This window comes from Salvelinus alpinus, chromosome 17, assembly GCF_045679555.1.
Source record: "Salvelinus alpinus chromosome 17, SLU_Salpinus.1, whole genome shotgun sequence".
Lineage (NCBI taxonomy): Eukaryota > Metazoa > Chordata > Actinopteri > Salmoniformes > Salmonidae > Salvelinus > Salvelinus alpinus.
Genome location: NC_092102.1, coordinates 17,459,314 through 17,571,684, shown reverse-complemented (window position 1 = coordinate 17,571,684; position 112,371 = coordinate 17,459,314). Strand labels below are relative to the sequence as shown.

Genomic DNA, 112,371 nt, shown 5'->3' with positions numbered 1-112,371 from the left:
AAAATCTGAATACTTATGTAAATAAGGTATTTCTGTTCTTTACCTATAATACATTTGCAAACATTTCTGAAAACTTGTTTTTCGCTTTGTCGTTATGGGGTATTGTGTGTAGATTGATGAGGGAAAAAATACATGTAATCAATTTTAGAATAAGGCTGTAACGTAACAAAATGGGGAAGAAGTCAAGGAGTCTGAATACTTCTGAATGCACTGTATGTCAAATATGTAAGTTGAAAACACTATGTTAAGAGCTGTGTATGGGTGTCCCTAACCGTGCCAACATGACAAAGAGCAGTGAATGGATCAGTGGTTCACCATTCAGGGCCTTGATGGGCTCAGTAACAAGGGGTCCTTGCCCACTGGTTGAATCAACGTAATTTCAATGAAATTACATTGAACCAATGTGGAATAGACAATGAATTGACGCCTGTGCCCAGTACATGGGGAATGTCTCTGGAACAAACTGGGAACTAGACAAAACCATAACTATAGGTGACGAACGGTCCTTGTCCTTGTGACTCATTGCCAGTCATTGGTCTTTTATGGCTTTCTGTATTTGTCTTGCATCCCATAATGTGTTAGATAGTACCTATATTGGGCCGATTTCCTATTATATTTTGGTGTAAATGACTTACAGAATCACTGAGCAGCTACAGGAAAGAGGGCAAAAGTGAGTGAAAGTTATATGAGCTGGTTGATATGTTGCCACTACACTCCTCCAGAAAGTTCACTGTCAACAATCCAACTAGAGTTCTCCTTCTCCGGATGGTGATGGAATGTGGACTGGGCTTGGCGTGGATTTGTACAGCCTTCCTGCCATCTCCCTCAACCCGCCATCACTCACTCCTCTCCTTGTTACCGTGTTAATAAACTGCAAACGTTAAACCTGGCAACACTCTGCCTCGTTAAAATTTGTGAGCACCATTCATTCCTTCTCAGGTTTGATTTTGGGCCGGGGGGAAAGGCTAACCTATGCTATGTGATGGCGATGCTTCTGCCTCTAATGGGATGGGAGAAGGAATGGAGAGATGGAGATGGGGGAATCTGAAACTAGTCCATAGGGAGCTCCCATCATCCTGGGCCTAGAGTCGGACAAGAACAGGGTTGTGTTCACTAGGCACGAAACAGAAGAAAATGGGCTGAAACATGGAGGTACTATCTGAACTTGTCCAATAAGAAACACTTGTTTTCCGTTGCACAAAATGTTGATACGTTTGCCCAAATGAATACCACCATTTTCACTCTAGTCCAGAGGGGGTAATGAATCAGCAATAGTATTTCAGTCCTAAAAATCAAAGCTGTCGTGATTGTATATACTGTATGTCCAACCTGAGTCTGATCTAGCCCCATAAATGCCCTAGCTGCTCTACCATCCATTTTTACATGTCTTATCCCATACATCAGAAGTCACTTGCGGAGACGCTGTAATCTTTCAGAAGCTTTTAGTTGAAATCCTGTTGACAGTGTTTTTTAAATACCCTTGTGATTATTCTGTTCGTAGCGGTTTACATACAGTATCTCAGCGAGGCTGGCTAAGACATGAACTCTAGTGCGATAGGGTGTGGGATGAGTCCTTTTGGATATAAATCGATGTATTTATATGAAAAAGACTGTCTAGATCTCTTGGCAGGATGATAAAACTTTAGAAAATAATATCATATTTGTGGACATAACTCTCCTGGCTTCAGACAGGTTTACAGTCTCATGCTGGCAGAATGAATTCCTGAAATAAACTTTCCAGACCCTGGGAGTGAAAACAACTCCCTTTCTTTTGTGTGCGAGGAGCAAGAGACTGGCTTCAGACCGATATTCATCAGTAGGGATAACCTTTGACCCGGGAATCATATGACGCTGAGTGCTGGAGATCCTTGTGCAGCCAGACAGTCTGACTGGCTGTGGCGGGCGGGCGGCATCTCTCCCTAACACTTTCTCTCTCTCTCTTTCTCCCCGACTCTCTCTCTCTTTCCCAGTCTCTCTCTCTCTCTCTCTTTTTTGCTCACTTAGTTTGCAGCACTCTGATCTACGTAGCTCCCATATGCTAAAGCAGTCTGAACCCTAGCAGGAGAAACCAAGCTTCTGTCTGTCTTTCCACAATCACACCCATCGTTGAGATGATGTGTCCCCTATAAATATGTGTCCCCTTTAAGGATGATGTGTCCCCTATAGAGATGATGTGTCCCCTATAAATATGTGTCCCCTTTAAGGATGATGTGTCCCCTATAGAGATGATGTGTCCCCTATAAATATGTGTCCCCTTTAAGGATGATGTGTCCCCTATAGAGATGATGTGTCCCCAATAAATATGTGTCCCCTTTAAGGATGATGTGTCCCCTATAGAGATGATGTGTCCCCTATAAATATGTGTCCCCTTTAAGGATGATGTGTCCCCTATAGAGATGATGTGTCCCCTATAAATATGTGTCCCCTTTAAGGATGATGTGTCCCCTATAGAGATGATGTGTCCCCTATAAATATGTGTCCCCTTTAAGGATGATGTGTCCCCTATAGAGATGATCTGTCCCCTATAAACAGACAAGACAGACAAGACACTGGGCTCTTAGCGCTCCTGGCAATTACCATTAGGTAGGCTATGACAGAGGTATTCCACACCGTCCAACAGGCTAAAGCAGCTGCTGACAAGTCTCTCTCTCCCCGCGTCTTCTACTCCAGACCAGTCTACAGGGATGCTGTTGTTGTGACACTGGTGTTCAGATAAGAGATTCCTACCTAGGCCCAGCCGTAGCTCAGGAGAAAGACATTGAGAACATGCAGTCTGGCAAGCAAGACTAACCTCTCTCAGGATTTGGACCTCTCAAGACCTTTCTGCACGTCTCATTCTGCTTACAGGAAGAGGCAGCCTTGCCCATAAATATACAACCCTGTTAATTTCACAACCTACCTGGCACCCATAAAGCCGTCATTAATCAGAGTTTGAGGCATTTCACTCAGGTGAATCATAGTAAGGAACAGAGAGCCGTGCCAAGGAGGTCCTGAGGATGAGCGCTGTGGGGACGAGCTGCGGTGAGATGCTTGGAACAGGCGGAGGGGAACGTGAGGTGACATGTTCTGCTGGTATAGGAGGAGATGGGAGTTCTCCTGTAATGAGTGCTTTGTGTGATATAATGGTATGGACAGCTAGGTCCGCCCCCTGCTCATGTTTCCCCACTCGCTCAGCTCCCAGGGGAGAAACAGCAACAAGAACAATGCTGAAACATGTCAAGCAGACTTGTAAGAGGGTGAGAGGGAGACCTGGGAACACTCTCATTTAAAGCTGCATTGTGTTGCACATAGATGCATCACATAGATGCATCACAAAACCGTATTGATGTGATAACTTCATTAAGGTCAATGTCTATGTGGCCAAGGTCTCCTGCGCATCACAAGACTGTGTTAGCCTGCTGAGTTAAAGCCTAGGCATTATCTTGGAGCACTAACACACTTCAGGTGTCAGGTAAGGTTACTAGTCATATGAGTTTGATTTACAGAATCACCTCTGTTACATCTATTCATCTCGCCCATGCACTTGTAGTAAACCTATCATGTAGCAATTCAGTGTAGTTTACAGCTGTTTAGACTGACTGTAAATGCTTCTTGTACAGTAATTCACACCACTCTGCTTCCCCCTAATATGAATTACCCTAGAAAACATCTGTGAGGTTCAACAGACACAGTTGGCTTTGATACTGACGTTGTTTTTGATTCCCAGCCATGCCAAAGGCTGTAACATGCAGTACAGTAGAGCATAGAGTTAGAGAGTGAGAGAGAGAGAGAGAGAGAGAGAGAGAGAGAGAGAGAGAGAGAGAGAGAGAGAGAGAGAACGAGAGACAGGGAGAGAGAGAGAGAAAGTGGGAGCGAGAGAGAGCGAGAGCGAGAGAGAGGGTATGGCTAACAGCTGTGTGCTCCTGTCTCGGGACAACTGGCTCTGACGGCATTTCCTTGGATATTCTCACATACTGTGTCTTTATTTCCAGTGGTCAAGCTGCTGTTGCTGGATCCGTGCGCAGCGCTCGGCGCGCGTCGTGGATAAATGCTGCTTTGTCAGTGTTTTTCCCCTCTGCTCTGAGCAGCTGTCCTGTCCACAGCCTCTTAGTCTTATAGGCTTCAACGGCTCAGCAAGCTAAGCACATGCAATGGCTCACAGTAGTAGTAACACCAAAACGAAGGTGAATGTTTAGACTGGTTTTCTTTTACCATTTGGAAAAATATACACAAAATAGACATACCAGCATTTCTAATATGGGCATAGGCCACCCAGCAAAATATGCATCGTAACAACAAAGGAGAATTACGTTGGTGATAAGGTGAACTAAAGACAAAGGTTAGGATCATTTACATAGCCTGTTAGGGGAATTGGGTTAGCTAAAATTCTACAGTTGTCCCCGACGTGACCCAAAACCCACAAAATACGTAAAGTATGTTTAGTATGGCTCTGAGGCCAGACTGGAGATACAGAGTGAGGGAAAGAAAGAGAGACTCAGAGAGAGAGAGAGCGAGAGAGCGAGAGACAGGGGCACCAGGGGTCAGAGAAGCAGCCGCCTTGCCTCTCTCCTTGCCTCTCAGTGACTGATTAAATGCACGAGTGCCCCTGAGGTTGGAGCCAGGGAAAATAAGCCCAGAGAGAGCATGTTACTAATAAGGCCTTGACTATTACCTGGACTGACAGCCAGAGAATGGGAGGAGAGGGGCTGGCTCCAGAGCACTCAGTCAGCCAGAAAGCTCCCAAACTGCGGGGCTAACGCAGGTCAAGTGATTTGGCGCCTTGGGTGTATTAAAGCTATTTACAAGAGTCCAAAGGATTTACGGCTGCTCCTCGTAACGGCCTGCTATATTATACGACCTGGCACTAGGTGGTCGTGTTTTCTGATCCACTCAATCAATATGTAAGGCCAATAAAGAATGTTTCCTTAATGTTTGTCAGTGTGTTGTGTTTGGTTTTGGTTGTGTTGTGGGAGAGAGGGTTGTCTTTTTATTAGTGGCTCTTAGGGCCTTGTGCGAGGGTAAGTGCATCGATCAACATACATACACATGACCAATTGTATATAACTCTCTCTCATACCTGGCTCCTGAGTGGCGCAGCGGTCTAAGGCACTGCATCTCAGTGCTAGAGGTGTCGCTACAGACGCCCTGGTTTGAATCCAGGCTGTATCACAACCGGCTGTGATTGGGAGTCCCATAGAGCGGTGCACAATTGGCCCAGCGTTGGCCGGTGTAGGCCGTCATTGTAAATAAGAATTTGTTCTTAATTGACTAGTTAAATAAAGGTAAAAAATAAATAATGCACACACATTCTCTTGTTATTCTCCAATAGTATGCCTACTCTTAACAGTAGCTTATTCAATATGGTGCGCAAGTGATCGTAGTGGGGGTAGTAGAAGGAAATGGTGTATATAACAAAACATTTTATGACTTTTGGTATGGTTACAGTCAAGGCTGCAAACGCGGTCTGAAGACATAGGTCTACCCAATCACAGAGCATTTCTTAAACTCCATCTTTAATCTTTCTATTTCATCTGATTAGAACAATTATTGTTCAACAGCCAAAACACCAGATTATTTTTACACTGAATGTAACGGTTGTCGTTGGTGGAAGGAGAAGAGGACCAAAGTGCAGCGTGGTACGTATTCATAATAATTTAATAAAGAATGAATACTGAACAAAAACAACAAACCGACAAACGAACAGTTCTGTAAGGTGCCAACAAAAACACTAAACAGAAAATAACTACCCACAACCCATAGTGGGAAAACAGGCTACCTAAGTATGATTCTCAATCAGAGACAACGAACGACACCTGCCTCTGATTGAGAACCATACTAGGCCAAACACATAGAAATATAACGACTAGAACAAAACATAGAAAAACAACATAGAATGCCCACCCCAACTCACGCCCTGACCAAACTAAAATAAAGACATACAAAAGGAACTAAGGTCAGAACGTGACACTGAAGTCCTGTCTTCTTGCCTTGTTGTCACACATCAGGTCAACCAATACTCAGTCAAACCTTTACTGTCATCTAGTGGAGAGCAGTGTAAGGTGCATGGAGATAAATCTAATCTACCACATTCATGCACAGGGAGATGGCTAGGGTTAGGGCCTGTCATGTCCCCTTAGTAGAACCCATTCATGCACAGAAGGGGCAAACAATCCAGATCAGAATATACTGAAGCACTTGGGTATACAAACCACTTCTCAGCTGGTAATAAATCTCTCGTATTCAGCACTCATCTGCACCCAGCCAGGGGGTAATAGGTTCTTGTAATATGCCTCTACTAAACAGACTCTAATGAATTATTAATGGTTGCCCTATGATCACATCAAACCAATCAATGACTCAACTATGCAGATTATGAAAAAAATATCAAAATAGACCCCAGACACACACACAGACACACAGATACACACACACACACACGCACACACACACACAAAAAAACGATATTACAATCGAATGATTCACATCAATCATATGCTATAATTAAACAGAGCCACATACAACCCAGGGGGATAAACACAGTGGATGCATCCAAAATAGGACCCTGTTCCCTATTTGGTACGCAAGTTTATAATAATAATTTGGTGGATGCTTATATTTGTCCTGTTTCATGTGTTTCAATAGGTTTTTTGCACATCCCAATTCCCACTGAGACACCCTCAGAGAGAGTGGGGGTGTCTCAATCTAACCGCTAGGCTACCTGCCACCCTCAAGTAAAGTAATACTACTGTGTATACAGTATATAGTGAATAGGGTGCCATTTCAGACACAGTGAGTAAACTAGCCAGACAATCAGCCAGATGTGTGTCCTCAAATAACAGTGGGCTACCCTAGAAGTAACATAGTAAACGTAATTCTGGGACACTCAAATGAGTATGATAAGTTACGTTTGGTATGGTACATAAGACAGATGGTTACTTAAGGCAACAATGAAAGTAAGGTAGTTGGTCAGGGTGGATGGGTGGGCATATAACGCGTTCAAATCTCATCATGGACAACTTTAGCATTTGAGCTAATTAGCAACTTTTCAACTACTTACTACTTTCTAGCTACTTTGCAACTACTCGGCATGTTAGCTAACCCTAACCCTAAACTTAACCCTTTAACTAACACTTCCCCTAACCCTAAACTTAACCCTTTAGCTAACACTTCCCCTAACCCTAACCTTAACCCTTTAACTAACACTTCCCCTAACCCTAACCTTAACCTTTTAACCTAAATCCTAAATTTAACCCTAATCTTAACCCTAACCCCTAGCCTAGCTAGAATTCATGACATATCATGCGTATTGCAAATCTGTAACATACAGAGGGGTTGGACACATTACAGTTGAATGCATTCAGTTGTACAACTGACTAGGTATCCCCCTTTCCTAATACGGATTGTAATTCGTAACATATCATACAAAATGAGTGATTTACGTCCACAAATTAATACATACCAGTGGAGGCTGCTCAGAGGAGGAAGGGACGGACCATCCTCCTCAGTGAATTTCATTAAAATAAAAATTGTGAAACATGAAAAAAGTTTTCCTTTTTAGATACAACTATACTAAATATATTCACATGCACCAAGTAATAGATTAAAACACTATGTTTTGCAATGGTCTACAGTAGTCTTAGCAGCACTCTGTAGGTTAGCACCATGGTGTAGCCGGAGGACAGAAATGATTACACCCTAGATTAGCTAGATGCAGGCAACCGTGTGCAAGGCAGTATTGAATGTGTAACTGTCTGTCACCTTGATTACTCAAAATTCTCTCAACAGGTGCACTTGCGTTGTAAACTTTCATTCATAGGCTAGGTTCTAGCAACCTCATGATGGGTACAGGGAAACTTGTCGTATCACGTAGTAGCCTAAACCTATCAATGTTACATTGAGGTGAATGGAATATGAGTGACAGTCATCCAATATGCTATAATAGAAATAAGGCCATGCTCACACATCTTTTTATCATCCTCCCTCATATTAAACGGCACCAACGGCCACTGATACATACAGTACCATACGAGATGTAACATATCAAACAAAATGTCTTGGATTTACTTACATAATAATATGAAATGCTCTGAGACCAGGTTGGGCTGGTATAGAGGGTCTGTTAGATGTAGTTGTTAGCAGTGTTAAAGGTAGCTTGGGGGAGAGCTGCATGTGATATGCAACTGGGATTGAAGACATAAATACAACATTCTATGCAGGTACATTCAGGTGTGCCTCATAGCTATATCCAGATGTTTCCAGAAGGGGTCACTCCTGCTTGAGCAAATTACCATATCACAAAGTTGGCTCATGTTACACATGCATCTCTTTATCCCTCCATCTCTCCACCCTTCCATCTGTCCATCCCTTCACACTCCATCCCTGCTCCATTGAGGCCTGATATGTACTTATCCCTCCATACTTATCTGTGCGATGAAATACAGCATGTGACCAGTGACTCAAAGTGTATTGTACCTGCTCGTCTCTCTAAAATCAGAGCAATGTAATCGCCTTTAAGTGGGAGAGAGGTGTTGGGTAATCTCATTAACGGTGTGGAAGGGAACAATATGCTGTCAACATTCCGTGCATCTGCAACATAGAACAACTGCCTCCAGTAAGACAAGGGGTGGCGGTCTGTGTATATTTGTAAATAAAAGCTGGTGCACGAAATCTAATATTAAGTCTCTACGTTTTGCTCATTTGAGAGAGTATCTCATGATAAGCTTTAGACCACACTATTTACCAAGAGAGTTTTCATCTATTTACCACCACAAACCGATGCTGGCACTAAGACCGCCCTCAACCAGCTGTATAAGGCCATAAGCAAACAAGAAAATGCTCATCCAGAGGCGGTGCTCATAGTGGCCGGGGACTTTAATACAGGGAAACTTAAATCCGTTTTTTACCTCATTTCAGCATGTTACATGTGCAACCAGAGGGAAAAAAACTCTAGACCACATTTACTCCACACAGAGAGACGCGTACAAAGCTCTCCCTCGTCCTCCATTTGGCAAATCTGACCATAACTCTATCCTCCTGCTTCCTGCTTACAAGCAAAAACTAATGCAGGAAGTACCAGTGACTCACAAAATATGGAAGTGGTCAGATGATACAGATGCTAAACTACAGAACTGTTTTGCTAGCACAGACTGGAATATTTTCCTAATTCTTCCGATGGCATTGAGGAGTACACCACACCAGTCACTGGCTTCATCAATAAGTGCATCGATGACGTCGTTCCCACAGTGACTGTACGTACATAACCCAACCAGAAGCCATGGATTACATGCAACATCCGCACTGAGCTAAAGGGTAGAGCTGTAACCTGGACTCTTTTAAGAAATCCCGCTATGCCCTCAGACGAACCATCAAACAGGCAAAGTGTCAATACAGGACTAAGATTAAATCCTACTACACCGGTTCCGACGCTCGTCGGATGTGGCAGCGCTTGCAAACTATTACGGGCCACAAAGTGAAGCACAGCCGTGAGCTGCCCAGTGACACAAGCCTACCAGATGAGCTAAATGACTCATATACGCGCTTTGAGGCAAGCAACACTGAAGCAAGCATGAGAGCACCAGCTGTTCCGTACGACTGTGTGATCACGCTCTCCGTAGCTGATGTGAGTAAGACCTTTAAACAGGTTAACATTCACAAGGCTGCAGGGCCAGATGGATTACCAGGACGTGTATTCCGAGCATGCGCTGACCAACTGGCAAGTGTCTTCACTGACATTTTCAACCTGTCCCTGACCCTGTCTGTAATACCAACATGTTTCAAGCAGACCACCATAGTCCTTGTGCCCAAGAATACCAAGGTAACCTGCCTAAATGACTACCGACCCGTAGCACTCACGTATGTAGACATGAAGTGCTTTGAAAGTTTGGTCATGGCTCACATCAACACCATTATCCCAGAAACCCTAGACCGCCCCAACAGATCCACAGATGATGCGATATCTATTGCACTCCACACTGCCCTTTCCCACCTGGACAAAAGGAACACCTACGTGAGAATGCTATTCATTGACTACAGCTCAGCGTTCAACACCATAGTGCCCTCAAAGCTCATCACTAAGCTAAGGACCCTGGGACTAAACACCTCCCTCTGCAACTGGATCCTGGACTTTCTGACGGGCCACCACCAGGTGGTAAGGGTAGGTAACAACACATATGCCACGCTGATCCTCAACAACGAGGGCCCCGCAGGGGTGTGTGCTCAGTCCCCTTCTGTACTCCCTGTTCACCCATGACTGCATGGCCAAGCACAACTCCAACACCATCAGTAAGTTTGCCAACGACACAACAGTGGTAGGCCTGATCACCGACAACAATGAGACAGCCTATAGGGAGGAGGTCAGAGACATGGCCTTGTGGTGCCAGGATAACAACCTCTCCCTCAATGTGATCAAGACAAATGAGATGATTGTGGACTACAGGAAAAGGAGGGCCGAGCACGCCCCCATTCTCATCGACAGGGCTGTAGTGGAGCAGGTTGAGAGCTTCAAGTTCCTTGGTGTTCACATCACCAACCAGCTGTCTTGGTCCAAACACACCAAGACAGTCATGAACAGGGCACGACAACGCCCCCTCAGGAGGCTGAAAAGATTTGGCATGGGTCCTCAGATCCTCAAAAAGTTCTATAACTGCACCATCGAGAGCATCCTGACTGGTTGCATTACTGCCTGGTATGGCAACTGCTCGGCCTCTAACCTCCAGGCACTACAGAGGGTAGTGTGTACGGTCCAGTACATCACTGGGGATAAGCTTCCTGCCGTCCAGGACCTCTATACCAGGCGGTGTCAGAGGAATGCCCTAAAAATTGTCAAAGACTCCAGCCACCCTAGTCATAGACTGTTCTCTCTGCTACCGCATGGCAAGCGGTACCGGAGCATCAAGTCTAGGTCCAAAAGTCTTCTTAAGAGCTTCTACCCCCAAGCCATTAGACTCCTGAACAGCTAACCAAATGGCTACCCGGACTATTTGCATTGACCACCCCCTGCCCCATTTTTACACTGCTGCTACTCTCTGTTTATTATCTATGCATAGTCACTTTACCTCTACCTACATGTACATATTACCTCAGTTACCTCGACTAACCGGTGCCCCCGCACATTGACTCTGTACCGGTACCCCCTGTATATAGCCTTGTTACTATTTTTATTTATTTATTGTTTACTTCAGTATATTTAGTAAATACTTTCTTAACACTTATTTTGTCTTAAAACTGCATTGTTGGTTAAATTAAGGGCTTGTAAGTAAGCATTTCACTGTAAGGTTGTAACCTGTTGTATTCGGTTCATGTGACAAATAACATTTGATTTGATTTCATAAGCCAGCATGTGTGGGCCCACCAGAGTTGAGGCTTCGTATGATGGCGATATACTGTAAGTGAATTACATTTTGTTTAAGCTTTGAAATAATGTGTAATAATAATAGTGTTTTATTTAATTTTCCTGTGTCCTGGTTTGCAGTGGGCTTATCTTTAGACTCCCTGCTGTTATTTAAGGATCTATAGAGATAAGCACATTATTAACACAGGTTTGGAATATTGCTTTTGAATATGATGAGGATGATGAAATACCTTGGATTTATAAAGATTTGCATGTGAAGCATTTACTGTATCTGTGTTTGAAATAAATTAGATTGGATGATGTACACCACAGTCAAGTATTGCTTCATGACCTTTGACCATAGAGTTTGGCTGTCACTCCCTGACCTTAGAGATCCTTTTTATGTCTCTATTTTTGGTTTGGTCAGGGCGTGAGTTGGGGTGGGCATTCTATGTTGTGTGTTCTATGTTTTCTTTTTCTGTGTGTTTGGCCGGGTGTGGTTCTCAATCAGAGGCAGCTGTCTATCGTTGTCTCTGATTGAGAACCATACTTAGGTAGCCTTTTCCCACCTGTGGTTTGTGGGTAGTTGTTTTATGTTTTGTATGAGTACCTGACAGAACTGTTGCGTATTGGTCCGATCCTGACTACTCTTCATCAGACGAAGAAGATCGTTACAGAACTACCCACCACCAACGGACCAAGCAGTGTGGTATGGAGGAGCAGAGGATTCAGGACTCCTGGACATGGGAGGAAATCCTGGACGGCAAGGGACCCTGGGCACAGACGGGAGAGTATCGCCGTCCTAAAGAGGAGCTGGAGGCAGCTAAGGTGGAGCGGCGACACTACGAGCAGTTGGCTCAAGGAAACGTGCACGAGAGGCAGCACCCAGAATTTTTTTGGGGGGCGGCACACGGGTAGATTGGCGGAGTCAGGTCATAGACCTGAGCCAACTCCTCGTGTTTGCCGTGGGGAGAGAGTGACCGGGCAGGCACCGTGTTATGCGGTGACGCGCAAGGTGTCCCCAGTGCGGACTCATAGCCTGGTGCGCTACATTGAAGCTCCTCGCATCGGCCGGGCTAGAGTGGGCATCGAGCCAGGAGGGATGGTGCCGGCTCAGCGCATCTGGCCTCCAGTGCGTCTCCTCGGCCCAGGTTATCCTGCACCAGCCCTACGCACGGTGTCCCCAGTTCGCCAGCACAGCCCAGTGCGGCCTGTTCCAGCTCCCCGCACTTGCCGGGCTACAAGGGGTATCCAGCCAGGACGAGTTGTGCTAGCTCTGCGCTCGAGACCGCCAGTGCGCCTCCGCGGCCCAGTGTATCCGGTGCCTCGGCCAAGGAAGAGGCCTGCATGTCTCCCCAGCCTGGTGAGTCCTGTGCCTGTGCTAAGCCCTAACCCTCCTGCATGTCTCCCCAGCCTGGTGAGTCCTGTGCCTTCTCCCAGAGCCAGGCCTCCTGTGTGTCTCTCCACTCAAGTCGTGATCCATGGCAAGAAGCCTCCAGTGGTGATCCATGGCACGAAGCCTCCAATGATGATCCATGGCAAGAAGCCTCCAGTGATGATCCATGGCACGAAGCCTCCAGTGATGATCCATGGCAAGAAGCCTCCAGTGATGATCCATGGCACGAAGCCTCCAGTGATGATCCATGGTAAGAAGCCTCCAGTGATGATCCATGGCACGAAGCCTCCAGTGATGATCCATGGCATGAAGCCTCCAGTGATGATCCATGGCAATACACCTCCAGTGATGATCCATGGCAAGAAGCCTCCAGTGATGATCCATGGCAAGAAGCCTCCAGTGATGATCATGGCACGAAGCCTCCAGTGATGATCCATGGCAAGAAGCCTCCAGTGATTATCCATGGCACGAAGCCTCCTGTGTGTCTCTCCACTCCAGTGACGCCCTTCAGTCCGGAGCCTCCAGCGACGATCCCCAGTCCGGAGTCTCCAGCGACGATCCCCAGTCCGGAGCCTTCAGCGTCGATCCCCAGTCCGGAGCCTCCAGCGACGATCCCCAGTCCGGTGCCTCCAGAGTCTCCCTCCTGTCCGGAGCCTCCAGAGTCTCCCTCCTGTCCGGAGCCGCCGGAGTCGCCCTCCAGCCCGGAGCCGTCGGAGTCGCCCTCCAGCCCGGAGCTGCCGGAGTCGCCCTCCTGTCCGGAGCTGCCAGAGTCGCCCTCCTGTCCGGAGCTGCCAGAGTCACCCTCCTGTCCGGAGCTGCCAGAGGCGCCACCTAAGTGGGCCAAGCCTAAGGTGGAGCGGGGTCCACGTCCCGCGCCAGAGCCGCCACCGCGGATAGATGCCCACCCAGACCCTCCCCTATAGCTTTAGGTTTTGCGGCCGGAGTCCGCACCTTTGGGGGGGGTGGGGGGGGGGGGGGGGTACTGTCACGCCCTGACCTTAGAGATCCTTTTTATGTCTCTATTTTTGGTTTGGTCAGGGCGTGAGTTGGGGTGGGCATTCTATGTTGTGTATTCTATGTTTTCTTTTTCTGTGTGTTTGGCCGGGTGTGGTTCTCAATCAGAGGCAGCTGTCTATCGTTGTCTCTGATTGAGAACCATACTTAGGTAGCCTTTTCCCACCTGTGGTTTGTGGGTAGTTGTTTTCTGTTTTGTATGAGTACCTGACAGAACTGTTGCGTTTTGTTCCACTTTTGTTTTTGTTTCAGTGTTCAGGTGATAATAAACATCATGAACACGTACCACGCTGCGCTTTGGTCTACTCCTTCCTCAGACGAACATCGTTACATTGGCAGGATTTTCTTTTGCAAAGGAATGTTTAAAGAGAAGTTGTGGAAGTGATTGAGATTGTGAGCTAAAACATAGACAAAGACAGAATATATACTATATACTCTGAGACTACGTGAAAGGGATTTGATTGTACTCCAGCCGCAAATCCATAAACAACTGTCTATCTCTCGGTCAACAGTCATGCACGGGCGCACCCACCCACATACGTACACACTCACGCACGTACACACTCGCGTACACACGCACATGTACACACACATACACAGTGTTGCTCAGTGTCCAGTACAACAGTGCATTCACTTTTTGAGGACAGAAAGGGGCTAGAGGACAAGGCTCCTCCCTGGGAGTTCGTGAAAACATTCCAGCTACGTGAGCGAGCCAAAGAGTTTGAAACCCAAGAACCTGGCCCTTCTCTCTCTCTCTCTCTCTCTCTCTCTCTCTCTCTCTCTCTCTCTCTCTCTCTCTCTCTCTCTCTCTCTCTCTCTCTCTCTCTCTCTCTCTCTCTCTCTCTCTCTCTCTCTCTCTCTCTCTCTCTCTCTCTCTCTCTCTCTCTCTCTCTCTCTCTCTCTCTCTCTCTACCTCCACACACACACACACACACACACACACACACACACACACACACACACACACACACACACACACACACACACACACACACACACACACACACACACTTCAACACACAGTTATTCACTCACACTCACACTCTGTAGGAAACCAACCATAAGTAGACCACAAGGAGACCGGACCAGACAGGAGGAAGTATTTCTGCTACCTGGACTTACGTACAGGACGCCCAGACTGTCCCTTGGATCTATCAACCATGACAACGGCTGTCCCCTTCCTCCTCTCCTTAGTCCTAGTCCTCACCAACGGTCAGTATTACTACCAGGGTCTCATGGATTATCTGGAGAACAGATTCCTTGCCATTGAGGTAAGAGACAAACTCCTAAACAACCGTTTTACATCGCACAACTCCACCTAAAGTGGTGTAGGAAAAGTTATAGGCAAGGAACAAGAATCAAATCAATGATGCAACTATGGTGAATCAAGTTTTCTTTTTGAATGCTAGTGAGACAACATCCTTCTGAAAGAACAGCAAACAGCAGTTACTGTGAAATCAAGGACAGAAAATCAAGGCCATGTGTCAGGCTTTATCTCTGACATTCTGCAAAACTTTAGTTCGCGCTCAGTGTCTGCCTGCAAGGTTTCTTTTTATTTCTATATTTTTATGTGTTGACTAAAGCAATCAAATTAATACAATCTCTGTTCGACTCATCAACTTCTCTGGCTAAGGCCCTTAGAGAATATCAGTGGCCGTGAGCTGTCGTATCTATGCCTGAGTACTTCTCCTATTCTCTTTCCCCTTCTCAGAATACACACCAAGCAGTGTGAAACTCTTCATGAGGCGCAAAGATAACAACACATTGATAATGAAAACAATAGGAACATTTACAGCACTTACTGACAAAAAAACGATAATGGCAAAATCATATTCTTTAGAATAAGCAAGAACAAGTGTGCCTTGCAATTTCTCTTGGCCAAATGAAAATGCTGTCTGAGGCACTGTACAATATTCATTTAGTCAAATATAATATGCCAGGTTTTGGGAGTGTATTCTACACCTCCTATATTGCAGCTATTCTATACTGATTATGCCAAGTTTGCTTACAGTATATGTTGAGTGTGATGAGGTGTCCAAGTAGTGGAATGCAGCTCCGTTCTGTCTGTTTTAGATCCTACAGTATTATTAGCTACAGTAATCAAGAGTCCAGAATGCAGTCATTTATATGCACCAATCTATCCATTCATTATGACCATGTCATCAGTTTCCTCTTTCGAGGCATTTTCGAATATAGCACCCCAAAAATTTTGGAAATAGTTTGAGAATACAAATAACATTTACTTGACTGAAATGAATAATTGGTTTATCATTCAAATCTTCCTGCTCCCTCCTGTTCTTTTGATCTTTTTTAAAATATCCCTCCCATGGTGCCGCTGGCTCGACTCTTACTAATTAGAATAAGTCAATTCAGAAAGTTATTTTCGTTTAGTATTTTTATTCCAATTCAACCAAGGACTCACTCAAGTAAAAGAGAGAAAATTAAACTGTGGGTCTTAGACAGAGGAGAAATAATCAGTTGTTATTCCTTTTCATTCTCAACCTCTCTCGATGACATGATCCATTGGCGTAACCACAGTTTGCGAGGGTGTCTCCTTTCCACACACTTGTCCAGGTTACACACTTATATATATATATTTATATATAAATACACAGTATAAGCTACGTATATATAAGCACCCGCTATTTGACCTTTTGTCAATCTTAGTATGAGTCAACCTCTGTGGTTCACTGTCACTGAACCAGATCACTGAACAACATTGTGAGGATAAACAACACACTTGTTTCTTCTTGTGAGGTTTTGATGGTGGAATTGATGTTGATGGGTGCTGATGGGTGATGGGTGATGGGTGCTGCCACGATAAATGATCACGATGACCCTGGTTTGACACACGTTCAAACACCAACACCTGATACAGTTTTCTCAGAACTCTGTCCATAGTGTTGTCCTTGTGCCTAAGACCTGTGCGTTTGGAGCGAACTAGAGTCTGATACTAGGACAATTACATTCACCCAACATTTAATCCTCAATCATCGGCCACACACCAAATCAACGTCCTCGATAACACATTATGCTCCCCCAGGATCGTATGCTCATATGGCACGAGCAGTCGAACCGCTACAACACAGAGCTGCGGCACTTCAAGAAGCAGACTGCTGAGTTTATAAAGGGACTAAACCAGGACCACGGTACCCTGCGACAAGACCTGGAGGGGACAGGGGTACGAGTGGACCGCGTCGAGAGAGAGATGGACTACATCGAAACCCAAAACCCCGCTAGGCCCTGTGTGAACCAGGCAGACAGAATGGTGGATGTGGACCTGGAGGTGAAGGAGCGGGTGAAGGAGAGGAAGAAAGGGGGAGAGGAAGATGGGTACTCCAGAGTCTTGGGTGAGTAGAGAGAGGAGCAGTGTATGGGGAGTTGGGGGGAGCGTGAGGCGTAGAACTCTGACGTCCTGTACAGGATGACTGCCTTTGATCTAGTGCCTTAATTTCCCTGCCTGAAAGAGACTTGGCTAAGGGAGACCTGTTGGCTTATGGAGCATGGTTACAGTATTTTTAGGCTTACAGTAAGCTCTTTACCACTCTTGGCAGTTGGTGTCCTCCCCTGAAAACCCATTCCACAGGAAAAGAGGCAGGAAACAATGATTTGTTTCAAGTTATTTTTTTTTGCAATTTAGTGCTACATTTTTAATCAGTGGGTAGGCTAGTCATTAATTTTATTTTCCTATAGATTTATCGCTAGTTGGCTTTGAGTCATTTATTTCAGGGGGGGAACCAGTCTCCTATTTGTACTTCATGGACACGGGTAGTCTGGCTTTACTACCTACAACGTGACTCACAGCGGGTTGGTACAAATAATGTTGCGATTCAAAGTTCTATTTCACAGACAGTAGGTTCATTTAGTCAACTGTATAACCTCATGTAAAACACAGAGCAAACAGACGTCTCACTAAGAATTTCAGCATCTGCATAACCCTCCTCAGTGATCAGGAGTTTCGGTAATACATTAACATAAAAAAAGTTTTATAAAAGGTTTAGAAGTAGTTTATAAACTGTTAATTATTTGTGTATAAATCTCAAATAAACAGTTATAACATTAATGTAAAGTGTTTACCAGGAGCTCTTACTCTACCTGAAAGGGGGAACCAGATGCTGACCTCAGGTCAGTGGCAATATTTTGAAAGTCCATATTCAAGGAGTGTTCCATGCATACGGAACAGCACCCCCCCATTGTCAATGATTTAGACACACTCTATCCTGATTGAGAGGAAGTCTCTCTGTTGTCTTCAGAGCTAAAATTTACTTTTTATCAGCAAAAGGCTCTTGGAAGAAAAGACCACTTTGCTATACTTCAGCATATCTGTGTGTCACTCATCTTTCCCATTTTCCAAAGCACAATGTAGCTGTTTCTTCCACTTCCCTTTGATTGTGTTGAGTTCATTTTAATTTGGACTGCATTGAAATAGCCTGCTGCAGCCTGCGGGGTACATTATGTGCCCTGCATGTTGAAGTAGACATCAAAACATGTTTCAGGTGGGCAAGGACAATGCAGAGGCATGCTAACGCAACACAAGAAGGAAATGTGAACTGGATACCTGGATGCCAACCAACCTGGTCTCAGAGCATTTAGTAGTATTCTGTAAGTAAATCCGAGACACTCCATTTAGTATGATAATGTTTCGTATGGTATGTATTCATCTGTGGATGTCCATCACATCTGACAATGATACGTTACGAATTACAATTTGTATTATATGTTACGAATTTGTAAAACGTACAATACCGCATGTTACGAATTTGCAAAATGCATGATATTTGACGAATTCTAGCTAGGTGGCTAATGTTAGCAGGATGGCTAATGTTAGCTAGGCTAGGGGTTAGGGTTATGGGTTCGAGTTAAGATTAGGGTTAAGTTTAGGAATTAGGTTAAAGGGTTAAAGTTAGGGTTAGGGGAAGGGTTGGCTAATATTCTAAGTACTTGCGAAGTAGCTAAAAAGTAGTAAGCAGTTGAAAAGTTGCTAAAATTTCCATGATGAGATTCAAACTTGCAACCTTTGGGCTGATAGACATTTGCATTATAAGTAAACATCTTTCCTATGTAACCATACTAAACGTAACATATCATACTAATTTGAGTGTCCCGGATTTACAATTACTATTTTACGTCTAGAACTCACCAGCCGGAACTCATCTTTGATTTTAAAAACTACAAATAGACCATTAACATTTATAATAGTAATATTTTATATGTTATAATAATTATCTGTTGTCATTTTATACAGTATACTGTCCACAAACGTCTTCATAATTACCAGATTTTTCATTACATCTGACAATGTTATTAAGACCACTCATGAAAACGGCTTTTCACGATACCATCTCCATTTCTCTATCAACAGATTGTATAGACATCATCTCCAGCATCAGAGCCATGAAGATCCTGAAGAGGATGGGCAGCCCCAAGGGCATGTGGACTAAAGACGCCAGGACCTCTAAGGTCTACGTCTTCAACGGCACGGCAGAGGACACCGTGTACCAGTTCAGCTCTGTTCTCGACTTCTCATCCTCCCCAGGAGTGGCCCACAGCAGACCTATAAGACTGCCCTCTCTGTGGACTGGCACCGGAGGTGCCGTCTATAACGGCTATGCCTACTACGTGACGGAGGGGGCCGGCGAGCTCCAGGTGATTAAGTATGACCTGGCGAATGGCACAGTGACAGACAGTGCTGTGTTCCCAGTGGAGGTGGCAGACCATAGACCCGTCTACAGCCTCAACCCAGAGACTGCTGTGGACCTGGCTGCCGATGAGGAAGGCCTCTGGGCCCTTTACACCACCAGGGAGAGTGAGTCCATCAACCTGGCTAAGATGGACCCAGACAGCCTGGATATCGAGCAGATGTGGGATACACAGTGTCCCCAGGAGAACGCGGAGGCAGCCTTCGTGGTCTGTGGGACGGTCTATGTGGTCTACAACACTAGGGAGCCTAGTCGCTCTCGTGTTCAGTGTGTGTTTGACGTAAACGATATGGTGACCAATGAGGAGGCTCCGCTACTGTATTTCCCCAGGAGGTATGGAGTCCACGCCAGCCTTAAGTACAACCCTCAGGAGAAACAGATCTATGCCTGGGACGACGGCTACCTGATCCTTTACAAACTGTCCATGAAGAGGAAGCTAATGGTTTAAGTGGATGGACTAGTGGGCATTTTAGTCAAATAACATTTTAGTCAGAGAAATGGCCGGAAAACATTCTAATATGAAGACTATCACTGGAGACATATATTTGTTTTTTGATACCACTCACCCCACTGTCCATACTGTATACATTGTCTCTACAGGAAAATGTACCTCTGTATTTTTTACTTGAAATAATGCATTGAATTACTGTACTGTAGGTGCCCGTCATCAAACATATTATTGCTACCCCAGTTTGATATAAAGTTTATGTTGAATGGAGCTCTGAATTAGATTGGAATCGTAATATGTCTGCAACAACTGGATTTATTCAGGGCAGAGATCAGAAACGGTGTATAATTGAATGCCTTGATGGAATGTATGCTCCAGCTCTCCTCAAGATTTAATTTGGCTATTTGCATTCCACTTGTTTTAGTTAACCCAATTTACTCTTCCCTGCTGCTTGCTCCCTTTGTTGTTCACTTTGACATAAGTAGTCGTGAAATTGACAGTCTCCGGCTAAATTCTAAGTTCATCTGCACAATCAGAGAAAAATATAATGTCACAAAAACTTTACAGAGGAGAAATCTTACATAAATACAAAACAAATATTACGTGTGCCACCATAATTCATCATACACTACCGTTCAAAAGTTTGGGGTCACTTAGAAATGTCCTTCTTTTGGAAAGAAAAGCAAATTTTTTGTACATTACAATAACATCAAATTGATCAGAAATACAGTGTAGACATTGTTAATGTTGTAAATGACTATTGTAGCTGGAAACGGCAGATTTTTTATGGAATATCTACATAGGCATACAGAGGCCCATTATCCACAACCATCACTCCTGTGTTCCAATGTCACGTTGTGTTAGCTAATCCAAGTTAGAAAACCCTTTTGCAATTATGTTAGCACAGCTGTAAACTGGCAGCTTCATTAAATAGTACCCGCAAAACACCAGTCTCAACGTCAACAGTGAAGAGGCGACTCCGGGATGCTGGCCTTCTAGGCAGAGTTGCAAAGAAAAAGTAATATCTCAGACTGGCCAATAAAAAGTAAAGATTAAGATGGGCAAAAGAACACAGACACTAGACAGGGAAACTCTGCCTAGAAGGCCAGCATCCCAGAGTCGCCTCTTCACTGCTGACGTTGACACTGGTGTTTTGCGGATGCTATTTAATGAAGCTGCCATTTGTGGACTTGTGAGGCATCTGTTTCTCAAACTAGACACTCAAATGTACTTGTCCTCTTGCTCAGTTGTGCACAGGGGCCTCACACTCCTCTTTCTATTCTGGTTAGAGCCAGTTTGCGCTGTTCTGTGAAGGGAGTAGTAACAGCGTTGTACAAGATCTTCAGTATCTTGGCAATTTCACGCATGGAATAGCCTTCATTTATCATTACAAGAATAGACTGACGAGTTTCAGAAGAAAGGTCTTTGTTTCTGGCCATTTTGAGCCTGTAATCGAACCCAGAAATGCTGATGCTCCAGATACTCAACTAGTCTAAAGGCCAGTTTTATTGCTTCTTTAATTAGGACAACAGTTTTCAGTTGTGCTAACATAATTGCAAAAGGGTTTTCTAATGATCAATTAGCCTTTTAAAATGATAAACTTGGATTAGCTAACAACGTGTCATTGGAACACAGGAGTGATGGTTGGTGATAATGGGCCTCTGTACGTCTATGTAGATATTCCATAAAAAATATGCCGTTTCCAGCTACAATAGTCATTTACAACATTAACAATGTCTACACTGTATTTCTGATCAATTTGATGTTATTTTAATGGACAAAAAATGTGCTTCTCTTTCAAAAACAAGGATATTTCCAAGTGACCCCAAACTTTTGAACGGTAGTGTATATCTTTAAATGTAACTTTGCACCACCATAATTCATAACTTCTGTCTTTCGTTCTTGCAAAATAAATTGAAATGAAATAAAATGTAAATACGCAACAGATAATTCGTTTTTGTTCAATTTATTACACACTCATATTATGAGTCATTAACAATTCAGGATTTAAAAGGAAACAAAAATAAATAAACCCTAGCAGGCTTCAATTACAAGAACAGTTGTCAAAACAGTTATATTACAAGTACAAATCTTCAATAAAAAATTGGAAAGTCAGTGCTCTCCATGACAAATGGAAAGGATACAAGATCATATTGAGAAACACGACAATAATAATAACAGACAAAGGTCTTTAAAACAGTACATCAACTGAGGCAAAATTTATATAACATGATATTATTACATACTATGGAAACAAACACACTAGTCCATATTGTCAGAACAGAAGATCATCATCATTATTAAACACACCACTGAAACAGAGGAAGAATAAAACTACAGTCAGTTATTTCATACATTTTTGTCAAATAGAAACAAACTTGGAGTCAAATATGTAATCAGAAATGTAATCAACAAGTGTATACCTACTGTATATATGTGAAAAAACATAAAACCATACTTTTTTTAACAAACTGGAGTGAGTCAGATATGAGGAGTCTACCAGTAATGGAAGGAAGGATCTTATCAGGATTGTAACCAGTAAATATAGTATGTGAGGAAACCTGAACAATCCTATTGTGAAGAAAGACACAATAATGGTGTTTAGGGAATCCATCAAGTGACTCATTGTATTGTGTCTCATAGACCTACCAACTGCTAATTAGAGAAAGGTCACTGACTCACTGCAAGACATTGGCCTGCGACTATCGCTAGGCTAGTTTCCCCCACACTATCTGTCTGTATCTCTGTCTGTCTGTTTTGTCTGTCTCCCAGACGAAATGAGGTAAACTCCTGCTCTCTCTAGAGGAAGGAAATGGCTAAAACAGTGATCTAATGTGTGTATGTTAAGTACATTTGTTCACTTTCACCATGCTTCTTCTGCATCCTCTCTGTTTGATTTATACCATCTTCAAACATGCTTTTGCTGCATAGCTGTAGTCAGGCGGAAGCCACATTGTCATCTGGATGGCCATTCCAGTACTATCATTAAGTCACTATAACCTCCTGGGTTAAAAAACAACTACTACTACCAAATCTCAGTGCCAAAATTGTGTAGATAGAATGCATGGAGAAAGAGTTCAAACACCTACTTCTACAAAATCTCAATTCCAAAGTTATGTCGATAGAATGCATGGAGAAAGAATTCAAACAACTACTTCTACATAACCACAGTGCCAAAGTTGTGTTGACAGGATACATTAATGTAGAGGCTTTGGTTTAGGGCACTCAAGAGCTTAAATTAGAGAAGGTGCCTCTTAAAACCGCTCCTTACATTCTGTAAACAACACCCACTTCCTGATACCCACTATACCAACCTGTTTCTCTATGTGCTTTCAAACATGTGCTTGTCAATTAGTAAAATAATCAAAACACTGTCATGGTCAACATAAAATAACATTAAGGAAGATTCCTGATTTCTATTACATCTTACATAACCCAACTGGGTCAAACAAGAACCCTTCTAATCAAATTGGTATCTTTAATTTACAATCTGTAGAAACTATGAAAAATATATGGCAAATAGAAATCAAAACTGGATGGTGTTCAGAGATAGATGGGAGGGGTTGAGTGGAGCTGAAGGGTGGGACTAAAAATAACAAGATAACTCATGTCCAATATACTGTGTCCGTAAAATGTATTTAGGTTCAGAACTTTATTGAAACTGCACAGTTAAAAATATATGGCAAAACTGGATGGTCTTCAGAGCTAGATGGGAGGGGATGAGGGTATCTGTAGAATGGGACTAAAAACAAAAGAAAGCTATTGTAAAATATACTGTGTTCAAAAAATGTATATCGTATGTACAGTATCAGCTGGAAGTAGAAGCCTAAGTGTTGTTGTCCATTACTTTACACCAATTAGGGGAGGGGTGGTAGGGTTAGGGAAAATAATAAAGGAAAATATATATTTTTTAAATATATATTTATATATATCTACAAAAAAATATATATGGTGGATTGGAAATGATGCAGACAATTACATTGATGGAAAATAAATAAATAAATTGGTAGCCCATGTTTGGTTGCACAAGTTATTATCAAAAACTATTTGTAATCCCTGCTGTATTTTCTCTAATAATTGAAACAATACATTTACTACATAGCGCAGAATATAATGAGTCTCACTGGAAAGAAAACATGAGTTAATAATGTATAACAAATGCCATTTAGCAGACGCTTTTATCCAGACATTTTCCGAATGGGTGGGTTGGGAATTTCAATGACTGACATTACTTTAATCATTTTTGTGACAGAACAAATTATAGTCTCCCTTTGCTACAAACACGTTTGGCACCAAAAAACTATACACCAATCGGGTTGTTTTCTTTTGTCTGTTTGATACACATTAAGTTATTGAGATGACATCAATTATTAGATTGTACTCATAGTACCACAATGTAGAAATATACTAAATAACCATTATAATCAAACCAATATTATTTTTTACCTTTTTATACCGTCAAAAGTTTGGATACACCTACTCATTCTAGGGTTTTTCTTTATTTTTACTATTTTCTACATTGCAGAATAATAGTAAAGACATCAAAACTATGAAATAACACATATGGAATCATGTAATAACCAAAAAAGTGTTCAACAAATCCACCCTTTGCCTTGATGATAGCTTTGCACACTATTGGTATTCTCTCAACCAGCTTCATGTGGTAGTCACCTGGAATGCATTTCAATTAACAGGTGTGCCTTGTTAAAAGTTAATTTGTGGAATTTCTTTCCTTCTTAATGTGTTTGAGTCAATCAGTTGTGCTGTGACAAGGTAGGGGTGGTATACAGAAGATAACCCTATCTGGTAAAAGACTAAGTCCATATTATGGCAAGAACATCTCAAATAAGCAAAGAGAAACAACAGTCCATCATTACTTTAAGACATGGAGGTCTGTCGCAAAAACCATCAAGCGCTATGATGAAACTGGCTCTCGTGAGGACCGCCATAGACCTGAAGTTACCTTTGCTGCAGAGGATAAATTCATCAGAGTTAACTGCACCTCAGTTTTCAGCCCAAATAAATGCTTCACAGAGTTCAAGTAACAGACACATCTCAACATCAACTGTTCAGAGGAGACTGTGTGAATCAGGCCTTCATGGTCGAATTGCTGCAAAAAAAACACTACTAAAGGACACCAATAAGAAGAAGAGACTTGCTTGGGCCAAGAAACACCAGCAATGGATATTAGACTGGTAGAAATCTGTCCTTCGGTCTGATGAGTCTAAATTTGAGAGATTTTTGGTTCCATCCGCCGTGTCTTTGTGAGACGCAGAGTAGGTGAACAGATGATATCCGCATATATTTGTTTTTCAACAGGACAATGAACCAAAACACACCTCCAGGTTGTGTAAGGGCTATTTGACCATGAAGGAGAGTGATGGAGTGCTGCATCAGATGACCTGGCCTCCACAATCAACCAACCTCAACCCAATTGAGATTTCTTGGACTGAGTTGGACTGCAGAGTGAAGAAAAAGCACCTAACAAGTGCTCAGCATATGTGGGAACTCCCTCAATACTTTTGGAAAAGCATTCCTCATGAAGCTGGTTGAGAGAATGCCAAGACTGTGCAATAACTGTCATCAAGGCAAACAGTGAATTGTTAACACCTTTTTGGTTACTACATGATTCCATATGTGTTATTTCATAGTTTTGATGTCTTCACTATTATTCTACAATGTCGAAAATAGTCAAATATAAAGAAAAACCCTTGAATGAGTATGTGTGTCCAAACTTTTGACTGGTACTGTATATCTGTCCAATATCCAGCAGTACAACCGTTAGAAAAACATTAGAAGAAGTAGCTACATGACTGCCTACCCTTACCGTAAACGCTGACTTTTTGGATTTCGTTGAATAATGTTCAATAATGCAAATCATATGTTTGGATTTAGATCAAACTCCTCAACAATATTCAATAAACTAATCCGTGTATAAAGAGCAGATTGAAAGTCACCCCATTACAAATTGCTCCAGTGTACCTCTGGCTTATGATAGACAAGAAAATATGAAATGAATAGTTGATTATTGGTCCACCGAGGGTCAAATTCTTCTATTCTGGAGAAGAGGTCTGGACGCTGCAGGATAAGGAAAACTCCCAAAACACAACAATACTAGTTCTATAGCTAATTTGTATTCTGGTGGGAAATACAAACTTTACATTAGCAGATAGAGGACTGTGCTGTACAGTTCAAACAAACCCCAGAGAACAGAACACGATAAGAAGGTGCTGAAGAAGTGCAGTACGTTCAGCTGAGAGAGGAAAACTATGGGAACAGGAGTAATGAGAATACACTTCGATGGAAGAGGTAAGAGAACCAAGACTAACTAGGAGAAAACAAAGAGAGAGGTAAGGGTGGTTCGGAGTCTGTGTGCTATTTAACTCTTTGTTGTTCCATAGAAAGACACTCAGGAGGTGCTATGCTCCAACATTGTTGCAAGGTGCTCATATTATGTGCTGATCATATTTGTTGATTCAATGAACCGCTATAAACTCGATGAACACTATTTGACTGGTTAAAACCACCCCTTTAAGTTCTGTTCATTACTCCTGAAAATGTAATGGTTTATGTCGAGAAGATATACAACATAGCTACTATTTTCAAATGAGTTTGTTGCCTTGTTTGGATTGGTTACTATGACAGTTAATGTTTGGTGAAAGAACTACACATTTGATTGTGTCACAATGTTGTTTTGTTACTGCCGCACAAAAGGAGAAAGTAAGGGCAGACGGCTTTAGATATTCCTTAGTTCCGTCCACTGTCCTTCAGTTCCTATCTTACCCCATATCCTTCAGTTCTCTTTCTCTGTCTCGCTGGGAAACTTCAACTGCATTCAAAGTGTGATTTCCATGTGGAGCCTCTCATCAAAGAGCTCTGCAGTGCTGAGCAGAAACTTCAGTGTGTTTAGACCAAGTCCCTGTGAGAGCGCAGTGATCACATTCCATTAGCCTCAACCCAAAGATAGATAAACTGGAAAACGGCAGTCTGCTGTTCCACTCAGACAACAATCTTCCCCTTTGGGGACTCACTTGAGAAGATCAGCTCAGGATAAAAACCAAAGCCTCCCAAGTACTAGGTCTGACTCCAGATCAGTAATTCTAATGTTGATTTTTTTTAAACAACGTTACTTTCACAAATAACTGACGATGCTGATCCAGGATCTGGTCTTAGGACTGGGAGCACTCTATGGCTACACTTGAGGGAAAGTGAAGACTGAGAGAGAGTCTCAGTGGGGTTATGTTTCTCCTTAGGCTCAGGCAGACAGAACAGACAGGAAGTAGGATCAGTAGGAGAGATAGAAGAGACCCAAACCAAACCTGGGCCATTCCGCTAGGGTCACATGTGGTTCTGCTCAGGGGCTAGCAGGACGCCTGGGGGAGGGGCAGGAGCCCTGGCTGTCAAAACTGGCCGTCCGCGTTTTCCACTGCAGTACACAGACAGACACACACAGACAGACACAGACAGACACAGAAACACACACACACACACACACACACACACACACACACACACACACACACACACACACACACACACACACACACACACACACACACACACACACACACACACACACACACACACACACACACACACACACACACACACACACACACACTTCATTTAGAACATAGATATTACACTGTTACAATAGCGGACATTGATTTTATCCTACATGTGATCGTTGAGTACGTATAGTAAATATAGTCTACACATTGTTCTTCACACGCTGCAACGTGCTGTATGAACTAACCTCTTTCTCTGATTTCTTGGCCTCCAGTAGGGGGTGCCAGTGTGCAATGGGCTTGCGTGGGTACGCCAACATCTCGTTCCAGTGGCCCTTGCCAAGCCCCTCAGCACTGCACCCCACACGGTTCACACCAATGATCTCATTGTGACCAACCCTGCAGGGGCCAGACAACACACACAAAATCACACAACGTCAACACAACATTACAGCTAATCCTGCTCTTCAGACACACTACATTACAAAATGCAGGGTTGATTCTATAGCTGAATTTGTATTACATGCAGCGGTGTAAATGGAGAAAAAATTATATTCTGTAAACCCACCAATGTAAAATCGTGGAATTCACCCTAAATAAACTAATTTGGCATCTCCAACTCGTATTACATACATGTTGTTATCAGAGGAAACAGTTGCAAGAAGTGAAAGGGAGAGGTGAGGTGATCATGTCGCGTTTGTAATTCATGTGAATAGAGCTGAGTCATCTGGGTGGTTAAAAGGAGACATTTCCATATCTCTTTGAGAGATTATGTCTGAAATGTAAATGCGATGAAGAAAGGGTTTGTGCTCAACAACTACAAACGATAATGGCACCAACAAACTCCTCTCTGGATTGGCTCAGACCAATGGGGATGTTTATTCTCCCTCATCATAATCCCTACACCCACAATATAATCCGAGATCGAAGGGACTGACTAGTAAACAAAACAAGGACAATTTGATAACCACAGTAGACTCGGTTTGCCAGTTAGCAACACACACGTGTGTTAATAAACTAGCACACCTGGACCCATTTAACCAGCCATGTTTGTTGATAAAGACTACCCTCAGAGCATCCCTTCAGCCAGCAAAGTGAATGTCCTGACTCCTGACCTTTTCTTTCTCTTTGTTGTCCAGTTTGTTTAAAAAAAATAGACAACACGCAGAGTGCTCTATTCGAGGAGGCGTATCGTGCAAACTGCAAAGATACAGAATACTCCTCTGAGAGAAGCATCTGAGTTAAATGTTTTGACAATGTTTCAGCAGATGTAAAACTGAGTTCAATCAAACATAGTCTCTCTTGACAGACTCCCACCAAGTGGCTGGAAAGTGTGCACGGCAGATTTGTATTTACAGTTGAAGTCGGAAGTTTACATACACTTAGGTTGGAGTCATTAAAACTAGTTTTTCAGCCACTCCACAAATTTCTTGTTAACAAACTATAGTTTTGGCAAGTCGGTTAGGACATCTACTTTGTGCATGACACAAGTAATTTTTCCAACAATTGTTTACAGACAGATTATTTCACTTATAATTCACTGTATCACAATTCCAGTGGGTCAGAAGTTTACATACACTAAGTTGACTGTGCCTTTAAACAGCTTGGAAAATTCCAGAAAATTATGTCATGGCTTTAGAAGCTTCTGATAGGCTAAATGACACCATTTGAGTCAATTGGAGGTGTACCTGTGGATGTATTTCAAGGCCTACCTTCAAACTCAGTGCCTCTTTGCTTGACATTATGGGAAAATAAATAGAAATCAGCTAAGACCTCAGAAAATAATTGTAGACCTCCACAAGTCTGGTTCATCCTTGGGAGCAATTTCCAAATGCCTGAAGGTACCACGTTCATCTGTACAAACAATAGTACGCATGTAAAAACATCATGGGACCACGCAGCAGTCATACCGCTCAGGAAGGAGACATGTATTGTCTCCTAGAGATGAACGTACTTTGGTGCGAAAGTGCAAATCAATCCCAGAGCCACAGCAAAGGCCCTTGTGAAGATGCTGGAGGAAATATGTACAAAAGTATCTATATCCACAGTAAAACTAGTCCTATATTGAAATAACCTGAAAGGCCGCTCAGCAAGGAAGAAGCCACTACTCCAAAACCACCATAAAAAAGCCAGACTACGGTTTACAACTGCACATGGGGACAAAGATCGTACTTTTTGGAGAAATGTCCTCTGGTCTGACAAAACAAAAAATAGAACTGTTTGGCCATAATGACCATCGTTATGTTTGGAGGAAAAAGGGGGAGGCTTGCAAGTCAAAGAACACCATCCCAAACGTGAAGCATGGGGGTGGCAGCATCATGTTGTGGGGGTGCTTTGCTGCAGGAGGGACTGGTGTCTTGAGTTAAAGCTTTGGTCGCAAATGGGTCTTTCAAATGGACAATGACCCCAAGCATACTTCCAAGTTGTGGCGAAATGGCTTAAGGACAACAAAGTCAAGGTATTGGAGTGGCCATCACAAAGCCCTGACCTCAGTCCTATAGAACATTTGTGGGCAGAACTGAAAAAGCGTGTGTGAGCAAGGAGGCCTTCAAACTTAACTCACTTACACCAGCTCTGTCAGGAGGAATGGGCCAAAATTCACCCAACTTATTGTGGGAAGCTTGTGGAAGGCTACCCGAAACGTTTGACCCAACTTAAACAATTTAAAGGCAATGCTACCAAATACTAATTGAGTGTATTTAAACTTCTGACCCACTGGGAATGTGATGAAAGAAATAAAAGCTGAAATAAATCATTCTCTCTACTATTATTCTGACATTTCACATTCTTAAAATAAAGTGGTGATCCTAACTGACAGGGAATTCTTACAAGGACTAAATGTCAGGAATTGTGAAAAACTGAGTTTAAATGTATTTGGCTAAGGTGTATATAAACTTCCGACTTCAACTGTAGGTGCCAATATATATATTTGAAACTGTACATACAAGTCATAGTCCATGACTGAGATGTGCAGGCTGACGTGGTCCATGCTGTCTGGGGGGATGTCGAAGATGATGGCCTCGTTGTACGTGGGGTTCAGAGTGTTCTTCTTGATTGTTGTCTTCTTCTTTTTCAAACGCCTCCCGTCACAGACGAGAGACACTTTGACGTAGGGATCTGCCAGTGAGAGAAAGGAAAGGTATGAGGTGCTTATAACGAATCTAAATTCTATATTCTATAGCTACATTATCTTGAGATTAATCCTCGAACCTCGAATCAAATTTCCTGCAAACAGTCTGTCACGAGAGACATCCTGAGAGAATGAGATGACAAGTTTGTCTTTCAATGCTTGGATGTTAGTCTCTGTTAGTGTGATTTTTCGATAGAGATAGTGTAGATCTACAGTGACCTCACCTTAACTCAAACACATCAGTTTTGATACAGCAGCTGCGGCGATCAATTTCATTTCCCATATGTATTGCCCATGTGTATTGTGTATTCCACTCCTGCTCTACTTAAACCTAAATATAGCAATAACATCCTTGAAAATGTCTGGAATAATTCGCTCTACATTAAATATTGATGAGTCAACACCTCAAGTGTTGAAAGCGGAGGAAGTGAAGGCATTTGACAGAGTGCTTTAACGGGATAAAGTGAAACAGTGTTGTGGTGAATACTGATTTCAATCTTCATCTGTCAGCTCCTATGATACATTATACCAGTATAATAGTCAGATGTAAGCTGCCCTCAATTCATAAACAAAATATAAGGAGGGCTGGCTTTGCAACCAAATATGCTTCAGGGTACCGTTGATTTAGCCATGGTTTACTGCACACAGATCCAGTTCAATTCAGCAACAACTAGGAGACATGTAAATCCTCTGAGGAGGGATGTATAACTTGTAAAATGTAAATAAAGATGAGAGGTAAATAATAACATGTCTTATTTTGGGTTGAATGAATACCACCCGATTCGTGACATTTAACTCACAGTGAATGTCACTTTAATTCCAAAGCAAACATATTCCCTGTAATGGTATCTGGTTATTGATAATATAAATGGAATACGGAACAGCAGACTTTTAGTCTGTGTCCCAAATGGCACCCCATTCCCTACATCGTGCACTACTTTTGCCCAGAGCCCTATACAGTATATAGAGAATAGGCTGCCATTTGGGATGCAGTCGTACAATGAACACCGCCTGAAACCTCATAGAAATAAGCTGCTGGAGATGACATCTTCATATTGCCACTGATGAATATGAATAGATTCCCACAGAACTAGAAGCAGTAGAGAGGACTTCCCTTAGTTTGCTGTTTTAATTTGACATTTTATGTGACTGTATCTATAATTTCATATGTAACAGTCAGGGTAGGGTGTATTTCTACTTTGAGTCATTAGGACAAACAATGAGTCACACATATGCACGTAGACATGGACACACACACACGCACGCACACGCACGCACACACACACACACACACATGCGCGCACGCATACCTACCTGAGTATCCCGTGATATCCATGGCCTTGAGGTTCCTGCACTTGATGACGGTGAGAGTGAGTCGTCCAGCAGTGGGAAGGTAGCATAGTGAGAACATGATCTCTCCCAGGTCCACGCTCTCCTGTGGGAACAAACAGAAAAAAAATGAAAGTTACACACACACAGCACTGGAAGGATTCCTTCAGGCCCTACTGACGCACGGGCAAAAACACTAGGATGGAAATGGATTGTAAAGCCAACGTCATTCCAATATCCCTCAAGAGCTGTATTTGTGTGAAACCTGCCATCGCACACAGAACTGACTATCAGGCTCACGCTCAAGAAGTTATAATGAAAAATCAGCAGGACAGTGACAAATGGGCACTCTATGGCCCTTCTGTGGAATTACGCATCTAAAGACATACAACATAGAAAGTTACAGTGGGTTACAGGAAACGAAGCTAAGGAACAATGTGGAGACTGCAGTAATGTTTTCAAATCAGTTAGTTTAGGCATTGCCCCTTTGCCCTCTCCGTCTGAAGGCAATATGACCTGTTATTAATGCCTCCTCTCAGTAAAAAAGTATTACTTTTCAGGGTATTAGTGCAGCGTTGTAGCCAAAGGGCAAGGATTAAAGCGGTGGTTGGGTGTGGCTGAAGGCATGGGCTGCAAGTGTCAATGTTATTTGGGAAAATGCAAAAATCGGGGTTTGAGCCAGGATTAGTGTTCAAATTTAAGATATGTCTCAGGTGAGATCGTTTTTTGAGTTCTGAAGCAATACAACCACACCCCTTCAATTCCTCTGAGTTTCTAGTCAGCCACTATCATTTAGCACTATATCACCACAGGATGAAGCAGTGGAAACAGTGGGCCTACCTACACATTTCTATTATGTATTACAGATATTGATTAATCGCCCTCTAACCGGCCAATGATTAGTAAGCAAACCCTCCCAAAACAGTTTGTATGGATCAAACATGCTCTAAGACACTGCCTGATGTCAATAATTCTTTCTCTCCGTCCTTCTCCCAGCCCGCCCCCTCTAGACTCTTTATCTTCCTAATGCCTGTGGGTTGGTATTATTGATGCATTCCCTTGATCTATTAACTATTAACAGAGTAAAGCTGCCGGCTGGTACTCTTCTCCACACAAACCCCCCTCTGACCAGCTTTGGGGTTCTCAGCTCTATTCTCAGCTCTAAACATTTACATTTGTAAACAGTACTTTCATCCAGCCCAAGGCTCAGGCTCATGTTACAGGTACATGCTCCTAAACCCCATATTGTTTAATCTACTGCATCCTTAATGAAACAATTCATGAGACATTTAGAACCCCCCTTGTCTGCATACTGCGTACTTAACTTTGCAATTGCCTACAAGATGGTGAGCTAGGGAGTTTTGGCAGTGAGTCATTTCCTTGTTCAATAAAATGTGTGTGCTGAGCAACGAGGCAACTGCTTTCTGCCACTTTAGCAATAACTACTAGATTATTGAGCGGTGCCTCCAAAGGCAGCTGAAGTTCAACAATACGGGCCACAGATAATACTCTGACTGAAGTGCCTTCCAGTGAAGAGAAGCATCAAATAGATTCCAAACGGACGCCAACAACATAGTGCAACTACTGCACTTAGCACAACAAGACATCCTCAGGACACCATCAAAAAAAGATTAGTATAAAAATTAATGACCACTTCAGTATGTCGTTGGAAGGATCACATTTTTTTTGCCCAGACAGTTTCATGACCTTTGTAATGATTACAAGTACTTGTTATGCCTTTAGCTTATAACTACTGTCATTTCATATGATGAGAATAACGTCTTACTTTAGAAAAGTATTTATGACACACTGAAAAAAAATGCATATTTTTTTCTGGGGGGCATAATGATTTGAATGAGGTTATTATTCTAACTGGTTACACATGTAAACAATGTTAACTCTAGGCTGGTCCCAGATCTGTTTGTGCTCTCTTGCCAACTCCTATGGGCTTTGTCATGCCAAACAATGGCCATAGGAGTTGGCAAGACAGCACAAACAGATCTGGGACCAGACTATGTCAACTCTGCTTTAAGTGAGAGATTAACAGACATATGTTCTTACAGTTGTGGTGTACTGAATGTCCCTCCAAATGTCCGTCTCTCTGGAGAGGTCTGAAGTCTCAACGAGGTTATCCACCACCACCTCCCCGATCATATCATGTCTGGAGAACCTGTCAAAGTCAAACACACTCATGTGGAGCTTCCTAACAGCCAGCTCATCATAAGGCACGGGGAACTGGAAGGACTCGTCAAACGTGGGGTTGAGCGTCTTCCGGTGGACGCGCGTCTGGAACTTCTTGCGATCAGGGAGAAGATAGATTTTGACGTAGGGGTCTGAGCTGCCGCACAGGTCCTTGGCGGGCAGGTCGAAGGCTTTGAGGATGTGGACCAGGAGGGCCTCATTTTCATAATCGTACTTCAAGGAGAAGTTGATCTTCCCACAGTTCTTGGCGTTGCTGTTCTTGGCGGACTCGTCAGTGTCCAGGGTCTTCTGTCTGTAGAGCTCGGGTTTGATGCGTCCGATGCTGGTGGGCTGCTCGTCCTCGTCCAAGTAGTCATTGCCAAGGTCCAGGCTGATCGACTGCATCTGTCTGGGCAGGTGCCTTTTGAATGAGCTGTGTCTGCAGAGATGGAGAGAGAGGGGGGAAAAATACGAGAACCTTATAAAACCATGCAATCGGTAGTAGCAAAGGGCAGTGTATACAAAGGCAGAGACAGAGGAGAGAGAGGGGGAAATATAAACAGCTTCATTATGATGCCTGGAGAAGTCAGTGTTTGAAGAATTGTGCTTGATTGCCCAGCAGGTGAATTCAATTCCAAGTGGTTTTTGAATCTTAATAGTGTTTCTGCAACCTAGAACCGTATGGTCCTCGATTCAATTTATTTTACTCAGTAGTACAAATAGTCCTCATCTTAGGGTCTGTTATTCAATACGGGTATGGGGTCTTTCAAGACAACAGAACATAAAGATTATGTAATTGAAAAATAATTTGAGATACATCCAATAATCAGTTGGAGTTGTGGCTATGTGGAATAATAGCTGTGGGATTGTTTTACTGGTGTTTCCCCCCACGCTTTTAAGTGTATTCCATTACTTCTCATGAAGTGATCTGGAGATATTAATTACCATATTTTAAATTAACAGCACCAAATGGCTCACAGGCAGAAAGTATATGGGCTTGGGAGGACCAAAACAAAATGAAACTTAATTGCCTTTTTGCACTGTGATAATCATGCAGAAACTGTATTTTTAAATGGCTGCGGAATAACAAATTGGATTCAGATAAAAAATGAATGACTAACTTTCTTCGTGCAGTTCTTATGAGATTTGTGAGGTCCCTATGAGGATTCTTTATAACTGACGATTGATATTTCTGCTGACTACCAGACCCATTCAGTTTTCTGTATGTATTTGTGTGTCTATGTTAGTGTGTGCATGTGTGTGTGTGTGTGTGTGTGTGTGTGTGTGTGTGTGTGTGTGTGTGTGTGTGTGTGTGTGTGTGTGTGTGTGTGTGTGTGTGTGTGTGTGTGTGTGTGTGTGTGTGTGTGTGTGTGTGTGTGTGTGTGTGTGTGTGTGTGCGTGCGTGCGTGCGCGTGTGTATGTGTGTGTGGCTGTGGAATACTCAAGTGGATTCAGGTAGATTAAAAGTACATTTTCTATCTTTGTTGCCATTATGTGGATATTTGGCCTGTACTGTCAGGTTCCTATGAGGGTTGCCAATTCCTGTGATTCTTTAGAACTGACTATCGATATTTCTGCTAACTAACTGAGCCTTTTAGTTTTCTGACCACGCCTCTGTGTGTGCGTGTGTTTGTGTGTTTATGTATTCATGTCGATGGCGCGAGTGTGTGCTAACCTGGAGGAGGAAGCAGGCTCAGTGGCCTGCCGCTGCATGCGTTGAGTACGCCTCATAAAGTGTTCCCTCATTGAGAGCTGCACCTCCGCTGGGATATCAGGTGACGTGTGGCTTATCTTCACAGCAGCCTCCAGGAAACCCACGGAACCCATCGGGTCCTTCACTTTCTCCGTTGCCATGGTGACCGGTGACTTCTGCTGGTTGGGGCTTGGGAGGAACTGGTGCTGGGGCTGAGGAGGGTGGATGTGGAGGTGGAAGGGGGGGCAGTCGTCTGGGGGACCGCAGGCCGGGGTCAGGGCTGCAGAGCTGGAGGAAAGGGCTGCTGCTGCCTTGTTCTGCCAGTAAGGCACCCAGCACAGCTTCCAGGAGGCGAAGGCACAAAGAGTCAACAGGACAAGTCCGCACACCACAAACACGCTGAGGAGGAGGCCAAAAGTGACATCTGGAGCAGATCCGCAGGGACCAAACGCAGGATCACACAATATGGACAAACAGATGGAGGAGACAGTGAGAAGAAAATCAGAATCAATTAGATTGAAACACAAAATATGGAACAGTAGATTAGTATGGCACAGTGGGTGCAGCATCACGTTAACACCATAGATTGGTATTGCTGTATCAGTGGCAATTAAATACTGGCGGTAAGTCAGCCAAATGTTTACTATCCAACCTGTTTTCGGAAGATTGATGATCATATTATACATTTGTCTTCATTGCTGTATGGATGTGTGTGATAAATACATAAACGCTCATCCTTAGAAATGGACTCTGCACGAGGGAGTAAAGCGCCACTGTTCACCCCAGCACCTTTCTTATTGTTTTTGTTTCATGAACGAAACAGAGGTGAGGTGCGTCGAGCAGTGTGGTCCAAAACATTGCAGTACATATTTTGTTGTTCTATCACGTGTGCAATGATGTCCGAGGGAAAAAACAGTGTTGGTTGTTTGCAGTAACTTCTTTGTTGTTGTAATATCCCAAACGGATGTGGCAGTTCCCCCATTAAGGATTACAGCTTTAAAGCAGTAAAAAGATAAGTAACACACACACACACACACACACACAGTTGTTATCGCAGTAGCACACACTTTGTTGCAACTGAGTTAAAAAGTAATTACAGTTAACTCTGATAAATTATAAATAGGCATATCATCTATTTCAATAGCAACAAAGACTCTTGGGATAACTGCCGCAGAGATAGTTGCATCAATGAATGGGGTGTGTTTCTAGCCTATCTGTACGTGTGTGGGTGTTAAGACGAGACGGGGGTGGGGTGTGCTTGGAACAACCCAAGTCATTTACATTTCAATATTATGAATATGCTTTCTGGAAGAACAAATGGGATCCAAAGACCTGGAGAGCCAACGAAAATGCTGACAGGCAGCACCAAGCAAACATTAATATGAATTGAGAAGGCATAGAAAAAACACCACATTGTTGGCTTGGCTTCACCCAGTGTTATTCAGTAAATATATTCTTGATGCAATGTAATTATTTTTCTCCACCTGATACTTGCCAACGTTTCCATACTTCCACAGTGGAAAATTGACTTTTATTTCTTCGGTTTTGCTGCAGCATTCGTTCTTTGCTGCTGCAGTCTTGATTACTCTGAATTGTCTGCAATAATTCACACTGAACAGTCCCTGAGCATCTTGGGGCTTTCTAAGTGTATTCTGACTCCAATCTCAACATAATTCCCAACTGTTAGATAGATAAGACGACCTGCTCCGAGGCAGATTCAATTAGTTCCTTTTAGAAATTCAGCTGGCTCAACTGTTTCTCAGTTTAATGGACAAATATGAGCATATGTTAAACATTTTCACTGCAGGATATTTGTTCGTTCAACAGTTACATTATAGCCTATGACATAATATTTAGACAGGAAGATTTGCAAGTGGTTCAAATGAAACATGGATGGAATATCAGCATGGATTCTTCTTTTTCTACATTTGATCCTTTCAGAATCCTTTCACACTTTACCTGATCTTGTATTATAATTATTAGATATCTTCATGCATGCCTTATGGTTTCGAGTGCAGTTATAACTTTCAAATGTCCACAGATAAAAAAACGGTACATTTTTACTCAGATGAAAACTCTCATGTTCAGAACTATCCATCAAATCATTTTATAAATTGTGTGTCCAGTACGGAGCGCTTTAGGCTTATCCAAGATGGAGACTAGATTTCCAAGACTGGGGGATTTGTGCCTCTGCTCCTAGGGGATTTCAACATTATCCCCGGCCATGACTTCTCCTTGTCAACTACCATTCCTCACAGTTCTGCACAAAGGACAGTGTTGACCAACCTATCACTGGCACATTTTTCATTTGCTGTGATGAAAAATGAGAAGATACAGTAGATTGATGGTTTATGTAGACTATCTGAAGGGAGCATAGAATGGATATTTTATGTCGCTGAAATGGTCTACGATGGCTGAGAAGAATTTTCCCAAGATATGTAACCACCGATAACATTAAACACATTACCAATTGTTTGTTAAAGGGATACTTCAGTCTTCCAGTCATTGCGCTAACACTTGTTAGTATCCGTTTAATTATCCTACGCACATATTTATTTCCCAATATGACAGCATAACCGGACATTGAATCATCGGAACACGGAACCAAATATTACGTGCACTGACAGTCTGTCACAAGACACTTCCGCACATGAGATCGTTGACATACAGTTATCAGAGCTCTATTTGCTCTACATATAGTGGTGTCCACACTAGAGACACTGATGTACGCCCACAGGTCTAGACAGTGGGCAGTGAAGTTCTATTTTCTCTCTGTGTGATGTAATGTACACACTAGACAGTGCTGCAGCTGTAGATACTGGGCAGCGAGGCCAAAGCCCACTGGGGGCTGATCACGGTGCAGTCTTTTGTGTTCCTTCCCAGACAGACAGACAGACAGACTGGTGGTGACAAACAGATATACAGGCAGGGGCTGCATCCCAAATGGCATCCTATTCCCAATACAGTGCCATACTTTTAACCAGACCTATGGACTCTGGTCAAAAGTAGTACACTATATAGGGATTAGGGTGCCATTTTGGGAGGTACACAGAGTATTGGTCATGGTGCAAGGGTGTGTGTTCCTTCCCAAACCGACAGACAAATAGTATAGGGTAATGAAGCAGAACAGTGTGAGGCCGTTACTCCAAGTGGGGTGCTGGGCCCAACCACACTGAGACAGACAGACAGATAGATAGACAGACAGCGTGGGAATGGACTGACCTCAGGATTTAAAACACTATTGATGATCACATCCCCCCAAGACAGATCAGCTTTACAATCAATCAAAAGGAATTGTTCAGGACGCCTTCTCATGACAGAACCAGTCAGCTTAGGCTACTCAATCGATACTCCTTCAGGTGTGGATTTAGAAAGGTGAGGAAGAAAATATTGAGGTATGATGCAGTGATAGATGATTGACTACTGCTATTTTAATAGCACAGACATAGCATCTGTGCTTTATCTCTAAGCCAGCTGGAGTATTCCCAATGGTTTAAACATCAATATGGTGTCTTGCATTATTGGCTCTCCCTGGGCCAATATTTTTTGATTCATTACATTACACCATGATGTAAATGAGAAAGGTTCAACCACAGTAAATGCTAATGACAGCTAGTGCAGTAAACACTTGCAAATGAACACTTGCAAAAGTGTTCATCCCCTTGGCGTTTTTCCTATTTTGTTGCATTACAACCTGTAATTTAAATTGATTTTTATTTGGATTTCATGTAATGGACATACACAAAATAGTCCAAATTAGTAAAGTGAAATGAAAAAAATAAGTTGTTTTAAAAAAAACTGAAAAGTGGTGTGTGCATACAGTGGGGAGAACAAGTATTTGATACACTGCCGATTTTGCAGGTTTTCCTACTTACAAAGCATGTAGAGGTCTGTAATTTTTTATCATAGGTACACTTCAACTGTGAGAGACGGAATCTAAAACAAAAATCCAGAAAATCACATTGTATGATTTTTAAGTAATTAATTAGCATTTTATTGCAAGACATAAGTATTTGATACATCAGAAAAGCAGAACTTAATATTTGGTACTGAATCCTTTGTTTGCAATTACAGAGATCATACGTTTCCTGTAGTTCTTGACCAGGTTTGCACACACTGCAGCAGGGATTTTGGCCCACTCCTCCATACAGACCTTCTCCAGATCCTTCAGGTTTCGGGGCTGTCGCTGGGCAATACGGACTTTCAGCTCCCTCCAAAGATTTTCTATTGGGTTCAGGTCTGGAGACTGGCTAGGCCACTCCAGGACCTTGAGATACTTCTTACGGAGCCACTCCTTAGTTGCCCTGGCTGTGTGTTTCGGGTCGTTGTCATGCTGGAAGACCCAGCCACGACCCATCATCAATGCTCTTACTGAGGGAAGGAGGTTGTTGGCTAAGATCTCGCAATACATGGCCCCATCCATCCTCCCCTCAATACGGTGCAGTCGTCCTGTCCCCTTTGCAGAAAAGCATCCCCAAAGAATGATGTTTCCACATCCATGCTTCACGGTTGGGATGGTGTTCTTGGGGTTGTACTCATCCTTCTTCTTCCTCCAAACACGGTGAGTGGAGTTTAGACCAAAAAGCTCTATTTTTGAATCATCAGACCACATGACCTTCTCCCATTCCTCCTCTGGATCATCCAGATGGTCATTGGCAAACTTCAGACGGGCCTGGACATGCGCCTGCTTGAGCAGGGGGACCTTGTGTGCGCTGCAGGATTTTAATCCATGACGGCGTAGTGTGTTACTAATGGTTTTCTTTGAGACTGTGGTCCCAGCTCTCTTCAGGTCATTGACCAGGTCCTGCCGTGTAGTTCTGGGCTGATCCCTCACCTTCCTCATGATCATTGATGCCCCACGAGGTGAGATCTTGCATGGAGCCCCAGACCGAGGGTGATTGACCATCATCTTGAACTTCTTCTATTTTCTTCTATTTTCTAATAATTGCGCCAACAGTTGTTGCCTTCTCACCAAGCTGCTTGCCTATTGTCCTGTAGCCCATCCCAGCCTTGTGCAGGTCTACAATTTTATCCTTGATGTCCTTACACAGCTCTCTGGTCTTGGCCATTGTGGAGAGGTTGGAGTCTGTTTGATTGAGTGTGTGGACAGGTGTCTTTTATACAGGTAACGAGTTCAAACAGGTGCAGTTAATACAGGTAATGAGTGGAGAACAGGAGGGCTTCTTAAAGAAAAACTAACAGGTCTGTGAGAGCCGGAATTCTTACTGGTTGGTAGGTGATCAAATACTTATGTCATGCAATAAAATGCAAATGAATTACTTAAAAATCATACAATGTGATTTTCTGGATTTTTGTTTTAGATTCCGTCTCTCACAGTTGAAGTGTACCTATGATAAAAATTACAGACCTCTACATGCTTTGTAAGTAGGAAAACCTGCAAAATCGGCAGTGTATCAAATACTTGTTCTCCCCACTGTATGTATTCACCCCCTTTGCTATGAAGCCCCTAAATAAGATCTTTTGCAACCAATTACCTTCAGAAGTCACATAACTAGTTAAATAAAGTCCATCTGTGTTCAATCTAAGTGTCACATGATCTGTCCCATGATCTCAGTATATATACACCTGTTCTGAAAGGCCCCAGAGTCTGCAACACCACTAAGCAAGGAGCACCACCAAGCAAGCGACACCATGAAGACCAAGGAGCTCTCCAAACAGGTCAGGAACAAAGTTGTGGAGAAGTACAGATCAGGGTTGGGTTCTAAAAAAATATCTGAAACTTTGAACATCCCATGGAGCACCATTAAATCCATTATTACAAAATTGAAAAAATATGTCACCACAACAAACCTGCCAAGAGAGGGCCACCCACCAACACTCACAGACCAGGCAAGGATGGCATTAATCAGAGAGGCAACAAAGAGACCAAAGATAACCCTGAAGGAGCTGCAAAGCTCCACAGCGGAGATTGGAGTATCTGTCCATAGGACCACTTCAAGCCATACACTCCACAGAGCTGGGCTTTACGGAAGAGTGGTCAGAAAAAAGCCATTGCTTAAAGAAAAAAATAAGCAAACACGTTTGGTGTTTGCCAAAAGGCATGTCGGAGACTCCCCAAACATATGGAAGGAGATACTCTGGTCAGATGAGACTAAAATTGAGCTTTTTGGCCATCAAGGAAAATGCTATGTCTGGCGCAAACCCAACACCTCTCATCACCCCGAGAACACCATCCCCACAGCATGATGCTGCCACCACCATGCTTTACTGTGGGGATGGTATTCTCGGGGTGATGAGAGGTGTTGGGTTTGCGCCAGACATAGCGTTTTCCTGTTTGTTTTTCATCGGCAGGGACTGGGAAACTGATCAGAATTAAAGGAATGATGGATGGCGCTAAATTCAGGGAAATTCTTGAGGGAAACCTGTTTCAGTCTTCCAGAGATTTGAGACTTGTCACGTTCCTGACCAGTTTTCCTTTGTCTTGTATTTATTTTAGTTGGTCAGGGCGTGAGTTGGGTGGGTTGGTCTATGGTTGATTTTCTATGTTGGGATTTGGTGTTCGGCCTGGTATGATTCTCAATCAGAGACAGCTGTCAATTGTTGTCCCTGATTGAGAATCATACTTAGGCAGCCTGGGTTTCACTTGTGTTTTGTGGGTGTTTGTTCCTGCGTCTGACTTCACAACCCCCCCCCCCCCCCCCGACACCCAGAGCGTTACAAGACTGGGACAGAGGTTCACCTTCCAGCGGGACAATGACCCTAAGCATACTGCTAAAGCAACACTCGAGTGATTTAAGGGGAAACATTTAAATGTCTTGGAATGGCCTAGTCAAAGTCCAGACCTCAATCCAATTGAGAATCTGTGGTATGACTTAAAGATTGCTGTACACCAGCGGAACCCATCCAACTTGAAGGAGCTGGAGCAGTTTTTCCGTGAAGAATGGGAAAAATCCTAGTGGCTAGATGTGCCAAGCTTGTAGAGACATACACCAAGAGACTTGCAACTGTAATTGCTGCAAAAGGTGGCTCTACAAAGTATTGACTTTGGGGGGGTGAATAGTTATGCATGCTCAAGTTTTCAGATTTTTTGTCTTATTTCTTGTTTGTTTCACAATAAAATATATTTTGCATCAACAAAGTGGTAGGCATGTTGTGTAAATCAAATGATACAAACCCCCCAAAAATCAATTTTAATTCCAGGTTGTAAGGCAACAAAATAGGAAAAATGCCAAGGGGAGTGAATAATTTCGCACGCCACTGTAGCTGTGATTCAACCCTTATATTTCCACAACATCAATCCATGTGTTTGAGCCTACAAAGGCCATGTATCAAAAGACCACGTGAAAGAATATGTTATGTTTCTGGACTTATAATTGAAAAAAAGGATTCATAATTTAAATGTATTTGTATTGTTTTGTCTTGAAAGCTCAGAAGCTCCAACATACATTTATATCAACATCAAGCTCAACGCTGGCGCCAGTAGGCCCAGTAAAAAGCTCTACTGTAAAGTAGCCTATTTCAATATAAGGATAATGGACAATAAAAAGGGTTGGCTGAGACCTCAGCCAATATAAAGTGCTACCAAGCTAGGCCTTGGCTGGAGCATATGCAGCCTTTCAGAATGGCCCACTAATTTAATTAAGCATTGTTTTGAAGCAGAGTCAAAGAGAAAACGGAAGCCCTGGGGTTTTTCACCTCAAGTGCCTTCAAAATATAACCTGGTTTCCATAGAAACCTAGTCATTAGACAGATGTATGCACTCTCTCTCCTGGCTGTTATGAATCGACTCAGCTCTCCAGCAAAAACAACACTGTCCAGTCCATCTTTGCAAAGACCTAACGACACGATGCAAGAGATACCAAATACACTGCTTGCAGTGCACAACATGAGTTGTATTGCATTAGTAATGATGCATTAGAACTTGTATTACACATGTTGCAGACCACAATGCAACAAGGAGAGTGTTTAATGATAAGCCAAGGTCAACCTTTTGGATTTAAATCTTTCAAGATCCTTAAGTATCCGTGGTGATCAAATGAATTAAAATCTTTGGCGTGTATTGCTTCGCTCATTTTCTGGAAAGGGACATCTCTGAGGAAGGTGGGAGCAGCGGTGCTATCCCTGCCCTGTGCCCCTCAATTACAACTCAAGGCTCTCCCTCCAACAACACATCGCCAAGACAGCTGATATTTCCCTGTGAAGGAGAGGGCAGCCACAGCAATGGAGAGTGGCTCAGAGTCACGCTGCTATCAAAGACAGGGGCATTCAGTTGTGCTATAATATCACATCTCCTAGACATCCCACTAGGCACAGACTAGTGATACACGGGATGACTCATAACCCGTCATGAAATATTGCGTGGATGAAGGATGGGTGGGTGGCGGGCGGGTTGAATAAAGAGAAAAACAATACCTTAACAAATCCATAAATATATAATTCTTGGGCAATTTATATCTATAGGCTACACTGAGGATTTTATTTAATTGTTTTAGGCAATCTGGCATTGGTGCATAAGCCTACATCTTAGGGCCTAACTAAGTGCACCAAGCGCGCCAAATAGCCTACACGCCAATCCCCAAATGCTTTCAGGGCAGAAAAGGTTCATGTTGATCCAAAGAGGCAAAAAGGACTATGGAGTTTAATTCAGTAAGAGAAAAAATTTAGTTGAAAATAAAGAGTGGAGAGGGACAGAAAAGTAGCCTAATGTTTGGGAAAGATTTGGTGAAGTGGTGAAAGAGGATGATAGCAGTGCCGGCTATGTCATGTGTGATGATCATGAGGCGCTATACAAATTCGACAGTCACAAGATGGGTACTTCAAATAGGCTTATGACGCGCCAGGCGAACTGTAGCCTACTGTTCAGGTGGGCTAAATGGAAACTGAAATCTAGACACTGATTGTAAGTCTATAACCTCTCACAGTATTAATATTAACTCCTGCAGAATTAAGAATTTCTTGCAGTGAAATGATAGGCCTACACCAAATGTAGGCAAACTTTTGACTCTGGAACAGGAGTGGAGAAATATGAATTATTTCTTTCAGCATCTTGAGAGAATGCCAATGCCCAGTTAGATACCATCTGTGGAGGTGCTGTCTTTACCAGCATATTAAAAGCTGATAGTATTTCAAACACATAAAATATACATCCAAGCCGAACAGAAATCTTATCAGAAACATGTTGGGTAGTTTGCACAGCTTTGAATTTCCTTACAACCAGTCAAACTGATGTCATTTTGAAATTTTGCAGAGAAAATATTTCCCTTTTTTCCTTTATGGCATTTTATCCCCGGTACCTTGACATATTTTCTCTGCGAAAGAAGCAGAGATGACAGAGAAAACTTTACCAATGTCAGTTTACACTGAACAAAAATATGAATGCAACATGCAACCATTTCAAAGATTTTACTGAGTTACAGTTCATATAAGGAAATCTGTAAATTTAAATAAATGAATTAGGCCCTAATCTATGGATTTTCCATGACTGGGAATACAGATATGCATCTGTTGGTCACAGATACCATTAAAAAAAGAAAACCAGCCAGTAACCTGGTGTGACCACAATTTGTCTCATGCAGCGCAACACATCTCCTTTACATAGAGTTGATTGGACTGTTGGTTGTGGCCTGTGGAATCTTGTCCCACTCCTCTTAAATGGCTGTGCAAAGTTGCTGGATATTGTCGGGAACTGGAACACGCTGTCGTACACATTGATCCAGAGAAACCCAAACTTGCTCAAACTTGCTCAATGGGTGACATGTCTGGTGAGTATGCAGGCCTATAAAATTACATTGGAGGCGGCTTATGGTGGAGAAATTAACATAAAATTCTCTGGCAACAGTTCTGGTGGAAATTCCTGCAGTCAGCATGCCAATTGCATGCTCCCTCAAAACTTGAGACATCTGTTGCATTGTGCTGTGTGACAAAACTGCACATTTTAGAGTGGCCTTTTATTGTCTCCAGCACAAGGTGCACCTGTGTAATGATCATGCTGTTTAATCAGCTTCTTGGTATGCCACACTTATCAGGTGGATGGATTATCTTGGCAAAGGAGAAATGCTTACTGACAGGGATATAAACAAATTTGTGCCCAAAATTCAAGAGAAATGTACTTTTTTGCATCTGAAGATTTCTGGGATCTTTTATTTCAGCTCATGGGACCAACACTTTACATGTTGCATGTTTTGTTTTTTGCACTAACACTACACAGCTGATTCAAATAACCAACTCATCATCAAGCTTTGATTATTTAAATCAGCTGTGTAGTGCTAGGGCTAAAACCAAAACAGAAACTCTGTTCTTGGGCATTGTACAGTATAACAACAGAAGAGAAGCTGTATGTAGTCCTATCTAATTATAGACAAGTGTACTGACAAATACCCTACAAATTACAAGCAGAAGCAATCTACATCAGCCAAAAATAATATCCTGCACCCCGTTAAAACATTGTTCAGCAGTCTCTAGTTGTAGCCTACAGCACATTGTCTATACTAGCAGTCCGGAATATCCCAGCGATGCCGAGCACCACCCGAAGTTTGTAACATTGCAGAGGAATCTGCATAGCTCCACATTGACATGATTGGTTGACGGTAGGGGGGCAGTACATCCTGTTTAAACACAAACTCACTTCCTTAACAACTTCCTTGACAACAAACATGGATAACTTTAACAAAAGGCTATCAGAACAAGAACAAAAAACACCTTTATGAAACCTCGTGTCTGGATTTCAAAGACACGAAAATGAGTTTGAACTCCTGGAAAGACATCGGGAAGGTAATGGGGATGTGGTAAAGAGGTCAATGGAATGCAGACCGTGGGGGACAGAAGGATGCTTGATTGTTGCACATTCAACAAATCTGATGTAACAAAGTGGATATTTGTCAAATCCATCATTATTGACATACAGGCCCACAATGTGGTTACTAAGATCCGATTTGGATATTTGCCTTTTTTCGCTGAATAACATTTAGAAGTTGTCCCTTTTCAGGTTTAGAAAAAGTATCTGCTAAAGATTTTCACTTTATCACATACCGTTGCGGATGGATTATTAGTAATTGCAGTTGGGTGCGGATGAACAAACAGCTGACCAGTGCACCACTAGCACAGACGTCAATTTAACGTCTATTCCATGTTGGTTCAATGTAATCTCATTGTGAAGAATGCACGACAAAATCTATTCCCCCTCAGAAGACTGAAAAGATTTGGCATGGGTTCTCAGATCCTCAAAAGGTTCTACAGCTGCACCATCGAGAGCTTCCTGACTGGTTGCATCACTGCCTGGTATGGTAACTGCTCGGCCTCCGACCGCAAGGCACAACAGAGCGTAGTGTGAACGGCCCAGTACATCACTGGGGCCAAGCTTCCAGCTTCCTGCCAAGCTTCCAAGCTTCCTGGTTTTCACACAATTTCAATGTTCACAAGAAATGCAAATATCTTAAGACACAGTACAACATGATAAAAATATCACAGCATTTGTATAGTATACTAGTATAATTGAAGAGTAGTATACCCAGGAAACTACAAGAAGATTAAAGGCAGGGTTCCCATGTCCCTGTTATCTCCTTTACTTCTAAGTATTCTAAAGCACGCCCTCCCAGGCATGCAACAATGGGCTCTTAATGGTGGCTTCTCTTTCTTCTCTCCCTCAGGGGGTGAAATAATGGGTTCTGATCTAGATGCTGCAGCCCCTGAGCCGTTTTTAGATAGCTGCATTTCATGGCTTTCTCTTTTTTTTGTTCTCTCTTCCCCGCCGCAATCTGAAATCCTCTAATCCTCTGCATCCCTAAATCCTTAAGCTCCACAGCATGCAAGGAAGACGAGGGTTAGGCTCCAACATATCTGCTTGCCTGCCTGCCTGCCAGAGGTGTGCGTGTATGTCCAGTAAATCTGCCTGCCTGCTAGAGGTGTGAGGAGTAAATGGGAATGGATTATGGGAAAGAATATATTACACCCTCACAGTAACATTCTCACACTGAGCTGCGGTGAGGTCTACTATTAGATAATGCTGTTATTTAGGGTTGGAGCTAGATGGAATCCATAGTAGCAGTATCCCTGATTTTGTGTGGAGAAAATGGGATGGGATTATGGAAAGGAAATGTAAGACAAAGTCCCTCACAATAAATGTTAATAAAAAAAAACATTCTGCCCACACCACGTTGTCTCCGTGCTGCTCTGCTATCTGTTTACTTTTAATAACCGTTTCATCAAAACTCTGCATTTAAACACATTTACCAACATCATAGGTTTTTCCTCGCTCTACTATTTTCATTCAACGTTTTCACCTCGGACACTTTATCTGGCTGAACATGATTTTACAGGACCTCAACAACAAAAAGTAGTAACATTAACGCTATGCCATCTAATTGCAGTCGCTGTACTCATAATACACAGGAGAACTATCGCCTTATGGTGAGGATAGCCGAGTTGGAAGCCCAGCTTCAGATGCAATCATTAGTCAAGGGTAATTTCAGTGTAGGAAAGGATGAAACAGCGTCTGTGCCACCAGTAAGTACAGATAGTAGTATAAATCCCCCCCCGCACAGTCCCCGCAGCCGGACAATTTTCTCAAGGTTTCTGGAAAGAAACGCTGTAGGCATACTCAACCGGTGTCGCTCATTCAGCCGACAGAAACTTTCAACCGGTTCTCCCCATTAAGGTAAGAGTTGGAGTCAGAGGCCGAGCCTTTTCAAGTCTCTCCTACACCCATTACGAGGTCTGAGCCACCGAAGCCTCGACTAGCTCTGACAAATTGAAAACCCTAGTCATTGGCGAATCCATTACCTGCAATATTAGACTTAAAAAGAATCATCCAGCGATCATACACTCCTTACTAGGGGGCAGGGCTGCCGACGTAAAGGCTAATCTGAAGAGGGTGCTAGCTAAGGCTAAAACTGGAGAGTGTAGGGATATTGTTATCCACGTCGGCACCTAGGATGAAACAGTCAGAGGTCACCAAGCGCAACATAGCTTCAGCATGTAAATTAGCTAGAAAGATGTGTTGGCATCGAGTAATTGTCTCTGGCCCCCTCCCAGTTAGGGGAGGGATGAGCTCTATAGCAGTTTCACAACTCAATTGCTGGTTGAAAACTGTTTCCTGCCCCTCCCAAAATATAGAATTTATAGATAATTGACCCTCTGTCTGGGACTCACCCACAAGCAGGACCAAGCCTGAACTGCTGAGGAGTGACAGACTCCATCCTACCTGGAGGGTTGCTCTGATATTATCTATCAACATAGATAGGGCTCTAACTCCTCTAGCTCCACATTGAGCTAGGGTGCAGGCCAGGTAGCAGGCTTTTAGCCAGCCTGCTCAGCTATCCCCATTGAGACCTTGTCTGTGCCTCGATCTATGTTGGGCAAAACTAAACATGGTGGTGTTCGCCTTAGCCACCTCACTGGAATAAAGACCTCTTCCATTCCTGGCATTACTGAAAGAGATAAAGGCTAAAAACCTCTTAAGGATTGGACACTTTTTTTCAATTTTCGGCCCTAAAATGACATACCCAAATCAAGGCCTACCTTCAAAATCAGTGCCTCTTTGCTTGACATTATGGGAAAATCAAAAGAAATCAGCCAAGACCTCAGAAAGAAAAGTGTAAACCTCCAAAAGTCTGGTTCATCCTTGGGAGCAATTTCCAAATGCCTGAAGGTACCACGTTCATCTGTACAAACAATAGTACGCATGTAAAAACATCATGGGACCACGCAGCCGTCATACCGCTCAGGAAGGAGACATGTATTGTCTCCTAGAGATGAACGTACTTTGGTGCGAAAGTGCAAATCAATCCCAGAGCCACAGCAAAGGCCCTTGTGAAGATGCTGGAGGAAATATGTACAAAAGTATCTATATCCACAGTAAAACTAGTTCTATATTGAAATAACCTGAAAGGCCGCTCAGCAAGGAAGAAGCCACTACTCCAAAACCACCATAAAAAAGCCAGACTACGGTTTGCAACTGCACATGGGGACAAAGATCATACTTTTTGGAGAAATGTCCTCTGGTCTGACGAAACAAAAATAGAACTGTTTGGCCATAATGACCATTGTTATGTTTGGAGGAAAAAGGGGAGGCTTGCAAGTCAAAGAACACCATCCCAAACGTGAAGCATGGGGGTGGCAGCATCATGTTGTGGGTGTGCTTTGCTGCAGGAGGGACTGGTGCTCTTCACAAAATAGATGGCATCATGAAGGAGGAAAATGATTTGGATATATTGAAGCAACATTTCAAGACATCAGTCAGGAAGTTAAAGCTTTGGTCGCAAATGGGTCTTTCAAATGGACAATGACCCCAAGCATACTTCCAAGTTGTGGCAAAATGGCTTAAGGACAACAAAGTCAAGGTATTGGAGTGACCATCACAAAGCCCTGGCCTCAGTCCTATAGAACATTTGTGGGCAGAACTGAAAAGGCGTGTGTGAGCAAGGAGGCCTTCAAACTTAACTCACTTACACCAGCTCTGTCAGGAGGAATGGGCCAAAATTCACCCAACTTATTGTGGGAAGCTTGTGGAAGGCTACCCGAAACGTTTGACCCAAGTTAAACAATTTAAAGGCAATACTACCAACTACTTATTGAGTGTATGTAAACTTCTGACCCACTGGGAATGTGGTGAAAGAAATAAAAGCTGAAATAAATCATTCTCTTTACTATTATTTTGAAATTTCAAATTCTTAAAATGAAGTGGTGATCCTAACTGATCTAAAACAGGGACTTTTTACTAGGATTAAATGTCAGGAATTGTGAAACTGAGTTTAAATGTATTTGGCTAAGGTGTATGTAAACTTCCGACTTCAACTGTAGGTATTGTAAATTGGACAGTGCAGTTACTGTAGATTAACAAGAATTTAAGCTTTCTGCCAAAATCAGATATGTCTATGTCCTGGGAAATGTTCTTGTTACTTACAACCTCATGCTAATCGCATTAGCCTACGTTAGCTCAACCGTCCCGAGGGGGACCCACCAATCCTGTAGAGGTTTGTTAGATCCCTCACTTCCAAGGCAGTCATAGTCAATGAACTAATCACTGATCATAACCTTGATGTGATTGGCCTGACTAAAACATGGCCCAAGCCTGATGAATTTATTGTGTTAAATGAGGCCTCTCCTCCTGGTTACACTAGTGAGCACATCCCCCACACATCCCGCAAAGGCGGAGGTGCTGCTAACATTTAGGACAAAACATTTCTATAATTATTTTTTTTTACTGTATTTTCGTCTTTTGTGCTTCTAGTCATGAAATCTATGCAGCCTACTCAATCACTTTTTATAGCTACTGTTTATAGGCCTCCTGGGCCGTATACAGCGTTCCTCTCTGAGTTCCCTGAATTCCTATTGGACCTTGTAGTCATGGCAGATAATATTCACATTTTGGTGACTTCAGTATTCACATAGAAAAGTCCACAGACCCACTCCGTAAGGCTTTTGGAGCCATCATCGACTCAGTGGGTTTTGTCCAACATTTCTCCAGACCTACGCATTGCCACAGTCATACACTAGATCTAGTTTTGTCCCTTGGAATAAAAATGTGGATTTTTTCGCATAATCCTGGACTATCAGACCACCATCTTACTATGTTTGCAATTGCAACAAATAATCTGCTTAGACTCCAAACCAAGGATTATCAAAAGCCATGCTATAAATTCTCGGACAACCCAAAGATTCCTAGATTCCCTTTCCCAGACTCCCTCCACCTACCCAAGGACGTCGGAGTACAAAAATCTGTTAACCACCTATCTGAGGATCTAAATGTAACCTTGCATAATACCCTAGATGCAGTCGCACCCCCAAAAACAAAAAACATTTGTCACAAGAAATTAACTCCCTGGTATGCAGAAAATACCCGAGCCCTGAAGCAAGCTTCCAGAAAATTGGAACGGAAATGGCGCTTCACCAAACTGGAAGTCTTCTGACTAGATTGGAAAGAAAGTACCGTGCAGTATCGAAGAGACATCACTGCTGCTCGATCAGCCTATTTTTCCAACCTAATTGTGGAGAAAAGGAACAATCCCAACAAAAAAAAATTATACTGTCGCAAAACCAGCTAAACGAGCTTTATCATGTATCTCTTGACACATTCACGAAAATAATCATGGCCTTTAAACCTTCCAGCTGCATACTGGACCCTATTCCAACTAAACTACTGAAAAAGCTACTTCCTGTGCTTGGCCCTCCTATGTTGAACATAATAAACGGCTCCCTATCCACCGGATGTGTACCAAACTCACTACAAGTGGCAGTAATAAAGCCTCTCTTGAAAAAGCCAAACCTTGACCAAGTTCCTCTCAAAAATGTACAGTTGTACAGAAACTCACTGCAACTCACTGCCTTCCTGAAGACAAATAATGTATACGAAATGCTTCAGTCTGGTTTTAGACCCCATCATAGTACTGAGACTGTGCTCATGAAGGTGGTGAATTACCTTTTAATGGCGCCAGACCAAGGCTCTGCATCTGTCCTCGTGCTCCTAGACCTTAGTGCCACTTTTGACACCACCGATCACCACATTGTTTTGGAGAGATTGGAAACCCTAATTGCTCTACACGGACAACTTCTTGCCTGGTTTACATCTTATCTGTCGGAAAGATATCAGTTCGTCTCTGTGGATGGTTTGTCCTCTGTCAAATCAATTGTACGTTTCGGTGTTCTTCTAGGTTCCTTGGTGATGTCGTTCGGAAACACAAAGTCAACTTTCACTGCTATGCGGACGACACACAGCTGTACATTTCGATGAAACATGGTGAAGCCCAAAAATTGCCTACCCTGGAAGCCTGTGTTTTAGACATAAGGAAGTTGATGGCAGCAAATTCTCTACAGTGGCTTCCGGTTAAGGCTAGGGATGATTTAAAGGTCTTACTTCTAACCTACAAAGCATTACATGGGCTTGCTCCTAACTATCTCTCCGATTTGGTCCTGCGGTACATACAGTGCATTTGGAAAGTATTCAGAACCCTTGACTTTTTCCACATTTGTTACGTTACAGCCTTATTCTGAAATAGATTAAATTATTTTTTCCCCTCATCAATCTACACAATACCCCATAATGACAAAGCAAAAACAGGTTTTTAGAATTTTTTGCAAATGTGTACACATTTACATAAGTATTCAGACCCTTTACTCAGTACTTTGGTGAAACACCTTTGGCAGTGATTACAGAGTCTTCTTGGGTATGATGCTACAAGCCTGGCACACCTGTATTTGGGGAGTTTCTCCCATTATTCTCTGCAGATTCTATCAAGCTCTGTTAGGTTGGATGGGGAAATTTGCTGCACAGATATTTTCAGGTCCCTCCAGAGATGTTCGATCGGGTTCAACTCCGGGCTCTGGCTGTGCCACTCAAGGACATTCAGAGACTTGTCCCGAAGCCAATCCTGTGCTGTCTTGGTTGTGTGCTTACGGTCGTTGTCTTGTTGGAAGGTGAACCTTTGCATCATTCTGAGGTCCTGAGCACTCTGGAGCAGGTTTTCATCAAGTATCTCTCTGTACTTTGCTCCGTTCATCTTTCCCTCGATCCTGACTAGTCTCCCAGTCCCTGCCTCTGAAAAACAACAACAGCTCTACAGACAATTCCTTGAACCTCATTGCTTGGTTTTTGCTCTGACATGCACTGTCAACTGTGGGACCTTATGTAGACAGGTGTGTGCCTTTCCAAATCATGTCAAATTAATAGAGTTTATCACAGGTGGACTCCAACCAATTAAGTTGTAGAAACATCTCAAGGATGATCAATGGGAACAGAACGCACCTGAGCTCAATTTCGAGTGTCATAGCAAAGGGTCTGAATACTTATGTAAATAAGGTATTTCTGTTTTTTATTTGTAATACATTTGTCTAAAATATGTCTAGAATCTGTTTTCACTTTGTGCTTACGGGTCAAATCTTGTAGATTGAGGAGGAAAAAAACGAATTTAATACATTTTAGAAGAAGGCTGTAACATAACAAAATGTCCCCAGTCCACCTGGCTGTGCTGCTGCTCCAGTTTCAACTGTTCTGCTTGTGGCTATGGAACCCTGACCTGTTCATCGGATGTGCTACCTTGTCCCGGACCTGCTGTTTTCGACTCTCTCTCGCTCTCTCTCTCTACCGCACCTGCTGTCTCGACCTCTGAATGCTCAGCTATAAAATGCCAACTGACACTTACTCCTGAGGTACTGACCTGTTGCACCCTCTACAACCACTGTGATTATTATTTGACCCTGCTGGTCATCTATGAAAGTTTGAAAATATTGAAGAATAGTCTGGCCTTAATGGCCATGTACTCTTATAATCTCCACCCAGCACAGCCAGAAGCGGACTGGCCACCCCTCAGAGCCTGGTTCCTCTCTAGATTTCTTCCTATGTTCCTGCCTTTCTAGGGAGTTTTTCCTAGCCACCGTGCTTCTACATCTGTATTGCTTGCTGTTTTGGATTTTAGGATGTGTTTCTGTATAGCACTTTGTGACATCTGCTGATGTAGAAAGGGCTTTATCAATACATTTGATTTGATCAAATTTTATTTTAGAAATGTTCAAGGCCCACTACCAACATCTCCAAATCATTCAGCAAATGAGGGCGTTTTGGTTGTTACCATAAAAGGTGAATGGAGGGTGTTTTGCAGGCAGAGTTGTAACGCTCGTTCATGAGCACACAAATATATATAGTATATAGTATAGTATAGTATAGTTGCCCACGCAAATCCTAGATTCTCCACGTACACAATATATGCCATTTAGCAGACACTTTTATCCAAAGCGACGTATAGTAATACGTGCATACATTTTATGTATGGGGGATCCTGGGAATCAAACCCTCTACCGTGGCATTACAAGCACCTTGCTCTACCAACTACGTTACAAAGGACCCCAACAATTTTGTGAGATTTACGCACGATTGATAAATGAGGCCCCTGGTCCTATCAGGCAATTAGTCTGCCTGCTGACCAGGAGCCTCTATCTCTGACAAACAGCTTTTGGTGTGCCAGCCAGGCCCTCTTAACCGGCTGCCAGGATTCTCCAGCTCCTCTCCAGGGGCCTCATTAATCAACTATGTGTACATTTCTCACTAAATTCTGGCATATGTGGAGCTTATAGAATTTGCGTGAGCAACAAATGATTGCAATTTATTAAACTGTCGCGCGCAACATATACACATGTTTTCATTGATAAATCAGAGCCTTACTATTTTTATGTGGTCATGAACGAGCGTTACAACCTCGCTTGGAAAATGCCCACCTTCTATGGTAGCAAAAACGCCCTCATTTGCTGTATGATTTGGAGAAGTTGGAACTGGGCCGTGACAAAAAAATGCATGCCTCCTATAGCGAGTGCCAAACACTGGCAGCGTATTCTGCAATATTGATTGACTATTCAAACCACTTAAAAGTAAATTCTACAGCCCACACGTCTATGTAAAACATGAATTGCTGTTAAATATTTTGTTTATCAGTAGATGATTGTGTTTCTCCTGCCTTGGTATGTGCTCTGAGACTAAATACGTTACGCTCCAATCACACAGAAATATAATAGCTTCACCCATCTTTGAAAAAAGTTTACAAAAATGTCATGATCTCCATTAATTTAATAAGGGTGGCTAAAATGACTGCCAAACACACACGATCAGGGACACTGATTTAAAGAACTCCAGTACATCAATACTGTCACAACTTCTGCCAAAGTCGGTCCCTCTCCTTGTTCGGGCGGTGTTCGGCGACCTTCTAGCCATCGCCGATCCACTTTTCATTTTCCATTGGTTTTGTCATGTCTTCCATCACACCTGGTTCCAATTCCATCAATTCCATGTTGTGTATTTAACCCTCTGTTCCCCCTCATGTCCTTGTCCGGTATTGTTTATTGTAAGTGCTTGTGCACGTTATGTCTGGTATGCGTAGGGTTATGTACCCATTTATTTCATTGTTCTGTATCGGGTGGGTTTTGATGATTAAACTGAGCCGTTGGAAACACAGTTTTGCTCTCCTGCGTCTGACTTCTCTGCCGCCAGTATGCACCCCTGACAAATACATCACAGTACACCTCACCACAACCCAGTGAGTTACTGTGAGGCAGGATGTCTCATAATCCTTTCCTTTTTTTGTACGATTTTTTAAAACAATCAACTACATCACACCTGCCCAGACCGACATGCTCACACCCCCCATCTCCAGGCCATCATCACATTTCCTTTTCATTATCCCATTCCGTTTCCTCCACACAGACTATTTTGTTCATCAATACATTATTTGGCTTCTATAACCAGGTCTCCATCCAACCTTTCTAAGCGAGTGAAGTACATGTTGGATAAAACATTTAAATGACAGGCCAGATATTGATGTAATAACCATCATATCGAATTAAATGACATGTTGTGTGTTCCTCACACCACCACTCGGGAAACCATGCAGTTTATTAGGCTACAGATGAAATTAGTGATGAATTTCACATGGTGGTGAAAGTGCAAGGTGATAAGCTTGATGCTCCTTTCCAATAAATATCAAGGGTCTTATTCTGGTGACGTGATCATCGATGCTTGTCTGCATCATGTAGGCTATACCCACACTGTATTTGCGAGCTGTTGGCTAGAGCGCATGTGCCTATACCAGAGCGGGCACACTCGCTATATAACACAAAATATTTCATGTGAGAAAACCATCAGTGAAGTTCAAAACTTGACGGATGCCCATTTAACTTGTATTTATCAAGTGTTTTGTTTGTGCACTACGTCGTCACACGCAGCCTTTATCCGCAACAAGTCAATTTGATGGAAACATTTCTCTGGTGGGAAAATGTCCTGCCTTGGTATAGGCTCTGAGATTAAATTAATGAATTGCTTAATAAACTCAGCACCCACACGCGTGTGTGGAAGTACCTACTTTCAATATACTTTGTATCGTTAATTTACTCAAGTGTTTCCATTATTGTGGCAGTTACTTTTATTAGGCTACATGCTGCTGTGCGATCTTCTTACCAATGGCAAATGCAACTGTTTTATCATTAGGCCTATGTTTTAATGTTTGTATTATCCTAGCATTATTAGAATTCCTGTGGATCAAACACCTCCATTTCCCCCCAAAATAATCATATTTGCAATACAATTGATCAACCACTAAAAGTTGTGTGTACGTGTGGTTTTAAAAGTGCGTAGAAATACGCACACTTTCCCGTCAAGTTAAAAAAGTATAAATACCAACCTTTGCGTGAAAACTGGTGCACCTTTGATGAAAGAGGCCCCAGCTCTCTCTCACAGGTTCACACAGAGAGGAAGGCACTGAAGTCATTCCATGGATGAATGTTTTGTATTTAAAAGATACAAGCTTGTTTACAGTGCAATGTTTCCCTTACACCTTACTCTACTCAGTCTCCAGCTACCAGATAAGCCTGACCTTGGACAATCCTTCCTGCCAGCACTAGGCTACTTTTTTATTCCATATTCCTACTTCTTTTCTCTCCACTGCTGAAAGCAACCCCCTCTACTCTTCCCATCTCCAGCTAGCAGAGAACACTCCATACCTGCCCAGCTCAGACCTTGGACCATCCACTCAGCCTCTCTGGAAGCACTAGGCCAAGCCCTTACAAGCCTTAACGCCTGACCAGCCCTTGCAGTCTGTTGACTTTCCCCCTGCCGTCTCCCCTGCCTGCCTCCTGGCTCTCTGCTTCCTGTCTTGCCTACAGCCTTCAGCCCTGCCCTGTGCTCAACCCTGTCACCGAGTGGACTGCCCTAAATACACTCCCCTATGTATTTATTTGGACAGTGAAGCTGAAACTTTTAATTAGGCTCTATACACCAGCATTTTGGATTTGAGATCAAACGTTTCAAATAAGGCGACAGTACAGAATGTCACTTTTTATTTTAGGGTATTTTCATGCATATCTGTTTTAATGTTTAGAAATGACAGCTCTTCATATATCTAGTCCTAAGTATATCTCTTATATTTCTCTTATATGTGGATTAACAACGTTGTCTCAGGGCAATTCATATTATTCTGTACTTAAATCTGTGACACTCCATTTAGTATGATATGTTACGTTACGTTAGCTTACATAATGAATGGAATAGCGGTTGTATAATATCACATGAATGTCTACTAGTATCATTTTAAATTGAGAACATACACTGAGTGTACAAAACATTAAGAACACGTTCCATGATATAGACTGACCAGGTGAATCCAGGTGAAAGCTATGATCCCTTATTGATGTCAACTGTTAAATCCACTTCAATCAGTGTAGATGAAGGGTAGGAGAAAGGATAAAGGCCTTTGAACGAGGAATGGTAGTAGGTGCCAGGAAAACCGGTTTGAGTGTATCAAGAAATGCAACGCGGTTGGGTTTTTCATGCTCAACAGTTTCCCATGTGTATCAAGAATGGTCCACCTCCCAAAGGACTTCCAGTCAACTTGACCCGACTGTGGGAAGCATTGGATTCAACATGGGCCAGCATCCCTGCGGAACGCTTTCGACACCTTGTAGAGTCCATGCCCCAACGAATTGAGGCTGTTCTGAGGACAAAAGGGGGTGCAGGTCAATATTAGGAAGGTGACCCTAATATTTTGTACACTCAGTATGTCTTTCTCTGAGACCAGGTTGCTTGTTGCGTGGTAACAACAAAGGACAATTACGGTGAGAATTTACGTTGATGGTAAAGTGAACTAACAACAAAGGTTAGGATAATTTACGTTAAAGGTTAGGGGAACTTAAATGACAAAGGTTCTGTGAACTTACAGTACGTAGAAGCTTAGATTAATTGGGTTAAGTTTAAAATAAGGGTTAAGGGAGGGGTTAGCTAAAATGATACAGTTGTTCCCCATTCGACTTGAACATGCATCCTTTGGATTGCTAGACGGTCGCGGATTATGCCCACCCATCCTCCCCGACAATCCTCCCTTCTTTAATTTCTATTAGTAGATATTATACGTCTTGGAGGTGCTCAGAAATACGTGGAATATGTTTCGTATGGCTCTGAGGCCAGTCTGGTATTAAAGTAGTCAAAAGTGTAGTATTTGGTCCCATATTCCTAGCACACAATGACTACATCAAGCTTGTGACTCCACAAACTTGCTGGATGCATTTGCAGTTTGTTTTAGCTGTGTTTCAGATTATGTTGCGCCCAATAGAAATGAATGGTGTATTATATGTATTATAATACATGTATAGGGCGGCAGGTATGTTATAGCAGTTAGAACGTTGGGACAGCTGGTTCGATTCCCCGAGCCGACAAGGGGAAAAAATGTGTCGATGTGTCCTTGAGCAAGGCACTTAACTCTAATTGCTACTGTAAATAAGTCTGGATAAGAGTGTCTGCTAAATGACATAAAATGTGTACATGTAAATTCCACGTCCTGCTTTCAGGAGGACAATAAACTGACAATGATAACCCTCTGGTCATGTCTACTTCATATTAAATTCATAATGCCTATTATTCAGATGCGCAAATATGTTGTTTTTGAAATAATGATGTGTATTATAAATAATAGGCTATCTTGTGCATTTTCAGTGTACAAATGGAAAGAAAATGAGGGGGCCTGTGCCAATCGGCATGCCAACCCTGCTTTTATTCCTTACTTTTATCTCCAAGGCCCAGTTTCTTAAAAGTTATCTGATCGGATTTCGGCAATCGGATAGGATTAAAAGCATAGAAATAGAATGAATAAAATGGGCGTCCCCATTCAAGTCAATGATGCCATGTTCTAGTCATTCTATTTCTATGCATTTTATACAATTGCTTAAATGCTCTGTGAGGAAATGTTAACTCCTGACATACTCTGCATAACTTCAACATATGAGAAGATCATAACTGATTATACAGTATTGGAGTATCATGACTTAGCCTCGTTGAAACCCAGCCCCTCATGTTAACTTCTTATGGCTGCAGGGGTAGTATTGAGTAGCTTGGATGAAAGGTGCCCAGAGTAAACAGCCTGCTCCTCAGTCCCAGTTACTAATATATGCATATTATTATTAGTATTGGATAGAAAACACTCTGAAGTTTCTAAAACTGTTTGAATTATGTCTGTGAGTATAACAGAACTCATATGGCAGGCAAAAACCTGAGAAAAAATCCAAACAGGAAGTGGAAATTCTGAGGCTGGTCGATGTTAAACTCATCGCCTATTCAATTCCCTGTAATATATGGATCTGTTTGCACTTCCTACGCCTTCCACTAGATGTCAATAGTCGGTAGAACGTTGAATGAAGTTTATACTGTGTTGTGGGGCCGGATGAGAGGGGAATGAGTCACTGGTCTGGCAGATTGCCAGTTCCTGGTCATGCGCATTCCTCATGATATTGCCTTGCGTTCCATAACTTCTACAGACAGAAGGAATGCTCCGGTTGGAACGTTATTGGATATACAGTGGGGAGAACAAGTATTTGATACACTGCCGATTTTGCAGGTTTTCCAACTTACAAAGCATGTAGAGGTCTGTAATTTTTATCATAGGTACACTTCAACTGTGAGAGACGGAATCTAAAACAAAAATCCAGAAAATCACATTGTATGATTTTTAAGTAATTAATTTGCATTTTATTGCATGACATAAGTATTTGATACATCAGAAAAGCAGAACTTAATATTTGGTACAGAAACCTTTGTTTGCAATTACAAAGATCATACGTTTCCTGTAGTTATTGACCAGGTTTGCACACACTGCAGCAGGGATTTTGGCCCACTCCTCCATACAGACCTTCTCCAGATCCTTCAGGTTTCGGGGCTGTCGCTGGGCAATACGGACTTTCAGCTCCCTCCAAAGATTTTCTATTGGGTTCAGGTCTGGAGACTGGCTAGGCCACTCCAGGACCTTGAGATGCTTCTTACGGAGCCACTCCTTAGTTGCCCTGGCTGTGTGTTTCGGGTCGTTGTCATGCTGGAAGATCCAGCCACGACCCATCTTCAATGCTCTTACTGAGGGAAGGAGGTTTTTGGCCAAGATCTCGCGATACATGGCCCCATCCATCCTCCCCTCAATATGGTGCAGTCGTCCTGTCCCCTTTGCAGAAAAGCATCCCCAAAGAATGATGTTTCCACCTCCATGCTTCACGGTTGGGAGGGTGTTCTTGGGGTTGTACTCAACCTTCTTCTTCCTCCAAACACGGCGAGTGGAGTTTAGACCAAAAAGCTCTATTTTTGTCTCATCAGACCACATGACCTTTTCCCATTCCTCCTCTGGATCATCCAGATGGTCATTGGCAAACTTCAGACGGGCCTGGAAATGCGCTGGCTTGAGCAGGGGGACCTTGCATGCGCTGCAGGATTTCAATCCATGACGGTGTAGTGTGTTACTAATGGTTTTCTTTGAGACTGTGGTCCCAGCTCTCTTCAGGTCATTGACCAGGTCCTGCCGTGTAGTTATGGGCTGATCCCTCACCTTTCTCATGATCATTGATGCCCCACGAGGTGAGATCTTGCATGGAGCCCCAGACCGAGGGTGGTTGACCGTCATCTTCAACTTCTTCCATTTTCTAATAATTGCGCCAACAGTTGTTGCCTTCTCACCAAGCTGCTTGCCTATTGTCCTGTAGCCCATCCCAGCCTTGTGCAGGTCTACAATTTTATCCCTGATGTCCTTACACAGCTCTCTGGTCTTGGCCATTGTGGAGAGATTGGAGTCTGTTTGATTGAGTGTGTGTACAGGTGTCTTTTATACAGGTAACAAGTTCAAACAGGTGCAGTTAATACAGGTAATGAGTGGAGAACAGGAGGGCTTCTTAAAGAAAAACTAACAGGTCTGTGAGAGCCGGAATTCTTACTGGTTGGTAGGTGATCAAATACTTATGTCATGCAATAAAATGCAAATTAATTACTTAAAAATCATACAATGTGATTTTTTGGATTTTTGTTTTAGATTCCGTCTCTCACAGTTGAAGTGTACCTATGATAAAAATTACAGACCTCTACATGCTTTGTAAGTAGGAAAACCTTCAAAATCGGCAGTGTATCAAATACTTGTTCTCCCCACTGTATATGATAACAACATCCTGAAGATTGATTATCTACTTAGTTTGACCAGTTTATTCGACTTGTAATATCACTTTTCGAAGTTTTCGTCCGACGTTTGCCTGCATCTGCACGAGCGTTTGGACACGTGTACTATACATGCAAGCAAAAGTAGCTACTTGGACATAAGTAATGGACATTATCAACAAACAAAAAAACGATTTATTGTGGAACTAGGATTCCTGGGAGTGCATTCTGATAAAGATCATCAAAGGTAAGGGAATATTTATCATGTAATTTCTGGTTTCTGTTGACTCCAACATGGCGGCTAATTTGGCTATTGTTCTGAGCTCCGTCTCAGATTATTGCATGCTTTGCTTTTTCCGTAAAGTTTTTTTGAAATCTGACACAGCGGTTTCATTAAGGAGAGGTATATCTATAATTCCATGTGTATAACTTGTATTATCATCTACATTTATGATGAGTATTTCTGTTGAAACGATGTGGCTATGCAAAATCACTTGATGTTTTTGGAACTAGTGAATGTAACGCGCCAATGTAAACTCAGATTTTTTTATATAAATATGAACTTTATCAAACAAAACATACATGCATTGTGTAACATGAAGTTCTATGAGTGTCATCTGATGAAGATCATCAAAGGTTAGTGATTAATTTTATCTCTATTTCTGCTTTTTGTGACTGCTATCTTTCGCTGGAAAAATGGCTGTGCTTATTGTGGTTTGGTGTGACCTAACATAATCGTTTGTAGTGCTTTTGCTGAAAAGCATATTTGAAATCGGACACTTTGGTGGGATTAACAACAAGATTACCTTTAAAATGGTATAAGACACATGTATGTCTGAGGAATTTTAATTATGAGATATCTGGTTTTTGAATTTGTCGCCCTGCACTTTCACTGGCTGTTGTCATATCATCCCGTTACCGGGATTGCAGCCATAAGAAGTTTTAACCACTCACTTATGCCACTCCATTTAGCATGATATGTTACTTTACGTTAGGCTACTATACATTGACTAGACGTAACTTAATAAATGTAAATCCGGGACACTCAAATTAGTATGATACTGTATGTTACGTTTGGTATGGACAATAGGTTACTTAAGGCAAAAACGAAAGGAGGGTGATTGGTCAGGTTGGATGGATGGGTGGGCAAACGTCTAGCAACCCAAAGGTTTCATGTTCAAATCTCATCACAGAAAACTTTAGCTAATTCGTAACTACTTACTACTTTTTAGCTACTTTGCAACTACTTAGTATGTTAACTAACCCTTCCGCTAACCTTAACCTTAAAACCCTTTAACCTTTTAACCTAACTCCTAACCCTAACCTTAATCCTAACCTTAAACCCTAACCTAATGTAGCATATCATACTAAAGCAGTTGAACGTAATATATCATCCTAAACGTGTCAAATGTGACCACTATAACATTGGTAGGACAATGTAATGTAATCTAAAGTAAAGTAGCATATCATACTAAATGGAGTGGCACACATTTTAGCAAAACATAAAAGCCTTTGTTCTGAGACCAGGTTGCAGCAGCCCAGCCCAGCCCAACGCTCTGCCATGACACTTCATAGGTTTTAATTTCCAAAGGTATCACAATAAAACTGTCAGGTCTCATTCGAGCTGCTATAAAAATAGATTAAGCCCATTTTCCATCTAAATAGATATCAGAAAAAAAGTCTTAATTCCCACAAAATGCTTTATTGCCCAAAAAACAAGCCATTTCTCAGCAATGAATAATCACTAACTACCAGTTGTCACATATAAAGATATGAGTGCTGGTACATAGAGTGGAAAGGCAGATGGGTTCTTATTGCCTTTGATTGGGTATGAAAAGATATGTGGATGAATATAATAAAAATGGAGATAAGTCTTGCTTCCTATTAGTAGGTTATTAAAACCTCTTGAAGCCAGGGGCAGAATTTTTATGTTTGGAAAAATAACGTTCCCAATGTAAGCTGCCTATTTCTCAGGTCCAGATACTAGAATATGCATATAATTGACAAGAGTAGGATAGAAAACACTCTAAAGTTTCCAAAACTGTCAAAATATTGTCTGTGAGTATAACAGAACGGATTTTGCAGGCGAAAACCTGAGGAAATCCAACCCAGGAGTGACTCTTATTTTGAAAAATCACTGTTCCATTGCCTGCCTTTCGGCCATTTAAAGGGATATCAACCAGATTCCCTTTCCAATGGCTTCCTCAGTGTGTGAACAGTCTTTAGACATAGTTTCAAGCTTTTATTATGAAAAATGAGCGAGATTTATCAAAACGCTTCAGTGGATAGACGGATGTCCTTACATTAGTTCATGCGCTCGACACTGGTTGCTCGACATTTTCTTTCTCTCCAGTATTGAATAGTTTACAGTCCGGTTGAAATATTATCGATTATTGATGTTAAAAACAACCTGAGGATTGATTATTAAAAACGTTTGACATGTTTCTACAAACTTTACGGATACTTTTTGGAATTTTCGTCAAGCCTTGATGACCTGCCTAAGGCTGTGGAATACTGAACATAACGCGCCAAACAAATTGAGTTTTTTTTATATAAAAATAATCTTTATCGAACAAAAGGAACATTTATTGTGTAACTGTGAGTCTCGTGAGTGCAAACATCCGAAGATCATCAAAGGTAAGCGATTCATTTTATTGCTTTTCTGGCTTTCGTGACCAATATACATTGCTGCTAGGTGTTCTTAATGTTTTGTCTAGTGATCGATAAACTCACACAAACGCTTGGATTGCTTTCGCTGTAAAGCATATTTTCAAAATCTGACACGACAGGTGGATTAACAACAAGCTAAGCTGTGTTTTGCTGTATTGCACTTGTGATTTCATGAATATAAATATTTTTTGCAATTTCTTTTGAATTTGGCGCTCTGCAATTCAGCGGTTGTTTATGAAAATGATCCCGCTAAAGGGATCCGTGCGTCAAGAAATTAATGAACACATCTTGATTGTTTATTAAAGCGCTAAGCTAAATTAACATTTAATGGAGTTTAAGACGACTGTCACGGATCCCTCCGGAACTTTCATTACGCACACCTGGTCCCTATTCCCAGTGATTAGTAATTGTATAAGTGTGCCCTTGGTTTACCGGTGTTCTGTTGATTATTGTTACAATGTCCGTTGGTGCGTGTGAATACCTGTGCTGCGTGTTTTGGCTTTCGTGCCATTGTGGATTGAGCAGATGATTACGGGTCTCATCCCGTGAGTTAATCACTGTGCACGTGTGTTATTTATTTGAAGTACTCCTCGCTCTTTTATTTTGGTATTCTACCCTGTGTTTTGTTACGTGTTTGTTTGGTCTTCGTTCCCGTGCCTTTACACGGCACGCCGTAATTTGGGACTAATAAAAAAAACTATTACGCATTCTTGCACCTGTCTCCCGAATCTCTTCATACGTGACAGAATAATGGACCATTAAGGGAGACAGCGGGAATAGCCGTCCGACGACGCTGCGACTGGTCCGTCCGGCGCAGCTGCAACTGGGTCATCCGACATCGCCACAAGGAGTCCTTCCGAAGATGCAACTTCAGCAGCTACAACTGGCCCGTCCGATACCGCCACAACCGGTCTGTCCTACTCCACTGCTACTGGCCCTTCCGGGCCGGTGTCATTGCACTGCTGGTGCAGCGTGTTGGGGTACAGCCACGAATCCCTCCGGAACTTTCATTACGCACACCTGTCCCCTATTCCCAGTGATTAGTACTAGTATAAGTGTGCCCTTTCAACCCTGTGTTTTGTATAGTGTCTGTTTGGTCTTTGTCCCCATGCTTTTACACGGCATGCGGTAATTTTGGTATAATAAAAAAAACATTACGCATTCCTGCACCTGTCCCCCGACCCTTTATGCCAGCGTGACAACGACCCCGAAGTCGCACAGGCACAACACTGATAAAGGGACATCCTCACAGGGGGATGTTGCAAATGACAGCATGAGGATGCATTAAGACGAGAGCATGTGGTGCACTAGACCTGTTCAAATGCTCTCAGTATAGTGTTGCGATGATTGACACCACTTCAATCAACGGCTGTGGGCGAGGCTACTCAAAGTTCAGGTCATGGGCTTTCTGCTTCCTCTCACTATCTCTTTAGGTTTCAACCTCCCACACCACATATAGGTCCACTGCAGAGTTTAAAATGAGACGAGTAGTCTACTTATTCATTTTGATCAAGAGTGTTTCATGTTCATTCTAAATGTATTCAACAGGACCAGTCATGGTCAGTTTGGGATTCTGACGCTTGACAACCTTCATGTTCCTCCTTCACAGCTTACATCCATTTTTCAGTCCATTGAAACCCTGTGTTGAAAAACACACAACGTCTTTGAATAAGCCATTCCCTAGTCAGTTGTCACTACTCCAACCTGCTGTTAAATATTGTTTTATACGACGGTGTGAAAGGGTTGGTTATGTTTCCCCTTCCCACTGCAGAAATATGTTTTCAGTGTTTATGTATTCCAAATGGTTGGTTCAATAACTGTACTGTCATTGGCTACGCTTGCAGATAGAGGGAGATTGCGAATGCTAATTCTTCCCAGTCTGAAATACTATATTCTGTTTACAACGTGTACACTATGTACATTTCCTGATGTATATGTGTATGGTACCCGTTAGATATTGGGGGCTTCCTGTGATGTGCTTTTGTGTTATTATTATTATTATTATTATTATTATATGTTATTGCTGTATGAACAAGTTAGCTAGCATGCTCTAAATGTAATGGCCTCTAAATTTATTTAGCTCCCTGCTAATACAGAGTTACAGATTCATGCAATCGAGCCATCAACAAAATCGAGCTTTGCACATCTAATGTGCTGTCACTATCTATTATGAGGTACTTACACATGTTGTATTTTGTCATATTTTTTTTAATTTTGTCATTGATTATTGCAAATCCCAGTCTGAAAATTCTATGCAAGCGGTTAATGTTATCTACAGCCATCAACAACATCAAGCATTGCACATCTAATGTGCTGGGACCAACTGGGGCCACTGGCAGGCATTCCTTTCTTTATTACACAACGCAAGAGAGTAAACGATGACATCTGTTACAATGGCCTTGATGTAATCTGACCTTGGTCTTCTGCCATGAAACACAACTTCCAGCCAGCATACGGAGATGATGTTGATGCATCATCATTATGAGTCTCTGAACCAATGACAGGCCACAGTGGTCGGAGTCAGAGGGCAACGTCATCATGATGCATTAAAGGTGAAAATGAACTAGAGGAATGGCTACCATCACCATCTAGCCTTTCATCATGTATCATCCAGAAGGGCATGTTTGACAGCGTCAGCGCTGCATCCACAGATTGTATCTCCAAAAGGCCATTGGAAACTGTGGAAAACCGTACCACAAGCATCTCACACATTACTCAGTGACGTTTATTGCTCCATTGTGCATCACTAGTCACACATTGAGCTGCCTCACTGGGGCTTTTTACAGGCAACCCTTGGCAAGTGAAATTTTAACAAGAAGTTGTAAAATGTGCAGCATGAAGAAAAAAGACCATCCACCCCTCTGTTTTCTTCCTCTGAAAAAGGAGAGAAAGACCCCTGCGGTCATTCTAATCAACCACAATCATGTCACGGCTGCTGCCTGCCTGCACACACGACGCCAGCCTCTTGACCGCCTCGTACGCCACCAGGGTCCTGTCTTTGGCAGGACTCAAAGGAAAACTGATAAGGCAGGAAAGGATTTATTTAGTTTAGGCTCCCTCCTACTGCTGTACTCCGCTGAGAACAGAGTGACGGGCAGCCTGGAACAGCACCGTAGGAACAGGTGAAGGTACGTGGGGGACCCAGAGATAAAACAGTCTTATCTCTATGGGGGACCAATGCCTACCACAGAGATGCAATCATCATTCTTCACTGAATGCCCAGCCATCCACAAACAATCTAAAGCAATTTGAGGTTGGCAGAAAAATACTTTATAGACACAATCCACTGCCAACAAGAGATCCTATCCCTATAAATACCAATGCAATTCATATCAGTTTTTATTTTGAACCAACATTTTTATTTAAAATAACTATTTCAATTATGATTTTACTGAGTTACAGTTCATGTAAGGAATCAATATATTGAAATAGATAAATTAGGCCCTGGTCTGGATTTCACATGACTGGGAGGGCATAGGCCCACCCACTTGGGAGCAAGGCCCACCCACTGGGGAGCCAGGCCCAGCCAATCAGAATGAGCTTTTCCCCACAAAAGGGCTTTATTACAGACAGAAATCATTTTCAGTTTCATCAGCTGTCTAGGTGGCTGGTCTCAGACGATCCCGCTGGTGAAGAAGCCGGATGTGGAGGTCCTGAGTGGGCATGGTTGCACGTGGTCTGCGGTTGTGAGGACGGTTGGATGTATTGCCATATTCTATAAAATTACGTTGGAGGCAGCTTATGGTAGAGAAATGTAAATTAAATTATCTGGCAACAGCTCTGGTGGACATTCCTGCAGTCAGCATACCAATAGCACGCACCCTCAAAACATGAGACATCTGCGGCATTGTGTTGTTGGACAAAACTGCATATTTTAGAGTGGCATTTTATTGTCCCCAGCACAAGGTGTACCTGTGCAATGATCATGCTGTTTAATCAGCTTCTTGATATGCCACACCTCTAAGGTGGATGGAATATATTGGCAATGGAGAAATGCTCACTAATAGGGATGTAAACAAATGTGTGCACAAAATTTGAAAAAAATAAGCTTTTTGTGCATATCGAACATTTCTGGGATCTTTTACAGTTGAAGTTGGAAGTTTACATACACCTTAGCCAAATAAATTAAAACTCAGTTTTTCACAATTCCTGACATTTAATCCTAGTAAAAATTCCCTGTTTTAGGTTAGTTAGGATCACCACTTTATTTTAAGAATGTGAAATGTCAGAATAATGGTAGAAGGAATGATTTATTTCAGCTTTTATTTATTTCATTACAGTCCCAGTGGGTCAGAAGTGTACATACACTCAATACATTTTTGGTAGCATTGCCTTTAAATTGTTTAACTTGGGTCAAACGGTTTGGGTAGCCCTCCACAAGCTTCCCACAATAAGTTGGGTGAATTTTGGCCCATTCCTCCGGACAGAGCTGGTGTAACTGAGTCAGATTTGTAGGCCTCCTCGCTCGCACATGCTTTTTAAGTTCTGCCCACAAATTTTCTATAAGATTGAGGTCAGGGCTTTGTGATGGCCACTCCAATACCTTGACTTTGTTGTCCTTAAGCCATTTTGCCACCACTTTGTAAGTATGCTTGGGGTCATTGTCCATTTGGAAGACCCATTTGTGACAAAGCTTTAACTTCCTGACTGATATCTTGAGATGTTGCTTCAATATATCCACATAATTTTCCTCCCTCATGATGCCATCTATTTTGTGAAGAGCACCAGTCCCTCCTGCAGTAAAGCACCCCCACAACATGATGCTGCCACCCCCGTGCTTCACGTTTGGGATGGTGTTCTTTGGCTTGCAAGCCTCCCCCTTTTTCCTCCAAACATAACGACGGTCATTATGGCCAAACAGTTCTATTTTTTGTTTCATCAGACCAGAGGACATTTCTCCAAAAAGTACGATCTTTGTCCCCATGTGCAGTTGCAACCCGTAGTCTGGCTTTTTTTATGGCGGTTTTGGAGCAGTGGCTTCTTCCTTGCTGAGCAGCCTTTCAGGTTATGTCGATATAGGGCGCGTTTTACTGTGGATATAGATACTTTTGTACCTGTTTCTTCCAGCATCCTTTGCTGTTGTTCTGGGTTTGATTTGCACTTTTCGTACTAAACTATGTTCATCTCTAGGAGACAGAAGGCGTCTCCTTCCTGAGCGGTATGACGGCTGCGTGGTCCAATGGTGTTTATACTTGCGTACTATTGTTTGTACAGATGAACGTGGTACCTTCAGGCGTTTGGAAATTTCTTCCAAGAATGAACCAGACTTGTGGAGGTCTACAATTTTCTTTCTGAGGTCTTGGCTGATTCCTTTTGATTTTCCCATAATGTCAAGCAAAGAGGCACTGATTTTGAAGGTAGGCTTTGAAATACATCCACAGGTACACCTCCAATTGACTCAAATTATGTCAATTAGCCTATCAGAAGCTTCTAAAGCCAAGACATAATTTTCTGGAATTTTCCAAGCTGTTGAAAGGCACAGTCAACTTACTGTATGTAAACTTCTGACCCACCGGAATTGTGATACAGTGAATTTTAAGTGAAATAGCCTGTCTGTAAACAATTGTTGGAAAAAGTACTTGTGTCATGCACAAAGTAGATGTTCTAACCGACTTGCCAAAACTATAGTTTGTTAACAAGAAATTTGTGAAGTGGTTGAAAAACGAGTTTTAATGACTCCAACCTAACCTATTTTTGTTCAGTATAGTTATAAGTACTCTACCCCACTAACTTCTATATCCTAATACACAGTGAACTACATAATGATGTTCTGTCCGATCCGTGTTGTACATGTGCTAGCTACAGATGAAAGCAAGACGGACACCCTGGTCCGTCTCTCACATTAGCTTGGCAGCAGACCGGGAGCGTTAATCAATGTGACAGAGCCCTGATCCGTCTGCTGAGGCTTGATAATGAAACCCATGCACGGCTCATGTGTCCACAGAGAACATGGGTTAACTACCAGATGGGAGGAAACAATAGCAGACACCTGTGACTAACCTGACTCTCTGCTGTACATTTCCTGCTATGCAGCTAAACATGTGCCCCTACTACAGTACAATTGTACAGGACCATTGACTACGTAGTTATGGATGCACAAGAGATACATTAGAAAACACAAGAGATATTGACTCTGCAGTTACTGTATATAGATCAAAATAGAGTAAATACAAGAGATATACAAAAGTTACATAGATACAAGAGACAGAAAATAAGTCCGATTTTGGCAAATTTACCCTAGGTTGAAGCTAAGGTGTGAAAAAAGATGCGGCCAAAAACTGTGGCAGTAGAAAATCATTCTTATCAAATATTTACACAGTGCTTCATAAATGATACAGAAGAGAAATAGACACTATTAGAAAGAGAAAGTCAGACTTGTTTCACAGCCGAGAAGACACTGATTTGACACTGGTTAGATTGAAATAGTGGCAAAACATAATCAACAAATAAGAAGAGAGCAGTCTGTCCCCGCTTAAAAGGATCAGAGGATAGCCCCCTCTTTGAAGAGGCAAACACACATACATGCACACACACACACACACACACACACACACACACACACACACACACACACACACACACACACACACACACACACACACACACACACACACACACACACACACACACACACACACACACACACACACACACACACACACACACACACACACACACACACACACACAATTTAATTATGCAACAATAATGAACTTGAGCCAATCAGCAAACAAAAGCCAGAGGTGTACCGTCCATCCGCTTACCTCGAAGACCAAAGCATCACACAGACAAGACAGGGCTAGGCTCTCTCTCTCTCCTCTCATCCCCCAAAAACTGACAACCTGTTTCTCACACAGCCATACCATCAGAGAAAACCACCTGGAGAAATCAAAGATCAAAAGAAAGAAAGAGCTCAAAGCAAAGGATTTTCACCAACTCATCCAATATAAAGTGACAGCTTGCATGGTACTCACCGGTGACTGGCTCTCTCACTATGTTTCCCTGTTCCCTCTCTCTTTCACTCTCTCTTCTTTACTCACTCAGTCCCTCTCTCTCTCTCACTCTCTCTCTCTCTCTCTCCTCTCGATCCCCTCCCTCGCTAGCTCCTAGACAGAATGAGCTTCCACTGCACTCAGGAACCCTGTTTCTATGGCACTGCGAGGCGAGAGCAAGCCAGTCAGCAGGATATTGTACCGTAGAAAATGTCTAGGGGCAGATCCCTCCTCACTCAGTCCAGAGCAGTTATAGTCACTCGCTTCACAAATAGCCTAATTCCTGTTGTGATCAACCCCCCCCCCCCCCCCCCCCCCCAAGGCACTTCAGTTTGCTTTCACATAGTGGTGTGTACAGGTGTACAATCTTAATTTGACCAGTTACCCACAGCAGGAAAATAACCCTACAGCAACAGGATTTATTTAGTGGTTTATAATTAACCCTCTGGAGTCCAAGCCCTGTCTAAACCGGGGATTGCCAGTCTCTCTTAGCCGAGAGAGACTGGCATGCAGAGTATTATATCAGACCTCTGATTAGAATTAAGAGCAAAACGTGCCACTCTGTTCTGGGCCAGATGCAGCTTAACTAGGTCTTTCCTTGCAGCACTGGACCACACGACTGGACAATAATCAGAATTAGACAAAACCAGAGCCTGCGGAACTTGCTTTTTGTAGTGTAGTGTCAAAAAAGCAGAGCATCTCTATTATGGCTAGACCTCTCCCCATCTTTGCAACCATTGAATCTATATGTTTTGACCATGACAGTTCATACTCTAAGGTAATGCCTTGTAATTTAATCTCCTCAACTTGTTCAACAGCCACACCATTCATTACCAGATTCAGCTGAGGTTTAGCACTTAAGGAATGATTTGTACCAAATACAATGTTCTTAGTTTTAGAGATGTTCAAGACCAGTTTATTACTGGCCACACATTCCAAAACAGATTGCAACTCTTTGTTAAGGGTTTCAGTGAATTCATTAGCTGTGGTTGCTGATGCGTATATGGTTGAATCATCAGCATACATGGACACGCATGCTTTGTTTAATGCCAGTGGCAGGTCATTGGTAAAAATAGAAAAGAGTAGAGGGCCTAGAGAGCTGCCCTGTGGTACACTACACTTCACATGTTTGACATTAGAGATGCATGTATTAAAGAAAACCCTTTGAGTTCTAAGATAGATAGCTCTGAATCCACGATATGGCAGAGGTTGAAAAGCCATAGCACTTAAGTTTTTTCAACAACAGGTTATGGTCAATAATATCAAAGGCTGCACTGAAATCTAACAGTACAGCTCCCACAATCTTCTTATTATCAATTTCTTTCAACCAATCATCAGTCATGTGTGTCAGTGCAGTACATGTTGAGTGCCCTTCTCTATAAGCATGCTGAAAGTCTGTTGTTAATTTGTTTACAGAGAAATAGCATTGTATTTGGTCAAACACAATTTTTTCCAAAAGTTTGCTAAGAGCTGGCAGCAAGCTTATAGGTCTGCTGTTAGAATCAGTAAAGGCCGCTTTACCACTCTTGGGCAGCGGAATTACTTCAGCTTCGCTCCAGGCCTGTGGACAAAGACTTTCCTCTAGGTTCAGATTAATATAGGTGCCTATTGGCAAACTCTAAGAGCATTGTCATGTGCCTTCGGGTTCTTGGTCACCTCCCTGACCAAGGCCCTTCTCCCCAGATTGCTTAGTTTGACCGGGCATCCAGCTCTAGGAAGAGTATTGGTGGTTCCAAACTTCTTCCATATAAGAATGATGGAGGCCACTGTGTTCTTGGGGACCTTCAGTGCTGCAACTCATGTCCAATTAATTGAATTTACCACAGGTGGACTCCAATCAAGTTATAGAAACATCTCAAGGATGATCAATAGAAACAGGATGCACCTGAGCTCAATTTCAAGTCTCATCGCAAAGGGTCTGAATAATTATGTAAATAAGGTATTTCTGTTTTTATTTGTAATACATTTGCAAATATTATGGTTTATTGTGTGTAGATTGATGAGGATGTTCTTTCATTGAATCCATTTTAGAATAAGGCTGTAACAGGCCTCCCGAGTGGCCCAGCAGTCTAAGGCACTGCAGACCCTGGTTCGATCCCAGGCTGTGTCACAACCGCCTGTGACCCGGAGTCCCATAGGGCGGCACACAATTGGCCCAGCGTCGTCCAGGTTAGGGGAGGGTTTGGCCGGGGGGCTTTCCATGGGTCACCGCGCTCTAGCAACTCCTTTGTGGGGACCCGGGCGCCTGCAGACTGACTGAGTTGAACTGTGTTTTCTCCGACACATCGGTGCAGCTGGCTTCCGGGTAAAGCGGGCGGGTGTTAAGGAGTGCGGCTTGGCGTGTCATGTTTCGAAGGACGCATGACTTGACCTTCGCCTCTCCTGAGCCTGTTGGGGAGTTGCAGCGATGAGACAAGATCGTAATTTGGGAGAAAAAGGGGGATAAAATACAAGAAAAAAAGAATAAGACGTAACAAAATGTGGAAAATGTCAAGGGTTCAGAATAATTTTCCGAATGTACTGTCGAATAAACTGGTAGCAGGGACCTTCAGACGAGTCTCGTGAAGCTTGTGGGCATCCTATAGGCTTGTGGGCGTGTTCATAATAGTTTGTAGGCCAAACCGTTCGGAAACTACCGACTTTTTCTGAGAAGACCGATTTTCGGGATGTCACATGGGTTGACAAACACCGCTACAGCGGTGAAAAAAACTGATGTCTCTAATTTTAAAGAAATTGATTTTGATAGGGATTTTTTGATTGTGTTAATTAGATTTCCGCAGAGGTGTGGAAATTGTATGCCAAGGGTTTTACAGGACTTTTTTGTAGGGTTTGATACATTTTTTGTTAGGCTAAATCAAATCGGACATTTTAAATTGGAAATGACAAACTTTAGAAGCCTTGTTAACCTTGAATACAGTACAATTAGCATGTCCTGCTATGCAGGTAAATTCTCTGCAACAACAGAGTGATGAAATGAAGTGTACAACTGTATGTGTGTGGAGAATATATGTGGATTTGTAAATTGTGGGTGACAAAACATAACATAACATACTCTGTAAATAGTACTCTGTATGTTGTGCACAGAATATATGCGTAACAAAAGGAGGAGGAAGACACACAGAAGTTTAGACGGAATGAATATCAATAAAGGAGACGTTCTCTTATGAATATCAAACATCTTTTTGAATAGATGCCCAGATAACAGATTCTCCAAAGGTTTGTTTTATTTTATCGATTGAATACGCTTGAGAAACATTTTGCCTCAGTCTGCAGCTATAGCTCTGTCTGAGATTAGAAGATATTGCAGCACAGAGAGCGAGAGAGCGAGAGAGAGATAGCAATACCTCCTAACCTCCCCCTCTCTCTGACGAGCTTAGCACCAGTCATTGGTGTAGTGGTGCCTGAGGAAGTGGGTATACTCTAATTTTGCCAAACATTTCCCCAACGGCCCGCCCGGCAAAGGAAATGTGCCCCTTGTGAAAAATTATATGAGAAACAGTGACATAATGATCTAAAAGGATAAATCCCATATTGGTCTTTCACAGTCAGGCCAACCCAAGCTGTACTTTGCAGTGAGCTAATAGTAGGCCTACTATTGAAACAGATAAATGCGGCTGTTAACTGAGTCAGAAATTCCCAGGTATCAGAGGCTTTCGCTCTGAAAGTCACACTTTTTTTACAGTAAAAAAAATAATCATGATATCATTCTGCCAGGCACAGCTAGTTAACATTTAAATGAGAAGGTTTTTGGGAAAGGCTTTCCATCTACAAGGAGATGGTTAGGCCTGTAATTAGCATCACTATAGTTTTCCTGTTTCTTAAATGTTTGAAACCTGAACATTTTACTTGATATTATGAGGCATGTCTTACATTGCTTCAAAGTAGCCTATAGACAAAATCCCACCATAGAAATGTAGACGCAATTATTTTATTAAGACTTCCTCATATGCATTAAACTTATTTTCACTGTCTAGCAGCCAACGGCATGATCCTAGTCACATTAGAAACTGTAAAGGTGTGCGTAACTGGCTGCAGGGAAGTCAGGCGCAGGAGAGCAGAAATGGGTAGCAAACGGAGCCCTTTATTGAGGTGAACAGAACACGGTACTAAGAAAACTAAACACACAAGGGTTACAATAACCCGGCGCAAACCAGCCTGGAGTACGCATACATTTACATATAACAATTCCGCACACAGACATCGGGGGAAACAGAGGGTTATATGCAAGACGAGTAATGAGAGAATGCAAACCAGGTGTGCGGGAAAACAAGACAAAACAAATGGAAAATGAAAGGTGGATCGGCGATGGCTAGAAGACCGGTGACGTCGACCGCCGAACGCCACCCGAACAAGGAGATGGACCGACCTCGGCGGAAGTCGTGACAGAAACCCATGATAGTTGTTGAATCTTTAGATCTACCCTCTTTCTAAATTCCTAATGGATATTTCCATCTCTGTCCATGAAACCGCTTGCATATTCGGTGCACATTTATGCTTGGACCTACCACCGCGTGCACATTGCTGCACTTAAAATGTGAACAACTAACAGTTCATGAACGTCTTAACATAAACATTCTGATTTGTTCCATCAGCCTTATTAATTGATACGGTGTATACCTCCACTACACTACTTAGGATACGCATCCTGGGGATTAAGAAGGGAGTATACACAATGCCCACTGTAGGTGTATACCCTTCACTACACCACTGGCATCAGTTTAGCCTTGAGCAGCCTTGATGCAGTCGACTCTGCACAGAGAGAAACACCCTTACCAGCAGCCAGCAGCCACAGTGAAGGCAGCCTGAAATCAATTAAATACCCAACTACACACTGGAAAATACACAGATTTATCAGATCTACAGATGCATTATTTCATGGTACGGTGGCAGGTGCTCAAACTGGGACCCTTAGAAGAGGGTTTTGTACTGCAGGAGCAGATAAGAGGAACATCCCTTAGCTGCTTACATTAACTGCTAGCATTGCAGTGGAGTCTCCCTATGGAGACGTATGAGTTAAAGTTTAGATTAAAATGGACCTAGTGTCATATACGATACGCCAAATACAACTACTACTGCATGGCCTGCTTGGAGGAGTCTCTGCCGTACACACACACACACACACACACACACACACACACACACACACACACACACACACACACACACACACACACACACACACACACACACACACACACACACACACACACACACACTATACATTACTACAGGGTAATAACCATTATGGTGAACATTACTCAGTGGTGTCAGAGCCGAGATTAGAACCACTGCAAGTTTAATTTACCATCTTGAGTCTGCTGTACAGTATGTCCACCAACACCAATGCCTAGTACACTGATTAATACACAAGATTACATGATCAACATTGCCAACTCTTAGAAGCAGTGGCTACTGGAGACACAGGCCTTGGCATTTTGAAGGATGCTGCACACCAAATAAATGTTGTTCTACTAGATGTAAAAACGGACATTGTCCTTGCCTTTCTACTTACAGCAGCACCAAACATGTTTAAAATGTCATGAAAATGCACCTCTAATGGAAAATAGACAGGTCAATTCACAGAGCATCTGAGAAATATGTTATACTGTATTACATTTATATGGAGTCAAATGTGCTATTTATTGTATTACATAAACTATTCATGACAGAGAAGTCCAAAAGGGCAGGGACCTTATGACAGTGAGCTGACAACAGCTGGACTGACACTTGACAGGGCAGTAAAGACACAACTGTGCATTTGAAGTGATAGGTCAATGACAAAGCTGAGTCAAAGCCTCAACCCTCAGTCCAAAAATACAATATTCTAGAATATTGTAGGTTTAGTACACTCTTAGAAAAAAAGGTTCTATATAGAACCAAAAAGGGTTCTATCGCTTGCTTCATATATGGCACTTTATAAGGTTCTATATACAGGTAAATGACAAAATAAAGGAAACACTTGAGTAAATAAGGGATACAAAGTCTTTTGGAAGCAGGTTAATTAAAAGCACTTAACATCCCACCATGCTTACTGTATAAAAATGTCCACTTTGAAAGAGGGGTCTGAAATGAGCATAGGTTTAAAATAATTTAGAATAATAAAAAAATCACCATAAAAATCCATCAGTTTAAACTAGAGATGTCCATTTTTGCATTGAATGCATTTCAATCCACCACATTCGCCTGTGTCACATTTCCGCATCTGTGGTGAGAGGTGGCAGAGCTAGAGCAGTGTTTGTCGGACCCTGAAAATCGGTCTTCTCACAAAATCGTCTGTAGCGTCCAAACATTTTGGCCTAGAAAATATTATGGAAAGATGAGACTCTCACGAACACAATGGTGTTCTCCATTTTGCTTTAAGACCTCCACAAGTGTCAGGAGACTCGTCTGAACTTCTGTCTTCTGAACTTCCAACTTCTATCTGTAGCGTCCAAACTAATATGACCCCTCTGAGCAAAGGTGAGACTTTCACAAACACGTACATGTTGGTTGTTTTGCTCTAGGACGCCTCACAAGACTCGAAAAGTGAATGGAAGTATATATGGAGACTATTTAATGGCAAAAATATGGGGTTAAATAAATATAAACATGACCTTTCTTATATCGCTCAGATATAGGAGAGACATTTTAGGACAAACTTCCTTTTGAAATGTATTTGGGACTATCTGTTGTTCCATGTCGTGAATATGTTATTCAATGCGTCTGTCGTTTGTATGGGCTAATAGCAGTAAGGCCAAATAAAATGTTTCATCAACAACAACAAAAAAGATACTTCAAGGGGTCTTAAAATTCAAAATCAAATAGTAAAATGACCCTTGGTATGACCTTCTTAAAACAATTCCATATTGCTTAATAGAACCCCCCGGCTTAGACAGGGCTTTGACTCTTATGGGTTAAAGGGTATGTGTTTGTGTGTGTCTCAGTCACCAGATCTCAACCGAATTGAACACTTATGGGAGATTCTGGAGCGATGCCTGAGAAAACGTTTTCCACCACCATCAACAAATCATCAAATTATGGAATTTCTCTTGGAAGAATGGTGTCGCTTCCCTCCAATAGAGTTCCAGGCGCATTGAAGCTGTTCTGGTGGCTCATGGTGGCCCAACTCCCTATTAAGACACTTTATGTTGGCGTTGCCTTTATTTTGGCAGTTACCTGTAGAACCCTCGTAGGCTATATAGAATCTTTTACCGAAAATGGTTCTTACATTTTGACCATAGGTATACAGCCAAAGGGTTCTGTATAGACTACAAAAGGGTTTAATATTGAACCCTTTACAGTGTCATATACCGTATGAAGCAAATTCACTGGCTGAATACAATCCATGACTAAACTTGACGACATTACCATCCTATTAACAATGTCTCACTTAGTGGCAGGTATTATAATTCATTCTCCAAGCGTACTTCCTATCAACTTGAAATGACTCATAGGGACAGTTACGTATCCCTGCCTTGTAGAGGGGGTGTGCCATGTGCTAGTGGTGTGCTTCCTGATTCATGATCTGCCCCTGTGCATGGATTTAATTGCCTCTTTCATTGTGTCTGTAGCTAGAGATTCAACATAGTACCTGTCAGTTGATCATGGAGGAAGCATGGGGCCTGCCAATCCAAGTAGAGGGAAGGCGCTCTGCCCTGAATACATAGTAGAACTACGGGCACATCTCCGGGTCAGGCCTCACTAAGCATATAGCTCCACACCATTCATCTTTCTACTGAACCATACATCAACAGCCTCTGTCATCTTAGGCATGAACGGCTTGCGGATCACTCTGTACCTGAAACCCCACCACGGGAATCTAAAGAACAGAGGTTCAAAGGGAAAGCTCAGCCCAGGGTTGAGATGTGTCCTTCTTGGAACTGCTCTCTGAGAATACGAATCAAAATCAAAATCGAATTCCACTCAGTTATTCAAAGACGCCTTTCGAGAGATTTAATATAGCCTCCTTCAAAATCCTTCCGATCTGTTGACAAAGCCAGACCAGTGTGTTAACTTGGGAGAGGACAGAAGAAGGTAGAGGACAGACCCAAGTAAAAAACGGACTGAGGGCTGAGGCGGTGCAGAGATTAGCGAAAGAAGGGCATGATAAGAGGGAGTTCAGACACAATGGAGGATGGGGGTGGCTTTAATGTCTACAGTCCTTTCCTTTCAGGGGATTTAGAGCTACAGTATCTAACCAATGCTTATCTCTAAACAGTGTTTAGAACAAACTGTGACTTTCAGAAACACACCAATTGACAATAGACGGGGGGGGGGGGGGGGGGGGGTCTATTCATTCCAAATGTAATCAGTGAAAGCTGTAATGGCCCTGTGATATGTATCACACCAGCCAATATTGTAGTACGGGCAAACAAATCTGCAATTAATTCAGTGTTGCTCACAGTTGAAAGTAATCTGTGATATGAATTACCAGGGAAACCACTGAAGCGGACAGTGTAGATCATATGTGACATTGTGACTACAGCAGTGCTGCGGTCCCTGACATTAACATGACTCATCTTCTCTACCAAGGGGCTTTATTCATAGAAAGCGGGGGAAAAAAGACCAATATAAGGATATTCTACCTTGTTGCAGTGTTTGTTTATTTCAATGCATGTGAGCCCTGTTTGATAAAAACATCCTGTCTAAATAAATAGGACTACAATATTTTGGGGATATATTAGTGCAGAGCAGTTGTCATTAAAAGATTTAAGCAGTAGATCAATACATTTCAATTGTTCAATTTGCCGTGTCTTAATTGACCATGAAACCAACAAAAAAATGGGATACAATGGAACAACATAAATACATTGTCATCCCATGTCTTTATTGACCATGAAACCAGACAACAGCAAAAAACTGGATAAGCTAAATAGATGTGGAAAATAGGTCAATGGAACTCAGCCAAAACAATGGAAATGCCATGGAAACACGTGGGGGAATGATGCCGTGGTGAAAGATCACGAATCTCCTCATTGCCCCACAGGCAAAATTAGCTTACATTTAGGCTGTTGTTTATATGTGTATTTCACACTATGTTGAGGTTAAAATCAGAGTATAATGCTGTATGGATGTCCAACACATGTTCATGCCATCGTCACCAATCAACTGCATTACAGTTTAAAAAGACCTTGACTACCGCCACAGATTTCTCTATGCTAGCTATGCTACCAGTTTATACAAACGGGAGTTAGCATTTAGCAGTCAATTCTTCTAAACCGGATAAAGGACAACTTCTAAATGTTATCCAGTGAAAACAGCCAAATATATCAACAACTGACTTTAGTAACCACATTGTGGGCCTCTTATTATACATCAATCGTGACTGATTTGACATATTTCCACTTGGTTAGATTAGAATTTGAATGTGCAACTATCCGGCGTCTTTCTTCTATTCCTCACTGCGTTCCATTGACTTCTTCACCACATTTATTGCTGTTTTCATATCCAGAAGTTCTTTATCTGGCAGGGTGCTTTCACTGCTGTGCTCCCATGATGACCCATCTTTCCCTCTATCTGCTCTGAATGCTAAGGACGTCTCTAGCACTGAACCCACTGAGCAACCTCACTCTAACCCTATAGACCACACACCAGATTGCATGGACACCCTTTCTGTGTCGTATACACTGCGACAGATTCATAATCATGCATTGTCTGTTCGTTTTAGTCCCCTGTTGTTGTGATGAGCGTGATTTGTATTTCCGGCTGTTGACCTAAATTGGGAAGAGTAGGGCCACTTGAAACTGAATTCAATCAGCAATACCATTATAAGGGCAAATTACGAGGAAACACTGAACATCTCTGCTTCTAAACTGCTCTTCGTTTGGGGAAAAATTGTGTCGTTTTGCTATTACAGGAACGGTTCACACATTTTGAATGTTATATTGTTTTTGTGCATCTCTGAGTGATGTTCTATTGATTCCCTGAGTCATTTCATATTTTCACATGTATCTGAGTTATTGGAGTTCAAGCAGGCAGAAATCCGACCGGTATGACCTAGCACTGTGATAAAATCGCTCTCACTACACTGGAAGTTAATAGGAATGTGACTTTTAGATCACAAAAACGTCTATCATACTGTAAATCTATCCGATTTCAATACTGACCGATGTCATAACTCGGGAGGATGTCTTCTCTCGAATGAGCCATTGATCACACTTTTGTGATATTCCTACCTCGAAAAATTTGTAATTTAACTGAGGGTCTAGCACATTTTTCCTATTTGTCTGCCTCTTTAGTCCAGGGTGCATTACATGGTGCCATTACCAGAGATATTATAGAAAGGAGATAGGAATCCAATGAATGAAGGAACATATAACGCCCCACCCAGCAGAATGTCAGACAATCCTAGCTAGCTAGCCAGCCAGCCTACAGAGAGAGCATTGCATTGTGGATTTTGACTTTAGATGCAACTGATTTCCACAATGACTTTCCATGTTGCTACCAACGTTATTATAACGCCAAAATTTGTTCCCAAAAAATATTGTTCTCATATATTTGTGTTATTTGTTACTGTAATGTGTTAACATTAACACATTTGGAGGCTTAACTGCATTAACAAACCAGGCACAAAACATAAAAACAGTTAACAGAAAGCAGAAGTTTATTTTTCAGTTTGGTCCAACTTGGTTGTATGATAATGTCACGAGATGGATTGGTAGTTATGTGGATAAGTGGGTGGCAGGGCTGGTGTGATCAGACGCACCAGCAGCGAGTTAGCTAATCAGACAGGTAGCTGGGGATTGGCTGTAATTTCCTTTAAAAGCCCTGTGTTTTGTGTTTTTCGGGGCTGGGAGTTGAGTGGATAATGTCTCTTTTTGTGGATCGGTCCCATATGCAAGTGTCCATGTCTTGGGTGTTTGCTGTGATTGCACTGGACCAGTGTCTGCGGGACGAGAAGTCTTCCTGGTGAATTCAAGTGAGAAAGTGGGCGGCTGCGCTGTTGACGAACTGGGGCTGTGGAGTTGAGAGGTGATCCAAGAGCAGAGGACCGAGAGAGGCATTGGTACAGTGCAGACCTAGGAGCTTTAGCTCCACCAAGTAAGGGACGTGATTTGTCCTGTGTTCCCCTTACACTACTCTTCTCTCTCTGGGCTATCTTTTTCCACAGTACTGAAAGCCACTATTGATGGCACTAAAGCCACTATTGAAGCCACTATTGATTGAGGCGAGGCCATCGGTGACGTAGCCAAGCAGAGTCTCAGACCGTTTGAGTTCCAGGACAGGGAGCCGTGCGGATCTGGATATCACCATACAGACTTTTATTTTGTGGGGCATCATTGGGCCCTAGAAATTTAGAGCCTATCCCCACTTTCTGATGACTGTTATTTATTTAATCCACTAACTGTTTAATTGTTACCTGATTAAATGATCATGTAACAATTAAATCATTAGGATTTGGGGCACCACGGAAGAAGTCATTTAGAGTTACCATCTCCCGAATAAAACTAAGGTCTTTACCTATAACATCGATAAACAGTCATCTTATTAATCATTACCTCTTATCAAATACTCATTCTGAAAGCTCGTAACCTTGGATCTGCAAAAACCTCAGCCTTGCACATTATTTAGTACCACACCAATTGGTGTAATTATTTATTTACGAGCCAACTAAAATGAGAACAGGATAACATACACACATAATACATGAGAAGAAAGGTCCCTAGTAGACTGACAAAATATTGTGGCTATTACCAAACTAATGAAAAGGGCTGGGGAAGAGAGAGAAAGGACACTTATCGTGGATACATTCCAGGACTGCTCTCACATTAATTGCAATTGCAATTTCTCATTTGTGCCTTGTCAAATTTGTGTACGGAACTTCACTATTTGAGCAGGAATTGCAATTCTGTTACTTAGAACCTTTTAGTTCCTCTGCAGTGACACCATAGTCTGAATATTGATATTGGTCATTCCTATGTTGAAGTCTTTACATGTGTTCTATCACCGTTTTATTGCAGTTCTCACATTAACAATTGCAATTCCTGCTCAAATAGTGAAGTTCCGTACACAAATTTGACAAGGCACAAATGAGAAATGAAAAGAAACTGCAACTTAAAATCTTAAGTTGCACATGAACCTTGCACATGAACCGCTGCCTGTTTGGAATAAAATAATCATGAATGTATTTACATGTGAAATGCCTTCATTCGTCGTTTATCTCGGTCGGAACCAAGCCTTCTCGGAAAGTTGTGGGTGTAAGGCTCTGATTGTCCATGAGGTCAATGTCCTTAGTTGTCTGTGGCTTCAATGACTTGTCATGTAGTCTGGGGCAGAATGAGTGGAACTGTTCCCTTCCACTCGTTCTGCTGTGTCAATGATAATCAGCTGTGTCAATGATTCCCATTGGTGATGAGCATAGTAGGATAGTCGTTTAGATAATATTTTCTTGATATCTGACATCTCATCAGCTGTCCCAGTGATTGTCTGAGGTGAGCTTCTCGCCTCTTCCTCCTTGTGGTGTTATTCAGGATTCGGACCATGATAGACATGAGCTGCAGCTCTTCCTCTCTCTGGTCTAAAGGAAGGTGAGTTTATTTCTTCACCTCGTGTTGAGGTTCAGAGTTTCAACCATTTAAAACATGTAGTTCTTGCTTCACGTTTCCTGGTCTAATGTTAATTTCGTTACTAAGGCTTTTATGCACTCTGGCCAAAGGAGATGGCTCTGTCCCTCTGACACGCTCTTCTGACCTCACTTTGGGCATGGCTACTTAATGTGCAAAGGATATGATTAGAAGTTCTCTCCTGACTCCTAAAATCACATTTCTATCTCAACAAAAACACTCTACATTTTTTTCACATTGTATGCAAAGCACATTGGATGAAAACTTGACAGATAAAGGGGGTATCCTTTCCAAGTTACACTATTTAGTCCCTACAGTTTTTAATAACATCACAAAATAAAAACCTTTATTACATTGGTTTTCTACATTTTCCCACATCGTTCCATTAGAGATATTGTTCCATTCACTTTATGGACATTAGCGTTTTGGGCGGGCAGAAGTCTCTCTAGAGAAAGGCATTCCTTTGGTTGATACTAAAGAGCGAGAGAGTCTCCCTCTCTTTTAATTTACGACCGGGTGTGAACGGTCAACCATCCAGCAGTTCCCTCTCCCCTCTGTGGGAGAGAGGCCTGGTTACTGTCACCCCCTTTCTATATGTTGTCTGTCTTTTCCCCCTCCCTATTTTGTCCCATAGCAGTAGAGTCCGTTAGAGGGGTTAGCAGACTAGAGCAGGCCCAAGGGTGGGTCCCATGTGTGCTGGAGAACATTAAATCCTGTGTTGGGTGAAGTTAAAAGGGGTTCAGACTAAACGGATATTAACATTAAAGGAGACATTTTTAAGCTTGATTTGAATATTCTTTTGTCACGCATTATGTTTCACTTCATTTCCTGACTAATTCAATATGCTCCTGGGCTTTTGAGCGTTGCTAGAATATTCTCAACTTGAATCTGTTACAGGAACATCCGAGTACTAGAAACATTCTGAGAATCTAAAGTTGAACTCGTAAACTATTCAGTGCAGCAGTTAATTACTATCCTCTTCCAATGTATTTGTCATAATCTGAAGGGTTTGAGAGCATCATCAGTTTTCCATTTGTTTAGTCAACTAAAAACACACAAATGATGGCGCTTAGCACCGTCCTCATCATGTTCTTAATTACACACCTCATTGCAGATTACCTTGTGGAGAAGACAATCATCTGCCTGAAAATGAATTGCCATTTGTGATATATTAACATGAAGTAATTGGTTTAACTGGTTTTTCATATTTTCTGGAAGCTGATAATGTGAAGTGCAATTCTGTGATTTTTACATTTATGTTTTGGACTGTTAAATATGCAAACAAAATTACTATAAATGGCATAGCCAATGAACGGGGTAACACATTTTCATAATTCCAGCATTTACGTAAAATGAGCCAAGATCAACACAGCTAAATGACAATCCAAGATCCGGACGTATGTAGCCAATACCATTACTTTATGCATTGTTACCCTAGTTACCTTTCCTTCAGTATGCCTCGCAAATCTCCTGTGGCCATGCAACCTCAGTGTTTTGTAGGTAGAACATAAGTGACAAATTCATCATAGAGGCATAACTGTCTCTTTCCACGTGTTTCTCAGTGTCCCATGGAGAGGTTATCAGGAGTTTAACAAGCTAGAAGGTCATTCCATCAATTCCTGTCAGCTTGGGTAACATCACTTCATGCTGTAGCCGGTTTGCACAGAGCTCTAATACAATCAAGAAATGAAATGTCACAACAAACCTTAATTTGCCCCTCTGTTTTGTCTTTGTGCAAGTGAGACAAACATATTGTCATTAGCTTTAACGTAACACCACCCCTTCAAATGCTCTGGCTCACTCATAAACAGAAACGTGCTTCTTTGCACGCACAAATACACACACACACTTTTTTGGAGTAACATTTCCTCAGGGGACAGTTAATGGGACTATAAGGGACAACACAGAATTGGAACCAGGAAAGATTCCAGGAAATTAAAGGGCCAATGGCAACAGATGCAGAAGGTGTGCTGAGTAACCCAGTTTCTATGAACTTACCCTACAACAAAGTAATGAGCACGAACATTACATGTCTTGAGTAAGAGTAATATACGTGTATATATATTGCATAGAATTTGTAAGTATTTATCAAACATGCTAAAAAAGTTAAAGCATGCTTAATCTGCTTTTCAGTTCCACTCCGTAATGTTAGATGATAACACATGATGCGCTCTGCTGCAAAGCTTAAACAATAGACAACACTGACCATCCAGCAACATGTAATACATTATACCCTTGGCTTGCCCCTGAAAAAGCTGTGATATTTTGTAACTAATGACGCTTTTCACGCATACAACGTTTTCATCCAATTAGCGAATAAGGTGTTGACAATGTTAACCTCCTCTTCATTATACTGCCATACTACTGTATTACCCTCAGGGCTCTAATGTAGTGCATGTAAATAACAGCTCTCTTACTTCCCTCTGCCCACAGCCATAACACCATACCACCTCAATGCAAGCAAAACCAAAGTAAGAAGAATGGGCTACATTTGGCTATAGCATCCTCAAGATTCACCAAAATACTAAGAAGAGGCTAGATTTGGCTAAGGCATCTACTCTACTAAGTCTCACCAGAATGTTGCCTAGTCCAAGATCAAATCCAAGTTGATTGGATACATCAACATTTTAAGACAATCAAGTGTGTCTAATGTCGCACATCAATGTGGTTGATGAAGTGGGGGCCCACGTCTGGTTGTAAGTGTTTCTACATCAACTCAGTGAGCATTGCAGGAGTTTTACCCCCAGAGGGTTAGCTGGGAGCTATAGCTTTCAGCATGACAGGCTGCATAGAGCAGTCCTGATGATGGGGAAACAGAATAGAATAACTGTTGGTGTCCCAAATGGGACCCCATTCCCTATATAGTGCACTATTTGGGAACTGGTCAGTGTTTTATAAAGTGAATAGGGTGGCATTTGAGATGCAAACTCTGTCTGCTTGGAGCCAAATCAACAATCCCAACCTCTCTCGGTGGCGTTGTCGGCTACATAGGCGGTGACTAATCTACATCTCTGGGTAAATGAGTTGGGCTCAAAGCACTGATGTGAGTTGTAAATGAGAAAACTGAGGAGATAATGCAATTCTTCTAGTTACTTCTAATAGAAGTAATAAGAGACAGTATGGATAGAAATAATGGACTGTATTTACATTGTATTCACAAATATAAAGTAGGTAGTGACTTGGTCACGCATTGGAATAAATAATATACTGTCTAATAGGGCAGCAGTGTTGGCTGTGTGCGTATGTGTGTATGTTTGCTTGTGTTTGAGTGCACATCTGTTTGTGTATAGGTTTGTGTGTAAGGGTTGGATGTGTGGGTAGTCATTGCAAATAATCTCTAAGGTGCAGGGTGACAGCTGGGATTAGCTGTTCAGCAGCCTGATGGCTTGGTGGTACTAGCTGTCTCGGAGCCTGTTGGTCCGAGACCTGATGCTCTGATACGGCTTGCCAGATTGTAACAGAGTGAGCAGTCTGTGGCTCAGGTGACTGGAGTGCTTAACGATTTGGAGTAGATGTCCTGGAGGGCAGGGAGCTCCCTCCCAGTGATGTATTGGGCCATGCGCACACATGAATGAGGGCAGTGCAGCTGCTGTACCAGACGGTGATGCAGCCGGTCAAGATGCTCTCGATAGTGCAGCTGTAGAATTTCTTGACGACCCGAGGGCCCATGCCGAATTTCTTCAGCTGCCTGAGGTTGACGAGGCACTGTGGCACCTTCTTCTCCACGGTGGTGGTGTGATTGGACCATGTCAGGTCATCTGTCAAGGAACTTGAAGCTTTTGACCCTCTCCAATGCAGCCCTGTCGATAACAATAAGGATGTGCTTCCCCTGTAGTCCACGATCATCTCCTTAGTTTTGCTGATGTTGACAGTGGCTGTTCTCTTGGAACAACTCCGTCAGGGCTCTAACCTCCTATAGGCTGTCTCGTCGCCGATCAGGTCCGTCATGTCATAGGCAAACTTAATGAAGGCGTCCTTCCTAACTCAGTTGCCGGAAAGGAAGAACACCGCTCATGGATTTCACCATGAGGCCACCGCTGACTTTTAAACAGTTACAGAGTTTAATGGCAGAGTATAATAGCTGTGATTGGAGAAAACTGAGGCTGGATCAACAACATTGTAGTTACACCACAATACTAACCTAACAAGGAAAGCTGTTTAGAATACAAATATTCCAAATATTCTTGTTCGCAATAAGGCACTAAAGTAAAACTGCTAAAAATATGGAAAATAAATTAACTTTATGTCCTGAATGCAAAGCATTATGTTTGGGGCAAATCCAACACAACACGTCGCTGAGTACCACTCTTCATATTTTCAAGCATGGTGGTGGCTACATCGTGTTATGCGTATGCTTGTCATCAACAAGGACTAGGGATAAAAATAAATGGAATAGAGCTAAGCACAGACAAAATCACCTGGACAATAACATAAAACAAGGCCAAATATATAGTGGAGTTGCTTAACAAGACAACATTGACTGTTCCTGAGCAGCCTGGTTACAGTTTTGACTTACAGTTGAAGTCAGGAGTTTACATACACTTAGAGCAAGGGAAACAACTACTTCAAGGTCTGAGTGAATGACATCACCGATTGAAACACTATTAGCACGCACCCCGCTAACCATTTCACTCACCCCCCTTTTGACCTCCTTTTGACCTCCTCCTTTTCCGCAGCAACCAGTGATCCGGGTCAACAGCATCAATGTAAGTGTTCCTTCCGTCCCGCTCCTCGCTCCTACCTGGTCTCAAACCAGGGACCCTCTGCACACATCGACAACAGTAACCCTCGAAGCACCGTTATCCATCGCTCCACAAAAGCCGCGGCCCTTGCAGTGCAAGGGAAACAACTACTTCAAGGTCTCAGAGTGAGTGATGTCACCGTTAGAGACGATATTAGCGCGCACCCCTCTAACTAGCTAGCCATTTCATACCGGTTACAAAGGCACTGAAAATGCGTTGGTCCACGCTCTCAGTTTTGTGCTGATGTTGCTAGTTACCCAAGGTTTCTGGTTGGGATATGTGTGAATAGTCATTGTTGGGACATCCCCTGTGCATTTCCTGATGAACCCTGTGACTGAGTTTGTATACACATTGACATTATTGTCAATTATTTCCCAGTCCATGTGATCAAAGGTGTTTTGTAGCATAAGTTCTCATTGGTCAGACCAGCGTTGAACAGATCTTACCAGGTGTACTTCCTGCTTGAATGTTAGAAGTAAGATGGAGGCATAGTCTGATTTGTTGGTGGGGGGGGGGGGGGGGGGGTGATGGAGGGCTTTGTATCCGTTTTGTATGTATCTTTCAAATCTTGGAATGTTCTCAAATCATTATATGATATCGGCAAGGGTACAGATTCCACATTTGGACCATCGGGGGAATTAACAGGCCGCCCTCTGGATAGCAAAGCATTATTGAGAAATATTGGAGTATGGGCATGCCATTTTGATTCCAAGTTACATTGTTTAAAAAAAAATGTACCTTGCCATATTCATTTTGAAACCGCACTATGAATTTTATCCCAATAGCCATGGGAAGTATTGAACAACAGAAATTCAGCTGTGGCAATATATTAATTTTGACTATAGATATTCTGCCTGTTAAAGCAACTGGGATATTATTCCATCTAACGAGACCGGATTGAATTGATTTGAGCTTTCTGTTAAAGGTTTTGCCAATGGTTTTATCTAAAGAAGGAAATATATCTAATCCCAAGTATTTAAAATGGGAAACGATTGGGATTCCATAAGTAGAGATGGAATCCTCCATCAGGGTCTTGAGGCAGTAAAGCTGATTTGGTTAGATCCATTTTATAACTTGAGACGAATTTGAATTGATTTATAAACTTCGGAAGCGATTGAGATGCATTGTTTAGATTTACTAAAATATAGTCTGCATATAATGAGGTGAAGTGATCAATAGATTTTAAGGAAATTAGTGTTACTGCCTTGGGTGCCATGGATAATAAAAATAGCAAAGGAAAAATTGGATTGCATTGTCTGTTGCTTCTAGTGATTCTGAACAGAGCGGAGCAGTCATTGCCTGTTAGAACTATGGCTGAAGGATTGGCATATATCATTTTAATCAAATTATTGAAATTGGAGCCAATTCCCATATGTTCTAAAACAGGCCAGAGATGCTGTATGTCCAATCTTTATAAAGCTTTTTCTGCATCAAGAGATAATACAGCCCAAGGAACTGTTTCTGATGAAGCATTTAAGATATGCAACAGGAAGGGCTCCCGTGATTAAAAGGAAAGTTGAATTTCTGGTAAGCAGGGTTGGGTAGGTTGCTTTCTAGATGTAATCCGCGACAGTCCAAAGTTGCAATCAGTAACGTAATTTTTGGATTACCCAAACTCAGTAATGTAATCTGATTACATTCAGTTAATTTTAAATTACTTTCCCCTTAAGAGGCATTAGAAGACCAATTACCAATTGAACGATAGCTATTGTAGGATAAATCAATGTTAAAGTTTACATAGCTGGCCATATATGGATGTTACATTTTACTTTATGGGTTGGTTATGTAGGCTTCTTCTAACCCATTGCTTTCTACTACATATAATGATATGATTAAATTATATCTTTACATTAAAAACCAATGTCTATCAGAATCTCAGTCATTCCAATAAATGTTATACCTTGATCTTCAAGAATAGGACTTGGAAGTATGGAAGTATAGATTAGCCAATTTGTTTACCTTAGCATAACTTCAAAACGAAGGATTTATTAGCCAGCCCTACTCTGTTGTTTCTGATTTTGTTGTCATGGAGGACTGATTGGGCTCATTGATTCAAGTTGGGGGAAAAATGCTGCGCTCATGGAATGGCATGCTTTGAGCACTACTGAAAATTGTTATTTACAGTACCAGTCAAAAGTTTGGACACACCTACTCATTCCAGGTTTTTATTTATTTTTACAATGTTCTACATTGTAGATTAATAGTGAAGACATCAAAACTATGAAATAACACATATGGAATCGTGTTGTAACCAGAAGTGTTTAACAAATCCAAATATAATTTATATTTGAGATTCTAAGTAGCCACCCTTTGACTTGACAGCTTTGCACACTCTTGACATTCTCTCAAACAGCCCCGTGTTGAGGATCAGCGTGGCGGATGTGTTGTTGCCTACCCTTACCACCTTGGGGCGGCCCATCAAGAATTCCAGGATCCAGTTGCAAAGGGAGATTTTTAGTCCCATGGTCCTTAGCTTAGTGATGAGCTTTGAGGGCACTGTGGTGTTGAACACTGAGCTGTAGTCAATGAATAGCATTCTCACATAGGTGTTCCTTTTGTCCAGGTGTGAAAGGGCAGTGTGGAGTGCAATAGAGATAGCATCGTCTGTGGATCTGTTGGGGCGGTATGCAAATTATAGTGGGTCTAGGGTTTCTGGGATAATGGTGTTGATGTGAGCCATGACCAGCCTTTCAAAGCACTCCATGGCTACAGACATGAGTGTTACGGGTCGGTAGTCATTTAGGCAGGTTACCTTAGTGTTCTTGGGCACAGGGACTATGGTGGTCTGCTTTTAACAAGACAGAGGTTGAAAGTATAATGTCAGTGAAGATGCTTGCCAGTTGGTCAGCGCATGCTCCCGAGTACACGTTCTGGTAATCCGTCTGGCCCTGCAGCCTTGTGAATGTTGACCTGTTTAAAGGTCTTACTCACATCGGCTGCGGAGAGCGTGATCACGCAGTCATCCAGAACAGCTGATGCTTTCATGCATGTTTCAGTGTTACTTGCCTCGAAGCGAGCATAGAAGTAATTTAGCTTGTCTGTTAGGCTCCTGTCACTGGACAGCTCTCGTCTGTGCTTCCCTTTGTAGTCTGTAATAGTTTGCAAGCCCTGCCACATCCGTCGGAGCCGGTCTAGTGCGATTTGATCTTAGTCATGTATTGATACTTTGCCTGTTTGATGGTTCGTCAGAGGGCATAGCGGGATTTCTTATAAACTTCCGAGTTAGAATCCCGCTCCTTGAAAGTGGCAGCTCTACCCTTTAGCTCAGTGTGGATGTTGCCTGTAATCCATGGCTTCTGGTTGGGGTATGTAAGTACAGTCACTTTGGGGACGACGTCGTCGACGCACTTATGAAGTCAGTGACTGATGTGGTCTACTCAATGACCTCGGAAGAATCCCGGAACATATTCCAGTTTGTGCTAGCAAAACAGTACTGTACTGTTTTGTCCCCGGCCACTAGGAGCGCCGCCTCTGGATGAGCGTTTTCATGTTCGCTTATGGCAAACAGGAAAACGGTCTTCCTTAATATTAGATTTTGTGCACCAGCTGTTTACAAATATACATAGACCGCCACCCCTTCTCTTACCAGAGGCTGCTGTTCTATCCTGGCGATACAGTGTATAACCTGCCAGCTGTATGTTATTCATGTCGTCGTTCAGCCACGACTCGGTGAAACATAAAATATTCGTTTTTAATGTCCCGTTGGTAGGATATACATGCTTTTAGTTCGTCCAATTTATTATCCAGTATGTTGGCCAATAGGACAATTGATGGCAAAGGCGGATTAGCCACTCGTCAGTGGCACCCTGATCTCCTTCCGCGAAACCTCCATCGCTTTCTCCTGCAAATTACAGGGATGAGGTCCTGTTCGTGTGTCTGGAGTAAATCCCTCTCGTCCGACTCATGAAAGAAAAATTATTCATCCAATTCAAGGTGAGTAATCGCTGTTCTGATGTCCAGAAGCTCTTTTAAGTCATAAGAGACAGTAGCAGCAAGGTTATGTACAAAATAAGTTACAAACAATGTGAAAAAACAAACAGAATAGCACGTTTGGTTAAGAGCCAATAAAACGGCAGCCATCCTCTCTGGTGCCATTACGATCTCCTGTTAGTATCGCTTTAATTAAAAAACTTCTACAGGCTAGGGTCCTTTTTTCTCAATTTCTGCTTGACTTACGTGCCCAAAGTAAACTGCCTGTTGCTCAGGCCCTGAAGCCAGGATATGCATATAATTGGTACCATTGGAAAGAAAGCACCCTGACGTTTGTAGAAATGTTAAAATACTGTAGGAGACTATAACACAATAGATGTGGCAGGAGAAAATCCAAAGAAAAGACAACGCGCACCTGTTAATATCACTTTCCTATTGAACATACTACTTTCCGTATTAAATATTATAGTTTGATTACATTTTAGGGTATCTGAGGATTAAATAGAAATATATTTTGACTTGTTGAAACAAAGTTTAGGGGTAGATTTTCGGATTCCTATCTTGGCATGTTGAACGGGTGGATTACTCAAATCGATGGCGCCAACTAAACAGACCTTTTGGGATATAAAGAAGGATTGTATTTAAGGAAAGAGATTGATGAGGGAAATCTGTGTGGAATGGTACTGCTTGACCTACAGAAGGCCTTTGATACAGTTAACCACTGTCTCCTAATCTCCAAACTGGAGGCACTGGGGTTAAGCAGTATCCCTCTAGGCTGCGTAAAGTCCTATTTATCAGGAAGGGAGCAAGTAGTAGAGGTTAATGGTTCACTGTATCATGCAGAACTAATGAGTTGTGGCGTTCCACAGGGGAGCGTGCTTGGGCCTCTGCTGTTATATAAACGATATGAAAGATGCTTGTTCTTGCCGTCTTTTTCTTTATGCGGATAACTCTACACTTCTGGTGTCTCACAAAAGTAAAACTATGTTGGAGAGCATACTTAGCACAGAGCTTACTAACATTAGAAAATGGCTTGGAGATAATAAGCTATCTCTGCATTTAGGGAAAACTGAAGCAATTATTTTGGGATCCAGACCTAAATTGTGTAGGTTGTCTGAAATCAGAGTGGAGTTAGGGGGTGAGGTGCTGACTACTAAAACCTCTGTTAGCTACTTGGGATGTATCCTTGATGGAAGCTTTGGAGGTGTGAGCATGGCCAATAAGGTGCTAGGGAGGGTTAATGCCAGGACTACATTTTTGTCTAGAAAGTCCAAGCTGCTTGATAAGGACTCCATGAAAGTGCTAGCTACTGCCCTCATTCAATGCCATTTTGACTATGCTAGTACTTCCTGGTTTGGGGGCTTATCTAAACTTATGTACAGGAGTGTATGGTCCTGCGCCCAGATATCTAAGTGATTACTTTCCTCGTGTTAGGGATGCACACAATCACAGCACCAGATCAGGTGTTGCTGATGTGTGTATATACAGGTTCAGGAGTAATGCTGGGAAAGGTACTTTCTTGTATACTGGAGCCTCAGAATGGAATGAGTTGCCTCTGCCTATAAAAACAATGTCCTCTCTGGACAGCTTTAAAAATAAAGTAAAAATATGTTTGTCTTCTGTGCCCATATGAATGTGATGTAACTGGAATGATGAGATCGATGTTCTTCTTCAATGTTTTTGTTTTATTATTTCACTGCCATACTGTGTTTGATCTTGTCTAGCAATCTTGTCTCAAGAGGACCACAATGGAAATGAGTCCCAAACTTTATTGTGTGTTATCCTCAATGATTTTATTAATGTGCATGTATGGCTTTATGTGTGCTTGTTTTTTAAAATGGTCTAATAAACTAAACTAAACTAAAATAACAAAACGACACTACATGTTGTAGCTGGGACCCTTTGGATGACAAATCAGAGGAAGATTTTCAAAAACGTAAGTGAATATTTAATCGCTATTTGTGAATTTATGAAACCTGTGCCGGTGGAAAAATATTTTGATGTGGGGCGCCGTCCTCAAACAATCGCATGGCATGGTTTCACTGTAAAGCCTACTGTAAATCGGACAGTGCAGTTAGATTAACAAGAATTTAAGCTTTCAACCGATAGAAGACACTTGTATGTACCTAAATGTTTAATATCCATTTTTATGATTATTTATTAGAATTGTGTGCCCTCCAGTTTCACCAGAAGTTGTCCCTCTAGCGGGACGCCTAGCCTTAAGAAGTTTTTAAAGAAAACTAGCGCTAACACAGTGCTCCATGTGAAGTTCATCATCTTCATTGCAATCCACCCGTGATGTTGTCACCGATCAGACTCTGTATTTGTCGGAAGATCTACCACAGCAGTGCTCATGTCGTAATAATGAGACATAGGCATCAATCACTATGTTGTCTCACACAGTGAAATGGACTGCTTTCCAAAGGTTTTTTTTGTGTTTGTGTACTCACTGTGAAATGTTGTCTCTGTAAAACACAGAGTCAGTGTGAGTGTGTGAATATAAATGATTGAAGGGTAGTTCTTCTGGGGTGTTCTACAGTAATCTCCACAGTTTGATGTTCTTGTCTTGTTGTTTTGGATTTCACCTGCAATGCGTCATCCGTTCCTGGCCTGCCAATAGATGACTGAGGAGCGACCAGACCATCATAAATAAATTATCTGGATTACGTCCCAAATTGCACCCTATTCCCTATATATTGCACTACTTTTGACCAGAACTCTATGGGTCCTGGTCAAAAGTAGTGCACTACATAGGGAATAGGGTGTCATTTGGGATGCATACCGAGTGATGCCAATCTCCTCTGCCATGCACCAGCCAGGCCCTGGGTACAGTTTTTTTCAATCACTTTGGCACACATTTCAGATGTAAGTGATATATTTTCAAAACTCTAAGTACAAAAGTCTAAACTGATAACATTTGTTATGCCCCCATCTTAGGTTCAGAACCTTTGATTGTGCATTCATCTGAGTTTTCTGTGAAATACCATGAACATTTAATTTAGTCACCAATACAACAGCTAATGATAGGTTCACAGTTAAATGACTAAACAAACATTTAATCCAAAAGCAAAAAATACAATATACACATTTCAAAACTGTTCTTTTTGAAGTGCTGAATACAAAGAATAGTCTATGGTAAACAATTTTTCATACAGTACGTTCCACAGTTGTGTCAAGTTTGCTGGATGTCCTTTGCGTGGTGGACCATTCTTGAAACTGTTGAGAGTGAAAAACTCAGCAACGTTGCAATTTTTGACACAAACCCCTACGCCTGGCCTGTCACCTACTACCATACCCCGTTCAAAGGCACTTAAATTGTCTTGCCCTTTCACCATCTGAATGGCACACATACACATTTTAATGAATTGATAGTTAAATGTATTGTTAACAAATCATAAAGTAATGTGAATATTGCATTTTGAAAAGCAGATACTTGTATCCAAATTGAAAGAGTGATTTGGTGCAGTGAACAAGTGACTGTGAATTTGTTTGTTGTACAGTCAATTGAAAATGTGCTTAGAGTTTTGACACGAGCCATTTTGATGATCTGTTTAGATTTTTGAGCTTAGAGTTGTGAAAATGTACCACATACTTGTAAAAATGGCACAAGTGATAAAGGTAATACAATCTATCAATGACAGAGGCGTGTGAGATACTGTATGATGTGATCACATCAGCCTTGTCAAGCCCACCCACCTGAAGCTGTGCCTAGTAATGAGACCTGCATATGTAATAAGCCTGACCCACTGTGCACAGACGTCAGTTCAACGTCGTGTTTTGATTTACATTTGGTTGACTTGTCAAATAACGTGAATGCAACGTGAAATCAGTCAAACATTTCGTGTGTGTGTGTATGCGAGGCTCCACAAGTGAATGGGAAAATCTCGCTACTAGTCTCATTGACCAATGCGCCACAGCTTGAGTGACATACTTTCTAGTCTGTATCATTCTGCATCATTTCTAGCCTGTATCATCAACTGAATAAATGTCAGTTCAGGAAGTTGTCAACTGGGAAATCTAATGTTATCTCAGTAGTATCTGTCTGAGATGGTTTTCTGTTCTCTCATTCATCTTATTAAACAGCGTTGTCTTCTTTTTCATAAGAAGCAGCAGGTGTGTTCCTCTATATGACCATTTTCATAGGAATACAACCAAACTCAATTTCAACAAATTATCCCCATCAATACCATACACGAAGATCAATATTCTAAAGCAATATCAAGACCCTGTTCTGTAAGGAATGCACATAGATTTCTAATCCTTTCAAAATTTATCCTAACAGCATTTGAATAAATGAGGAAAGACAAACATTAAAACCTACACGAGAACCACAGTGGTCTCTGGGAAATTCCCCTGCCTGTACATTACCACTGCTGCTGTGCGTCTGCCGTCTGACAGTTGAAGATATATGATTGTTTGTTTTCAAAGCCATAGTTCTTTAGCTTTGTCAAAAGAAGAAAGTTACTTCAATCACCACCATGAAAAGCAGCAGAAAAATGCATTATCTTTTTCATACCCTCCTATCTCTCCAAAGGCAGCAGCAAAAAGGTAAACACAACACAATAAGCATATTTTAAAATACATTCCCTGGGAGTGACAAATAACAATAATGACTTGAATCAAGACCTCCCATTGGCATTTTCCTTTCACTGAACAGCTTCAATCCTCATGTCACTGTCAAACATTTTTAAGACATTGGAACTATAAAGAGTTTCTACACGACAATGATGGCTCTAGAGGGTACATGTCACTACATTTCTGATTAAATCTTCTGCCACTACAAATTATCCTCAAAGCATGTTCTAGAAGGTGAGGAGGATAGCCTCTAACACTAAGTGGATGTCTTATATAAACCCATTCAAGCCATCTCTCTCAAGGTATACCATTCAATGTATGTACAGTGCCTTCAGAATGTCACGCCCTGACATTTTTTATGTCTCTATTTGGTTTGGTCAGGGTGTGATTTGGGGTGGGCATTCTATGTTTTGTTTTCTATGATTTTGTGGTTCTATGTTTTGGCCGGGTATGGTTCTCAATCAGGGACAGCTATCTATCGTTGTCTCTGATTGGGAACCATACTTAGGTAGCCCTTTTCCCTCCTTTGGTTGTGGGTAGTTAACTTTGTTTGTGGCACTAATGCCCTGTAAGCTTCACGGTTGTTTTTCGTTTGTTTTGTTGGCGACATTTTGAAATAAAAAGGAAAATGTACGCTTACCACGCTGCACCTTGGTCTTCCTTTAACGACGGCCGTGACATAGAGTATTCACACCCCTTGACTTTTCCAAATGTTGTGTTACAAAGTGGGATTAAAATGTATTTGTCATTTTTTTATCAACAATCCACAGAAAATACTCTAATGTCAAGCTGTTTTAGATTAATGTCCTGCTGAAAAGAGAATTTGTCTCCCAGTGTCTGTTGGAAAGCAGACTGAACCAGGTGTTCCTTTAGGGCTTTGCCTGTGCTGATCCCTATTCCGTTTATTTTTATCCTAAAGAAAACTCCAAGTCCTTGCTGATGACAAGCATACCCATAACATGATGAAGCCACCACCATGTTTGAAAATATGAAGTGGTACTCAGTGATGTGTTGTATTTGCCCCAAACATAATGATTTTTATTCAAGACAGTTTTTCTTGCAGTTTTATTTTAGTCCCTTTTGCAAACAGGATGCATGTTAGGAATATTTTTTTTCTGTACATGCTTCCTTCTTTTCACTCTGTCATTTAGGTTAATATTATAGATTAACTACAATATTGTCGATCCATCCTCAGTTTTCTCATATTACAGCCATTAAACTCTGTAACTGTTGAAAGTCACCATTGGCCTCATGGTGAAAGCCCTGAGCGGTTTCCTTCCTCTCTGGCAACTGAAGGATGCCTGTATCTTTGTAGGGACTGGGTGTATTGATACACCATCCAAAATGTAATTAATAATAACTTCACCATGTTCAAAGGGTTATTCAGTGTCTGCTTTTTTAAATTTGTACCCATCTATCAATAGGTGCCTTTCTTTTGCGAGGCATTAGAAAACCTCCCTGGTCTTGAATTGGTTGAATCTGTGTTTGAAATTCACTGCTCGCCTGAGGGACCTTACAATTATCTGTAAGTGTGAGGTACAGAGATGAGGTAGTCTTTCATAAATCATGTTAAAGACTATTATTGCACACAGACTGAGTCCATGCAACTTATTATGTGGCTTGTTAAGCACATTTTTACTCTTGAACTTATTTAGGCTTGCCATAAAAAAAGGGGTTGAATAAGTATTGACTCAACACATTTCAGCTTTTTATTTGTAATTCATTTGTAAAAATTTCTAAACCATAATTTCACTTTGACATTATAGTGTATCGTGTCGGCCAGTGACACAAAATCTCTATTTGTCTATTTGTCAACAACAGTTGTTGCGCAATCTCTAATATTAAGGAAGTCTCGAAGTTCTGCTTGCCTGAGTTAGAATACCTCATGATAAGCTGTAGACCACATTATTTACCAAGAGTTTTCATCTATATTTTTCGTAGCTGTCTATTTATCACCACAAACTGATGCAAACAAGAATATGCTCACCCAGTTGCGGCGCTTCTAGCAGGGAAACTGAAATCTGTTTTACCTCATTTCTACCAGCTTGTCTCCTGTGCAATTAGAGGCGAAACAACTCTGTCACCTCTACTCTCCCTCGCCCTCCATTTGGAAAATCTGACCATAACTCCATCCTCTTAATTCATGCTTACAAGCAAAAACACAAACAGGAGGTACCAATGATGCGCTCAATACGGAAGAAGTCCGATGAAGCGTCCGCTAAGCTACAGGACTGTTGCGTTAGCACAGCTTGGAATATGTTCCGGCATTCATCCGATGTCATTGAGGAGTTTACCACATCAGTCACCGGCTTCATTAATAAGTGCATCGACGTCGCAGTGCCCACAGTGACCGTAAATTCATATCCTAACCAGAAGCCATGGATTACAGGCAACATTTGCGCTGAGCTAAAGGCTAGAGCTGCCACTTTCAAGGGGTGGGACACAAATCCAGACACGCCCTCTGACAAACCATAAAACAGGCAAAGCGCCAATACATGACTAAGATCGAATCCTACTACACCAGCTCTGACGCTCGTCGGACGTGGCAGGGCTTGCAAACTATCAGGGATTACAAAGGGAAACCCAGCCACGAGCTGGCCAGTGACACGAGCCTACCAGGTAAGCTAAATGCCTTCTATGCTTGCTTTGAGGCAAGCAACACTGAACCATGCATGAGAGCATCAGCTGTTCTGGACGATTGTGTGATCACGCTCTCCATAGCCGATGTGAGTAACACCATTAAACAGGTTAACATTCACAAGGCCGCAGGGCCAGAGATTACCAGGACGCGTACTCAGAGCATGAACTGACCAGCTAGCAAGTATCTTCAATTGCATTTTCAACTTCTCCCTGACCCAGTCTAAAATACCCAAATTTTTCAAGCAGACAACCATAGTCCACATGCTCAAGAACTCACATCTGTTGCCATGAAATGCTTGGAAAGGCTGGTCATGGCTCACATCAACACCATCATCCCAGAAAAACTGGACCCACTCCAAATCGCATACCGAGATTTGTTTAAATGACGTTTTCAATATAGACAAGAAAAATGCAATAATTGGTGTGTTATTAGTTTAAGCACACTGTGACTTAGATGAAGATCAGATCAAATTGATTACCAATTTATGCAGAAATCCAGGTAATTCCAAAGGGTTCACCTACTTTTCCTTGCCACCTTAAGCATTTAACAGTAAAGTCTACAGTTGCTGTATTCGGCGCATGTGACAAATACATTTGATTTGATATATAGCCTCTCATACAAAGTGGATGTCTTATAATAAACCGTTCTAAGTCGCCTCTCCTTTGGTATGTGAATATACAGTAAACAGTATCCTACAGTTGCCCAACACAGTCCCAGGTAGCAAGTGCCAGGCTTTCGCCTGATCTGAGTTCTGTCTATATCTCCCCTCTACATCTCTCCCACACAATAAGAAAGACAAACGCCTTCAGTTTAGCCTTCATGTGGCAGAAGAGATTGGCAGTGATGAGTGAATAACATGCAATGGCATTTAATGCCCCCACAGCTTAGTGGCGGACGCCCATGGCACGGTGAAGTATGTTTGATTCCCTCGCTGAGGATAATGCGGAGTGACACAGGATTTTGTCAGGAATGGTGTGACGCATACCCCCGGGGGACTCATCTTAGCAGAAACATAGCTGAATGACATTTGTTGTGTACCTGCCTACAGTCCAAATTCTTTGGCTGGCTCTTCAATCATGTCTTATACTGTAGCTCTATGTTTCACTGATGTATTGATCTATGCATAAGCATTTACAAAACCATTTAAATGTTAACATCGTATTCCATTCATATAGACATATACGTACTGTATATATCAAGATATTTTATAATCATGAATACAAAATAATGGTCAAATATATGAATACTAAATCAGTACACTTGCTATATGAACTGTTATATAAATGGCTATGTTGTTCTATAAATCTCTGGAATAGATTGCAATATATGGGCCTACAGGTTATGTCATCAAAAGCTAATATTTGCACACTTATGTTAATTGTATGAGCAGAACTCTTCCTAGCCATTTCAATACCCAATAATATGCAGATGACTGTAATGTAGGATGAGTAATCTTTTTCATTATGATAGGCCCTCAGATAAATGACAAATGTCAACGGAAAAAATAGACAGTGTGCACATGATATAATTAATGATTGGGATGACTCCCATAACGGATCACAGTGGGACATTTGAGAACTTTTGAAAGTACCTCTCATACATTGCGTTAACTTTGTTGCAGTAAATGTACTAATAGCATTGAGCGAGATTCTTCACTAAAGTAAAGTGTGTCTAGATTCTCATGAGTCCTTTCATTACATCTTTCCATCCAAGCATCAATATTGTCAGTGGTGGAAAAAGTACTCAATTGTCATACTTGAGTAAAATTAAAGATATCTTAATAGAAAATGACTCAAGTAAAGGTGAGTCACCCAGTAAAATTGTACTTGAGTAAAATTCTACAAGTATTTGGTTTTAAATATACTTAAGTATCAAAAGTATATGTAATCACTAAAATATACTTAAGCATCAAAAGTATAAGTCAAAATATAAAAACATTTTTTTATTACTTTTACCCATTTTTCTCCCCAATTTCATGGTATCCAATTGGTAGTTACAGTCTTGTCTCATCGCTGCAACTCCCATACGGATTCGGGAGAAGCAAAGGTCGAGAACCATGTGTCCTCCGAAACACAACCCAACCCAATCAAGCCGCACTGCTTCATGACACAATGCCCGCTTAACCCGGAAGCCAGCCACACCAATGTGTCGGAGGAAACACCATACACCTGGCGATCGTGTGAGCGTGCATGCGCCCGGCCCACCACAGGAGTCGCTAGAGCGCGATGGGACAAGGACATCCCTGCCGGCCAAACCCTCCCCAAACTCAGATGATGCTGGGCCAATTGTGTGCCAACCCATGGGTCTCTCGGTCATGGTCAGCTGCGACAGAGCCTGGACTCGAACCAGGATCTCTAGTGGCACAGCTAGCAACTGCGATGCAGTGCCTTACACCACTGCGCCACTCAGGAGGCCTTAAATCATTTCTTATTACTTATATTAAGCCAACCAGAAGGCACCATTTTCTTGTTTTTTAAATTCATGGATAGCCTGGGGTACACTCCAACACTCAGACATAATTTACAAATAAAGCATTTGTGTTTAGTGAGTCCGCCAGATCAGAGGCAGTAGAGATGACAAGGGATGTTTTCTTGATAAGCGTTTAAATTGGACCATTTTCCTGTGCCGTTAAGAATTCAAAATGTAACGAGTACTTTTGGGTGTAAGGGAAAATGTATGGAGTAAAAAATATTTTCTTTTCTTTAGGAATATAGTGAATATAGTGAAGTAAAATATGAATAGTAAAGTAATGCACAGATATAAAAAAAATACCTACTTAAGTAGTACTTTAAAGTATTTTTACTTAAGTACTTTACACCACTGAATATTATTCATTTCAGTGGCAGGGAGTTGTGGGTGCACAACTGTTATAATGCTAATATTAAGGTTGAGTGATCAGGACAGCATCAGCTAAAGGCTTAGTCATTAGTCAGCTAAAGGCTGATTTGTTAGTGTTATAGGAGCTCTGTTCACCCAGACAAACTAAAAAGTCACTCTGAGTTTATTTTTGTATACTTATGGTTGCTCTGCCCTGCGGTCACACAAACTCCTTAGATGGGTCCAAGGCACAGCCTGACCCCTACCCAAGCAACCATCGACTGGGTGGTAAAAAAAAAGAAGTTAAATAAGTAAAACCGAATGTGAGCACGAACGTGTGCATGTGCATGTGTGATTTCTTTCTTCAAAAAAATACATTAGTTCTGGAAACTTGCATCTACATATAAAATGTAATTAAATCGAAGTCCCAATCATACTGTACTGTATATACAAGTTGTTACCTCAAGAAAGGCACATTCAGCGCTAATGTCACAAATATGAGCTCACTGTTTCAGAAACAAAAAGTAGTGACAGCAGGGGAAACCAATTACAGTCACCAACTCACACAGTGCAGAAACATAGTGCCTGGAATATTCTGGAATATAGACACTATAATAGAACATGCGTAATGTTCTATTAATATGTTCTAAATGTTCTTACCTGAGTCCTTGTAGTCCGAGTTCTGGTTGGACAACAGAAACAAGAAGTCCTGGCAGGTTTCCTGGTCCAATAACTGGTGGTTCTGAAGGCAGAGGTCAACAATCAGGGTCACAGCTTTCTGACAGAACATGTCATGCTCCTCTCCGTCAGGACTCATGCTCCCAGCTGCATCCTCTGTCTCTCAGCACTGTATCTCAGCAACGTGATCATCTAAGGAGACTCACGCCACGTAACGCATGCAGCACTGCACCCAGGCAAACGGACACACAGCCGCCCGGCAGACAGAAGATAAACGAGACTTGTCTCTGTCCGTACGGCTGATTCTTGTTGTTCTGTCTTGTACTGTCTCTCGTGTGTGTGTGTGTGTGTGTGTGTGTGTGTGTGTGTGTGTGTGTGTGTGTGTGTGTGTGTGTGTGTGTGTGTGTGTGTGTGTGTGTGTGTGTGTGTGTGTGTGTGTGGAGGTTAGTGTGTATGTGCATGTCTAAATGTGAGTGTATGTCTGATCTTGGCCAAGTTTGTGTGTATGTGTATTATGTGTGTGTATATGTATGAGTGTATGCCCACATGTGGCTTACGGTTGGGGACAGTGTGTGTGTACGAGTGTGTAGGCTAAAGCTTAATTTATCATTTATGCCCCCAGGTATTCTAGGGACAGAATAATTGCATCACATTTATTCTGAAGCTCTGGCAAATGGAACGCAACAGATGAGTTCACTCGGCAACAATTTAATATGAACTGTGCATCCTCGTTCCCCCGTTCTCCCATCCCTCCCTCAGTCTAACCCCCTTCAAAAGAACCGCAACAGATGAGTTTACCCGGCAACACCTTCATATGGATACTAAAGACCTCCTCCCCTTGTTTCTCCCCCCCCTCCCCCTTCCTCCCACGCCATGCCACTACCTCTGTCTCTGTCTGTGTGTGTAGTAATGAAAAGCCTCTCATTAGGACCAGTGGGCTGCTTGTTTTTCTCAGGTCGGCTCATCCCTACGCTCCGGGTCTCCCCTCTGGTTTCACTCCCCTCCGGTATTGCTCCCTCCGTGGGCTAAGATAAATCCCCTGTGTCTGGCACCGCTCACTGCTCCTCTCCTCTCCCTCTTCCTCCTCCACAACGTGATTGCTTATAGCCTGGTATCACAGACTAGACGTAACATAGTAAAAGTACATCCGGGACACTCAAATTAGTGTGATATGTTATGTTTGGTATGGTTACATATTAGAGAAGGTTACTTAAGGCAAAAACAAAAGTAGGGTAGTTGATCAGGGTGGATGGGTCAAATAATGTGAACATCTAGCAACCCAAAGGTTGTGTGTTCGAAACTCATCACAGACAATTTTAGCTAATTAGCAACTTTTCAACTACTTAGCATGTTAGCTAACCTTTCCTCTCAAATAAATCCCTTTAACACAACTCCTAACCCAAATCTTAAACCTAACCTTAACCTTAACCCCTAACCCCCACCTTAACCCCTAACCCCTTAACCCCTAACCCCTAGCCTAGCTAACGTTAGCCACCTAGCTAACGTTAGCCACCTAGCTAACGTTAGCCACAACAAATTGGAATTCGGAACATATATGTTTAGCAAATTCATAACATATTGAACTAATTGCAATTCGTAACATATCATTTGAATTGTAATTCAAAACATATCATACGAAACGTATGATGGACATTCACAAATACGAAACTTAACATATTATACTAATTTGAGTGTCCCGGATTTACTTTATTATGTTACGTCTAGCCCTGAATTCAGGTTGCTGCTTAGCGTGCTGAGTGTTTACAATAGTTAGAAGGAGGGTGGAGGAGGAGAGAGGAGGAAGAGGGACTGACTGTGTATGGGAGACATATCACCCGACCTAATCCCTGTCTGTATCGACTTCGGAGTGATTTTTGCAAGTGGCTGCATCTTAATAGCCTTTTAAGTGTTTTTGGCTGCACATGTGTGTATTGGTAAACGAGACGCTCTTGTGAGCGTGTCTGTGTGCGCAGGTGTACGTTTAGATGCTTTATCAATATGTTATATTAGAACACTGCACTTGATACTATAATAAATGTGTGATATTTGCTGTGTTAGGATTCCATTGAAACTAACAGCTACATTCTCTTGGTAATATTTGATTCAACTGTTGACTGAACACAATACTGGGTTTATTTTCAGATCATTATTATGATAAGGGTTGGACCCTCGAGATATATTTTATATGAATCATTCATTTGCATGAATCTACAGTCAGTAGAAACGTGTTTTAATTGACTTGACTTAGTCTCCACACAATCATAGTAAAACTCTTCATGAACTTCCCTGATGCTGAGCCTTAATTACATTGATACTGACTTTAACATTATTCAATTGGGATTTAATCAACCTAATGAAGAATGGGATGGAGCAAACAATTCCTCTCGCCTACATACAAAATCATATTGAGGCCGGATCGGCCTAGATTCCCTTTTTGATTCCTTTACTTGACTGAGCCGAGACAAATGGCGTGATCTGGCTGGAGACAGAGCCGCTGTGTTGAAAGAGTCGTGTCCATTTTTTGCAGGTGTTTCTTCAGATGGTTGCTAGGATAATACCACACTTATCTCTGTCATTGTTCGCCCCCTCGTCTCCTCCGGGCCTGGTTGGATACATCGGTTACTCCCAGGTAATGAGGATTGGATCTGCTCAGACAACAAATCATTTCCGGCTGCACCTCTTCAAAGGAGTCAATTACTTTCTCCATCTGCTCTAGCTGATCCGGTCATCTTTATTTACCTGTGGTGTATCTTGCTAATACTGGAGGGTCACTCACCAGCCACCTGTTGCCCAAGCCATAATGTAGGTATTACTGTATATGGGAGCAGTAGGAAACACTGGAAAGTGGCATAAACTAAAGTGTGATGGTGTAATGCATCAGACTGTTGTTTATACACTGTATCAATGGGGAGACAATTGTGTCTGTCCCAACTTAATTAAAATATTAAAATGCTTATATATAAATAATATAACACTATTACTATCGGGACAGAGCAGCATCATGTCTGCCACTGCTGAAAAACATTCATTAAGCATGGTGATAGACTGGTGTGACGGCTCTGTATTTTGCTAATGCGCTTGAGAGAGAAATAGACTTGTGGACGTGACAGTCCTGTTTGCCCTACAGCCTTGCTGACTGGCAGTATCCAGACTTAATATAAACAAATAGTGCCATTGCAATATATATATTTTTTTATCTATGTATACCCATATTTAATAATTCTGTGACAGCTGACTGTGAAGTAATATGCTTCACCGAGGTGAAAGGGATACAACACAAACAGTTATGCCACCCTATTCATCCCAAAACTTTCATTAGGCGCACTACCTACAATACAGCGCAGCATGGCATTTATAACATATGGGCTGTTCACAGGGGCATTTCGGTCCAGAAATAGTGTGGGTGCAAATTGTTCTTAAAGTGATACACAAAGTTAGCTTGGGACCGAAACAAACTACTAACAATTTAAGTATAATTTACCTACATGTATATTCATTTCTAACCATGTTCTCCCCATTTCCTCTCCATCTCCTGGGAACCACCAGCCCTGTAATGGCCATCCATCCCCCATCTGTTAAACAGAATACAATATTGATTAAACATAACAGATTTAATGTATAACCCAGCTTCTTCATTATTCATTCATCTTTAAGATCACAATATTGCATTGTATAGCAACTGACCGAATTGTAAATACTATATTCTACTCTCTGAATTATTTAGAACTACTTAGCATTAAAGGAAACTTTGCTGTATGGTAATGACAAATTCAAGTGTTAATCAAGGTTCCATGCCACTGCTAAGAGCACTCAAAGCTAATCCAGTCAGCCTCAGCATTAAACCTTCCCATCCTTGTATGCAAATCTGCATCCCAAATGGAACCCTATTCCCTAGTGTATTACTATGCACCCTGGTCAAAAGTAGTGCACTATATAGGGAACTAGATGCCATTTGGGACACACACATCTCTTACGTTTCTGGCCAAGATGTCAGGCTAGGCTATCTCTAAATAATGAGGACTGGTCGGGGTGTTACTAATACTGATCACCGTGTAGCAGGTGTGCTTGGGCGTTATTCTTCTCAGTAAATGAGGGAGTTTGCTGCACGAGGTCCTCACTTTGATATGTAAATGGGGTTTTGTGTCAACATCATGCGTGGTAAATCTCTGTGCTCTGACAGGTCTGTGGCTTTAGGTGTTGAACTTGATTCAGAGTGGCAAATGCATGACAAAGGGGCCGCTCAGTCAAAGCTATGCTAATCAGCACTCCTATGAACTTGACCTGAGGGATAGCCATGTGACGATTTCTGTATATGGTGTGTGTGTGTGTGTGTGTGTGTGTGTGTGTGTGTGTGTGTGTGTGTGTGTGTGTGTGTGTGTGTGTGTGTGTGTGTGTGTGTGTGTGTGTGTGGATTGGTTCTTCTATATTTGTGGGGACCTAAAATCCCCATAAGTCCCCACAAGGACAGTAAAACAAGGAAAATTCTCCCTCGTGGGGACATATCCCACATCCCCATGAGGACAAAGGCTATTTTAAGCTTAGGGGTTACTGTAGGTCTAGGGTTACAATTAGGGTTAGAATTAGGGTAATGGTAAAGGGTTAGTGGTTAGGTTTAGGGTTAAGGCGTCCACATGCTTCCCAGCTGATACAGTTCGGAAGAGTTTGTGCACATATTATGATGACGTTTTTGTTAGTTTTGGACTTGGGTAAGAGTTTTTCAGGCTGTTCAGGTGCACAACTTTTTTTCTTGAGGCAAGCCAAAGTCTGTCGTCGAAGTCTATGCCACTTCGTTGGTGATTGGTCAACAGTAGGGATTCTTGAATAAAGTCTTTGTTGTCATTCAATGAGAGAAGACTCATTTTCATGCACATTTTTTCATTAAGAAATACTGCATCAAACATCTTAGTTAGATGTAAAACCTTTAATGACAGATTTCTTGAGTTATCTTAAATTAATAAATTAATTCTGACTATTTTGAGGAAAAATACTGACAACGACTTCTCAAAATGGACAAACAGTACTATTGCTGCTTTTTTCTTGTTTTTCAAGCAAATGTATTTTAAGGGAGTATGCGAGCACACTCGTTCGGTTCGCCTAGCCGAGTTCTGATTCGGCTCGACGCCAGCCGAACTGAAGCATGCTGACCCCTTAGGATAGGAGTTAGGTTTAGATTTAGGGTTTGGGTTAGGGTTATGGGTTAAGATTAGGGTTAGGGTTAGGGTTAAGGTTAGGGTTATGATAAGGGTTAGGATTAGGTTTAGGGTTAGGGTTTAGGGAAAACTTTAGGTCCCCACAAAGTATAATTAATTACATGTAGGCTACTGTACATGTGGGTCTAAGACTGTATACAGTGATGTATGGGGGATGCATTACATCCTGGTGTATAGAGAGACATAACATTAGTCACAGCAACATGAGGCGTCTCAGTCCGCGAGACGTTCACAGTATTACTTCATAGCACCACTAACAACATGTCCTACATGTCATCGGAGGGAAGATTATTATGGTGTGGTTGATTGTTGACAATTGACACACAATAATGTCTCAATCCAGGAATAGAAGGATGTTACATTAAACATTTTCCAAGATTGGTAACCCTGAACAGAATTACATTATCTACACATCATGGTGTAAGAAGAATGATAATGGCAGTATTGTCTATGTTTTAAAAGGAATAATTTGATTTCGCAACTTTAATGATATGACTGTGCAGCTCGCTGCAGGCAGTAAGTATACTTTTATTGAAAGCTTGTGTTGTGTTGTTTGTACTAAGACAAAATATATTTGATTATAGCGTATATCAGGAGATTTGCATTGATTAGAATGATCATAAACCTTCTACCCGTATTGGTCGAGGACCAAGATTCATGATATGTCTGGTAAGGAGCTATTCCCTATTCCCTCTAAATGTCAACTCAATAGCAACATTATTAGCCATATCACAATACCAAGTCCTCATTACAGCATTTAACAATCTATTTGTCATTCTAACCGTCATCTCTGGTGTATTGAACACAGGATGCTGAAGAAACCTGAAGGTAATAAATAAAGGTTAAATACATTTTTATAATAACAATTGCCACCAAAACACACGTCTGTATACAAAACGGAATATCCTATATTCACAAAACCCTTATCTACTGTACATACAAGTCAGTTAAGAACAAATTCGTATTTACAATGGCGGTCTAGGAACAGTGGGTTAACTGCCTTGTTCAGGGGCAGAACGACAGATTCTTACCTTGTCAGCTCGAGGATTCGATCTAGCAACCTTTCGGTTACTGGCCCAACGCTCTAACCTATAGGCTACCTGCCGACCCAAAAAATAAATGGTGAATCAATAAATAAATACATGAATCAATAATTCAAACTGTCGTCCTTGAACATTGACTGTAAAGAGCAGACATAGGTAAAGACACAAAAGTCCTACAAAACATTGTATGTGCCTATGTATTGTCAGCAGCCATTATGTAAAGAGCGCAAGGACAACGTCATTGGCAGCTGTTAAAACAATCTGTTCGAACAAAGTGGATTTTCGTAAAAATACGTCATGATTTACAGTATGTGTTCTAACCTTCATGGAGAGGTCCAGGGCTCTCTTGAGCCTGAACATCCTGTCGTTGTACACTTTCTGTAACGGTCTTCTTCATCTTCCTCCTCCGACGAGGAGGAGCATGGATTGAACCAAAATGCAGCGTTGTAGTTCGACATATTATTTATTTACAACAAACAGACGAAGACGAAAAACTCTTGAATAAAATACAAAACAACAAACTAAGTAGACAGACCTGGACTACGAACTTACATGAAACGAAGAACGAACGAACAAGTACTGACTACAAACAAACGAACGAACGATACAGTCCCGTATGGTGCAACAAACACAGACACAGGAAACAACCACCCACAACACCCAATGTGAAAACACCTACCTTAATATGATTCTCAATCAGAGGAGATGAAAACCACCTGCCTCTAATTGAGAACCATATCAGGTACCCATAAACCAACATAGAAACAAAAAACATAGTCTGCCCACCCAAACTCACGTCCTGACCAACTAACACATACAAAAACGAACAGAAAACAGGTCAGGAACGTGACATAACCCCCCCCCTTAAGGTGCGAACTCCGGGCGCACCAGCACAAAGTCTAGGGGAGGGTCTGGGTGGGCATCTGACCACGGTGGTGGCTCAGGCTCTGGGCGAGGTCCCCACCCCACCATAGTCCATCCCAGCTTTATTATCCCCCTCCCAATGACCACCCTCCAAGTACCCCCACCTAAAATAATAGGCCTCAGCAGGACAAGGGGCAGCACCGGGACAAGGGGCAGCACCGGAACAAGGGGCAGCACCGGGACAAGGGGCAGCACCGGGACAAGGGGCAGCACCGGGACAAGGAGCAGCACCGGGACAAGGAGCAGCACCGGGACAAGGAGCAGCACCGGGATGAGGGGTAGATCCTGGCTGGCTGGCTCTGGCGGATCCTGGCTGGCTGGCTCTGGCGGATCCTGGCTGGCTGGCTCTGGCGGATCCTGGTTGGCTGACGGCTCTGGTGGATCATGGCTGGCTGACGGCTCTGGCTGGTCATGGCTGGCTGACGGCTCTGGCAGATCCTGTCTGGTTGGCGGCTCTGGCAGATCCTGTCTGGTTGGCGGCTCTGGCAGATCCTGACTGACGAATGGCTCTAGCGGCTCCTGACTGACGAACGGCTCTGACGGCTCGGGACAGACAGGCGGCTCTAATGGCTCGGGACAGACGGATGGCTCAGACGGCACTGGGGAGACGGATGGCTCAGATGGCGCTGGGCAGACGGATGGCTCAGATGGCACTGGGCAGACGGATGACTCAGATGGCACTGGGCAGACGGATGGCTCAGATGGCGCTGGGTAGACTGATGGCTCAGATGGCGCTTGGCAGACGGGCAGTTCAGGCACCGCTGTGCAGACGGCAGACTCTGGCCGGCTGAGACGCACTATAGGCCTGGTGCGTGGTGCCGGAACTGGAGGTACCGGGCTAAGGACACGCACCTTCAGGCTAGTGCGGGGAGCAACAACAGGGCACACTGGACTCTCAAGGCGTACTATAGGCCTGGTGCGTGGTACCGGCACTGGTGGTACCGGGCTGAGGGCACACACATCAGGGCGAGTACGGGGAGAAGGAACAGTGCGTACAGGGCTCTGGAGACGCACAGGAGGCTTGATGCGTGGTGCCGGAACTGGAGGCACTGGGCTGGAGACACGCACCACAGGGAGAGTGCGTGGAGGAGGAACAGGGCTCTGGAAACGCACTGGAAGCCTGGTGCGTGGTGTAGGCACTGGTGGTACTGGGCTGGGGCGGGGAGGTAGCGCCGGAAATACCGGACCGTGCAGGCGTACTGGCTCCCTAGAGCACTGAGCCTGCCCAACCTTACCTGGTTGAATGCTCCCCGTCACCCGACCAGTGCGGGGAGGTGGAATAACCCGCACCGGGCTATGTAGGCGAACCGGGGACACCATGCGTAAGGCTGGTGCCATGTATGCCGGCCGGAGGAGACGCACTGGAGACCAGACGCGTTGAGCCGGCTTCATGGCACCTGGCTCAATGCCCAATCTAGCCCTACCAGTGCGGGGAGGTGGAATAACCCGCACCGGGCTATGAACACGTACAGGAGACACCGTGCGCTCTACTGCGTAACACGGTGCCCGTACTGCCCGTACTCCCGCTCTCCACGGTTAGCCTGGGAAGTGGGCGCAGGTCTCCTACCTGCCCTCGGCCCACTACCTCTTAGCCCCCCCCCAAGAAATTTTTGGGGTTTCTTCACGGGCTTCCAGCGACGTCTCCGTGCTGCCTCCTCATACCACCGATCTTGGGCTCTCGCTGCCTCCATCTCCTCACGAGCACGGCGATATTCCCCAATATGAGCCCAGTGTCCTTTTCCCTCCAATATTTCTTCCCATGTCCAGGATTCCTGTGTAGTAGGCCACTGCTCGAACTCACGCTGCTTGGTCCTGGTTTGGTGGGTGGTTCTGTAACGGTTTTCCTCCTCCTCTTCATCCGAAGAGGAGGAGCAGGGATTGGACCAAAACGCAGCATTGTGATATGACATGATATTTATTAAACAAGGAACGAAAACGAACTTCACTTGAATAACTAACAAAATAACAAAACGGAGTAGACAGACCTGGACATGCGAACTTACATACAACGAAGAA

General features: G+C 42.3%; 2 protein-coding genes across 2 annotated transcripts; one reads left to right on the top strand and one right to left on the bottom strand.

The window, feature by feature from the left end:
* Nucleotides 1-14,664: 14,664 nt before the first annotated feature.
* On the top strand, nucleotides 14,665-20,135 carry olfml3a (olfactomedin-like 3a). Its single transcript, XM_071347649.1, has 3 exons — nucleotides 14,665-14,989; nucleotides 16,762-17,068; nucleotides 19,081-20,135. The coding sequence occupies exons 1-3, from the start codon at nucleotides 14,879-14,881 to the stop codon at nucleotides 19,863-19,865; spliced, it is 1,203 nt and encodes a 400-aa protein (XP_071203750.1). The 5' UTR covers nucleotides 14,665-14,878; the 3' UTR covers nucleotides 19,866-20,135.
* A 1,680-nt stretch (nucleotides 20,136-21,815) lies between these two features.
* On the bottom strand, nucleotides 21,816-103,524 carry LOC139542343 (synaptotagmin-6-like). The gene is made up of 7 exons (XM_071347648.1): nucleotides 103,161-103,524; nucleotides 35,689-36,130; nucleotides 33,894-34,452; nucleotides 31,818-31,938; nucleotides 30,319-30,490; nucleotides 27,622-27,772; nucleotides 21,816-27,291 (listed from the first exon to the last, which is right to left on the bottom strand). The coding sequence occupies exons 1-7, from the start codon at nucleotides 103,315-103,317 to the stop codon at nucleotides 27,220-27,222; spliced, it is 1,674 nt and encodes a 557-aa protein (XP_071203749.1). The 5' UTR covers nucleotides 103,318-103,524; the 3' UTR covers nucleotides 21,816-27,219.
* Nucleotides 103,525-112,371: the final 8,847 nt, after the last annotated feature.

Bases quoted from the DNA above. Each gene is read 5' to 3' on its own strand.
- olfml3a (XM_071347649.1), top strand. From the start codon at position 14,879: ATGACAACGGCTGTCCCCTTCCTCCTCTCCTTAGTCCTAGTCCTCACC. The intron at 14,990-16,761 runs GTAAGAGACAAA...ATGCTCCCCCAG, and splicing joins ACAGATTCCTTGCCATTGAG to GATCGTATGCTCATATGGCA. The intron at 17,069-19,080 runs GTGAGTAGAGAG...CTCTATCAACAG, and splicing joins TGGGTACTCCAGAGTCTTGG to ATTGTATAGACATCATCTCC.
- LOC139542343 (XM_071347648.1), bottom strand. From the start codon at position 103,317: ATGAGTCCTGACGGAGAGGAGCATGACATGTTCTGTCAGAAAGCTGTG. The intron at 34,453-35,688 runs GTTAGCACACAC...CCATCTCTGCAG, and splicing joins GAGCCTGCTTCCTCCTCCAG to ACACAGCTCATTCAAAAGGC. The intron at 27,292-27,621 runs GTTAGTTCATAC...TGTGTACTGCAG, and splicing joins CCAAGAAATCAGAGAAAGAG to TGGAAAACGCGGACGGCCAG.